General features: G+C 34.7%; 1 pseudogene; it reads right to left on the bottom strand.

Moving 5' to 3' along the window:
• Nucleotides 1-63,884: 63,884 nt before the first annotated feature.
• Nucleotides 63,885-107,820, bottom strand: LOC123848849 (SNW domain-containing protein 1-like; annotated as a pseudogene).
• Between the last annotated feature and the right edge of the window lie 36,359 nt (nt 107,821-144,179).

Below are 144,179 nucleotides of genomic sequence, written 5' to 3'. Positions count from 1 at the left end.
TAGGAATCTCAAAGTTTTCTTGCATTCACAAAATTTGCTTTATAAAAGAAGTATAGAACCTTGGGGCAAATGGGTGGCTCAGTCAGTTAAGCATCTGACTCCTGGTTTCGGCTCAGGTCACCAGTCCCCTAATGGGCTCCATGCTTAGCGTGGAGTCTGCTTGAGATTCTCACCCTCTCTCTTTGTCCCTCCCCACTGCTTGCACAGTCTCTATCTTAAATAAATAAATAAATAAATAATATTTAAAAAAAAAGAAGTATAGAACCAAGCCGGGGGCAGAGATATTAGAAAATCATAGATGAAACAAGAGGGTACTTGAGGGCATTAAAGCAGTTTTGAAATTATTTTCAAATTGCATATCTTTATCTAAGTCTTTGATTTTAAATATTTTATATATTGATAAATTGAGATCTAGGCAAGTTAAATTACCTTGTGCCTGCTTTAAAGAGCTAAAATATGAGTTAGCAATTAGAGCTCCTGAACCCCAAATTTTAATATCTATTGAATAGATTTTCATCTTTTTGAAATATAAGAACTGTACTTTATTGAAATTATTATCTTATTTGAATTTTTATACATGATGAATTTTTAACATTCATAGAAATTAGCTCAAAGCATATTTGCAGACAATGCACCTTTGGGTAAGTAGTATGATCTGTTAAAATTCTCTTCTTTAAGGGGTGTCTGGGTGGCTCAGTCAATTAAGCATCTGACTCTTGATTTCAGTTCAGGTCACAATCTTGGGGTCGTGAGATTGAGGCCCACATGGAGCTCTGCCTTCAGCAGGGAGTCTTCTTGAGATTCTCTCCCTTTCCCTCTGTCCCTCCCCTGGCTCATGCTCTCTCTCTCTCTTACTCAAATAAATAAAATCTTTAAAAGAAAATCTCTTCTCTAAACCAGTAAATGGAAGTCACTAGTTTTCATATATACAGTAATCCTCTGTGAAATTTTATACATTCTCCCCCCATATTCAGAATAATTTAGAAAAAAAAGTCAATAAGCTAAGACAGATATTACACCAGGCTACTGATTTGGGTAAAAAGGCCACTGAGGTGATGAAAACTTTGCTAAGAGTAATTATCCCTAGATTTGGACTCCCTTGATCCCTAAAAAGTACAACAGACCATTTTTTATTATACAAATTCAAAAAATGGCCCTCCAAAACCAAATAACCCTTGATATCTTGACTGCAGTTAAAGGACACACAGAGGGGCGCCTGGGTGGCTCAGTTGGTTAAGCAACTGCCTTTGGCTCAGGTCATGATCCCAGGGTCCTGGGATCAAGCTCTGCTTCGGGCTCCCTGCTCAGTGGGGAGCCTGCTTCTCCTTTTCCCGCTCCCCTGCTTGTGCTCTCTGTGTGTGTGTGTCAAATAAATAAATAAAATCTTAAAAAAAAAAAAAAAAGGACACCCAGATTTAGATGACTGTTTCCTAACAGGACCCAATGGCTATTTGGTTCTAACTTGTGTTAATGGCTTCCCCCAAGCTGGATAGGCCACTGCACTCAGGTTTTGCCTGGATGCACAGACGCATTATTAAAACTATTACCAACACAACCAACCTCCCAATTTAAAACAATGGTGAACACATTCTGTGTCTCATTGATATGACCACCTAACATTCATTTTTGTTCCCTCTTTGGGACCAGATGATGTTGTTTGGCACATGGAAGCTCTTTTTTTTTTTTTTTTTTTTTTTTTTAATAAGTACATGGTCAAAGTCCTAAATGATACTCTACAAAATAGAATAGAATTAGATGTTTTAATTTCTGCACAAGGTAGAAATTGTGGTATCACAAAAACAAAATGTTGTGTATACTTTCCAGATTACCACAAAATATTTCTGGGTTTCTAACTGACAAGGGTACTCAAATTGGCACTTTAAATGATCTCTCTCCTTTAATGATTGTTTAAATTCCTGGACTGGAAGATTTTCGTGAGCTATCAAAGAATTCTTATTTGGGCATCTTTTTCTTTTTGTTGTACTTATCACATTTTGCTGTTTTCTCCCATGTCTCCACTTGGTGCCAAGACACCTTTGCTGCCATAATTTCAAGCTGAGAGATGATCCTTTCCACTCGGGAAGATCCACACATGCAGTCTCCCTTGGATTCAACTCCCTCTGCTTTCATAACTCCTATATCTATATAAGCCCCAACTGACCAATGTTGACCCATTGGTAGGGACATCTCTGCACCCCTATTCAGCAGGAAGAAGTTACAGAAGATGAGACCTTCCCCCCTCACACCTTAACAATTTAAGGGTCAAATTGTTCGGGGGGAATGATGTGGGGAACAAAGGCAGAAGAAAAATTATTAAATTTTCTTACTACCTATAGCCCATTGACAAGTCCTTGAAACAGTCAAAGTAACATTCCTCTAGGGACTCAAATGCCTCAATGTTGATACTTTGCTAAGAGCAAAAGGCAATCTTACTTAGCCCACTCCCCAGGATCCTGGTAATTCTACTTTAACATATCAAAATTCCTTTGGAAACTTCCTTTATCTACACCCTAAGATACATCTTGGTAATCATCCCCGCATCCACTGATACACATCTGAAGGGTCTCATGACTGAATTTTTACTAAATAGGAAGAAATGAGCTTTCCTAACAATAGCTAGCCCCTTCAGGATCTTGGAAACCTTGTTTCCAAAATACTTAGGAGGCTTACACTATCCCTAACTCCCTCCCAACTTGAAAGTCTATAATGTGCCACTCCTCATGACCCCATTGCAGCTCTTTCTGCCCATGGGTCCCCGTGCTTTAAAAACCAAATTTTGCACTGAAAGAAAGAAAGAAAGAAAGAAAGAAAGAAAGAAAGAAAGAAAGAAAGAAAGAAAGAAAGAAAGAAAGAAAGAAAGAAAGTGAGAGAGAAAGAAAGAAAGAAAGAAAGTGAGAGAGAAAGAAAGAAAGAAAGAAAGAAAGAAAGAAAGAAAGAAAGAAAGAAAGAAAGAAAGAAAGAAAAAAAGAAAGAGAAGGAAGGAAGGAAGGAAGGAAGGAAGGAAGGAAGGAAGGAAGGAAGGAAGGAAGGAAAAGAAAAAAGATATATATGTTGGAATTGAATTAACTCAAAATATAAACTTTATTATCAATAGCATATTAATTATAATAAAGAGGAAAATGTCAATGAATATCTGACCTTTTTCATTCTTTGATGCTATTCCAATTCAACTTCAATACTGAATCAGGTAACTTTGATTCTTCTAATTTTCTTTCAATTAAAATTTTCCTATAGGAAATTTTACTGTCTATTTAAAATCATGGTTATTCTACTTTTTTCTTTGCAACTTTTTTCATTTACTCCCTTACTCTATTTCCTTATAGTATGAGGAATGAGCCAAAATGGCTAAAAAGGTGATACGGATTTTGAGACAATATTCATTTAAGATGATTGAAGATAGTTGTGTGTTTTTGGTTTTAGATCCATACTATTGAACATTGGGTAGAGTAATGTATATTTTAAAGTAAAATTATTGAAGTAAACCTCCTGAAGTATTTATAAATATTTATAAATATATCTTATTTATAAATATCTTTCAATAATGACTTTAAGTACACAATTTTCTAAAAATCTTTAAGGTTTATTCAAAGAATTTGTTCATTTAGTGTATTTTTTATAGTTATGTAGTACTGATCTTAGGAAGTTAGACAAGGATAAATATGAACTGCTGCACCAATTTAAAAAAATATGCCAATAGAATATTTTGCAACTGACACTATAGGAAGTTGCTTGGCATTTCCCCCCACATTTTAATCTTTCTTTAAATATACTACAGAAGTGTCTTACATAGTCAAAGGTAGTTAATAGTCCATATTAAACAAAGATGCAAATTTACATTTGATAGATATAAACTTTTACTGCTTGTTTCATTCTGAACAGTTTCTGAAATGAAAACATATGCATTTTTGCTTTTCAAATACACTTTTTTTCCAAATATGCTGAATAACTAGATTTTATTAGTACGCAATAAGAAGTTATTTTAAGAAGGCATAGAAACAATTGACTTGAGTTTAGTAGCATCAGAGGGTTTAAAATAGAGCATTTGCTTCTGTACTAAAAGCACAATTTTATGTAAACAATAAAAAATCAGAGGTTTTTCTTGACAATCATACTGAATTGTTTGAAAACATTTTTTGTTTATGAAAATTATGAAAATTGTGTATAAAGCATTTGAATCTTTATTTTTCAAAAATGCATACTTATCTGTATGTTAGATAATGTCTATAAAACCAATATAAAAAACAGGCAAAAATTTTCGCTATTGAGGCATCAATGTTTACATACATTCCGCAAAGTATAAGGAACAAGTTTGGTTACACACATTTTTTATGTGTTTCTATAACAAAAATTTCAACCAAGATCATTCCTTATTCCTACTGTAGAAATGTCTTCAGAATTGGGCATGATGACTGTGGATAATTTTGTTGCATAAAATTTATAGTTTTCTTAAGTTTTATTTATTTATTTGACAGAGAGAAAGATAGTGAGAGCAGGAACACAAGCAGGGGCAGTGGGAGAGGAAGAAGCAGGCTTCCCACCAAGCAGGGAGCCTGATGCGGGGCTCGATCCCAGATCCCTGGGATCATGACCTGAGCCGAAGGCAGATGCTTAATGACTGAGCCACCCAGGTGCCCCTAAAATTCATAGTTTAAATAAACTGCAGTTGCTGGGGTTACCTCCAAGCATTGTACAACTTTCCACATCATGGAATCATTTTAGGGGAGAGGGCTGCCCATGAGCAGGACCATGTTGTATTTTTATTTGATATTCTTTTTGCTCAATATATCAAGGTTCAAATTTCAGGAACTCCCTTGCTAGCTTTGTGACTATCCTATATAATCTCTGAAAATCATTTCTCTCATTTGTAAAACTGGAATAATAATATCTACTTCCAACTTCTTTGAGGATTATTTAAAAGTATTTTTAATACAAGTATTGAAATGGAATGGACACAAAATAAATATGTGTATAATACAAAATAATGTTCACATCTTTCTCAGATGTGAATTATCATGTTTCTTGTCTTTTACTATTTATTTATTTATTCCTTTTTTTAGGTAGAGAGAGTGAGCACGCGTGTGTAAGTGGCGGGGGGGCAGTAATGAGGGAGAGACAGAGAAACTCTTTTTTTAAGATTCTATTTATTTATTTGAGAGAGAGAATGAGATAGAGAGAGCATGAGAGGGGGGAGGGTCAGAGGGAGAAGCAGACTCCCTGCTGAGCAGGGAGCCCGATGTGGGACTTGATCCAGGGACTCCAGGATCGTGACCTGAGCCAAAGGCAGTTGCTTAACCAACTGAGCCACCCAGGCGCCCGAGACAGAGAAACTCTTAAGCAGGCTCCACATCTAGTGGAGCCTGAAGCGCGCTCAATCTCACCACCCTGATATCATGACCTGAGCCTAAATTAAGAGTCAACCGCTCAACCAACTGAGCCACCTAGGTGCCCCTCATGATTTTTGTGCTTTTAAAAAATATCTTAACTAGTTAAATGCAAAAACAAGCAGTTAAATATGTATTGACCTAAAAGTTTGCTTTTGAATCCATCTAATTGTTCCTAAAATAGGTACTACACTTTGATTGTAAAGAAGCATTTAGATAATTACTTCATATTTTCATTTGACATAAACATTTCTTAATCTATGAGATATAATGAAAGCATTCAACATCAGGCCACTTTTTCACATGTTGGAACCATATTTTACACTTTTAAAACTTACATTCACTGTCACATATTATTTCTTTTTTTTTTGTGATGGGGTAAAAGCATTATAATTATTTCTAATTTGGGGTCATGAGACTAAAAAGGGGAAGAAATTTTCCTTACTTAATCAAGATAGAAATTAATGCAGTTTATACATTGAAGAACTTGGGCTTGCTTTTCTTTTCCAAAACCATGCACCAAATTCAATTGAGGATTGATACATATACTATGCAATTGTTTTCAAAAATTACTCTTGTGCAGTTCGACTAGAGGACATTTTCAAGGCAGCAAATGATCAAAGTAGTTATTTTTTTTGGATTCTAACACAAAGCAACATCAAATAACTTTGCTTTTCTGGTTTGGTTTTCTTGCATGCTTTGAACTACAAGTATAATATACTGACTAAGGCTTTGTGTCCTCAAGTAAAATTATGAGTCTTTCTTCCAGAATACACTTGAAGAAACTCATGAATAGTTGAAGAAAACATAGATGAAAGTATTTTTCTTGCTTCTCTACTTAGTGACATTTTTGTAATCTTGAATTTTTATAGCTCTAGCCAGATAATCAAAATATCCTGGTCTATCTGTATGGATAGGCTCTAACTTATATGTTTATTCAAACGATGTGAGTTGCACATAAAATAAACTTAAATGTTCTTTAGTTATATGGTCCATTATAGCAAAAGACTCAATAATAAAGAGGCACATAGATTTCAAAATATGTTAATAATATCCCAGAGATCATCTGAATTTTTCATTTAACTGTTTATATGTGGAGGCATATCATCTTAGGATTTTGTTTTCTTTGTGAAAAGTATTAATATCATCAGTTATCTGATTTAAGAATTTATGACTATGACAAGTTACTGCTGACGTTATCTGTTTTAAAGAACTTGTGATCATTTGAAATGCTTACATTATTATTTATATTTATATTATTTAATTCATTATTTTATTTTCATATTAACATTATTGCTATTTCTAGTATTATAAATAGTAATTTAAAAAAAAAAAAGATGAAAGAATTCTACTTCTCTAATAGTAAAGATTTGGGAAAGACTACAAACACTGCTAGACTCATTGGATGTAGTATCATTACTTTTCATGCCAATTTTAAGTATTAGGATAACAGTAATCAGCAGTTAAAGTTGCTTCTTTGTATATCACTCTTTTTTGAAATAGCCTGAATCTCTATCTTCTTATACTGGTTTTGGGAATTGCATGAGGAGACAGATGGTTGGTTGAATTTTAGGCAACAGGTTATGTGGGGATAAGAGAAGACACAGGAGTGTGTGCATTCCCTATCTTCATTCCCACTGCAGTCATTTATTTAGGGATTGTTGTGGTGACAATAGAAAGATCTTTAAAAAATGTGTTGGAAGGGACATTGACTTGGGAGTGTCAGGAGCTTGTCCTCATATGGAGTTGTGGCAAGCATGTTTTTTTGCTAGAACATATGTTCAACCACCTTGTGCCTCTAAAAATACTCCTTCAAATATATTTATAACCTTTCTAAGAAAAATTCAAAATACCTCATGAACATATAATATTATCATTTACATAAGATCTTCGGGAGAAAAAAATAACTGCCTTTGTGCATGGTAAATCTGATGACTAGATGAAATAAAATGATCAAGAAGTCAGAAATAGGATAAAAATATAAATTAATTTCCAAACTGATCATTTATATCATTAAATAGCACTGACCAAAGTCCTATAACTCAAGTGAAAATCACAGCTCTCAATAAACTTGGTTATGAGATTATATTGAATTTCCATATATTTTGCATTAACAGAAAATTGCCTCAAAAATGTATTACACTTCGCATATGATGTCTTTTATATGTCTCAGAGTCATTTATAAAGCTTGAAAATAATTGACCAGTAAAACATTCATTTAATTATTACATTGACATAGGACATAATCTTTCAGTTCTTTTTTAAAGATAATATTGGAAAATTTCACTTTTATTTATTTATCATTTCTGACAAACTAAACTGAAAATATTAAATAAAAATTGATAGATCATTCTATCCTTTCCTTCATTACTCATTCCACAATGAAGGGTTGCTTTAAGTGTTGGGGTTACAGCAATGAACAGAACAAACAAAAATTCATCCTAATTTAGAATTTACATTCCAGAATGAGGAAATAGACCATAAAGAAGAAAATAAGTATTATACATTATTTAATGATGAAAGGAGCTTTGGAACTAAAGGATTTGGAGACTTGAAGGGGTGGCCTAAGTTAATACTTTCTTTCTAATGATCACTGAAAGCAGTATATTTAAGCAGAAAACTAAAAGCAGTTGGGAAGTTACCCATGAAGGTAGCAGGAGTAAAAACATTACAAGAAGATAAAAGCAGAATAAAGTTTCAGGCCAAAAGCAGTAAAAGAAAATGAATCCAGTGTGTCTGGAAGAGTAAGTTTAGGCAGTAATGGTAGGAGATCGAGGTGCTTGGTAAATCCTGCTGGGTTTGATTGCCATTGCGAGGACAATGGTTTTTATTTTGAAAAAGGAGTGAAGCCAGTGAAGAGTTTTAAGCTATTGAGTAACAAGATCTTGTTATATTTTTAAAGTATCACTGTGTGCTATATTATAAATAAAGTCATCATTGGTTGGCAGGTTAAGATGCAGAAAGCACAGTTAGAAAACTCTTGCTAAATTCTATGTAAGATATGATGGTGACTAGGAGTATGAAATAGGTGGATTATGGCTGTGTTTGCAGGATTTAGTGTGCATTAGATATGGAGATGTACAAGAAAGATTGGAGTCAAGAATGACTCCAAGATTTTTGGACAGAGCAACTGGGAAATAGAAGGCTGGTTGATTTCAGTTTTGAAAGAGAAATCAGCACTTTGGTTTTGAACATGTTAAGCATGGAATGTCTATTATGCACTTTGCAAATGGAGTGTCAAGGCTGCATTTGGGATTTAGTTTAAAGCTCAAAGGAGAAGCACAAGCTGGGGATATAATTTAGTTTTCATCAATGCATAGATGCTATTTAAAGCATGTGACCTGATAAGCTCACTTGGACAGTTAATGGAACCACAAAAGAGCTCCAAAGACTCCTTTGGATATACTGAAACTAAGAGATGAAGGTAATGGTAATAACTGGCTATGGAAATTGAGAAGAATTTCTATGGAACTGGGAGGAGAATCAGAATGACTGTGGGTAACTGAACCACATTTTACATTAATGAAAAGATCAAATCCCTTGAGTAATCATTCCTTTCCACATAAAAGTAGCTCATCTTAAAATATAGTCTGAGAGAATACTGTGAAAACAAGTGTTCCCATGAAAATGAGGTCTTTTTAGTCTTTATTAGAATACGTATTACCCCATTTCAAATAATTATTGTTTTAGGGAAAATTCTCTAAAGATCTTAAGTAATGTTAAGTACTGAACTTACTCAAAAAGAAAAAAAGAAAACAGTAATTGGGAATACTTAGCAACTCACAGGATAAAAAGGAAAGCTTAAAAACTGAAATACTTAAAAATAGGAAAAATATTTAATTAGTTGTCCTTGAGTTATGTACCTAACCCTAACTGACAGTGGAGGAGCAAGTCATTGTGATCAACAGTCATATTAGATTCTTACAAAGTAAAATCAGGTTGCCATGACCAAAATAATATGAGTTGGATATTGAAATTATTCTTAATTATATTTTTGATAATTTCTTCCCTTGCATTGTTTTTTTTTTCCTCTCCTCTAGCACCACTATAAAATGAAAATGAGAATCTTTTAAAACAAGAATCCATTTTTTCTAAGTTTCCATCTCACTGAGTATTTGGCTGTGCAATACAAAGAAATTAATCAATTTTATCTTCCAGATAAACTCTTACATCTATAGCCAATTCCAATTCTTAATGTATTTTAAAATTCCAATAAAATGTTTAGTTTTATGATCATTTCATTTTCAAAGCAAGTCTGTCCTGTATTTAGAACTGAAATGTTCTTTGCACACTCTCTGAGGGTTATCAGAGAATGCTTCTAGAATTGTCACATGTTCTTTTTGTTTCATTGGTTTTTCTCTTTAATGTTATTATCTCAAATATCTCATGGCCTCGGTTGTCTGATCACAATTCTAAATGGAAGTTGGAAGTACAGTGGAGTGTTTCTTCTGGATCAGTGTAGTTTTCATCAGACCTGTTTCTTGAGTGCAGAGATCTGAGGATATCTATTCACTACTTTCCATTAATATGCAGATATCATGAACAGGACAAAAAAGACAGAGGAGGAAAGATTCAAATAATCCAACTTTTTGGTCTCAAACTACAGTATCTCTGGTATTTATCTATCAATTATTTTCCACTCGCATTATATGAATATTTGTTAAGAAAACATTAAATGCATACAAAATTATTTATAAAGTGTCTACATACTGTTTTTAATATTTAAATTAAAAAGCACACCTATGTACTGAAAATATCCTCTTAGGAAGGAAGATTTCCAATACTGTTAGCATCTTCTAGGTGCCACTTCTAGAAATAATTGCTGTCTCCTCTTTGGAAGTAAGCTTTGCTTTATATTTTATATATATTTATATATAAAACTAAACCCTAAGCAATATATGGTTTAGTTTTCCACATTCTTAAACTTTCAACATAATATTTATTAATATACAATATTTACTATATATTATGCATAATGTATACTTATAAGTTACATAAATTTGGCATGAGAGATGAGGCAAGAACACAATAAATTTAATACAAAGGAAAGAATTTAAAAATGCCATGGAGTAAATGGAAAAAAATATGCTCCACATGAACATAAAATGAAGCTGGAGAATATCAGCATTATTTAGTTAGAGTTGATAAAGAAGTGGTAATATTTGATGGTTTTGAATTTTGAATGATAACTAGTGTTTGGTAATACTGAGAGGAAAATGTTCCTCTTTACAAAACTCAAACATATGAAATGATTTTCAGGTCAATGAGTAGGTAAATACTGCTAAAAATGAGTAATATTTTGAAAAGTTTGAAAATGCAAATTTAAGAAGGTAAAAAGTACTTGATAGGCAGGTTTGTTGAGTACAGGTAATGAAATCATAAATGTACTAAAACACCTATAGTTAGATGTTTTGAAAGTCAGTATTTTATGGGGTATGCTTCACCCTAGTGATCACTTAGGACAACATTCCTATAAAATATATAATTTATGAATTGTAGATGACTGAATTATGTGATGTTTTCTATCTCCGAAATTTGAGAAAGATATATGAGATGCTCAACAATGAGAATAGCCTCCATTAGGGAGCACTAATCTTGTGCTGTAAAAGTTTTCATGGATAAAGAGGACAGACTAAGCCAGGGGAGCTATTGCTAAATGTAATGTGAAACAATGTGCTCTAAATAAAACACACACACACACACTTTTTAAAATCTCACTTTTCTAAATATGAGATTTTGTGATTTGACCTATACTGAAAGATGAGGAGTCAACATTTAGTATTCTTGTATTTAATCTTAATCAGCTGTTGATGCTTACTGTTTGGTCTTCCCAATTACTCCCTTCTATTTGTCACAGACTCTGTACCTGCAGCCAGAGGCATAATGAAAGTTGGGAAAGTCTCACTCCCTTGTCCACTAATATATGAAAAGAAAATCAAAGCCAAGAAGTAAGAATCTTCCTCTTACACTTCTAAAATTGCTTTTAGAAAAGAGGTGTCCTATTTCTGTTTGCTAAGTATGCACATGAGTGAGGATGTCTGTATGTTGAGAAGAAAATTGGTGAAGGCAAATGAAGCTGTCCACACAGAAGGAAAGACCAGATGAAGAGATTCCTAAGTGATACTACTTTTCAGGCATCTCTGACCTTTTTGATGATTCAATTTCAGTTCTTTTGATTCTATGAGACACTCACTATGCATGTTTATAAATCCCCTTGTTCAGATTAAGCTTTTACAAGTGCTGTTTTTTCATCTCATCATGATTCTTTCCATTAACTCACATATGACACTTTTTGATTTATCATAGCTATGCAAGTCTCTCTTTTAGCCACAAGGAAATTATATATGTAGAAAATATATGAAGCCAGCAAATAAGGTAAATCACCAATGCGAGGCAAAAAAAAAAGGCATTTCCTCATTTTCCCGTTATTTTTAAGCTGCATATGTGTGCATGTGTTTTGCGAGGTTATGCAAATGAGTAACCAGATTGTAGACTCAGAGAATCAAAGAATATTTAAACCAGTGGCAACATACTGGAGCATTTACTTTAAGTCCATAGTTTTAACTGAAGGGTGAAGATAAAATATTTAAACAAGATTTTCTAGACTACATCTGACTAAGTAATAGAGAAAAGGGGCAGAATCAAATGATATTTGAAATAAAGGAACCTCTGAAGAGGTGAATGAATTGGCAAATTGACGTCTTTTGGTTTAAGGAAGAATGAGGTATGAAAGGTACACTGTCAATGTAAAAACATATTGAAAAATAATTTTCATTGCTCCACATAGTATTTTTACTTGACAGGTATAAGTAAAACTGATTTATTAGGATTACAAATATTCAAGTATTCAAAATATATGTCCTCTTTTCTTTCATTTGATGTTTCCTACAAATACGATTCAGTATCTCACTCCTTAATCTTTAGACTCTATAAAAAGTAGACTTTAGGGCGCCTGGGTGGCTCAGTTGGTTAAGCGACTGCCTTCGGCTCGGGTCATGATCCTGGAGTCCCGGGATCGAGTCCCGCATCGGGCTCCCTGCTCTGCGGGGAGTCTGCTTCTCCCTCTGACTCTCCTCCCTCTCATGCTCTCTCTCATTCTCTCTGTCTCAAATAAATAAATAAAATCTTAAAAAAAAAAAGTAGACTTTAATAAGCCACATTGTGAATTGCCCACTCCTGGAGAAAAGCTTATGTATTGATGTTTGGATTTTTGACATTTTCCCCCAAGTGAAAATTTACCATTTCTTTAAAATAGCTTTTCTTAATATAAATATACATTGGCCTATAACATTTCCCAAACAAAAATGATATATTCTTTAACATTTTCATAAGCTTGAACTTCTTTTGAAAATAAGAAAGATACAAATCTTTCATTTTGAAAACTGACAGTAGACATTTTGAAATTCTTGGAATATCATGCCAAATATGTTTAATGATAAAAAAAAATGAGGGTTTCAAATATATTTTAAGTTGAGGAGCTGATAATTCTCTCCAGGTCTGCAAAGCATCTAAATTTTTTACTCTATGTTCTGAGAACATATTAAAATGGATAATGAACCATATTACTAATTTTATGTATATAAAAATTATAAGATCTAAAGCTTCTAAAGTAGTTTAACTTTAACGGCTGGGCATCAGCACTGTTATTTCTGTTCCTTAATCATTCACTTATTGATTTACAGAACTATTATGTGTCTAGTACAATGCTGAACTCCAAAGATAAAAGAGTGAGGAGGGGAAATAGCTTCATTTTTTATCATGCATTAAAAACTAGCATGAAAAAGGGAAGTATATTATCCATGGGAAGTATGTAAAATATGGTAGTGACCTGGTCTAGAATGGGCCAAGCAAGACTGCCTATAAAAGTGATGTCTAAATGGAATTACAAGAAGGCAGTTTGAATTTTACTGTGGTTTTAATTTGTTGATTACAGACATTAAATTTATCTTAAATTAGTAGTCCGAAGATAATCCTTTGTATGTACAACTGTTACATGTAACAATCTATAAGAACTTCCATATACATATCTCATGTTAAATAAAAAAATAAAAAATGCCTGGCCAAACAATCGATTCTAAAGTTTATTTGTAAAGGCAAAAGACTTAGAATAGCCCATACAACACTGAAGAACGGAATTGGAGGATCCACTCACCTAATTTCACAGTTTACTATAAAGTTACAGTAATCTCAACACCAAGGTACTGAAAAAAGAATAGACACATAAATCAATGGAACATAATAGACAACACAGAAGCAGACCCACACAAGCAGAATCAAAAATATTTTGTCAAAGGGCAAAAGTAATTTAATGGAGAAAGAACAGCCTTTTCAACAAATAGTGCTGGAAAAATTGGATGATGCTATGCAAAAAGAAATGAATCTAAACACAGCTTTGACAAAAATCAACTCAAAATGGATCATAGACCTAAATATAAGATGCAAAACTATAAAAAGTATGGAAGAAAACAGGACAAATACGTTGTGTCCTTAGAATTGGTAATGACTTTTCAGATATAGGAAAAGTTGATCCATCAAAGTAAAACTTGGTAAGTTGTATTTTATTAAAGTTAAAAATATCTCTTCTGTGAAAGACAAGATGCAGAGTGGGAAAAAATGTTTGCAAAACACATGTCTGATGAAGGACTTGCTTCCAAAATGCACAAGGACTCTTGAAACTCAGTAACAAACAAATTAATAATCCAGTTGAAAAACAGGCAAGTGATCTTAACAAACACCTCACCCAAGAAGATACACACGTGGCAACTAAGAATATGAAAAGTTGTTCAACATTATTTATCATTAGCAAAGCAAGGAGGACCCTCTAGGTCACAGTAAGGACAATGGATTTTATTCAAAGTGTTATTTCATTCCAAATAATTAAAGATTATAGAGCAGAAGAATAATTTTATGTGATTTATATTTTAGATGATCCTTCTGGTTTCTTTGTGGAAGCTAGATTTATGGAGGTCAAGAGGAAAAGCAGAGAAGCTATTTAGGAGGCTTGTGAAATATTCAAGGAAGAGATGATGGTGCTTAGGTAAGAGTAATAACAGTGGATACGATTAAGAGTGCATAAATGTAGAATATATACAAACATATATTTTTCTAAGGTGGATGTTGCTGGTAAGAGTAAATGAGACAATATGTAAAGGAGGAAGACTCTAGAAGGCAAATGGTGATAATATTTCCTGAAGTAGAGACCATGTGGGAGGCAGAAGGATCAGGGATGCACAGATGCTCTAGATAAATTTGAGATGTCTACCAAACATCCAAGAAGATGTCAAATAGACATTTGAATAAGGGAATCTGACATTTGCAGGGGATTTTGAGGCTGAAGTTATAAATTTGGCATACAGATGGAATTTTAAGCCACAGGACTAGAATACATACAAATGTTTATATCAATATCTATCAATAGATTTTCTAGGATACTATCAAAATAATGTGCTATCTTTGAATACTTAATTTTACCAAACTTCAAGGATGAATGGTTGAGTAAATTCTTGAATTTTTTAAGGTTTCCTTCATTTTCGCATATATTAAGTTGGCAAACTCTTTTTGTCCCCTTCTGAGTGTAAAAACCTAGACTATTATAATCACAGCATTACTCATCTGTGTAGTTTGCTGTTTCTGTATTACAGAACATCTAAGACAAGCTTTTCACTTGTACTTCCTTTTGTTAACTACGTGTTAAACTGTGGTTTGGGGATGCATCTTGTCAGTATTTAATTATTGCACACTTTAAAGATTTATTTATTTATTTGAGAGATGGGGGATGTGGAAGGCAGAGGGAGAAGGTGAGAGAATCTCAAGCAGACTCCCTGCTGAGCATGGAGCACAGCACAGGGCTCCATCTTATGACCCTGAGATCATGACTTGAGCTGAAACCAAGAGTCTAACACTTAACCAACGGAGCCATCCAGGGACCCCAAAATATTGCACATTTTAAAGGATTATGTTTGTTTAATTAGATGGTTGATATATCCATTAGAGCCAGATAGAGAAAATTAAAACAACTCCAACTACTTTAATCAGCAAGTGATTTCATACTGGAAATCATGTGCATGCCAACTTATTAGAAGGCCCTGGAGACTGCTGTGTGGATTGGGGTCCGTGAGAGAAGCCAGTATAGATTTGAAGTTCACTACAGAAGTTCATATTCAAGAATTAGGAAGCTGTTTCTGTTAGACCTATTACAGATTCTTGATAAAAAGAAAACTAGAGGGCGCCTGGGTGGCTCAGTTGGTTAAGCGACTCCCTTCGGCTCAGGTCATGATCCCGGAATCCTGGGATCGAGTCCCACATCGGGCTCCCGGCTCAGCGGGGAGCCTGCTTCTCCCTCTGACCCTATCCCCTCTCATGCTCTCTCTCTCTCTCTCTCTCAAATAAATAAATAAAATCTTTAAAAAAAAAAACAACTAGAAATGGGACAACTGATTGCTGGGTTGGGCCTCAACTGGCAGAACCATTTCAATCATTAAAGAAGCTAAGGACAGGGCACTAGTATTGAAAACTTGATTGTGTAACAGCTTTAATAGTAGCGCTAGAAGAAGGAGCAGGAAACAGGCCTCATTCACACTCTATGTCTAAATCTTCCACTGGTGTACTAATTCAAGAAGTTTAATTCACATCTAAAACCCTAGCTGCGATTGAGAGAAAAAAAATCATTTTTCCTCCTTTTTTATTAATTTGTTTTGTTGCTGTTTCTATATTCCCTGTTCAGATTTTACTGATGGGGAAATAGACTAGGAGTAAAGATAGATGCTGGAGCAAGCTATCCCACAATATCTACCACAATTTCATTTTTACTTTTATTTTTATTGTTAGTTTGCAGGTTCTATTGTAAATAGGGTTTATATAGTAGTGTGGGACTAATATGAATAAACAATTCGATCACATTTTGCCTTGCAAATAAGCAGTCATGTGTCATCCTTAGCCACCAACACAGTATTAAAAATTACCATAGTACATGAAAATAGACACATAGATCAATAGGACAGAATAGAGAGCCCGGAAAAAAACAACTATTATACAGTCAGTTAATCTTTGACAAAGGAGGCAAGTATATACAAGGGAAAAAAAGACAGTATCTTCAACAAATGGTATTGGGAAAACTGGTCAGCTACATACAGAAGAAAGAAACTGGACCACCTTCTTACACCATACACAAAAATAAACTCAAAATGGATTAAGGACCTAAATGTGAGACCTGAAACCATTTTAAAAAAAAAAAAAACAAACAAAAAAAAACAAAAAACCTAGAAGGAGCATAGGCAGTAATTTCTCTGATATTGGTCATGACAACATTGCTTTTGGATATGTCTCCTGAGGAAAGGGAAACAAAAACAAAAATAAACTATTGGGGCTACATCAAAATAAAATGCTTTTGTACAGCAAAGGATACAACAAAACTAAAAGACAAACCACTGAATGGGAGGAAATATTTGCAAATGACATATCTGATAAAGGGTTAGTATCCAAAATGTATAAAGAACTTATCAAACGCAACACCCCAAAAATGAATAATCCAATTAAAACATAGGCAGATGACATGAATAGACATTTTTTCCAAAGAAGACATCCAGACAGCCAACAGACACATGAAAAGATGCTCATCGTTCCTCATCATTCAGGAGATGCAAGTCAAAACTACAATGAGCGGGGGCCTGGGTGGCTCAGTTGGTTAAGCGACTGCCTTCGGCTCAGGTCATGATCCTGGAGTCCCTGGATGGAGTCCCAATCAGGCTCCCTGCTTGGCAAGGAGCCTGCTTCTCCCTCTAACCCTCCCCCCTCTCATGTACTCTCTCTCTCTCTCATTCTCGCTCTCTCAAATAAATAAATAAATCTTAAAAAAAAAAAAAAAAAAACCTACAATGAGCTATCACTTCACACCTGTCAGAATGGATAAAATTAACAACACAAGAAACAAGAGGTGTTGGAGAGGATGTGGAGAAGGGGGGACCCTGCTCCTCTGCAGGTGGGAATGCAAACTGGTACACCCACTGCGGAAGACAGTATGGAGGTTGCTCAAAAAATTAAAAATAGAAGTACCATAGAATCCAGTAATTCCACTACTGGGTATTTACCTAGAGAATACGAAAACTCTAATTCGAAAATATTTATGCACCCCTATGTTTGTTGCAGCATTATTTACAATGGTCAAATTATGAAAGCAGCCCAAATGTCCACTGATAGATGAATGGAAAAAGAAGAGGTGGTATGTATATATACAGTGGAATCTTATCATTTGCAACAACATGGATGGAGCTAGAGAGTATTATGCTAAGTGAAATAAGTCAGTCAGAGAAAGATAAATATCATATGATTTCACTCATATGTGGAATTTAAGAAACAAAACAAATGAACAAAGAAAAAAAGAAACAAAACAAGAAACAGACTCCTAACTATAGAGAACTAACTGATGGTTACCAGAGGGCAGCTGGGTGGGGGATGAGGAAAAAAAGAAAATTACCATAGTATTGAAATTTTGGAATCGATTTACAAAACATTTTTAGATATTTTACTTTTAAATACATACACACACACACACACACACACACACACACATATATATATATATATATACAAGCATAAATATTTTTATTTTTACCTATAATTATACATGTTTTACACATATGTTTAAATTTAAATTTTCTGCAGCACATAGCACTGTATCTGACCAATAGCTGATGCTCAATAAATATCTGTGGTATGCTTTCAATATCATATAGATCTTTATAATAGATTGCCCCATTCTTTTTTTTTTTTTTAAGATTTTATTTATTTATTTGAGAGAGAGAGACACAGTGAGAGAGGGAACACAAGCAGGGGGAGTGGGAGAAGGAGAAGCAGGCTTCCCGCTGAGCAGGGAGCCCGATGCGGGGCTCGATCCCAGGACCCTGGGATCATGACCTGAGCCAAAGGCAGACGCTTAACGACTGAGCCACCCAGGCGCCCCATAGATTGCCCCATTCTATTTGTAATAAATCTGTTTTCATTTATAAACTTTTTGGTCTAAACAACTAGTATTACTGGTTTGTAAAAGCTATGTTAACAAATATGCTTAATCGAAAAATGACACTTTTAGGGTTTCATCCCACATAAACATTCCAAAGCAACCCGCATCATTATTTCATTTCTTTACTTAAAAATACTACCCATTAATAATTTTGCATACCAAAATCTGCTAATAATGTATTGTAAAACTGGTGATTGTGGATTTTGCTTACAGACAGAATCCTTTTTTAAATTTTTTCCACTTGATTGATTGCCAAGAAAAATATAGCTCAAGAGTCTATCTAAGAGGAAGTACTTGAGATTTCTTTTCTCTCCTAGATTTGTATGGGTTGTTATTTATATCTGGTTGCAAAGAGGAAAATTGGACTGTTTCTTACCCCAATGTTACTGATATTGAAATCTCCTGAAGTGAGTATTTGTTGTGATGATTGACAGCATGATTATATGAGACCTTAAGTAGCCATGATTACATTGTGAATTCTCATGTTTAAAATTTTTCAAGTGTTTTAAACTGCTGATAACCTTCAAAATTAGTGAACACTTACCAAAAAAAAGGCATTAGAATAAATTTATAAGATTGAAAGGCTCTCTAGACTTTTTTTCTGGAATGTATCCCAGTACAGTGAATTGATTATACCTGTTTACTGAAGACCTTCTAGAAATGTATCTTTATCACTTTATAGTATTTCCTAATAAAAAATGTTTTATCATCTTTAAACATCTGATGTGCATTAAATACAACAAAATATTCATTAGTTAATGGAGTACATTTCAAAGAGTATTTCAAAGTATTGCATTGCTATTATTTTCAAAATCATACTTTATTTTTTAAGTTATTTAGTAATTTTTTCATGGTAAAAGCAAACACAATGAATTTTCCTGCTATCTTGCTATATTTAAGATTCATTCACATGTGATAAAATGTAAAAATATTGATTTAACAAAGAAAAAATGTGTGTGCATATGTAGCTTTATTTTAGCATAATCAGGATGTATATGCATACACACACATATATACACACACATATACATGTATATGCATGCACATATACAGGCACACATATCTGTTAGCAGTTTTCCAGAACTATTAACTAATGCCTGTTGCAGAAATTCAGGAAACTATTTTGTCTTCATAAAAACAAGTGGTTTACTGGACTAAGGACCGACTTCAAGACATCCTGGCACCAATAAATGTTCAAAACCTATAAACAGTGACATAGATTTTCTAACAAAAATGAAATAAATGTTATTGTGTCCAGATTGTGTGGCTTGTATTAGATCATTCATCTTTTTAAAGTTTCCTTGGATTTTCACCTTTGGGTTTGCCTAGCAATCCAAACATCATTTCCTTCTTTCCCCAATTGTATTATATTTTTACTTTTACAATAAGTACTAGATGCAGTTCTTTCTTTTATTCTTATTTAAAATCTTTTAGAATCTATGTAAACAAATACAACTATGTCTCTAATATTATTGGATTGGATCTATTTGAACTGAATGTTTTAATTTCGTGTATCTATGAATTTAATTTTTATTAGTTTCTTGGATATTTGCCAAAGTGATTCTCTGACTCTTAGAATGAAGGACAGAATTGCTGAAAATATGAAGTATAAGTACATTCCTTAGCAGTCTCTCTTTTTGTTGTTTTCATTCGTTAAGAGCTATATTAAAGTTTTCAGTGATTTCTCGAATACTTTCTTTGCAATGCTCTGCATGTAATTATTCTTTCCTCGTACCAATTTAATGTTATCAGGTTGTTATGTGCTGGCTTTGAGAATTAAGAATAAGGCAGCATTTGAGTGCTGTCTGGAGAAATAAGCAATATTTAGGCATATAGATAGAGGTGAAATAGGGAAAGAATTCCAAGTTGTGGGGAAAGCAAAAACCAAAACATGGAAGAATATTTAGATTTTAAAAAATAGAAATGTGCTAATTATTTGGATAATGTTGAATAGATATGGCTTGATTAAACATATCTTTAATAGTAGTTTAAATGTTTTAAAAATTATCCTGTAGTCAATTATGAGCTCATCAAGATTTTCTGAATGTGAGAAACATAATCAGATTCATGCTTTAAAATTATTAATATAAACAGGTGCTAAAATGTTCCATGTTAGCAGAGAATCAAAGCAGAGTGATAGGTTAGACAGATAATGAAATGTTCCCGAGGAAAGTTATGGAGGTCTGGAACTAGGTTATTAGAGAGAATAGAGAAGAGAAGGTAAAAGGTGATTTTGAAGTACTGGGGCTGGATTATTTTAAGAAAACAAGAAGATAAAAATGTTTTCTAGAATTCTGTGCTTCTAAGATTTAGTTTCAAACAGTGACTTTCAAACATTATGGCCTAGAGATATGGATAAAATATAGAACTAGAGCTATGAGGACAAATGAGATGCAGAAAAAATCTTTTTTAAAAAATCATTTTTTCTTTCAGTTGGCAAACTTTAACAACTAACTGTCTTTTGTGCTGTAGGCTCTACGGCAGAGATGAAGTACACAGAGGTACCGCCCAGTGCAGTAGCCATCATAAGGTGAAATCAAAGTAATTTCAAGGTAAAAATAATAAATGTCATGTTTTTAGCCTAGGATGGCTGACCTCTTAGGGATTCATATACGGACTTAATTCAACATTTGTGAAAATAATCAGATATACATTATTTTGATGAGCAGATACCTAATTTTTATCAGCCAATATATCAATATGATATATTATACTTCCCAATAAAAATTTAAGAGCAGTTAGAATATAATGAAATATTGTTTTTAAGACAGTACTTTGTGTCTATATAGAGAGAGGAAAAAACGAAAAGACCAGAGGAAATATGGTCAGAGAGGTAATGGGGAATTCATTAATTTCTGAATTCAAGAGGAGGAGATTTTCAAGAAGGAGGGGATTAATTTTGGCAAGTGCTGTAGAGAGGTCCATGAGGTTGAAGATGGAGCAATTGCAATTAGCAAAAGCAATTATCTTCTGTCAGGGGTATAAAGAACACGGGTAAATTAGAGTAAAAAATAAAAGTAGAAAATATATTCAAGAGGTCATTACTGGCTCAGCTTTGACCTTCACTCGCTGCTACTACCAAATTACACATTGCATGTGTTTTATTTCAAATTCTATCATGAGGTAGTTCCTTTCAATTTTATTGTGGTGGAAGGTTGGTGTCATATCAAAAAAAAAAAAAAGGCACTGTGAGAGTAGTAACTCATAATAGATATTTGAGGTTTTATTATTATATTTTCTCTTTATTGGAAGAATTGAACTTATTTTCTAGTGTAAATAACCTGGCACTATGGGTAAACTTAATAATAGTTAAGACATGAGCCCTGCAGTCTGGGTAACTTGGGTTTAAAACTCAGGTTTGTCATAATCTGGTTATATGACCTGAGAAAAATTATTTAAGTACTCTAAACCATTTTTTTCATATGTCAAAAGAGGATAAAAATATACTTATTATATTTATTTTCCATTAGGATTGAAAGATATAATGCTTGTATTGTTCAATACAGAATTGTTATATTTTTACCAGCTTAGTAGTTGCTAGTTATTTTGAATATATTGAAAAATTAATTAGGTGTTTTTCTAAGATAGATACATATGGGTGTATATATGTTATTTATTTATTTATTTATTCATTTATTTTAATTGCAGATGTAAAATAACATGAAGTTTCTGGTGGCTTGATGGGGGTGTTAAGAATAGAACTAGAGTGGGTAACAACCATTAATCAATAAAAAGGGACACAGAATGGAGAGTTTACAATAGCAAAATAATTATTACGTTAAAATATGCTTCTGGGTGCCTGGGTGGCTAAGTGGGTTAAGTCTCTGCCTTCAGCTCAGGTCAGGATCCTGGAGTCCTGCTGGGATTGAGTCCCCTGTCAGACTCCCTGCTCAGCGGGGAGCCTGCTTCTCTCTCTCCCTCTGCCTCTCTGCGTGCTTGTGCGCTTGCTCTCTCTGTCAAATAAATAAATAAAATTTGAAAAAAAACAAAAAAACAAAACCGTACCCTTCAAAGTAGTCCTTAAAAACAAGTACACAGACTTCTTTTTCAAATCTGTTTATTTATTTCATGGGTGGTAGGAAGTGGTGTTGCCATGTTATGCATAACACAACACATTTTAGGGAATCTATTACTTTAACATTATATCCATTTTAGTAACATCCCATCTATGCCAAGAGTTATTGAAGAGGGGGACTCCAACATATTTTCATTTTTATTATCTCTTTCTGGTAATGCCAGGAGTAGTAGTTCTAATTAGTTATGTGTATAGCATGCAATGGAGAAAGGTAAACAACCTCTGAATTTGAAACTATTATTTTAAATGTAATATTTGTGGAATGGTGGTAGCTTAAGCTCATTAACAGACACAATAGTTTTACGGTACTTTTTTTTTTTTAAGATTGTATTTATTTATTTGAGAGAGAGAGACAGAGCATGAACGGGGGAGGGGCAGAGGGAGAGAGAGAGAGAGGGACAAGCAGACTCCCCACTGAGCGGAGAGCCCAATGTGGTCCAATACCCAGGATCCCAAGATCATGATCTGAGCTGAAGTCAGAAGCTTAACCAGCTGAGCTACGCAGGTGCCCCTACAATACTTTCAAAATTTATATCGATATTAGAGAAATATTTCAATTATTTGTAGAGACACAGAAAATAACTCCTTCACCACTGACAATGTGGAAGTTGCCAAATAACCAAATAACTAACACTTATAAAACTGCTATAAATTGAGGAGAAAGCAAAATAATTATTATAAATATGATAATAATAGTAGGTTATTATTATTGTTATTGCTATTATCATTAGTATTATTATTACGTGTCGGGTCTTGTTTTAAGTTATATATGTGAATCACATTTAGACTTACACTTATAAGCACTTACAAGATAAGTAGCTTTTTTTTAACATTGTTTTTTATCTAGAAAAAGAGATACAAAAAAGTTTAAATAACTCACAAGTCACTGAACACAGGGCAGAGAAAAAAGAGAAAGTGGCAAATAATCTCCAAATACATCTACTAACAATCCTTTATATCACCATGTGTGTATACAGCTCTTCACATCAAGAGATGGATTTTATCTTCTGTCCTCTTGAATGTGAGTTATCCTTGTGACTTGTTTTTTACCACTGGAATGTGGTAATAATGACATTCTGGGGCTTCTGTGCCCACACCTTAGAGGACCTTCCCAGGGAAAACACACAGCTTTAAAATGTATTTATTTTTTTAGTAATCTCTACACCCAATGTAGGGCTTGAACCCAGGATCCTGAGATCAAGATCCGCATGCTCTCCCCACTAAGCAGCCAGGTACTCCAAAACACATAACTTTAAAGGAGACCAGCTATCATCATTTATTCATGCTGTTCTATCTCTAATTAAAAATATCACCTTCGGGCGCCTGGGTGGCTCAGTTGGTTAAGCGACTGCCTTCAGCTCAGGTCATGATCCTGGAGTCTTGGGATCGAGTCCCACATCGGACTCCCTGCTCAGCAGGGAGTCTGCTTCTCCCTCTGATTCTCCCCCCTCTCATGTTCTCTCTCTCTGTCTCATTCTGTCTCTCAAATAAATAAATAAAATTTAAAAAAAAAATATCACCTTCTATCAACAACTTTTTTGATATATACATTATAATGTAAAACATAAGCAATTATTTTTATAGTAAAGGAGACTGTAGAATATTCATGGAATAATTTCTCATTAGTATGTAAAATAGCAAGTGCTATCTTCTCTTGGAATACAACACTTACTCCCTTAAGTTTAGTCATAGAATAGATGACAAGAAATTAAAACACCACCATCACCACAACTTCCAGCACCGCTATCAAGATTTACTTTAGAATTGACATTGAGATGTTTTATTTGGTTTGGTTTGGTTGGTTGGTTTGGGTTTTACTTGCATTTTTAAAAAATTTTCTTTTGTTTTGTTTGTGTGTGTGAATCTAGATTTACAAAGGTGTCATCTCTGTTCCTTATTAAGACATCAATAGCCTTAGTCTTTCCTCTGCTACCAAACTGGACTAAACATAGGTCTTTCATATCCTCCCATGTTACAAGAGAACTATGTATTACTGTTTTTTTTTTTTTATTTAATAAATGTGTTTTGATAGACTGGGAAACATTTTCAAAACCCATTACAGTATATGAGTGCCCTAGGAGAATGGAGGAACATCATCCAAGAGGTGTAGCTCTAAGTGCTAAACAACTAGGGTATTGGATCCACATATGGATGCTGATGGCATGTGGAAAAATGGTGGGATTTGGAATGGGGAAGAAGGCTGGTAAGTGTGAAGTGGAGAATATGGATGACAAATGTCAGATAGATGTGTAGCCAATGGCTTAAGCCTCTAAAAATGTTTTTCCAGAGCCAGAATAGGGTGGACAAGTAATGATGCGCAAGCCGCAGCATGAGCAGGGACTTGAGTTATGTGTACGTTAATTTCACATAAGTATTTGCATCTATTTCTTATCACTCTGGCTCCAAACCATCTCCACATGCACATCCAATTTCAATCTATAATTTTAATTCACACTTTAAAGCTTTTGATTTGTTTTAGAATAAAGTACCATCACTCTGTTTTTTCATTCTTGAACGACACTGACCCTTACCCAAAGGCATTTTCATAGGTTTCCTATACTTATCACACTTTTATACACCTTCTTTCCAATTGGTCCTTTACATCTCACCTTAAATATTTATTTCTACAGGAGGTAGTCCTTGACTCCTTAACAAGGTGAGTTCCACATACTATATGTCACAAAGATCCTCATTCTAACATTTATCATGCTGTATGAATATTACTACTGGAATATTTTTTTTTCTCCAAAGAACTCTAAGCTCTGTGAGAATAGGGATCATGTACGTTTGCTCAGTATGTCTCTTCACTGTTTAGCCCAAGAAATGGTGTAGAGAAAAAAGTGTAATAAATATTTATGAAAGAATAGATGAATTACTGATATTGACTAAAGGCAGATTGAAAGACCAGAATTCATTGTGCTGAATAGAGGAAAAATTAAAGTTATAAAAATAAGAAAACAGGGTAACATTAAGGGGTAATAGGCAGGGGGAAATAAAAGATTGAGTGCTAAGAGACCCCAAAAGCTGGTAACTCAGGTTACCAAAAGGAAAAGAGAGTCAAATGCCCATATTGACATAGTTCATAAAGTGATGTGGGTCTCTTCTTGAATAGATAATAAGCAGAAAAAAATATATAAAGGTCCAATCTAAAACCATACAAGAACTGTCATTTGCAAGTGCTCACATTACAAATATATCTCCCTCTTGCAAGTGAGTGACAATTTTCTGTAGCCAAAAGATGGACTTCACTTTACATTTGCTATTTCCCATTTGAACACACATTTTTTTCACCTTGTCTGTCTCCTCTGACATAAGGACCGATCACTCTGTATGACCAATACCCATTTGCCATGTTGTTTACGGTAATTGTGGTTTGGTCCCCGTACATCATGGGAGCACCCAAATCACCCCAAGAACATTACACATTTTTGGCACTGACACCATGGTTTCTTCTCCTCCTTAGCTAAGATTTCTTCCATCTTTCTTCACAACATAGCATGTTAATCTAAAACACCATGTATTTTGTATATTGCACAGTGATTTTTCTCCTTTCCTAATTCTCATTTTTGGGACAGGTTGCAGGCCTTCAAGTGCTGAGTTGTGCTAAAAGCATATTAAAAATTGAGAAACTTTATCAGTACAATGGCCTGAAATGCATCAGTTTCTAAGTAAATTTCAGGATTTTGAAAGGCAAAAACTGTATAGAAGTGAAGGAGAGAGAAATAAAAGAATAGAGAGATAAAAATAAAAGCAAGCAGGCAGTTGAGCTAGCCCTATGATCACTTATTGATCATACTGTGATTAAAATAGACAACTAGAATAGATGTTAAAAAAAAGAAGAAGATAGTAAGACGGGAAGAATGAAGGAGGGGAAATCGGAGGGGGAGATGAACCATGAGAGACTATGGACTCTGAAAAACAAACTGAGGGTTCTAGAGGGGAGGGGGGTGGGGGGATGGGTTAACCTGGTGATGGGTATTAAAGAGGGCACGTGGGGCGCCTGGCTGGCTCAGTCGTTGTGCGTCTGCCTTCGGCTCAGGTCATGATCCCAGGGTCCTGGGATCAAGCCCCACATCAGGCTTCCTCCTCGGTGGGAAGTCTGCTCCTCTCTCTCCCACTCCCCCTGCTTGTGTTCCTGCTCTCGCTGTCTCTCTCTCTCTCTGTCAAATAAATAAATAAAATCTTTAAAGAGGGCACGTATTGAATGGAGCACTGGGTGTTACACACAAACAATGAATCATGGAACACTACATCAAAAACTAACGATGTAATGTATGGTGATTAACACAACATAATAAAAAAAAGAAAAATTAAAAAAAGAAAAATAGAATAGATTTTTTTTTCAGGTCTAGCCATGTGCAGTTGCAATATTTACACATTAAAGTCACTGCAAAAGGTAAAAAAGAAAGACTGATGACTCCCAACTCTCCTAAAGGCTTGATTCTGTGCTCCTGATGTGTGAGAACCATGAAAGGCTCTTGAAGCAAAAGGAGGATGCTATTCTGTTTCAGTTTGAAACATTGATTCCCAGAAAATCATTGTTATAGCCAGGTGCTGAAACATTACCATCCTTTAGCATCTATTGATTCATTTCAAATTACCACTCTGTGGGCCCAGAATCAAATTCAGAGTCTACACAGCAAAGATTTCTACATGAAATTATAAATCAATGTTAAGATTTACATTGCTTTAAGGAAACAAACCAAATAAATATAAAGACTTTAAATTATTTAGTGTTGTTAAGAATTATAGATTTATAGAATTTTGGTGCTGTACAGAACCTTGTAAGCATCTAGTCTAACCCTTATTAGATAACAAGTCACACTCTTGGCTGTTTCAGCATTGAAAGGCTCTGATATTTGAACTTCTGGGCTCCTGAACTTTTGTACTTTTCACATTTCCATCACTAGAGCTGCCATTCCCCATGCAGTATTCTCTCTCCGCCTTTAGAAGTTCTTCATTTAACAACTTTTCTCTTGGATTCCTAGTTTCTGCACACGTCTTCCTTGGCACTTGAGAGCTCTTCTGAAATGGACCCACATTAGTTTTCACAACATCAAGGCTTTGAGAATTCTAAGTCAGTCCACTCCTACTCCATGCATCCTACAAGATCAGATACATTACCAATATATTTGGCTCCTGAACATTTCCTCTTGAACCACTACTCTGTATTATCACCAGAGTCAAAAACACAGATGACAGCTGAGGCTAATGATGATGGGACTGATGAAAATCACCATAAAACTTACTGGTGAGTAATTAATTTGTGATTGTGTATCATCATTCTGAGGAAGAAATTTAGAAGAAGAACAGCAGAAGCCAGTTAGCCTTGGATGATAGGAAAGGGAATATTAAAAGGTAATGTAAAAAGCCCAGAAAATACTAGGAAATAAAATATAAATGGCAAATACACTGGTAAAGTATTCAAGTTGAGGGCGGAATATTTGAAAAGATAATGATATTAAATTTATTAAATGCTACAGAGGTGAAGGGTGTTAAACATTTATGAGTCATTTTTCGTCACATTTTTAATCTCTTATGGCATGGATGTGTGCATATTTCACCAGCTTTGAAGTCTGGATTTTTCTTGCTTTAGCTTCAAATTTGCCTTCTCATTTCCAGCTTTCCATGTATGTTCAGCCAGCAGATTACTGTTTCTGGAACAGATGTTTTTCACACCCTCTTCTCCAGCTCCTCAGGGCTTTAATGGAGTTTCTCAAAGCATACCCCAGCATGCTTTTATTAGAATCCTACAAGGTGTGGTCCTTACTAAAAAAAACAAAAACAAAAACAAAAAAAACAAGTACCAGGCTCTCACTTTTACCTAATGTATCAGATTAGGGGGCATATCCTCACGCCCTCTTTTAATAAGTCTTTAGAACATTTACTGATCTGTTCCACCACTGTAATTTGTGTATCACATTTCCTCTCTTCCTTGGGTTCATTTCAGTAATGCTGAGAAGTAATGCCCCAGTGAATCCAAGCTACTCTGTTTCCTGGATCTGTTCCAATTAATGTTACTGAAGGTAGAAATGCTGGAGGTTGGAGGCAGAAGCAAGGCCTCAGGCAAAGCTGAAGCTCAGCAGAAGCTCAGCAGCCTAAAAATTCTTTCATTTGTAAGGGCAAATATAGATTAGAAATAAGAGTCTTAATTCTCCCTGGTGAAAATAAAGGAAGAGACAATCTCTTCCAAACTCCTTTTCCTTAGAGCATTTACTTTAGAAAACTTGTCATTGTAAGTGCTTTGTCCCTTTGAAATGTATGGAAATCTTTTTAAAAGCTAAACAAGCTTCTCACCAGAGTTACAACTCAGGAAATGTCTCTCTCAAGAACCATCTTTTTTATACTATAATCATCAAAGAAAAATGGCCCCTATCTCCCAGTTTCTGTGGGCGGGCAGAACTTCCATAATTACCTCCCTCTAAGTTGCAAAAGTACCCCTTGTCATAAAGATATAAGAAGTTTATTTTTCCTTTTAATTAAGCCAATTAGCAAACACAGATGGGCACTCCAGTTACCAGGTGAATCGAGATGAACAGTGTGTGACCAATGATGCTGTCAAATCCTTCTACTTGAGGATTAATTATTATTTATCTTAAAAACATGTATGTAGGGGCACCTGGGTGGCTCAGTCATTAAGTGTCTGCCTTCGGCTCGGGTCATGATCCCAGAGCCCTGGGATCGAGCCCTGCATCAGGCTCCCTACTCCGCGGGAAGCCTGCTTCTCCCTCTCCCACTCCCCCTGCTGTGTTCCCTCTCTTGCTGTGTCTCTCTCTGTCAAATAAATAAATAAAATCTTTAAAAAAAAATATATATATATATATATATATATGTAATGGGTCCTATCTGCTGGCATGGGGTGAGATATCCTTCTGTCTAGGCAATCTCTTAGTGAATTACCTGTGATGTGCACATTCTAGTTTAATGCTTAGTCAATAACTGATTTTTTTTTTTCCTCTTTTACCTTTATGAAGGGGTTTTCTAGGTTGGGAAGATATTTCCTTTTTAATTTTTTTTTAAGATTTTATTTATGTATTTGACAGAGAGAGACACAGCAATAGAGGGAACACAAGCAGGGGGAGTGGGAGAGGGAGAAATAGGCTTCCTGATGAGCAGGGATCCCGAGGTGGGGCTCGATCACAGGACCTTGGGATCATGACCCGAGCCGAAGGCAGACGCTCAATGACTGAGCCACCCAGGCGTCTCGAGATTTCCTTTTTAATTGCATTTCTCCAACACATTATTAGAAAGAAGACCTTAGTCAGTACTCACATTATTAGAAAGAAGACCTTAGTCAGTACTCATAAATTTAACAATAATAATAAACCAGTGAAGATAACCAAAAGTAGGAGAAGAAAAACAATGAGAATAAAAGCTGAAATTAATGAAATAGAAAACAAGTAAATGAATTTGGAAAACAAATAGATCCAAAAACTCATTATTTGATGTAAAGAATAGATACATGACTTTTAGGATGAAAGAGAAAGAAAGAAAGGAAGAAAGAAAGAAAGAAAGAAAGAAAGAAAGAAAGAAAGAAAGAAAGAAAGAAAAGAAGAAAGGAAGGAAGAAAGAAAAAAGAAAGAAAGAAGGAAAGAGAAAGAAAGAAAAGAAAAGAAAAAAAGAAAAGAAAAGGATGGAAGGAGGGAGGAAGGAAGAAAGGCAAAACAAAAATACTAGATGAAAATAGAAATATATTCAAACATATGGAAAACTATAAAATAACTAAAGGAAAACATTGTTTTTATTGTGTGAAAATACATTGAAAATCTCAAGGATATTCATTATTTCGATTTAAATATTTTTACACTTGCATTTATATCTTTCAAAACCAGACATTCAAGGAGTTTTTCTTCATAAATCAATTAGCTTTCTTAAATTAAGATGTAGACAATAATTTAATGAACATTCCCTCTTGTGCTGCATTTATAACTCCAATATTTCTAAGGCAGTCATCTATAATGATACTTGCCTGGGAGGCCCAAGGCAAAATGGTTTACCTTCAGGCTTATTAGGCATTACCCCATAGGCTTAATGTAAATTAGAATTCTGACTCTAGTTTGGAACTTTGATTAGCCTGCGGGAATGAGGCAAAGGGGGAAAGAAAGAAGGAAATATTTACTGAATATCAACTATGTATCAGAAAGCTTTTTGATATATGTCTTCATGTATATTAATTCATTTAATTCTCACAGCTGGAAAAGGTGTTATTATACACTTTTCATCTTTCAGATGAGAGATGGAGTTTCAAAGAACATAACTTTTTCAAATCACACAAAGGTAAAATTCAAACCTGGTATCATTGATGGCAAAGACCATTCCCTTTTCTGCTGTGTAACACCTCCCCTTGTTCAGGGAAAGGTGTAGAATTTATTCATCAGTTTCACATTTGGTTTATTTGCCTTCTCAGATTTGATTGCTCTAAAATTATTTTCAAACTGATACTCTCACCAAACACATATTGTGGAAAATAGGAAATCTTTTATGCATGGACAAGACTGGGAAGTGGATAATTCAAGAGCAAAACAAAAGGGGGGAGGGGATATGTAGACACATATTCATTAAACAAATATTTATTGAGTAGCTATGCTGTATCCTATTTGCAATGCAAAAGGACAAAGGAGTCCTGAATTAATGAAACTTTTATCCAAGGTAATAGATATAATAAGTAATCAAATAAATAAGGAAAATATTTTCAAATGCTTATATGGCTTTAAAATGAATAAATCAGTATAATGCAGTAGAGCACAGCTAGGGTAGAAGGAAGGGGTAAAAATTTATGGCAGATTGTCCAGGAAGATTTCTAAGATGAGTTGACATTTGAGTTAAGACCTGAATGAGGAGAGGGAACTGGTTTTGCAAATAAAAGAATAGCAGAGAGAAAAGGATAAATAGAAAAGCAGTGGAAAAGACGTGGGTCATGATCCGATGGATAAAAATCCCTTGAGGCTGGTGTAGTCCTTGTTAAGAAGTTTGAATTTCATTCTACTCTGTCAAGGTAACTAACTGACACATGTGTAGAAGCACTAGATATAAAGACCAGGCGTGTTGCAAGAGAGATGGCGAAACTTTTCTTAATGTGATTTGTGCTAGCCACTGGAGCTTCATGGGCATATTTGCTATACGTGTGGGTCTTCGAATATTAGTGATGGCTAGTTCTTTGCCTAAATGATTATTTTTCTACACCTTCCATAGGCTGTCTCAGATTCCTTAGGTCAAAAGAATGTATACAAATTCTGGAATGCCATAGATTTCCATTTACATTTCTCTTACTGTTATCTTTTTCCATTGAGTTTTGAAATAATTTGGATGAATAGTAAATACATTTTATTCATTTAATTTTTCATTTGCTTGAGAGTTTACATCTTATTTATTTTATGAATTTAATGTTTAGTATATGAATAAATGTACTCTCATAAAATATTTTCATTTTTAACTGAATGAGGTTTTACTTTTCAATGTGGAAACCCTTGAGCTTTGCCTCCATAGTATTTTATTTTTGAAATATTCAGTTCAGGGCAAGAATACTGAAAATTACAAACTCTAAAATGATAGATAGTCTAAGAGTTTTATCATCGGAACCGGGCAACTCAGCCTCTGGGGAATTTTTTCTTTTTTCTGTTCTGGCTCAGTTTCTAAAACCAAAATTTGCATAACAGAAGCTATTTTCACAAGTCAAAGTCCCAATGTTGTAAATTTTCATCAAGCACAAAAATTTGCAATGGAAAAAGTGCACTCAGGATAATGCTGTACATTGGCACGCAAGGCAATAAGAAGGATGCGCCAAGTAAAAAACCCCAGGATTGCACTGATGTAGATCAGTCTCTTATTTTCATTACAGTATACCTCAAAAATCTTCCAATTACTCTGATGTTCTCCCTTCAAGGCAAGCAAATCCTCAGGGTAAATCTCCTATCATTAGATACAGGCTTTGATGTGAGCTCTTTTATTTCCTGCCACTTTGTAAACCTTTTCAGTACCTGAGTCTATAAAATTGCACATTAGGAATGGGTAAAATTTGGCTCCAGAGAGACAAAGCAAAATGAAACTATTATGCTTATGGCCTTCAGGGCAGATTCTGCTTTAGAGATCAACATGATATACATCATGGCAATGATGGGACTCGGGATGCGGGTACTGGACAGAGAGGTTCTGTCCTGGAGAGATATTTCTGGATTTCTAGTTTCAGGTAAAGTTCACAGAATACTCTGTAGGTTCACCTTTATCACTGATATAAGGATTCACAAGCTGTGGTTCAGTACATGACTAGAAATGTTATTTATTATGATGACTACGTCTAGTCATCACACTGCAGAACACAGCTAAGTATTAGCCAAGATGGTCATTGGCTGTATTTTCCTTCATAGACTTGAAGACTCCTTAACAGCCATAATATGTTTAATTATATTCTCCCTTTTAGGAAAGTGAATGCAAATTAAAAAAATGCCTATGTTCTTACGTCCCATAAGGATATACCTTATGCATACTCCCTAGAGTATAAATTACACATTATTGCATCAAATAAAATATGTTACTCTTGGCAAGTCACGGTGATACATTTTGTTCAAAAATTGCACCAGTTTGCCTTTTAATGTTGCTATTAAAAATTAGAGGGAGGCATGTCTGTTATTAATACTGCCTCAAATAGGATAATGGAGGTATGATTGTACACTGTCACCGCTAATTTACCCAGTGGCAGGAGATGTTAGAAGAGGGGATAGAATACATTGTAATCTTGGTGGGGGGAAAGCAAAAATTATAGGGAAAAACCTGTGATTACTTTCTTAAATAAGGAGGGAAGGTGGTTTTCTGGGTTGTTTAAGATATATTGTAAAGAAAATATTCTAAAGCAATGTTGTAACAAATGCAATAATTTATATAATAATGTAATTTTTTAAGGAAATGGGAATAAGCTGAGGCCAATGTTGAAGACTTTTGGTGTCATGAAATTCCTGACTAAATTACCTGGACTCTGCTTACCTGTTTTCTACTTGTGTCATTCTATTTTCTACTTTATTCACTCTGCTATAGCCACACAAGCCTTTTATCCATTAGATTATGCCCCAGGACAATTGTGTTTACTTTTCTATTTATTATTGAGCTCTCTGCTACCCACATATTTTACAAGACTATCTCTTTATTTTCACCCATGTCCCATATAGAAATCTTTATTTCATCTAGAAAATCCACAATAAATAGTAGCTTCCTTCCCATTCCAGGACAACTCCATTTGATACTGTTGAAGTGAACAAGGTAGACAGTGCCTCTTAATTCAGGAAGATTTCATCATATTGAGGTAGAGATAATAAATCAAATAAAGAAGGAAAGTAATTCCAGATTTTTGTATGAACTTTAAAAAGAATAAAGCAGGGGCACCTGGGTGGCTCAGTCGTTAAGCGTCTGCCTTCGGCTCAGGTCATGGTCCCAGTGTCCTGGGATCGAGCCCCACATCGGGCTGCCTGCTCCGCGGGAAGCCTGCTTCTCCCTCTCCCACTCCCCCTGCTTGTGTTCCCTCTCTTGCTATGTCTCTCTCTGTCAAATAAATAAATAAAATCTTAAAAAAAACAAAAAAATAAAAAGAATAAAGCAGGATAATATGATAAAGTTCAACAGTGATAGGAGGAGAAGGTTGTTTTATAATATGTATCATTTATAAATGAACATTTTAAAGATTAATATTGAAGTGGATTAATTTCTACATAACCCTAGAGTTTTGTGCCTGACTTTTGAATGGAAGAATGATCAGATAACAATCAGGCCATTTTGTTGTGCGCTCCACACCCTCAAATGTAAGTGCCTATCTTTTTACAGGTGCTGCTTCATGTCTCCCATGACGAAGGAATGTCTCTGGCTCTCAGTGTTCCGGGAATAGAAAGGGTAAGGGGGACAGAGGTGAGCCCACCAAGGAGTATACCAATTTCTAGTCATCTCCTTTTATAGCCCTATGTTCCACCCATACAACAATGTCTAAGGTTTAGCAAATGAAGAGTCTAGCCTTTTTCTTCTGCAGAAAATACCCAGTTTACTGCTCCTTGCCTCCTAGACGTTAGAGAGGGACCAGCTTTTGTAGTCACACTACAGAATTGCTTTTATTAAATTTCTCAAATTTCAGCCTCACTACCAGTTTCCAGAATACCTCTGGACTGATTACTTTGAGTTCCTTTCAGGAATCCATTTGGGTGAACATAATTCTTTCTTGAGACCAACTATTCCTTTAGCCTATTGTGTTGTGTTAAACCCTGCTCAGTCTCCTCCTCTACGTGATTTCCATCTTCCCCAAACTCTCGTGACATTCATTGTCTGACCATGTTTCTTTTCTCATTCTCTTTGTTCTAATATGTTTAATCTTACCCTCTTTTCTTCCTTAAAAAACAATACCCCTTTACTTTCGTTTCAATAGTGTTGGGAGGATAAGTCATATATATATATATATATATGATATAATCATATATATGATATAATCATATATATAGATAAGACATATATATATATATATAGTCAATTTGCACCAACTTTGTTTTTTTAATAAATGATTCAAAACAGGATCATAATAAGTTTCAAGAAAATAGTTTGTTCAGATGAAGACTTTCATGTGTTATATCCTTCGGCATAGTGATTTATGCTTAAAGATGAACACTTATGAACAGATTTTCACCTGACTTACAAATAATAGATTTAGAACTTATATGAACAATTTTATGTGTTACAATTAAATATTATTTTGTGTATATTGACTTAGATATGTATTTAACTAGACACCTGAGAAGATATTTGCGTATAACTCCATTTATTTGATAAAATAAATGATTTAAAGAATAAATTTTAATAACAGTCCTTAAAATTATTTTCTTCAAACTATGAATGAAATAATATTAATACTGACAATTTTGAACATAAGCATTATACTTTTTTTCCTAATCTTGTTCTCTAATTTACAGGTATCTCCTTTAGTGAATTGATATATATTTAATACAGGAATTGAGTTTTTGTACTAAATAGCAAAATATTTAGATTTGAAACAAGACTGCCAGAGTGTTTTAGAAAAACAAAAATGTGTATCTTTTTTTCATCATTCTTTATCAACTGTTAATTTAAAAAGTCTTTTTCCTAAAATATATTTAAATTTAACTCTGTTATACTCACTTCAAATTTGAAAAAGAGCTAAATATTGTTAAGCATGGTAATGAATAAACATCAAATATTTTAGTGGCCTTGTCAATAAAAAGTCACATTATTTAGGATTAAGTAGGAGTCTTGGAATCTAGGAATAGAAATGCATGAAAATAACTGGCCTAGATACAACATCCCTCTGCCCAGAGAGGACTAATTTTGCGGAAATCAGTATACTAAGATTTCTGTAATGAATATTTTTAAATATGTGATTATTGGGTACTGATTAGCCTCTGCAATATATTTCACATTTGTATTAACCTCAATATAAATAACCCACATACAAAACTGAGAATTACTGAGAGATCATTTGTTTTGATTAATCAAAACAAGTAGAAGTTTGGGGCGCCTGGGTGGCTCAGTTGGTTAAGTGACTGCCTTCGGCTCAGGTCATGATCCTGGAGTCCCGGGATCGAGTCCCACATCGGGCTCCCTGCTCGGCAGGGAGTCTGCTTCTCCCTCTGACCCTCCTCCCTCTCATGCTGTCTGTATCTCATTCTCTCTGTCTCAAATAAATAAATAAATAAATCTTTAAAAAAAAAGTAGAAGTTTGATTAATGGGAACAATCAATAAATGAGAACTGTAGCAATCAATTTGACTCTAAATATATAAGGTGTTTAATTTATTGATTTAATATGTTCTCTCTTCTAGGGCCAAACACATTGTTAGGTACTAAAGAAAAGTGATTAAGATGAACAGTTTGGGGACTCCTGGGTGGACACCTGGTTAAGCATGTGACTCTTGGTTTCTGCTCAAGTCATGATCTTGTGGTCATAGAATCAAGCCCTGCATGGGGCTCCATGCTGAGCGCAGAGTCTGCTTCAGATTCTCTCCCCATCTCTCTCCCTCTTCTCCTTCCCCCAACCTGTCCCTCTTGTGTACATGTGCATGTGTGTGCTCTCTCTCTCTAAAATAAATAAATAAAATCTTAAAAAAAAAAAAGATGAACTGTTTCCCTGGTCTCATGCAGAATACAAATCTATACATGTAGGTTATGATCACAAATAAAAGCTCAATATTACTCTTATAAATATTTAAAATGTCCTATCTGTAGTGAAGTTAATTTCTTATATTACATCCCACAAGAATTATTATAAAATTAGCATTATGAATTACTTTTGAAAACTGGAAAATTGCTTAAAATGTGCACTAGTACTTTACTATAAGAATATATATTTTCATATGTATGAGTTATGACTACAAGAAAATGGGAACTTTTTTAAAATAAAAAAGTCAAGGATTTTAAAACATAAGGTAGTGTATGACTTCAAACCAGCCATCTTGGAGGAATATACAAGTATTCTGATTATTCTTCTTTGTTAATCTGGATTCTCAAGAAAACATGTAAGCATGGAAGGAAAAGAAATTGGACCACAGAAGGAGAAAAATCAAATACATGGTGACATATTAGTGTATTGACCACAGCTTCACAAAACACCACTCATGTTAGATTTCATGGGACATCTCCAGCAAGACCACATGGAATCCCTGCATCTCCAAACAATCGGTTAGAAGTAGGAAGGGCAAGAAATTTATCTTCTGGCCCCTTCTTGAATGCAGAATCTCAGTGGTCAAGTCTCCACCAGGTGTTAACTTCTCTAAACTTCTAGATTCTTGATCTGGCACCTCCTGGCACCCTTAGGGAAGTCAGAGCCTCCTCCGAGCGCTCATACAGCTGTGACCCATGCAGTGGTCTACCTTGTCAATCTGCACCGGGTATGGGTTCTCCCAGGTCTGTAGAACCATTGCGGAATTGGGCTCATACATTGAAAGTACCTACTCTGTGAGGAAGCAAAGCAAGCTGATCGAGAGGGAAGGATGGAGAGAACCGTAGGAGCCTAGTAGCTCTAGATGGGTGCAAAAATAAAGTCCAGTACTTCAATATTTCTCTCTCTTTTGCTCGCTTTTTTTGAAGAGTATGACTCAGATGTTTCTTCTATTTTTTTCTCCAGATTTAACAGCAACAAACTTTTATGTATTTTTAACAGTAGATTACCTATCCCAGTGAAAATTGACATCTATAAAGATATTAAAAACATTGATTTCAATTGAAAATGGAAAATATAAAAAAAGACAAGTTAAAGAGAAACTAGTTAATTTGCTACCTCATTGTTAGTATTTAAAAACAGCTTTGCCTTCTAATTTTAAAACACACATACACACACACACAACACACGGAGTCATAAAAAGGGACTTACAGTTTGACGGCATCTACCAAGTTACCTTTTTTTCCTTAGCAAGAAGTCACATCATATTAAATGTTTTAAAAGTCTCTTTGCCTAAAATTGATTTCAATCTACGCAAATCTGAAAATAAGAGACTTGAGCTGTAGTAGAGTTACTTGTGAACTCATGCTAGTACTTTTCTTTAGAAAACCTTTTGAATATTTCTCTGAAAAAAAATAAAAATGTCATTCCCAGATTGTAACATTTTTCAGGGATTTATGGTAAAAAGGTTTATATGAGGTTTAATAAGTACACCAATTTTTTTCCCTCAGACACGGTAAAGTTGATTAATATCTCTGTTCAACTAGTGTCACCTTTTATGTTTGCTGCTATTTGTTAACTGTCCAGCATCTTTTCTTTTTAGGCACCCTAACTTGATGAATAGAAAATATATGGAAAGAAAATAATGTATTAATTAGTAATACCTTTTATTTGTACTCTTGTCAGATAAAAAAGGGATGGAATAGCAAAAAGAATATAAAGTCAGTTATAGCTCAATAAAATTTTTTAATGATTAAAAAAAAGAATATAAAGTAATTCTTAACAGTTTTATAAAAAAAAAGGAAAAATAATCCAATGTTGCTCACTTTAAAGTTCATGAATAAAAGAGTTTTAATTGGATTAAGTACATTGTGATAACTGATCACAACTTACATTGTATATTTAGAAACAATATCATGGTTTTAGTTAATAAATTTTGCTATTTGAACCAATAAATCTTAACTTGTTATTGTGAATTACACTCATTCTGAAAAAAAGACAGTACTCTTTTAATACCTGTTCACCTGGTTCATTATTACCTATTCAATCATGGCAGCTGAGTGTTGTACAGAGTAGCACTTTTACCTCTTTAGAGAAATTATATGGTTAATATGCTCTGGATGTAGACATGTGTTGGACTGTAATTCTCCCTTTAGGAATGAATAACTTATTACCACAGTTACTGGGAGTGTTTCCAGCAGAGAAGCCTTGAATTATCTCCTCAACTCAAACTGCTCTGTAGAGACAACCCTTTTTCTGAACTCCCATAGTGTTAGCTGAGGTGTTCAATGAGACTGCATCCCAGTTCAACTTCTCCATTGCTAATTTTTGCTTTCTTTTTTTCTCTTCACAGGATTTTATTCCAAAAAAATCCCTAATCCTATTTTCATTTCAAAATCTGATTCTTAGAGGTTCCAACTGGTGACAGAATATCTGATGAGAAGTAAGGAGTTTCCAAATATTTAAACCTATGGTTTATGCTGTAGATTCAGTCTGGTAGTAAGATTATATGACTTACCTTATGGAGAAGTAGATTCTACTTTCATTCTCTTTGCTCCTGGGCAGGACTTTATGATTTTGCTTGACCAACAGAATGTGAAAGAGGGGACATTCCAGAACTTCTCAGGCTGAGGTATAAGAAGCCTTGTGGTTTTCACTTTAGTCTCTTAGGACATTCTCTGTGGGTCTTAATCCATGGTATAATGACTTTCTTTATCCCCAAATCATTATGCTTGAAAGTAACATGTAGGTACTTTGGTTAGTAGTTCCAGCTGGGCCCAGTCATCCATGTTGCCCTGCCTAGAGGCCAGACAGGTGAATGAAATGATCTTGGACCAGTAGAGTCCATAGGTCCACCGAATACCATTGAGTGATCTTTGCTGATGCCACATGAAACAAGAGAATCATCTTATCAAGCCCTGACCAAAATCTTAACTCATTAAATTGTGATATATAGTATTTGTTGCTATAAGCCAATAAGTTTGATGTAGTTTTTATAGAACAATAGAAAACAGGAATGGATTTGAATAGAAGAAGGATGCTTTGTAATGGAAATTTTAAAAATATGATATCGTCTTTGAGACTCAGCAAAGGGAAAAAGCTGTAAAACCTGAGGGAATTGCAAGTAGAGTATCTCAAGGAGACCATTAGTGGAAGATGAAAAATTCTCACCGACACTATTAGAAATGCTGACTGAAAAAGACAATTGTTATTGATAGTGGGGAAAAAAGTTGAATCTATAGAGAAATGGCAGATTAAGCTAAGGAGATATTCAAGCAATAGGTTTAACATACCAACTGATATATTTTAGCTGTTTGATAATATGTGGATAGAGAGATGAGACTAAAAAAAAATGAACAGTCCAATTTTTAAGCAAAATTTAGAAGATAAATGAAATAACGCTTGATAGGCTTTATGAAGACAAGCTTTTATTTTCAAATTCTCTAGGTGGTAAAAAATTCTCAAAATAAAAAATAGACTCAGGCTAAAATCATATAAAGAGTGTTGCTGGAAATCTCCTAAGACCCCAAAACATTTTAAAAAGAGACAAACCCGTAAGCAAATGAGTCTCCTAGAAAAGTATTTTAAAGTCCCATTTCCCCACAATAATCTAACTCTTAGTCTCTTCTGGAGAGAGACCTGTATCAAAGAAATTTGTGAATGCATCATTGTCTAATGATATGAAGCCCAATAAAATTCAGAGTAACTTCACAAATTTTTAAGAAAATCATATTGGCATAAGTACCGTCAGTTTTTACTGAGACATAGACCTTACAAAGTTAAAAGCAGTAGAGGGGGCCCCTAAACATCTAAGGATGGGAAGTAATCTAAGAGATCTACTCAGCTGCAAATGAGCTATTTCTTTTGGAAGAAAATAAGGATATACCAAGAGACAGAACAAAGAGCCCAGAGAGTAGAGCCAAAAAACTTGAAGAATTATTCCCAGGGTGCCCTAATTAGATAACTGGCAACACATGTCCAAAAGGATTCTGGAATTGCTGTGCAGCAGTGATTGTCATATGCCCACTGCTTCCCCGTTTTTGAATCAGACGTTAGCGGAGGTTATCCTTTCCTGTGTCATTGTTAAATGTTATGGCCACAGATGCACCTAGAGGAAGGGTACGGGTAATTGGTCTCTTTAGAGGTCTGAAGGTTGAGAAGAATTATACTTGTTCATAGATCCTATCATCTGTACTTGAACTTAGACCTGATTTAGATGCTCTGATACTGGACTTTGAGCGAATTCTGGAATAAGATGAAATAGTCTGTGCCTTGTAAGAGGTAAAGTTTGCATGTGAGAAAAGTGTACATGCCTTATGCTCATTACATCACATTAATTAGCATTAATGGTAACCTAAAATTTTGATACCCTTCTTGCTGAGGGGTGGAGTCTCATTCTTCTCTCCTTGAAACTCTTTAGGCATAAGTGATTTGTTTTTACCAATAAAATAATACAGATATGATGTTTTGGAATTTCAAAGCTTAAGTAATAAGAGGATTTTCATATTCCAAATGGGTTTCTTGGCACTCTCATCCTCTGAAAAATGTAGATGCCCAACCACCCTGAGACTGCCATGTACAAATGGGGATGTTTAGGTATATGCCTAAACTATCAGTCAATAGTTCTACCTTGGCTAAGACTTATAGTCACTTCCAAGAAGACAAGATATATATATATATGTGTGTGTGTGTGTGTGTGTGTGTGTATATATATATATTTATACATATATATATATATATATATGCCAGGTCAGACCATCAACCAGCTGACCTTCACTGTGTTACTTTCATTAATGCCACATGGAACAAAAACTCATCCAGCAGAGCCCTGTCCATATTCCTAACTCACAACGCCAAATTGTGACAGATAATAAAATAGTTGTTGTTTTAATGTATCCTATATTCTAGGGTGGTTGATCATCCAGACATAGTGAATCAGAAAAGCTTAGAACAATAACAGCCTTATTCATCTTTTAAAATTTCAAACTGCACCTATGGAATATGTAATAGTATATGTATTTATGTGTACACTCAAACTAAAAATCAATATATGTATCTTATGTCCAATTTTAAAACTATAGTAAAATTTGTAGTGATAAATTTAAAATACAAAATTTGACAAAATAAGGCAGCAAATAGGGAAAAGTGAAAAATTAAGTTGTGATGATTTAATAGAAGAGCTATATAGAAATTTGATAGAGAAATAATTTAAAGGCAATAAGAATGGGTTTAATTAGGGAACAATATCTACTTCATATTATACAGAATGTGTAATTTATATGTTATCATATAATATTGGAAACATTTTTGATATTGGCTAGGGAATGCATGTTAATTCAGGTCAAAGGACCCACTTACTCATATGGAAATGGAGAGCAATTAAATATTTTTTAAGTCAAGGGCAACTGGTCAGTATACACTCAGGAATATTAATCAGATGATACTCTTTAGTGTAAATTAATATAGAAAGAGAACAAATGTACAGAAATAACTTAAAAATTATTACAATAATCCAGGCAATTGATGCCAATTATCACAACCAATGGACATGGAAAGTCAGAAACCTTTCACGTAAATTGTGTAGCTTTAGTAGGTCTTAAGGACTGAATAAAGGTGATGAGAGTGTGGGCTTTGAGCCCGAGTTATTCAATGAAAGGTGATGCCATCATCAGATTTTGAGAAATAAGGGATAAGAGAATGTTTTGAGAAACACGAGATACTTTTTTTTTTCTAAAATGCAATATAAATTGTTTTTGTCTTAATATGTTTCCTATTCCAGATTTATCTATATGCAATAATAACTTGAAAATTAAATTGTATAATTTAAGTGGTTTAAGATTAGTAATACGTTTTGAAATTTATAAAATGTCTTTTATAAAAATACCTCCTTAGCTGTACTTTCGGTACCCAAAATCTTTTGAAATATTTGAAATTTGTTTTTCATGAATGTATACACCTCTTACTGACCAAAAGTTTGCTTACATTTAGTTTGCAGACTCGTTGCTCTCCAGGAGTAATAGGAAAACGATGTGCAAAGGGCTGTTCATTAAATGCTGTAAGGAAGCTGCTTTTCCTTACTGATGAGACATTTAGCAAAATTCACTGACAAATTTTACCTCTTCTTTCATTCTTTTGTATTTATATGGTGTCCTATTGATTCAAAACTCACAATATTTACTGCACATCTGTTTTACATTTACAAATACCCAGAGTACTGCTTAGTTCAAAGTTTTATCCCTTACATTTCTTATGCCTGATGCAATTACAGTGTTTAAGAAGATAGAAACCTAGCTGAATGAGCAAGAAGAAAACAAGTGCATCCACAGCTGTACAATACTTAAATTTTAAAATACATACAAATAGAGTCCTCAAGTTCCTGCAGGATGCTTAAACACCTGGTAGATGAGATAGAAAGCAAAGCAGCTTAAATATTTTAATTCACTTTTCTCAGAGCATCAGAATATGTAACTACATAGTCATAAACTAAATATATGGACTGCAAAAATATTTCCTCCTAAAATATTCAATAAGTAGTCCCAAAGCAGTTTTAAATACCTATCAACCTAAATTTGAAGAAGCTTATTAAGATATATCTAGTGACTACAGTCCACGCCTATAATGGACTGATACAGGTTTTATTTTTTCCTATTATAATCAAAATCTCAAGGACAATATGTTTGATAGAGACTTTGCAGGGAATTATATATTTGTAATTACTTGAGTGACTGGTTTTCAGAGGGTGTATTAGGGATTTCTTACCGTGTCAGTGTCAGTTTGCTTTGCAGGGGGAAGATAGTGGTAAGTATGTCATTAACTTCTCTTTTCTTTTTCTACATCAAATATTCAAAAAGCAGATATTGGGTGGAATGCTATCCTATAATCCTAAAGCTTGCTATCTGTTGCACTCACGTTGGTAACTTGTCTTTAGTGTGTTCTATTCATTTACCATACATTCCTGTAAAATCTTTCCTTCCATGAAAACCAAAGGAAGCAACAAAAAACACCATTAAATGCCATAGCTAATGTCTCACTGAAGAATCTAGAGCCCAATTAAGTTTGGCCGCAACACAATGGGAGCATTAGCACCAATCCTGCAGTTGTTAGAAATACGACTGCAGTTTTTTTTTTTTTTTCTCCCATTCTGTCGGTTGTCTTTTGGTTTTGTTGACTGTTTCCTTTGCTGTGCAGAAGCTTTTTATCTTTTTTTGTTTGTTGTTTGTTTTGTTTTTTGTCTTTTTAAAAATTTTATTATGTTATGTTAATCACCATACATTACATCATTAGTTTTAGATGAAGTGTTCCATGATTCATTGTTTGTGCACAACACCCAGTGCTCCATGCAGAATGTGCCCTCCTCAATACCCACCACCAGGCTAACCCATCCCCCCACTCCCCTCTCCTCTAGAACCCTCAGCTTGTTTCTCAGAGTCCATCTTCTCTCATGGTTCGTCTACCCCTCCGATTTCCCTGTACCTCTGAAACAAATAATACATTATATGTTAAGAAAAAGAAGAAGATAGTAGCAAAAGCTTTTTATCTTGATGAAGTCCCAATAGTTCATTTTTGCCCTTGCTTCCCTTGCCTTTGGCGACGTTTCTAGGAAGAAGTTGCTGCGGCTGAGGTCCAAGAGGTTGCTGCCTGTGTTCTCCTCTAGGATTTTGATGGACTCCTGTCTCACATTTAGGGGGAAAAGATATTTGCAAATGACATATCAGATAAAGGGCTACTATCCAAAATTGATAAAGAACTTATGACTGCAGTTTCTTTTTGAAATATATGGCCCAAGATCTCCCAGGAGTGTACAAACTTTTGTCTTTTTTATTCTACATGTTACATACAGATAAAACAAAATGTATTAGGCTCTGACAACACGGTAAATATATTTTTATTCTACAGATGATATTAACATATAATTATGCATGATTAAACACACTGTTGTCACATTATGTTATTACTTAACTTATGTGATCACAAATGCATACAAAATAGATATCTCAGAAAACAAAACAAACATTTTCACACATTTTTCTGAAAATTTAGTAATTACCCTGCACAGGTCTCTTTGGAGATGAATGCCTAATCTACCACAGCCTTTCTTCAGAAAAATTATAACCTTTGAGATCATGAGGAATTCGTGATCTACAGCCTGGCAGTTGGGCATATGGGAGAGGGAGAAATCCTTCTCTTTTGATTGTGGGCTGCACTAAGATGATTTTCTTGCCATCTGAGATTAAAATCCCCAGGAAAATTATCCATACAAATGGATTTGTTTTATTTTAGACCACTGAGTGGCTTAATCATAATGCATACTATTTTACATGAAAATGTATTTGGGGCACCTGGGTGGCTCAGATGGTTAAGCGTCTGCCTTCAGCTCAGGTCATGATCCCGGCGTCCTGGGATCGAGTCCCGCATCGGGCTCCCTGCTAGGCGGGGAGCCTGCTTCTCCTCTTCCTCTGCCTCTCTCTCTCTGACTCTCATGAATAAAAAAAAATAAAATGTATTTGGAAGTTTACCTATTAGAATTATAAGCATCTGGGGCGCCTGGGTGGCTCAGCTGGTTAAGCGACTGCCTTCGGCTCAGGTCATGATCCTGGAGTCCCTGGATGGAGTCCCACATCAGGCTCCCTGCTCGGCAGGGGGTCTGCTTCTCCCTCTGACCCTCCCCCCTCTAATGTTCTCTCTCTCATTCTCTCTCTCAAATAAATAAATAAAATCTCAAAAAAAAGAATTATAAGCATCTATTTAAAATTTGATATCTTTTAAATATGCTATTTGTCTATTAAAACAAACAAAAATTTCTTACATATTAAGATTTTGCAATCTACATTCTTAAATTTTATAGAAAAATGGACCAAATCATTGTGAAAATGTTTAATATTAACTTTTATTTTTGAAAAAAAATTAAGATTTTATTTATTTATTTGACAGAGAGAGAGAGAGAATACACACAAGCAAGGGAGTAGCAGATAGAGGGAGAGGGACAAGGAGACTTCCCCACGGAGCAGGAAACCTGGCATGGGGCTTGATCCCAGGACCCCGAGATCATGACCTGAACTGAAGTTGGACGCTTAATTGACTAAGCCTCCCAGACACTCCTTTTATTTTTGAATTATTAGTAAAAATAGTGCTTTTAACTAAAATCATGCTAAAATATATGTCACTTTTCCTACATTCTCAGAGAGTCATAAATAATGAGGAATATTCATTGATGACTTTACTCATATATAGGGTTAAATGAGGTAATTTTGCCATTTTGATGATTTTGTAAGGAATAATTTACATAATGCTTGCAGTCAAATTCTCTGCCCCTGAGCTATACCCCCTAGTTTATATAATGTTTAAAGAGACTTCTGGCTATTCTTTGTTTATAGTATAAAGGGAATGTGGAAAATATATAAAGAATAAATGAATACATTCTGACAAAATACAACATCTGTTCATGATAAAAACCTTCAACAAAGTAAGTTTAGAAGGAACATAACTCAACATAATAAAGGCCATATATGAAAGAGTCACAGCTAATACCACCCTTTATGGGGAAAAACTGAGAGCTTCTCCTCTATGGTCAGGAATAAAACAGGGATGTCCACTCTCACCACTGCTACTTAACCTAGTACTGGAAGCCCTTGCCTCAGCAATCAGACAACAAAAAGAAATAAAAGGTATACAAATTAGCAAGAAGTAAAACTTCCACTATTTGCAGATGCCATGAAATTCTATAAAGGAAACCCAAAAGACTCCACCAAAAACTGCTAGAACTGATACCGGAATTCAGTAAAGTCAAAAGATACAAAATCAACACACAGAAATCTGTTACATTTCTATATATCAATAATGAAGCAGCAGGAAGAAAAATTAAGAAGTCAATCCCATTTACAATTGCACCAAAATTAGTAAGATACCTAGGAATAAACCTAAGAAAGGAGGGGTGAAAGATCTATACTCTGAAACTATAAAAAATATGATAAAAGAAATTGATTATGACACAAAGAAATGGAAAGACATTCCATGTTCATGGTTTGGAAGAACAAATATTGTTAAAATGTCTATACCCAAAGCAATCTACACATTTAATGCAATCCCTATCAAAATACCAAAGTCATGGGGCTCCTGGGTGCCTCAGTCGGTTAAGCGGCTGCCTTCGGCTCAGGTCATGATCCCGGGGTCCTGGGATCGGGCCCTGCATTGGGCTCCCTGCTCAGTGGAGAGTCTGCTTCTCCCTCTCCCTCTGCCTGCCTCTCTGCCTACTTGTGCTCTCTCTCTATCTCTCTGTCAAATAAATAAATAAAATCTTTTAAAAAAAATACCAAAGTCATTTTTCACAGTGTTAGAACAAACAATCCTAAAATTTGTATAGAACCACAAAAGACCCAGAACAGCCACAACAATCTTCAAAAAGAAAAGCAAAGCTTGAGGCATCACAATTCTGGACTTCAAGTTATATTACCAAACTGTAGTAAGCAAAATGGTATGGCATTGGCACAAAAATAGACATATGGACCCACAACTATATGGTCAATTAATCTTCAACAAAGCAGGACAGAATATCCAAAGGGAAAAAGACAGTCCCTTCAACAAATGGTGGTAGGACAACTGGAGAGCAACATGCAAAAGAATGAAACTGGACCACTTTCTTACATCAAACACAAAAGTAAATTGAAAATGGATGAAAGACCTAAATATGAGACAGGAAACCATCAAAATCTTAGAGGAGAACACAGGCAATAACCTCTTTGACATCCGCGCTAGCAATTTCTTTCTAGATATATATCCTGAAACAAGGGAAACAAATGCAGAAAATAAACAATTGGGGCTTCATCAAAAAAAAAAAAAAAAAAAAAAAAAAGGCTTCTGCACAGCAAAGGAAACAATCAACAAAACTAAAAGGGAACCTACAGAATAGGAAAAGATATTTGCAAGTGACATATCTGATAAAAGGTTAGTATCCAGAATCTATAAAGAACTTATCAAAGTCAACACTCCAAAAATGAATAGTCCAATTAAGAAATGGTCAGAATGAATAGGTATTTTTCCAAAGAAGACAATACAGATGGCCAACAGACACATGAAAAGATGTTCAATACCACTGAACGTCAGGGAAATACAAATCAAAACTATAATGAGATATCACCTCACCCCTGTCAGAAAGGCTAAATTCAACAACCCAAGAAACCATAGGTGTTGGCAAGGATGTGGAGAAAGGGGAAACACAAAAGTATCCATTTACTTATGAATCTGTATTTGTGTGTTTGTATTTCAATCTGAGAAAAACCTGAGAATAAATCCATTTATAAAACAAGCCATTTGACTGATAAAGCAGATGTGCATTTTGCCCTATATAGGGACAAATCTCTGAAACGATTGGCCTCTGATTTGGAGAGTTCTGAGAGAGGATTTTTAAGGATCCAAAACTTATGGAAAACAAGCTGAATAATAGTAAGTGCCAAACATTCTGTGATCATGTTGGAGCAAGTACTTAAAATAACCAAAAAGTATCCAATATTATAAATTTTATTCTAGTACTTGAGTTTTATGAATTTATTTTGTTAGGTGAAACAAACATGTCCACTAAATTTGAAGCAACTGAAGACAGTATATATTTCTGACAAAATGATTATTAGCTATTCAATATGCAAAAAGTAAATACAACTAGAACTGTGGCAGTTAAAACTCAGCTCCTTTATTTGCAGTCTTTTTGATGAAAAGGAAAAATTTTAAAAGTATCAAAATATTTTAAGTAATGTCAGTTATTTAAAAGCTCATCTCTGCATCAGTATGAGTTTTCTTTATAATAAATAAATAAACAGAAAAATCCACAACTCTGTCAGCTTACTTAAACACAATACTGGAAACTTCTTGTTAGCCAAACAGAACTGAAATTGAGTTTTGTTTAAACTCAAAAACAACTTATTGTATAGAACATTAGCAATTTAAGTACATTTTTATGTATCTTTCAAAAGTACATTTTAGTCTTTCATTTTGTTCAAATAAAATTCTGATTTTTTATACAATTAAACTAATACTGCCTTCCTCAGAATAAACCCTTGAGAACCAAGCTGTATTTACTCCTCAAAAAGTTCAATGTACTTATTGTAAATTAACGCAATGGCTCCACCCTCTTACTGAAGACTCTTAACAACCAGCAGGGTTGAAAATTGCAAACACTTCAAATTACCGTGAGCGCCTTTGGCTGGTACACACGTTCAGAAATCTGGCCAATAGCTTGAGATCTTGAGAATGTACAGGGGATCTTGAGAATGTACAGATTCTATTTTGTGTAATGGTAGACCACGAGTAAATAGATAATTTGATCAGAGTTATGACTTAAGATACTTATCATTACTTCAAGATAGAAAATTTTTCTGTATTATGTATACAGAAAAATGTTGCACACTTTAATTTCGGGAAAATTAGCAAAAAAAAAACCATATTGAGCGTTGAATTGTAATTACCTGACAATTCTGCAATTAAATTGTTAAACACCTGATTGAAAAGACACTATACAAAATTATTATGAGTTCTTTGAATTTTAAATGGAGAATATATAAATGAAACTAAATATAAGTAGCTCTCTGATGGGCAAAATCATTTTCATCTGCCATAGAATGAGGGTTCATGCAAATATAAATTAGAAAGACCTCTAGTCATGATGTAATATTCATACAATAAGATTAAAGATTACCAGGTTTTTATTCTTTTTTTTTTAATTTTTTAAAAATATTTTATTTATTTTTTTTGACAGAGAGAGACACAGTCAGAGAGGGAACACAAGCAGGGGGAGTGGGAGAGGGAGAAGCAGGCTTCCCGCCGAGCAGGAAGCCCGATGTGGGGCTCGATCCCAGGACCCCGGGATCATGACCTGAGCCAAAGGCAGGCGCTTAACCTACTGAGCCACTCAGGCGCCCCGAACCAGGTTGTTATTCTTAAATTCAATTTCTCAGAGATTGGTACCCAGAAAACTAAAACGAATTATTACCTCGTAAGTATTTCAAATTCAATACTTGCAACAAGTGTATAAAGTGTTTGGAATTTTATAGCAACAAGAAAGTAACAAAATGGAAATCAAAGTGGATTTTTATGCATACTGTTAAGAAGTTTTTGATATTTTAATTCCAGAAGAGAGACAGTTTAGTATGTTTTTGCTTTTTTAAAATTTCTAGCTGTTTTATAAAACTAAAATGTACGTTATATTAATTTTGACATTAATTTTTGTTTTACCTATTAAAAGCAGAATATTAATATCATTGGAAAATGATATTTTTATCTCCATCCATTAAATTGTCATTAAAATGTCTCTTCAATTAACTTTGAGTTCCACAATGTACTTTGGTTTTCTAAGGTGGAACTTGGTTAGGAGTTCTGTGCTCATGATTGAATATTTTTTTTGCAAAAATCCTTGAAACCTTTGAGACAATGAGAATATTCTAATAAAACATACTGTTTTGCAACATGGTTTCAGATAAAATATTAGTTAATTTTTGCAGAACTAAGAGATTAAGTATAATATATTGGTAGATATACCTGTTCAAAAGTACCTTGGAAATCCATAATGACCTAATACTAAAAACATAAAGGGTTTTGTTCAATTTCTTTTCCATTGTGCTGAAGCTTCCCCTTTCCCTAGCCATAGCTTCTCACCATATAGTTTCAATGTAGGGAAGACAAAGTAAATGACACAATTTTAATTAAGATTTTACTTCTACTTGTCTCTTACAAAATGTTAGACTCATACAAAGAATCTATCAAAGGTAAAATTCCGGCATTTGAAAATTTGCAAGTTAGAAATTTGAAGTAGCCTGGTCAGAAACTAAGTATTCATTAACCTCTGCTTTACATAGCTACAGATTATAAATGCATCAGAAAGGGTACCCAATCAGAAGTACGTCAGTGAAATTGAAACTGATAAATTAATGTAAGGGTGGGATTTTATATCCTTCTGGCCACATATTATATACTGAGTTTAGGCTTAAGAAAAGGATTGAATGCTCTGTGAACTTATAGAATACTCATTAAAATTTTGACAAATGGAATAAACTAATTAGCAAATTATGCTTATGACGTATGGCACTCTTCCATTTGGAACCAGATATTCATAGCACAGCATGTTTTTATGAACAGGGCAGAAAGTAGGTTTTATTTACTTGTCAGGAAATAAATCATATAGATGCTTTAGTTGGTAGGATTAACTAAATTAAATATTATATGTAGACAGCTTGGCTATTATCTAAATTATACATGATAAATAAAATGATTATTATTACTATTATCAACTTTATCCAAGTTATTTACCCTCTACTATAAGTAACGGGCATCAAACAGGAATAAAATAATTCAATATATAAATACACAAAGTATACAGAATGCCAGAGAAGAGAGTATGTATTGAAAAGATGTAGAATTTAAAAAATAGTTTTAGAAAAGTTACAGGAAGGTTTGATCCAGGTTGCATCCTCCTGTGAGTCACACTGAAATGGAAATTGGTTGAATGAAGCCCTATGTGCTCATGGAAAGGGGGACTGGTGGTAAAGCAGGTAAGACAGTTTCAAACTTATTTACAATTTTATTTACCTAATTGTCTTGATTAAAAGGTTCTTGAAGCCAGAAAGCTGTGGATTTGAATACTTTACAAACTCAGCAAACTTTCAAACTTACCTAACCTCTGCACAGCAGCTTCTCCTCTGCTACTTGGGTAATATCAACTACATCAGATGTTTGTCAGGAGCAATTTGCTTGACATGCTTTGTATATTCATTTAACAAATAATAGATAAAATGAATACCACGTGCTGGGTACTCACCTGGAAGTTGGGGAATGAATGATGAAGAAAACCAAATAAATATGTACACTTCCACGTAATAGGAACTCATGAAATATTGATTACATCTTCTCTATGTTGATAATCAATAACTAGCTACTTTTCCTAATTTAAAACTTTATTCTGGAATGCTGCTTATACAAATGGAGTGGTGTAATGGTATTCAATATGTGGATGAGCTCTTCATTTCTACATACATTGAATAAATCCATAAATCTTTCATCTCTAAGGATAGGAGATATTTAATATAAAATAAAAAGTAGGGCACCTGGGTGGCTCAGTTGGTTGAGCGACTGCCTTCGGCTTGGGTCATGATCCTGGAGTCCCTGGATCGAGTCCCGCATCGGGCTCCCTGCTCGGCAGGGAGTCTGCTTCTCCCTCTCCCACTCCCCGTTTGTGTTCCCTCTCTCGCTGTGTCTTTCTCTGTCAAATAAATAAATAAAATCTTTAAAAAATAATAAAAAATAAAATAAAATAAAAAGTATATTTGGTACATTACATATTTATTTTACAGCCAAAATCACCTTACTTTTTAAAAAAAGATTTTATTTATTTATTTGACAGACAGAGACACAGCCAGAGAGGGAACACAAGCAGGGGGAGTGGGAGAGGGCGAAGCAGGCTTCCCGCCAAGCAGGAAGCCCCATGTGGGGCTGGATCCCAGGACCCTGGGATCATGACCCGAGCCAAAGGCAGACACTTCATGACTGAGCCACCCAGGCACCCCCAAATCACCTTACTTTTATTAGAAATTAGATACAGAAGGAAATACAGAAATTTCATCTCAACCACACATAATTTTCTAGTGCTAAACCTGAGGCATAGTGTCAGAGTGACCTAACCAAACTTCTTTTGACTAGTGTCCACTTTTCAATAATAATAATGAAATAAATGTATTTTACTCGTTATAATATAAAGTAACAAGTGAACAGAATATTAACTAATATACTTCTAAATGATTCTTTTAATCCCTTTATAGTATCCTATTAAGCTATGTCTCCTTGAATAGAAACTTGCCTGATTAACTGCAGAATACATATCTGGACATATAGGTCATCCAAAATTTTACAAAATACCCGTGCCGATAAAGTCATAACACTCTAATTGTCTAGTTGGCAATTCACATTGTCCAACTGCAAATTGATTCCATCAGAAAGACAATCATAATGTGTATTAAATGTAGCTAAAAGTTGTAGCCATGTTAACAACAGATGTTATATCATCAGTTAGGCACTCTGAATATAAAGAAAAGAGAAGGAACTTGAACACAGGGAGACCCAAAAAAGCAAATACTACTAGTGAAAGGAGACACACTCTGAGATATTTGACATGCTGGATCAGTGTGAGATTTAGCACACTTGTCTTTATGACAGTCCAGATGAGAACTAGCTCCTTTCCACCAGTGTGGGGAAAGACTTAAGCTATTGAATTTAATCTTGAAATGATTTTTGTTGTATCTTATCTTCTTAAAAGACACGGATTAAACTATTCTTAAAAGATAGGAGCATATGTCGTCACTCCAACATTTCATTTTAAATAATGTTTAATATCTTCAAGCTATTTTTGTACTAAGGAAAAATACATATTCCAAGTACACCTGATTACATCTTGCCTTCATATTCTCCTCTGGTAAGGTGCTGTTATTAATAGTAAGGCATTTATTTTGGAATTAATCAGGTATGCATGTAAGCATATCATAGATTATTTTTAAATATATCAAGATGTTATTTTTAATAAACTTAACAAAGAGGTTATTAATAGATAAATCAGCTTTTTCTTATCCTAATCTAGAAAGAGTTTTGCTTTAAAATGTCATGAATTAAGGAAGGACTTAATATCTTTTAAAGTTGAACTTACCATAAACTTTTTTATTCTAAATATCTTTTTAAAAAATTCTCTCTGGGGCATCTGGGTGACTCAGTTTGTCCAACTCTCAACTCTCGGTTTCAGCTCAAGTCATGATCTCTGGTACCTGGGATGGAGCCCCAAGTTGGGCTCTGCACTCAGCACAGAGTTGGCTTGTCCCTCTCCCTCTGTCCCTCCCCACCCTTCTGGAATAAATAAAATCTTTAAAAGAAAAAAAAGAAAAAAGAATTTCTCCCTTTATGGTGCAGCTGGGTGGCTCAGTCCGTTAAGCGTCTGATTCTTGGTTTCGGCTCAGGTCATGATCTCATGGGTGGTGAGATCAAGCCCCATGTTGGGCTCAGTGCTCAGTGCAGAGTCGGCTTGAAGCTTCTCTCCCTCTGTCCCGTCCCCCACTTGCATGTGTGTGCATGCACATGCACGTGCTCCCTCTCTCTCTCTCTCAAATAAATATTTAAAATGAAAGAATTTCTCTCTTTTCTGACATTCAAATATATCTCTATATTTAACCATATTCTGTGGCATTTGGGTTTTTAATGACTATGCACCTAAATTCTGTAGAAATAAAAAGCCGTGATGACTGCTTATTATTCTCAGTCATCCATACCAGTAGACTACTTGACTTTATTTTGAGGGGAGAAGACTAATCTCCTGATTTTGCCTATATGTCAAGGCAACAGTGCCCACAACCACTCTTGAATTGTAGATACAGAAGAGAGGAGGAAACAATGTCTCTAAGGTGTATGTTTTGTAAACTGCACATGATTTTAGTGATGGCTAATGTCATAGAAACATTTTAAAAACAGCAGCTTCTCAATTCTCTATAACAAATGTTCTTATCTCAAAGCTGGCAAAATCACTAGGAAAGAATCAGAAGACCAGAACTTTAAATGATTTGACTAGATGTTACAAAGATTAATATTAAAAACAGGAGTAATGGGGGAAAGTGGTATTGTGAGGTGTCTAAATTTTACTAGTATTATGAACATAGGAGTAAGCAGAGATTGGAGATGCAGCTTTGAAAGTACCAACTGGCACACCAGGCATGAGGTGATAACATAATATACTAGGCTAATGGAAAAAGAACATGGAAGTGTATGCAAAAAATAGCACAGGGAGGGAATTTACAGAATTTGGTGTTCTCCTGAGCTTGAAGGTGAACAACTGATAAAAGAGTTAATTCCAAATATTTTTAATCTTTTTTTTAAAAGATTTTATTTATTTATTTTGAGAGAGAGCATGAGATAGAGTGAGCATGAGAGGGGGGAGGGTCAGAGGGAGAAGCAGACCCCCCGCCGAGCAGGGAGCCCGATGCGGGACTCGATCCCAGGACTCCAGGATCACGACCTGAGCCGAAGGCAGTCGCTTAACCAACTGAGCCACCCACGCGCCCCCAAATATTTTTAATCTTACCATATAAATATCTCAACTATATACATTATGCATATACAAAAGAAAAGCCTTTTCAAATTGGGTGTGTTTACAAAAGAATACACTACTATGAGGCAGGAAAAAATAGTCAGAAATAACAGATATTTGATATATCCTAATGATTTTTTTCTAATTAACATGGTCTAGTAACATCTACAAAGATGTCCTTGATTAGTATCTAATATTTGAGAGTTTAATATTTATGGTGTTTTCTGCTGAGAGTGATGGAATTCTATAATAATAATAATAATAGCAGTTAAGCAGATTAATTCACTTTATTACTTCATAAAAGTATACCTGGATTTAGTCAGTTCTAGGGCTGGTTTTGAGGTTTGGTAACTTCAGTGTGCTACATTGAGGATCTTTGATTGTTTTGGTCTTTTGTTCATGTAAGATAGTTACAGGAACTTCACTGATCTGGAGTCTACCCAACCAAGTTAAAATACAGGAGAAAGAGGTTGCCAATAAATAAACTATAAAAAACACAAATGAATGTTTATAATAAAAGTCTCCTCTTTCCCCAAAAGTCTCTCTTTTATTAGGAAAAAAGCTTTTCTCAGAAATGCCCTATCAAACTTTCCCCTACATCTTAGTACACAGAAGATAGTCACGTGTTTGACCCCGACCAATCATTAGCCAAATGTTTAGGACTGAATGGACTGAAAATAACAATTTATAATTCTTGATCTTTGATTGAGCACATTTTTATTTGAATAAAATCAGAACACCAGTAGTGAGGAAAAACAGATGGTTATTGGGTAAATGACTTACACTTTCTTCTACAGAGCTTGTATATAAGGACAGATACTTGTATTTAAATTACTTCTTGGTGGATAGTAAGTTGCTTTGTATTCCTAGAGTAGATTTTATCTTTCTTATGTTTTCTAAAATTTATAACAATAATTCGACTGTTAAGTGCTTATTCTTATAATCAAGGCTGTGAGAATAAAAATAGGTGTGAGAAATTTTATTAGGTAAGTGTATATAATTGTGGATAAATGGAAGGAAATATCAAAAAGTAGAGAAATTAAATAAATCTTTCTCCATATATTTAAAAGTTTGTTATTATCCCCTTTCTTAGATCAATAATGTATTAAACATTTCCCTTAAAAGTGTTGAGTTGGGGGCACCTGTGTGGTTCAGTCAGCTAAGCATCCCTTAAGTGTGAACTATACAGAATGACTTCTTTCCAAAGAAGGCAGTATAGGAAGGGGGATAAGAATAACATTATCATGGAGAAATCTGAGAAGCACTTCCTCAACCAGATGATGAAAGATATCGTTAATACTGATAAGACATGTTGACAATATGTACCCTTGATATGATGTGATAAGAATAGCACTTTACTTCTATGGGTTCCCCCCCATAATATAAATATAACATATAATATAAATATAAATCCAGTTTAATCTTAACAAAAATATCAGACAAAATTCCAGTTAAGAGACATTGTATAAAACATTTGACTAATATCAACACTATCAAGATACTAAAAAATGAGGAAAGACTGAAAAACTCACAGGGAAGGAAAGTCTACAGAGACATGACTAATAAATGTAATGTTTTATCTTAGATGGGGATGGAACAGCAAAAGAACATGAAGCGAAACCTAAGTAAATCTGAATAAAATATGGGCTCTAGTTAATAATATATAAATATTGGTTCATTAATCATGACAAATATACCACCCTATATAAGATGTTAAAAATATGGGCGCCTGGGTGGCTCAGTTGGTTAAGCGACTGCCTTCGGCTCAGGTCATGATCCTGGAGTCCCGGGATCCAGTCCCGCATCAGGCTCCCTGCTCAGCAGGGAGTCTGCTTCTCCCTCTGACCCTCCCCCCATCTCATGTGCTCTCTCTCTCTCTAAAATAAATAAATAAAATCTTAAAAAAAATGTTAAAAATAGTGGAAAGTGAGTATGGCATACATGAGAAATTTCCTTACTATCTTTGTAACTTTTTCTGTAAACCTAAATCTATTCTAAACAGTTCCCCCTCAAAAGACTGTTTTTCAGTCAACACTGGTTAGAAGCATTAGTTAAGCACTAGTTAGAAAATAGTCTTAATATATTTTCTTCCTAAGTAAAATGAGTGTAATAGGAGTGCTTTGAGCTCTCTCTCCTCTATTTGTGTTTCATTAGGGAATCGTGATCTAGTGAGAAAGAGCAAGAGAGGAAGGATTACAGTGCAAGAATGAGAAAGAGAGAGAGAGAGAGGGAACTCCTCCCTCCATCTAGATGTAAAAAAGTGTTTCTCCCATTATTTAGATGTAAACAAAGTGAAGAAACAATGAAAAACTAGGCTAAGCCAAGTCCATATACTTTTAAAATTATTTTTAAATTTAGGAACCATAGATATTTGAGCAATTGAGCCTTAGTATAGCAGAAGATAACATCAGACTTTCTGTGAACCAATCTTATCTCCAATGAAGCACATGCGAATCAATGAGACTGGTAACATTTTCTCTTCTTGCTATAGATGTACTTCATCTATTTTTGAAAATTGTATCATGTTAGAAATGATTTCATTCAAGTGAAAGAAAATGTGGATTTAGCTCTTGTCTCTTTATTAAAGTTCTCCTCCCCCTAGCCCCCATCCCTGGACACCTTTTATTTTCATTTTATTACACTGACTTTTCAAAGAAATTCAGACCTTTGCGCTACCTTCTGGATTGTTCTGATACCTTCATTATAGTTTTCTCTAGTTCTTTTCTACCCCCCTTAATTTTCTATAAATGGGAAATTAGTGTAAAAGTCTCCATGCATCAAAAGCATACCTTTTTGGTTAAACTATTCTGTAGGTGAGTTGTTATGTCCTTCCTTTTCTATCACATCAGGAGCCATATAACATCAGGATGATCAACGATAAATGATGCTCAGATTGACCACTGGGTTAGAATGACAGTTTGAAAACTCCACTGAAATTTCATTTTTTCCTTTTTATCATTAAATAACTTTAATGACTTTAATATTTTGTTAATGTTTGATAAATAGTAAACCAGTACATTTTATTTTTCTCCCTAAATCCTGATCCATTTTAACTTCCTCTTCTTTAGGTTCATTCATGAGGTCTTTTGTCCAGACCAAACCATAGCTTTCTGTCAAGATGTGAGTGTGAGACTCTCTTTAAATTCTATTCATCCTACCAAAGATTAAGACTAGAGTTAGTTCTCTAAGAACTAGAGTTAGTGCTCTAGGTCAGTGCTTCCCACACTACATTATAATGCAGATATGGAAATGATAGTTTCAGTGAAAATGAGGGGATTGAGATTCTAATTTTCTAAAAAACACTCAGATGATGCCAAGACTTGTAGTCAGTCTCCTGCACTTTGAGTAGGAAGGTAGCTACTTGTTCATATACTGAAATTTCCATATGAGATTAAGAAGTTTTACAGGGGATACAGTGAAGGCAATTGGACTGAGTGCAAGGGGCATTGCTATCTTATGCTGAAATGGAGGTGTCCCAAGAGCATAAATTAAGATAGCCCTCCCAGTGAGGGTCCATAGTGAGTGCACGGCAAAACTCAAATGTCTGTATCCATGGTGAGAACCTAGATGAGTTCAGTTTAATCACATAATACCCACCAGTATCTGATCCAGCCAAGAGATTTACCAGATTAATAATTATGTCACTCATGGACCTCAGCAGTGTCCTCAATAGGGTGAGCTCCTATCAGTAAAACAAGCACAATTTCCCTAGTACAAGGATAGTACGCTTATGTTATTCCAAAGACCCTCATCTAAGAGGGTTGCAATGCTAGAACAGTAGAAAACACTCATAAAACACAGTAAGCCGAGAAACCTAAGCCCCACTTCATGCCCAGGTACCGTCTTGAAAGATAGGTCACATTGTGATGGAGATCATATATCAGAGAGACTGAAGAATTTTATACAAAATGTTTTGTTTTTTTTTTTTTTAAGATTTTATTTATTTATTTGACAGAGAGAGACACAGCGAGAGAAGGAACGCAAGCAGGGGGTGGGAGAGGGAGAAGCAGGCTTCCCGCAGAGCAGGGAGCCTGATGCGGGGCTCGATCCCAGGACCCTGAGACCATGACCTGAGCCGAAGGCAGACGCTTAAGACTGAGCCACCCAGGTTCCCCCAAAATGGGCTTTTTAATTGTTGCATGGGGACCACAGCGATTTAAGCCCCTACCCACCACCCCGTTATGGTTTTGGATTTTCCACCCAGAAGGTATCAGTTTTAGAAAGTGATGTGGGGCGCCTGGGTGGCTCAGTCGGTTAAGCGTCTGCCTTCAGCTCAGGTCATGATCCCAGGGTCCTGGGATCGAGTTCCGCATCAGGTTCCCTGCTCTCTGGGGAGGAGGCTGCTTCTCCCTCTCCTCCCCACTTGTGCTCTCTCTCTCACTATCTCTGTCTCTCTCTCTCAAATAAATAAAATCTAAAAAAAAAAAAAAAAAAAAGAAAGAAAGAAAAGAAAGGGATGCAATAAATTAGGAAAAATTTTTTTTTTCTCTGCATACCTGAATTTTAGCAGAAGTTTCTTTTTTCTTTTCAAAATCCATTAGTAGTTTAAGAATTAAATAGAAATATCATAAATCTTTTGTACACAAACTTCATTGTCCCTATCGATTTCATTAAACAATAAGCATAAAATAATTTTCTTATACTCAAAATCTTTCATTGTTTTCAGTGTACCTGGTCCAAAATTGAATCTGATACAAATACCAGAATCATTTCAAAGCAGTTTTTTGTTTTGTGTCACATCGATAGGATGCAATTATTTTGTGTGTGGCTATGTGCACAGAGAGTTCTGCTCTCCATCTGGCTACCACACCCTTTTTCTGAATCTCTTTGAGGAAAATTGAAAGAATTGTCTATATTAGTTGTTTCCATTCTCTTCTCCAATATGCTTTTGAACTGATTAAAATTTTCATTTGATCCACACCAGTCCACAAATTGATTTTTAGGTCACCAGATGATAAACCCAATAGTCAATCACAGTTTCAAGTAAATCATATGCTCTTATTTTCTTCCTACTTCAATAGATGTTTCTTCTTATTCTCATCACTGCATTCCTCATATCCTTGACCTCTAAAGTTTACTTATTTCAAGCTTTTCAGCATTTTTGCCTCTCCAAATAAAATGTAAACTCCATGAGGACAGAGTTTTGTTTGTCTTGTTCATTCCTTCACCTTCAGAATTTAGAACAATTTGTAACACCTGGTGCATGCTCAAAAAATATTTTTGATTTAATGAATTAATGAAATTTTGTAAATGACTTGACTTCAAGACAATGTTATACTGAAAAGAAGTTACATGTGATGGCATGTTATCCCATGCTTACTTCTGTATTCATCAACTATTGTTTTCATTTATCTTTTTAACTAGCTTATCATGTCTGTTTTGTGTTAGCAGAAAGGATTTTTCCAGAGATTAGGGATGGAATATATTATAAAGTGAAATTGTGTAATGTAGCCTTGAATTTTCTTATATTGCATTACTAATCACTGGTATAAACTAAGTACCTACTAAATAGCTGTGTAGACTACTTCCAGGATAACATTCACAAACAAGTACTTTATGGAATATAGGTAGGAGATCAAAACAAACATAGGAACCAACAACCATATTTTCTCAGCATGTCATTTTGCTTCATTTCAGTCATACAGGGACAATTTCTTCTACACAATTGATTTCTAAGTAGCTTTCAAAAGCAAAACAAAGTTAATCAAAACCATCTTCTTAACACTAAAGTTTCCTTAAAAAATAAATTAGATATTGATATATGTGTAAACATTTGTAGAGTTTATTTTCTTGACAGAGTATGATATAAATTACACTGTTTCATCTGATTGATTTAGTTTCACATTCTAGAGAAGTCATGATGTCTGTATTTTCTGATCATTTTTGAAGTTTAAACTAAATCTAATTTGTTTTATGATTTTGGTAAAACAAGATGAAAATGTCTTGCATATTTGTCTAAATTATATTTTATATTTGACCTGAATATTTTTGTTACTTCACTTAAATTGTTCATTTTATCAAACGTTGGTCTTTTCGTAGAGCTAAAAAAATTAATAAACAAAATATATATTTCAAAATAAATATTTTCTTTTTTCTATTGGAAGTTCACAGCTCTTCATTTTCTTCTATATACCGTATGATAAGTAAACACACTTTGAGAGTATACAGATTAAAAATGTATTAGATATAATGGGGCTCCTGGGTGGCTAAGATGGTTGGGCATCTGCTTTCGGGTCAGGTCATGATCTCCAGGTCCTGGGATCAAGCCCCATGTTGGGCTCCCAGCTCAGCGGGAAGTCTGTTTCTCCTTCTCTCCTGCCTTTCCCTCTACTTGTGCTCTCTCTGTCTCTCTCTCTCTCAAATGAATACAAAAACTCTTTTAAAAAAATGTGTTAAACTGATAAGAACAGATACTACACTTGATCGTAGTTGTATGGATTTGCTTCACATATCTGAAAATATATGGACCCTTGAGTTTGCAAAACTCAATGAAATAATTAATGAAAATGAAAATAACATCTGAAAAATTTACACTTACTGAAACTTAGAAATCAAGGAACTCCAAAAAATAATTTTTATTTTTACATTATAACTGCAATTAAGTTTATTTAGGGGTATATTCCTGCAAAGTCCTCCTCTAAATTGGAGGCAGTATATCATTTCAAAATTTGTTACCTGTAGTTACTTCTAGAGTTCCACAGAGCAAAGATCAGCTTGACATAAGGTTATAGTTGACTAAGCATAACAATGAGCTTGAGTATAAGTGAAATGCCCTTATGGTGACAAGCTAGAATGACCCACCTTTTCTGACATTTACTGCCTTCTATGGTTTTGCAAGCCTTTCTTCTCTGCTGGGTTTCTTTGCAGCAGATACAGAGTAAAATTTCCCAAGTGATTATTTCTTTTTTGAACTGATACTACAAAGGAGCAACTCTCATTTTTTTTTTTTTAAGTGCCATGGGTTTTTAACACACAGGCGATGGTGAAAACATAAATGTCTCAGCAGAAGTCATCTTCTCGTGCCCTTTATTGATATATATTGGCATCACAGGAAATGTAAATAATAGAAGGGCAGTAAAGACTTAGACATTCTCAGAGCAAAAATGCACCCTGCTAGCTACTTGTTTTCTATGTTATTGAAGAATAAGACTAAGTGGACAGAAGGCATGTGGAGATCCAGGCACTCTCAGAATTTAATGTAGAGTAAAACAGAATAGTAAGACAAGATGATAAAGTGTCAACTGATATATGCTAGAACTTGCCATTTACTTCTTAAAAATTATCAAAAAGATCTGCTATTTATCTTAATGAGAGATAACCAAGCAGAATTTCTTCCTAAACCGTAAAGCCATTGTATACATATTAATGTAGATATCTATCCAAATATTTGTAATACCAATTGGAAATTATCTGTAAAGAAATAAATTTTTAAATTTGGTATGAGATATAAAATTACAAGATATATTGTGTTCAAATAGGCTATTGTAGTGTATTGTTTTTCACATTTCTCTATATTTAGAAATTTAAGGAAATTATAAAATATTTAAAAAGAGTTGAAACATTTGGGCCAGAAAGACAACAGTTTCTTCTCTTATTCTCTCTTACTGTTAATCTCACTACTCAGGGACCATAATTTAATCATCTAATTATATATCTGTTCTTAATACTTTAGGTTGTCATTTCATCTAAATAATGTGCAAATTCCATTATTTTTTGATATATCAGAACTAGAGACTGTTGATTTTGCTTTTATATCATCTCTTATGAAATCACTATTTTTGAAATGATCAGTTCTAGAATGTGAGACCATCTACTGAAAGATGCATTATTTATGCTATTAATCATAAAAATATTCTTTCTTTTCTCATTTTTTGGGGAATAAAAATGAAAGTATGGTTGCCCTTCCACCTCTCTTTTCCATTATATTTTTCTACTTCTATCAGTTAAAAAAGAGAAAGAGAGAAAGAGAGAGAGAGAGAGAAGGAGATAAGAGCTGGGGAGAGCAGGAGGGAAGGAGTAACTTATATTGTTAATGGGGACCTATTTATAACTGTCAATGACAATAATTGGGTATTTTATCATTTCTCTTTCAAGTTACAAAGGTTTGGGCGCCTGGGTGGCTCCGTTGGTTAAGCGACTGCCTTCGGCTCAGGTCATGATCCTGGAGTCCCGGGATCGAGTCCCGCATCGGGCTCCCTGCTCAGCAGGGAGTCTGCTTCTCCCTCTGACCCTCCCCCCTCTCATGCTCTCTCTGTCTCATTCTTTCTTTCTCAAATAAATTAAAAAAAAAATATTTAAAGTTACAAAGGTTTAAAATCAACAAACAGCATAAAATAATTGTGAAAGTGCAAATATAATTTAATGCTGTACTGAGTAGTTTTTTATGACAATATTTCATTTTTTTTTTAATTTTATTTTATTATGTTATGTTAATCACCATACAATACATCATTAGTTTTTGATGTGGTGATCCACAACTCATTGTTTTCCTATAACACCCAGTGCTCCATGTAGTATGTGCCCTTCTTAATACCCATCACCAGGCTAACTCATCTCCCCACCCCTCTTCCCCTCTAAAACCCTCAGTTTGTTTCTCAGAGTCCATAGTCTCTCATGGTTCATCTCCCCCTCCGATTTCCCCCCTTTCATTAGTCCATTCTTTCTCCTAATGTCCTCCATGTTATTCCTTATGTTCCACAAATAAGTGAAACCATATAATTGACTTTCTCTGCTTGATGTATTTCACTCAGCAAGTGAAATAAGTCAAGCAGAGAAAGATAATATTTCATTCTTAAAGGGTCCAATTTAACTGCTAATCCTATCAAAGAAGAATTTTCTAACATCTACTTGAAATTACCTTTTCTTATACTCGTCTAATCTCTCAAATCCATGCTATAATTTAATTTGCTTATATATGAACAACTTTCTTTACAAGCTTTCCTTTTCCTTCTTTTGAGTTTCTAAATAATTTTCTTTTTCACTCATCCTGTACCTTTGCAACTCACACTTATATCTTTATCATATTCACATTTTTATTTTTCCCTGAAGTATTTTTCCTCATGTCAGTGTTGTTCTGTCCCAAAGTGCACTTTTTACTCTGCAGGCTCTTATTAAAACTGTTTATCTGGCAGTTCTCCATGTTGCAATTCTGAAGCTTCACTTCGTGGTTCTGCTCGTTCCTGGATCCATGTCTTTCTCCTTTTGGACATTACCTTTCAATCGAATGTTCTGAATTCTAACATCACACCTTAAGAAAAAAAAATGCTTTGGAGATTATATTTCCAATGTTTTGCAAATCTGAACTATCTTTGGTCTGTAGTCACACTAGACTGGTAATTTGCCTAGATAGAAAATGCAAAGCTGAAATCTATCTTTTTAAGTTTTGAAAGGAATGAGCTACTCTTTTTTAAGCTTCCAAATGTCTCATGACAATTTGATCTTTATTTCTTTGTAAGTGACCAGATTTTTCTCTGAAAGACTTAAATTTCTTCTGTTTATTCTTAATTTTCAATTTTCACAGTGTTTTGAGTTTTTTGTTTTGTTTTGTTTTCAATTTCCCCACTAATCCTGACCAATATTTGTCAAGGATGCCAACATTAAGACTTGTGTCCATTTAAACATAAGTTATTTTAATATACAACATATTTGATAAATTCTTCCTTTATATTTTCCTTGTTCAGTGTTTCTGGACTCCTTAATATTTCATTGTTAATTTTCCTATATCATTTCTCTATGCATTTATCTTTTATCTGATATTCTTTCCCTTTTATTTTTATTTTGGTAATCATTAATTTTTGTATTCTAATTTTTCTATTGATTTTTTCTCATTGTTGGCAATAATATTGTTTTCTTAATTTTTCTTCTCTAATTGGTCTATTTTAGATTTGTTTTCTTACTCTTCAAATTCAAATTTTACTCAAAACTTTTGGGAACTATAATTGGAACCTATATTTTGATTTGTTTGTTCATGTTAATTTTTAATGTGTTCTCAATACCACAATTATCACAATATCTTTAGATTTTTCACATTTTTATTTCTTTTTTTCTTTTCATTTTTAAACACAAATCTTTGTCATATTGCAATGCTCAATGATTCTGGTTTATTCACAGGTATTTGTGAATAAGATTCTTTGAATTTTAAATGAGTAAGTGGAAGGTGTTTGTTGACTGGCTGTCTTTACCTTTGGATGAGCAGATCAGCAGCCAGCAATGACACTGAGGGACACACACATTTCAGAACACAGAGGGTTGCCTTCCTGGAATCTGTGTTGGATCTTTTCTATTTGCTCTGCCATCTCTTTTTTAGACCCATACACCCATTATATCAGCCACAGCTCCTGCTAGTTCCCATAGACCCTTGTTTCCTTCCCCTTGCCCCTTCAGGTCTTCAGGTGACCTGCTGATCATATCTCCTTGCTGTTGCTAGCCCTAAGTTATTCAAAGATTTTATTTATTTATTTGATAGAGAGAATGAGAGACAGAGAGCATGAGAGGGAGGAGGGTCAGAGGGAGAAGCAGACTCCCTGCCAAGCAGAGAGCCTGATGCGGGACTCGATCCCAGGACTCCAGGATCATGACCTGAGCCGAAGGCAGTCGCTTAACCAACTGAGCCAACCAGGCGCCCCAGCCCTAAGTTATTCAATATCCCTAATTGGTTTCCATTAATTCTGTTGGCATCTTTGTAATTCGTGTCTTTAATACACTTGCCTCCAATACTCTGGTGGAATGTGCCATATGTTTCTCAATCACACAAAAGAGCTGACCTAGTTCTGTTAAGATAACTAAGTCAATTTGCAAAGAAAAGAAGCTTGCCTTTTTTTTTTTTTTTTTTTAATTTGAGTTTAAATATCTGGCTAGAAGGCATCTTACAAGGCAGATAGTCAACTAATCCCCCCATTTCCAACCTAATTTTTTCCTCTTCCTCTATGGTGCATGCATTCTCCCAGAACGAATGCTCTGGAGTACTGCAAATAGGCTTGCTCTGTCTTGGCTTCAGCTCTCTCAGAACATTTTCCAGACTGGATCTTCCTCAGCTTTGCTTCCACAATGGTTTCTGTGAGACTTAGTAGGAGAAGAAATTATTGTATTTGCTCTATTTACCTTTTCAGTTTAGAACATCTCTCTTCCTCCAATTTACTTTAAATTGAGACATGTCATTTTGAATTTTTTTTTACTTTTTATGTACTTTTAAAAATATATAAAAGGCTTAAGAGGCATAAAATGTGATCTTTTACAAATATAACCTCTGAAAATTCTAATTTTTACCCCCTCCTCTTTGTCTTAATCCCATGTACCTCTTATTTGTATTAATTTCTTCTTAAAATAATTTTTACCATAAAAATAAAGATATATCAAGATATATTTTATACAAACAATATATGTATACATAATTGTGTCTTTTTAAAGTAAAAATCCTTGCATTACTTTATTTCAGTTTATTGGTTTCATTTGATTTAATTTTATGTTATAATCTATAGCCTATTGTGTGGAGATATATCACATTTTATTCAACCTTTTCTTTATTAATGGGCTATCAGGCTGTTTACAATATTTTTCTATTGCAAAACAAATCTGTATTTGCAGGTGTGTAAATTCAGGATAGACTATCAGAAGTAGGATTTGCTGGGATAAGTTGTAAATTGTTATAGAGAGACAGAAAGATAATCTTGTTAGATGTCAAATTGATCTCTGCAGGAGTTGTAGGAATTTGAACTCCTACTGACTCCCAACAGAGTGTTCTGTCCAGTTTTTGTATTTGTGCCAATACGGTAAGAACTTGTGTTTCAGAGTATTAATTTATATTTATTTTATTTGAAAGAGTTTGATTATTTTTCATAATTTAAAGGTCTTAAGAATAATCATGAATAGAGTAATAAGTAAAAAATAAATCACATACAAAAATTCTTTAAATTGGTGGTTATATTAATTCAAATCATGGAAAGATATTCATGTTATATTAAGTGATAAAAATCTTATAAAGAAGCAAACTATTATTTGCCTTAAAAGTCTGTCTTTTAAGAATGTGATGACCACTGTAGAGCCTTTCTTAGAAATATGCAGATATAAGCAGAAAGAACATTAATATTTTTATTAAAATTTAATTTAGTTAATCTGTAGAAATAAGCTTATATTTTTTACAAATTTAACATAATGTTACTTATAACTACATTAAAATTTGTTCATTTTTAAACATACACATATGCACATGTTTATCTGTGTATAACATAAACAATAAAACATATGAACTAAAATGTTAAGCATGATTATCTCTACAAGGTTAGGATCAAAGATAATCTTACACTCCTCTTACAACTTTATATGTATTTTTATTTTCCTACAATGAACATCTATATCTCTTATAATAAGAAAAATAAATCTTTTTATTTTGATAGAAAACAGTTTGTAAGAGTTGATATCCCTGACCGGATTTTTCTAAAGACTTGAACTGTTAAATAGAATGGATCATATTTCAGTGTTCTTCTATTAATTATTTTAAAAATTATTTTACTTTACATCTTCAGAAGACATGACTATAAATATCAACTGAATTTTAGGAAAAAATTTTTTTCCTAGAATTAATCAACAACATTCTAAAGTTTGTACTATACATACTCTTGTTATTTTTTTCCAATTTGTTTCTGAAGTGTTTAGAAAGATGAATTACTACTTAAACAGTTGTCTTTTAGAATTTTCTTCTAAGTTTTTTGAAAACAGGGTTAACCTGTTTCTATTCGTTTCCTTGGAGCTTAGCTAAATATGTCAAAAGTATTCAATAAAAATACTTAAATTAATAAATATGTAAGTAAGGAATCTACACCATATAAAACACATAAATTGTGTTAAATCATTACGTAATTACAACTTCTTTTACCAATTATATATCTCACAGATTAGATAGCAATGTTTTCACATATAATAATTGCTCCCACTTAGATTTCCAGACATTCCTGACAATGACGAGACACACATTTCACTTCTCAAAATACACAAACTGGGCTCTTAAAAAAGACATTCAATAAAACATTCATCACATTGATAAGTCCCAGGTAGCTGGTTTAATTGAGACATGATAGCTTCCTCAAACAACTCTTCTTTAAACTCCAGTCTAATAAACCAACCCCTAAATGGGTCTCCATTTTACTTGGGATTTTAATTTCTCTTATTTCAAGGCCCATTGGCCAATTCACACCTTACACCAACGTTAAAAATACTTCACCATTCTCCTTTGCTATATTAAAGAGGGGCATATCTCACCTCCATACGCATAAATACTCATTAATATGTATTAATTAATTAATAACATATCCTCCATCTTTTTAGATTTTTGGTACATACTTTCCTGAGATCCATTAACCATAAATTGTCCTATGGTCCTAGCACCTAACCATCTGGTATGGTACTCATATGAGCCTAAATTTCTATCACCCAAAACACCTTCCTTAATATTTAAGTTATAAAGTATAGATAATTTAATCTGTGTTCTTCCTTTGATACCCTCCAAAATATTAAAATTAGTTCTTCAAGGCCATTCCAATAGTATAAACTACTGAAAGGAAGACTAAAAAATAATTTAAAAATTTAAAAATTCCTTTCAGTAAATTAAAAATCATATTCAGAAAGAATAAAAAAAATCCAGTACCATATCTTATAATGATAAACTAGACAACTCATCTTTGTAATAATACATGTCAGAAAAAAATCAGTATCAGACAAAAACCTGTCAAGTGTGGCTGCACACTGTTCTATCCATTGTTGGTGTTATTATTACTGGTCAGGGTGCTTTCATTGATTTGCAACTCAGATACCTAAACTCTCCAGTAAGCCATCATTTCAACCAAACATGACATATGCTGAAGCCTTCATGCCATGGAGTTAGGCTTATACAAGCCTTTCAGGCCAAAAACCTCTCTGACTTGCCCATTGCTATAAGAGTATAAAAAAGTGTTGATTAAATACAGCATGCAAGATATCATTGGCAAATATGGCAAGATGGGCATCAGTGAGATTTTAAGGCATACATAATATTCAATGGGTGGAGTAATAAATGTATCAAGAGTATACAGGGTCAGCATATGCTTAATCTTTTGAGAATTTTGTAGAAAGATGAAAGCATTTGGAGAATAATTTGTGCTTAACAAAGAGATTTTCCCCTAAGAGACAAGATTACATTAATATGAATGTTGTTAGAAATGATCTCATAAATTGTAGGACAGATGATCTGGGAGAAACCAGAATTAATGGCAGAAGCAGGGTGTTGTGGAAAGAAAGAAGGATGATGTCCAGAGTGGTGATCCTATGTGAGAAAAATGATTTTGAGAAGAAGAAAATGATTCCCTCCATTCTAAGACAAGAAAGAATTCTATGGACACACGTCTGCCATTAGATTTGATGGTTGAAAAATGAGAAAATATGAGGAAATTTAATTTATCAGAGACATAAAGTAACTCATCAGCTAGATGTGTATATGAATGGAGTTTGGGATGAAAGAAATAGGAGAAATGGAGAAGCACCCAAAGTGTTAAGTTTGTCCTTTGGAAAGCAGATAAGAAACCTAAGAAAAATGTTCTAAAAAACCTAAAAGTATTGAGAAAAAGTTTTAGGTTAGCAATTCCAATGGAAATACGCATACATACACACACCCACACACACAGACTCACACACACACACATAACACCCCAAAATCTATCTTATGCCTATAGAACAATTTTATTAAAATTACTTAGTGAGATGGAGTAGGAAATGTTTTCAGTGTTAAACATTGTTTTTTTGTTGAAGCAGGCATGTTGGAGCTATATGGGATAAATATAAAATTAGAAATTTGACTTTTGACATGCTGTCGATATAGAGACAAAAGTTAAGAAAAGTATATGGCATGACTAAATAGTTTTAAATTGCCAAGTATTTAGTGTTGTGATATGTATGTACCATACCTACAACATAAGTGTCCAAAAGTTTGAGCAAAGGAAATTAACTATAATAAAAGTTGTCATTTTTCCATCATGAAAAAAATGCTAAAATTTTTAAGTCATTTTCATTGTGAGGGATATCCCATGTGATTTTTACTTCAGAAAGTTAAATCTCTGAATATACAGATCTAATTTGCATTAAAATAGTTATCTGCATTGCTATTTTTGGCAGTCTTAACTGTCAAAAGGGCGTCATACTGAATGGCTATTTTTTTAATTACAATTTGAGTACATAAGCTTTGTATAATTGTAGTAGAGCTATATCCCTGATGTCTACTGAGTTGCAAATCAATGAAAGCACCCAGACCAGTAATAATAACACCGATACTAGATTTTATGGCAATTGTGGATCAACTTTTACTAATACAGTTATACAGGTTGACATAGAAATGATTTTATAGGATTGAAATTTATTGTCAAGTGCTAGGAAATCTATGGAAAACATTAGAGACCATTTAAATTCAAAGAAACACAAGATAAATTAGACTGCTAACAAGTAGAAATTACTTAGCTGTCTATGAAGGACTTTTCAAAGTGTACTTGTAACAAAGGAATTCACACAAGATTGTTTAACTTGAGAGCATACAAGTGTGAATTCAGTATGGCATTGACATGCAGTTTATTGAGTTAACAAAATCACTACTGTATAGAGAATATGTGCAAAACAGGTATTAATGGAAACATTATTCTGCAAATAGGTTTTATGTGCATGACAGGAAAGGCAACATTTTTCAGGCCATATAAACATAAAATTGATGTGGTCCTTATAAAACCTTTCTTAAATCTTTTGTGACTTTGAAATTGGTTATAGATTTTTAAGCATGTGAATCATTTATCAAATATTTTTTTTTGAGCACCTACTATATAACAGTAACTGTAGGCACTAGGGATGCAATGGTGAACAAAAGAGACAAGTTGCCTTTCTTCGTGTAATCTAGTGTGGCACCGAGAAAATGAGCAGACAAATAACATCTCTCAGGTGATGACAAGTGATAGGAGAATTAAGGCAGCTAAAAGGAATAGGGAATGGCATCGGAGTACATCAATCAAATACTTAACACTGGGCCACTGAAACTGCATGGAGACAGAAATATTGGCAGCAAATCAGGGTTTGTCAAACATTGAAATTACTGCATTGCCTCATTAACCGAATGGCTGAACAGTGAAGAGAAGTTATGTCAAAGAAGGAAAAAACTACTGAACTAGACTCTTGCAATTGAACAATCAATATTCAAAGTCCATTTAATCTATTCTTACAGCTGATCTCCCATGATCCTGATAGTCTCAATAACTATTATGATTTTATAATATTTAAGTAAGTAAAAGCTACATATTTTGTACAGGTCACCTTAAATCATGATAGAATGAAGCTCCTTTGGTCTCAATGGGACATGTTAAAACATGAATATACCGAAAGCAGTTTTATGGCATTTTGGCTATTCTGCACAACCTATGTGTTTAAAATATATTACCTTAACACAAAATCTTCCTACTTTGTCAGTTATACAAATGAGACTTGATTATCAGCATCACATACATTTAGGAAAGAAATATTTAAAGCTAAAATCAGGTAAAGTTATGTTAAAGTGATAAAATTTGTAAGGAGGTGTCATGAATTGATTTATGAAACATTTTTTCCTTATATTTAAAAGACATATTATTATTTCTGGGTAGGGAAAGGTGGAAAGAGGGGAGAGGGTAGGGAAAGAAAGTCATTTTCTCTTCAATATTATCATAGGAAGAAGTTTGTATTTCCTATCACCTTCCATCTTGAGAAATAAAAGGAGTTATTCAATTATAAAATAACTAGCTATTCCATTTAATCATACTCTTCCTGAGGGAACTCACATTATGATTTAGAAATTTTTCTTTCTGTTAACTTTTTGGTAAATTTGATGTAAATTCTGCATGTGTTTCTTATATATAGTGTGGGGTAGGCAGAAAAGTTGCCCACCAAAGATGTTCATAACCTAATCACTTAAATCTGTGAGTATATTACTATGCATGGGAAAGTGACTTTGCAGATGTGTTTAAGTTAAGGATGTTGAGCAGCAGGATCATCCTGGGTTATCCATTTGGGCCAATCCAATCACATGGGTCCTTAAAAGCGGAGAACATTTTTGGCTGTGGTCAGAAAGACATATGACAATGGAAGCATGGTCAGAGAGACACAACCTTGCTGGCTTTGAAGATAGAAGAAGGAAGCCACAAGCCAAGGAGTGTAGGTGGTCTTTAGATGCTAGAAAAGGCAAGAAAACAGACTCTCTCCATTCCCTCCTGAAAAGAACATGGCCCTATTGATGCCTTAATTTTAGCTTTCCATGACCTATATCAGACTTCTAACCCTATAGGAGCTAACAAATTTGAGTCATTTTAAGCCACTGAGTTAGTCATAATTTATCACAGCAATAGGAAAACAGTACATTTTATTGGGGGCATTTTATATCTTTCCCATTGCCTTGGGAACATGGATATAAGGAATAGAAGAAAAACACTTGGTAAAAGATACAACAGTTTCTATAGAAATAACGGAAATTTCTTTCCAAATTAATATATTTTTCTTATTTCTTCATGATTCTTTCTAAATTGAAAAAAAATGTAACCATAACTAAAGCAAATACCACATACTTTAGTGCTATTACACCAGAGGAAATAAGTATATTTTCATACAGTATCATAAGTGGGTAGTAGATGGCTCATAACTGTCTTATAAAAAATTGTCTAAGATGCAGTAATATCAGTGTTTGCTATTTTGTAATTAATGGATTGGATTTAAAATCCAATGAAATATTTTTGAGATGTTCCTTTTATATGCTTTCATTGTGCTATTATATTTGTCACAAACAATAAGAAATGAAATTTATACCAGACCTAAGCAAACAAGACAAGGTGAAAAGATAAATTAATAATTATGTGTTGAAATTCTACACAATATTATTTATTTTCTAGTAAACTACTCAAATATACTTATTTGTTAATCAAAATAGACAGGGACACCTGGGTGTCTCAATCAGTTAAGCATCTGCTTTCAGCTTGGGTCATGATTTCAGGGACCTGGGATCCAGCCAGGAGTCAGGCTCCCTGCTCAGCAAGGAGTCTGCTTCCCCCTCTGTTTGTCTCCATCCCCACTCACCTGCTTGTGGACTCTCTCTCTTTCTCTCCTCTCAAATATATAAATAAAATCTTAAAAAAAGTTAAAATAGACAATTGCTATATTTAATCCCTAGCTGGTATTATTTTTAATTTGCCCTATGGAAATGGGAAATTCTTAGTGAATATAAACACAGCTCTGAAGCAATAGTTCTATCTTTAATTCTTTGTTATATATTGAAATATTATCTGTAAAAGAGAAGACTAGTAAATTTGGATTACCCCACTCCCAAGCTAATAAGTAACTGGCCACTATTAACATGGCACTCAGGCAAAGGTCATTCAGCTAGTGAGTGTGGGGAGAAAAAGGATAGTCAAAAAATGGATGTGCTAAGATATTGTGGTTTTATAAAGGTTTGTGGAGTATCCAGAAGAAAGCATGTAATTGATCAGAATTAATTTCACATCATTTAAGAGAGATTTTTTGAGCAGAGCACCAGCAAAAATCTGCTAAGGGAATGACGTATAAAAATGTTAAATGAAACCAAAAAACATAAAATAGGCAGATACTCATATGTGTTGGCAAAATGTAGTTTCAAACTGAAACTGAAAAAAGTATGCATGGAATGGACAGAAACAAATTAGAAGATTACTTGGGATGGATCAATCGGTGGCATGAAAAAAAATGCAAATGCAAAAGCATCAACTCAAAACTTTTTGCTAATTTCAAGTTAACCAGGCATCAGTATATCCCAGTTATATCCCAGTACCTCCTCCACTTTGTCCATGTGAATTTGGTTCAATAACATACTATAAATGATGAATATTAGATAGAATTAAAGAAAAAAAAAGAATCCCTGTCAACCGCTACTGTAATGAAAGGAGCAGGTAACAAAAAGAAATGATCCTCTATCAATCTTTCAGGGCACTTTACTACCTACCCCAATAATAAAGCACATTTTCAGGTGTTCAAAACAATGCCTCAAAATCTGATGTAAATTTGTTAAATTTCTGCTCATTTTTATGCTCCGTTCTAATTCTAGTACCTATTGATTCGGACTTAGGACTGCTTTTGAAGTTAGGCAAGTGTTGTTTAACTTGATGTCAGTATCTGTTCCAGACTTAACTCAGCTCCATAGAGGCAAGGAACAAAGAGAATCTGAGTAGATTCTTTAATAAAATAGGTTCTTTGTATACAAGTAAAGTGTAAATATACAGGAGGAATATCAGAAATATAAAAGAAATGTCAAAACAGAACAACTTTTTGATGTAGGTATCACAGATAAAATTTTTGTTAGGGAAAATGTTGATGAAATGCCTCTGAGTCCTCAAGAAAAACGTTATCTGTCCACTCACAGATTTATTAATAAAAGTTCCTTAATATCAACCTTATATATCCAACAAGCTTTCCACAGTATGACAAACAAACTGCAGGTTTTATAACTTCTCTAGGTTTAGGTTATATGGTTCTTTTGGAAATAAGTATAAGCACAGTATATTTTCAACTATACTTTTTAGATTTCCTTAAAATTATGATATAACTCTTGTATAATATCTGAGTCTTGGTGAGATATACTGTAAGAAGTATATATTCCAGGGGCGCCTGGGTGGCTCAGTCGTTAAGCGTCTGCCTTCGGCTCAGGTCATGATCCCAGGGTCCTGGGATCGAACGCTACATCGGGCTCCCCGCTCAGCGGGAAGCCTGCTTCTCCCTCTCCCACTCCCCGTGCTTGTGTTCCCTCTCTCACTGTGTCTCTCTCTGTCAAATAAATAAATAAAATCTTTAAAAAAAAAAGAAGTATATATTCCATGTAGCTATGTTTAGAAGAAACATCAGTACGTCAAAATATAAGCTAGAGAATACTAGGTCCCCATTTCCTCAGGGTGATTAATCAGATCAGACCTGAGCCTCTCAACATAACTGTTCATTTGTCCACCCTCAACACTTTTTGTCCCTCTCTGGCTTCATCATACTTTGCTGGAAAAAGGCAAAAACAAAAACAAAATTATTTTGTTAAATCCTACCTTCCTATTCTGGACCTGACTGGTTCTCATTTTATTCATGCTGACTGTACTTTAAATTACTTATCAATACCTCTAGTAGATGAGTCTTCCTCCAATTAATGCCAGTACATTTTTCAAGTTCATTTGTTTCTCATGCTCTTATAATTATTTTGTACTTTCCCCTCTCTCCTTAAATTTTTAATGTCTCCATCCTCACTGTTACTTGATGAATCTGCTTTCTATTTCATTGAGAAAACAGAAGCAATCAGAAGAAAATTTCCATACTATTTCCTTGAAAAAAAATCCCTCAGCAACTCTCCACTGTGTTGAAAGTAAGTGCCACAGTCCTGTTAATGACACATAAGTCCATATATATTGAGTCTGCGGCTCTCTCTGCCCCTCACCCCACTCGTGCTCTCTCTCTCTCTCTCTTTCTCTCTCAGATAAATAAATAAAATTGTAATAAATAAATAAATAAATAAATTCAGATGTTATTATAGGATTTTTATGGGAACTGCAAACTCAATTGTCTACATTTCCAATATAGTTTACTTTCAGCCTTTCCCACTAATAGTAACTGTTTCATATATATTAATATTAATATTTATGTATAATAGCTTATGTTTTACACATGGGCATGGCATTATGGTGCTACTAATTTGATATTTAGACAGTATACTTATACATACATAGAATGATTTCTGTATAAGTGAACTCTTCTTAATGAAAAAAATTAAAAATCATTATACTTACACAGGAAATTAAATGTTCAGAACATAAATGAACACTGGCGAACTGTCAAAAAGTTTTCTGAGCCATTATGTTGTAGTTTGAGGTAGTTTGTCCTTGAGTTGAAAAGACAGATGATTAAATAATTAACTACATTACTATATGATCAGTGCTATGATGAATGCATGGTTCAAATATAATATTTGAAATAAATCTATGAGAGCAAAGTGAAGTGCTTTCCAAAACTGCTATTTATTAAACAGGACTTTGAAAGAGAAATGGACTGGAGAACTAATTTCCTGAGTCTACTGTGCACCACCCACCATTTTACATATGATAGAATCATTTCCAAAAATGTTATCTAGCAGTTATCTCAAAAAAGATTAGAAATAGACTTCTTGACTCTTCAAGCTGGGGGCAGCAGATTATAATTCCTATTCATAGGACCATGTAAATATTTAAAAATATACATACCTTTTAAGAATATATAGAAACATACATCCATTGTATAAAACTTGAAATAGAAAATAGCTATTTTCAACTAGTTTTTTGAATAAGACTGTCTCATATGAAGAATAATAAATTAGATAGAAAATAGCTAAAAGCAGTTCAAATATTTAGTTATATTTCCACAAACATTGATTGAGCCCATACAATATACCACGAATTGTGTTAGCTACTGGTGATAAATAGCAGTGAGCAAAACAGATAAAACCCTCGCCTTTACACTAGAATGTAGAGGAACATAAAACTTTTTAAAAGTGCAATGTAATTTAATAATAGTATATTAATAATAATGATGCTAATGATAATAGTAGCCAACACTTATGTAGCTTCTGATACATTACAAGTACTTCATGTGCTTTATGTAAATTAACTCATTTAATATAGTTGGTCAGAGAAGGTAAGTGCTATGGGGAAACATCCACAGGGCAAAGAGAAAGGAAGTGTCTATGTTAGAAGTGTTCATTGAAAGGAGGATGGCCAGGCAGGTCCTCACTGACCAGGAGACATTTGACCATGCAGATACCTGGGAATTTTCTTCTTTTCTTTTTTCTTTTCTTTTCTTTTCTTTTCTTTTCTTTTCTTTTCTTTTCTTTCTTTCTTTTTTTTCTTTTCTTTTCTTTTCTTTCTTTTCTTTTCTTTTCTTTCCTTTTTTTCTTTTCTTTTCTTTTCTTTTCTTTCTTTCTTTCTTTCTTTCTTTCTTCTTTCTTTCTTTCTTTTTTTTTTTTTTGAGAGAGAGAGAGTGTGTGCAAGGGGGAGTGGGGTTGGGGGGTAGGCAGAGGGAGAGAGATAATGTTAAGCAGGATCCACGCTCAGTAGAGAACCCTAAACAGTTTTAGATCTCACAAAACTGAGATCAGGACCTGAGCTGAAATCAAGAGTCAGTGCTTAACTGACTGAGCCACACAGTTGCCCCTATCTGGAAATTTTCTAAGCAAAACTTTCAGATAGCTGCATGGTCAAATACCCGATGTTTTCATGGACCATCGGTGAAGCCTTGGCTGGAGAAAAGGCGGAACAGTCAGAGATGGAATAAGAGAAAAAAAAATGGAGTAACAGGCTCAATATATATGGACTTGTGTGTTCTCATTTTAGTCACGCTGACGCTTAACCTCCTGAGCCACCAAGGTGCCCCTGTAACATCTGAATTTAAGATGCATCTTGAAATGTGAAAAAGCTTCCCACTAAATGACAAAGGGGTGTATTAATTTGAACAACTTTTCTGTCTTTTCCTTTTTTTTGAAAAATTCCTACTCACAACACTTCCCACATGGCACAGATTTTAACACTTTTTTTTCCTGGTGCTTATAGATAACAATAAGCATGTGAGGCATCGGCAGATGTCTTTATAATAACCATGAGGATGTGGAGTGGGGCCTCTGGTCAGGGTTGTGGGTGCTCCTCCAATCCTCAGCTGTTTGATGTGTAAGCTAGTTGCTGGGTCCCAGAGGTGCCAAGACTCTGCAGGGGAGTGTTTGATTGACAGGAAGATATTTGTGTCTGTCTGTCTCCAACTCAGCAACCTACAAACTTCCTGGAAAGCTAGGCAGCTAGGAAAAATTTTAGGATTTTGCTATAGGCATATATTATTTCCTTGCTGAATTTTCCCTCTAAAAGAGAAAAATTGTGATGCTCCATGGAGTGTTTAGATTAAATTTTAAAATATTACTTCATAGTAAGAAGGAGTCCCTCAATTCAGCTCCAAATGTATATCCAAATATGCTTCTTCCTTTAAGAATGATGGCTTAAGGCCCACCAAAGCAGACCATAATTTCATTTTGTTTACAACTGAATTAAAAAAAAAAAAAGTTTTGTTACAACATGGATTTATGGCTTTTTTCCTAATTAGGTGTTAAAGAATGCCCTGGTAGAGAAAGACCTACATATATAAATTTATCTTCTAATTCTTCTAATGTTGTACATATGTATGGATTTTGGTTATCTGTGATGGTGTTGGGACTCTTTCCAACCCATAGTTTTTAATTAATATTCTACTTATAGATTTAAAGCCACTCAAAACTAAACAAAGTCATATGAAGCAACAAACAAATGTCAAATCAAGTTAATAAACAAAGTAAAATGCTATAGTAATAGTAATAAAAAGAACCACAAGGAATCAATTTAGATGAGATCAGATATGTATTACAAAAGAAAACATTGAAGATAATAGAGATATATTTATCCCAATCACTGTACACAACAATACATTCTTGGCACAAAATGGGATGGGTGATTATTTTAGGCTATCCCTGTGTACTTGGTTATAAGACAACAAGTCATGATGTAAACCCAGATAGTTTAAGCCTAGAATCCAATCTTAAACACTATACTCTATTATCTCATTGACTCTCAGATGACTCAATTTTTGTTTCCAAATTGGTAGAGTAGGGCTCATTTTTATTCTCAGATTTTTCTTTTTTTTTTTTTTAAGATTTTATTTATTTGCGAGAGAGAGAATGAGAGACAGAGAGCATGAGAGGGAGGAGGGTCAGAGGGAGAAGCAGACTCCCTGCCGAGCAGAAAGCCCGATGCGGGACTTGATCCAGGGACTCCAGGATCATGACCTGAGCCGAAGGCAGCCGCTTAACCAACTGAGCCACCCAGGCGCCCTATTCTCAGATTTTTCTCATTTGAATTAAGTCACTGTCCCACCTAGAGAATTTACTTCCACATTCACAAATACGTAGTATGGCAATTGGTAAGAACAGGCATAACACCACTGGGAGAAAGACCCTTGTTATTGTTTCTCTTACCTCATGGAGGCAAAAAAAAAAAAAAAAAAAATCAAGGCTAAAATAGAACACCTGTATTTTTCAATTTAATCTTTCATTCAATATTTATTGATCACTTACTGTGTTGCAGGAACAGTAGTAGGTCAAGCACATACCATAATGATAAATAAAAATCACATATCTTTTCTCCTGGAATTTATATTCTAGCAGGCTGATAAAAAATATATAATCATATAAAAATGAATAAAACATTTCCAGATATTTTAAAGTGCTCTTTAAACACACACACACACACACACACACACAAGCAAACACTGATCCAGTAGAATGTCTGGGGTCTGAGTTACTTCTAAGAAAGTCTTCCTGAGGATGGAGCAATTATGCTGAGACCTGAAAAGAAAAGGAGTCAGGCATGCAATGCTTCAGGGTTGATATTCTAGGCAGAAGGAAAAGTAAGTTCAAAGCCCAGGGAAACAAGAAAAAAAGCCACAATGGCTGGGGAGTAGTGATCAAGGAGGAGGGTAGTTTGAGACAAGCTTGAAAAATCAGGCATAAATCCAGTAGTATGGAGCTTGGTATGGGAGGAAGAAGTTTGGATTTTATTCTGAGTGTAGAGACAGTGGAAGATTTTAAGCATAAAAGACAAAATCTGTTTTATTTTTTAAGAGATAAACTTAGCTTCCATGTAGAGAGTCAATTAATGTGGTTGGGGAGGAACAGAAAAAGCACTTTGGAAGCTACACAGAAGTTTAGGCTAATGGTGGGTTAAGGAGATACTGGTGAAGATGAACAGGAGTAGCCAGGCATGGAGTATGTTGTACATGTGTATCCAATAAGACTTTCTCACATACTTCCTACTGAATTCCCTTAGTTGACTATATTCTAAAGGTTTTCACAATAAACAGTGTAAGTGAAGAGGTGAATGTGATGCCAAGAGCAAAGGAAATATACCTCACGTAGTGTAGAGTTCCTCTATCATGCTAACTCTACTTTCTAATAATCATTCCAGTATCATTGACTGGACCTGGTCTCCCTCTACTACACCTTATCTATCCCACAGTGTCAAAACCAAATATAAGAATATGACAGGCAAAGAGAATGAAAAGGACTAGATCTAAAGTGAATGCTCTTTTTGGGGACTTCATATTTTGTGTTGGAAATAAAAGCACAGTAGAAAAACCCTGCATGCCACTGTATCATAATATCTTTCTATAGTGCTTCAACATCTAAGAGGAATAAATTATTCCTAAAAAGTAATAAAACGAAGTCAACATTTAAATTTATCTGTTGAATGGGCATAATGTAAGCAATCCAGGTTATTTCTCTTTTAAAGTATGGATCTTGAAATGTTGCCTGGGTGGCTCAGTCGGTTAAGCATCTGCCTTTGGCTCAGGTCATGATCCAAGGTCCTGGGATCTAGTCCTGCACTGAGCTCCCTCCTTAGCCAGGAGTCTGCTTCTCCCTCTGCCCTCCCCTCACCCTGCTTGTACTCTCTCTCTCTCTCAAAAATAAATACATAAAATCTTAAAAAAAATAAAGTATGGATCTTGAAATTCTCTTTGTGCTGTAATTTGAGCTAAAGTCAAAGTTTCATCGTGCAAGATGAGAAACTATTTCATAAAATCTTACTCTCTAGGGGTGCCTGGGGCCTCAGTTGGTTAAGCATCTGCCTTTGGTTCAGGTCATGACGGGGAGAGATCCCTGGGATTAGGGACAGCGGTGGCTCCCTGCTCAGCGGGGAGTCTGCTTTTCCCTCCTCCTCTGCCCTTCTCCCTACTCATGTTCTCTTGCTCTCTCAAATAAATAAATAGAATCTTAAAAAAAAAAAAAAAACAAACCTCACTCACTAATCTTACACCTACCACCTATTATTTTCTAAGATTCTTACTTAGTTTCCGCAACTTGAAATAAATTAAAGATGGCCACATTTAGTAAGGATTAACTTACAAATGCTATTCATTGCAGATTATCATACTCTCTGTCTATAATAAAGAATATTAGTTCAGATAAGGAATGTGATTTTTACAAACTAATGAATTGATTAGGAAAATTCTCCTTTCAAATCAGACCAGAAAGCTGCATTTAAATTATCAGCCATAGCATAAATGAATAATACATTGGTGCATAGAAATAATAAATGCAAACTCATTTCTATGTTTATTTTCATTTTCTGTAGTAAATCACAGCATCTGCTATTGATTCTTCAATTTAATCTTCACATTTATGTGAACTATCTCTTACTATTGACTACTATACAAAGAAGTGATATTTGTCAGTATTTGTAGGGACCTACAAGGACCTAGCCATCTTATACAATAGAATCTAAAATTATATTTTTGAATCATGAACACATATAATGGGATTTGTAGCAAATCAAGCATATTTTATGAAATATAATGATACAACCTAATAATGTAGATCAACACAATTCTTTTTTCCCTGACTTTCCTATAAATGTCGGGCAGGAGGCATGACTTAAAATATCCTTATGATTTGTGATTCTAGTAGTGAAAACACATCTCATTTCAATAAATGCCCCCCTTTTCTCTCCCTTGTGCCCTAAATTACATCATATACTTTCTTTTTCTTCCTTCCTTCCTTCCTTCCTTCCTTCCTTCCTTCCTTCCTTCCTTCCTTCCTTCCTTCATTTCTTCCTTTCTTCTTTTCTTTCACTTCCCATTTTGTCTTTAATTTCTAGTTTCATTGCATTAAAATAAATTTCAACTGTACTGATTCCTTTGGGAGATTTATTGAGGATTTTTCTGTGGTAAGTTTTTGTTGATGCCTCACGGGCTCTCTTTTTTCAACTCTATTGAAATATTATTGACATATAACATTGTTTAAGTTTAAGGTGTACAACACAATTATTTGATAAATGTAATGTATATATTCCAAAATGGTTACCACAATAGGATGAGTTAACATATCCATCACCTCACATAGTTACAATTTGTGTGTGTGTGTGCACGTGCACGCACATGTGCATGCAGTGAGAACTTTTAAAATCTACTAGGTGATAAAAAGAATCAAATCAATCAATAAATAGTAAAATAAATCTACCGAATGATGAGCGAATGATCCTCCTTCTAACATATGGTTAGAAGATCTACAGTAGCCTAACACTATGGCACAATACCTATGTCTTTCACCTCAATATCATGTAGATATTGATCATCTCACATTATCACAAGAATAAAGGTGAGTACAGTAGAATAAGATATTTTGAGAGAGAGACCATATTCACACAACTTTTATTATAATATACTGTTATAATGATTCTATTTTATCATTAGGCATTGTTAATCTCTTACCTTGCCTAATTTATAAATTAAACTTTATGATGGGTATGTATGTATAGAAAAAAAACACATGGTAAATATAGGGTTCATTATTATGTGCAGTTTCAGGCACCTACTGGGGGTCTTGGAATATATCCCCCACAGATAGGGTGGGGCTACTGTAGAATCTTATATTTTCTAAAAACCCACAGATGTTTAACATCTAAACATCTAAACAAAGATATTTAGATCTTACTCCTCTTTTCTACTCTTTTCAAAAAAATAAAATCAAGAGGTTAGATTATGAATCAACAACTAGAAAGAATTTTGTTATTACATAAGTCAGCTGTCTCATTTTACTGATGAAAAACACTGTGCCCAAGTAGCATCAAAAGTCAGTCATTGGGGCGCCTGGGTGGCTCAGTTGGTTAAGCGTCTGCCTTCGGCTCAGGTCATGATCCTGGAGTCCCGGGATCGAGTCCCACATCGGGCTCCCTGCTCGGCAGGGGGTCTGCTTCTCCCTCTGACCCTCCTCCCTCTCATTCTCTCTGTCTCAAATAAATAAATAAAATCTTTAAAAAAAAAAAAGTCAGTCATTAATAGAGTTGGTTCCACACACTCACACTGCAATGATTCATAGTGAATAGATGGCCCTACCTAACGAATGAGCTGATTGAAAGCACTTCACATGTTGAAGCCGGATAACCATCCCTACATATTACAATTACCTTTGCTTTGCCATTGCTTTACTGTTTACTATAAAGCCTTCTTCTAAATGACCGATTATGTGGCATCATTGTAGACCTAAATAGAAAAGCCTGATCATTGTTGAGTAAAACATTCTTACAGCTGGAAGAAAACAAATCATAGCATGGATCTCTGTTAGATCTTCATCTAAATAGGGTACATTATTTGGCAAACCTGTGCTAATTTAATCTTGGTGAATAAAAGTCTTAAATGTTATTTTTAAAACTGAATCAATATGTTTAAAACATTTCTGGCAAGTAAAAATGTCTATGCACGGTGCATGAAATTGCAAATTATTTATAGACTAAGTTCTTACATTTGTTTCTGAGAACTTTCAGTCTTTTCTCACTTAAAATCCAGGACCCAGAAGCTATAATATTAAGTTCCATGTACATCTTTTTGAAAACATCTTTTCCCCTTAGTATTCATTTCACATCATCCTCATTCAATCAGTGAAGTGGTCTCAATGTATCCAAAGTTAGACCTACATATGCAGTTCTTCTACACGTACACTTAGACATGAGGCAGATTTTATGTTGTTTTCTATCATTTTAAGTATCAAAGCTAAAAATAATAGATACGCCTGAATTCAACTATGTTTATTACCTAACTATAACTAAGTCTATTACCATTTAAGAGCATATTCAATATACACACTTATGGAGAAATGATGGAGGTCGTTCAGTAAACATTAGAAGTAATTTATTTTATCCTACTTCTTTTAGGACTATCTGGGTAATTGAGTTGATTATAAATTTATGTGTTATACAAGTTATACATTATGACAGTATTTTCTTTTAAAATATGTGAACCTTCTAACTTAAATGTAAAGACATCATTCCTTTTAAAGGGAATGTATAAAAGCATTACAAAACAGCAGTTTGAATGGGAAATGTATGTAACTTTACTGATGAGAGACCATTAAGTATCTCTCAAAGCAGTTGATAACATCTTAGCCAAAGGGATTTAAACAGAAAGGATAAGTGAATACATACATTTGTTAGAATACCTAATCACATTCACATTTCCAAAATAATTTGTTACCAAGGGCATTTAATGCCCTTGACTCAAGTAACAAAATTGCAACCAGTTTTCAGGTATATTTTAAAACATTCTCTGGCACGTACATTTGCAAGCATATCCGTTATCATCTCAGGAAACAATGATGATCTTTAAATTTCCTTTAGAAAGGGATTTGCTAGAAATTGTATTCCAAATGTTCTAATGTTTATAAGCAGAGGAAGTTAAAAATACCAGTGTGGAATAAAACAGGAGAAAATTTTATTAATGGGGGTAAGCCAAAATCTTTATATCTTCAAAGGGTTTCTTGAGGGTTCTGTTGGTATCTCACTAGGTGATCAAATAGATATTGTCAGAATTCTCTTCCACTTGCTTAAGATGAAGACTAATGACAAGTACTAACCAGAATGTCAGTAATTATAACCACACCCTTCTTGAAGAGCCCAGATTCCATTTTGGCTTTTATGGTTTATCTACGGGGTGCTACGTACTTTGTACCCATTGGAAGATGAATGTGATGGCCCTAGAAGCTGTTTGTATGCAACTCCATGCTATAATTCAAACATTAGATGCACTGAGGAGACATGACAAGATGAGCGATTCTGCTCATATAATGACTAAATATGTCTAGTAACTCACAGAACTTTTTTTTTCAACTTCTGTGACTAAGAAAACATTTAGATCTGAGACTGCAATAATTAAACACAGATTTTTTTTTCCCCAATCCTTGCTTGATATTGACATAACTAGCAATGAGTTCCATGATAGGGAGGCAAATAAAAGTATGGAAGATCTGAATATCTTCCAGGCAATCAGGAATCATGAGGAAAAAAAATTAATTTACTCAAGTTAAGTGAGAGTTAATTATCATAAAGAATGAGAATTTAAACATAAACTGTTTTAGGTAACTTATGTATGCTTTCTCATCTAATAACCAAGACAATTCTATTTAACAGATACTGGAAATTTCTTGACTTCATACTGAAACTGAGAGGACTTACGCATGAGCACATGTATGAATTTAGAGCTCAAACTCTTTATGACAATGAGCTGATGTCTAGCATAGCTAAATGAATGTTGTGAAAAGCTCAGTAAAAAGATCATATCTAGAACTCAGAGGTTTGGGTATCGCATAAACATACTTTAATGAATATTCATTGACTTGAAGGAGTAGTAAGAATAAAGGCCATATATTTTGCAGCAGTAAATGTCTGAAAAAATACTTTTCTATGGTAGAGTTGAATTATTTCCAATTAAGCCAGTAAGTGGTAAGAAGGCTAATATTCCTGAATGAAATGTATGTACAACTAGTCTTTGCAACTTTTTTCCTGGCTAAAGATACTATATGAATTTTGAAGGTAAATGATAAAATGAGTGATTTTTTTTTTTATTACTCACTACCTCGAACTTACATGATCTTCACTGCCCTGTTTTTGTTTTTTGAGTATTATGGAACTTTTATTTGGCTAAACATGGCTCACTAGATTTGCCAAACTAGTGCTCAGCTATATCTTTGCAACAAGCGATATGCCAATGTAATTGTTTACAAGCTGGTATGTGCAACATTGTTGAGATCCATCATGAGCTTTAATAAAATGCCTTAACATTTTATAAATGCCATGCTGCTTTTCCTTTAAGTCACTATTGGCTGTAATATGAAATTGACAGGATGTGAATATATTTTGGCCTATCCAGGTTTTATGTTTAGGTAAAGAGAAAATAATAGTGACTTTAATTTGACAAATAATTTTTGATTTTGTATTACATTTTAGATAATGTGCTAAGAGCTGGACAAAGTGAATGGACAAAATAAAAATGAAGAAAAAAAGGAAGGTCTTCCCTCATGGAATGTATATTCAAGTATGGGGAATAAAACAAACAAAAATATGAGGAATAATTTAATTACATTGAAACAGCTTATCTGCCCATAAACAAATAAATGGGTAAAGAAAGGGTGATAGATATATACAATGGAATTTTCAGCCATAAAATAAAAGAAATCTTGCATTGTGACAACATGGATGGACCTTGAAGGCATTATGCTAAGCAAAATAAGTCAGAGAGACAAATGCTGTATGATACCACTTGTATGTGGAATCTAAAAAACAAACACATACACATACACACATATAAATTCATAGAAACAGAGAATTAGATGGGGGTTTGCCAGACGTGGAGGGCAAGGAAGGGGCGAAATGGGTCAAGGGAGTCAAAATGTACCAACTTCCATTTATAAAATAAATAAGTCACGGGGATGTAATGTATACTATAGTGACTATAGTTAATTTTTTTTAAAGATGTTATTTATCTATTTGACAGAAAGAGACACAGTGAGAGAGGGAACACAAGTAGGGGGAGTGGGAGAAGGAGAAGCAGGCTTCCCACTGAGGAGGGAGCCCAATGCGGGGCTCGATCCCAGGACCCTGGGATCATGACCTGAGCCAAAGGCAGATGCTTAACAACTGAGCCACCCAGGCACCCTTATAGTTAATTCTATATTGCATATTTGAAAATTGCCATAAGAGTAAATATTAAAGGTTCTCAGCACAAGAAAACGTTCTGTGGCTATGTATGTGACAGATATTAATTGGAATTATTGTGAGGATCATTTCACTTGGTACACAAATACCAAACCATTATATTGTATACCTGAAACTAATATAACATTGTATGTCAATTATACCTCATTTTTTTAAAAAATGGGCAAAGTATTGAAGAAGACATTTCTCCAAAGAAGATGCGCATATTGTCAGCAAGTATATAAAAAAATGTTCATCACTAACCATCAGAGGAATGTAAATCAAAACCACAATGAGATACCACTTTTTACCTAGTCAGGATGGATCTTACTGTGTAAACACTATAAAAAACAGTTTGGAGACTTGTCAAAAAATTACAAATAAGATATCTACCATTTGATCCAGCAATCCCACTCCTGAGTATATACCCAAAAGAATTGAAATCAGGATCTCGAAGAGATATTAACACTTTCATGTTCATTGCAACACTATACACAACAGCCAACATTTGAATTGAAACAACCAAAACGACACAAGGATGAATAAATAAAATGTGGTATACACATACAATGGAATGCTATTCAGCATTAAAAAAGAAAGACATTCCGAGATATGTGACGATATGGATGGACTTAGAGGACATTATACTAAGTGAAATAAACCAGACACAGAAAGTATGACTCCACTTACATGAGGTATCTACTATAGTCAAATTCATAACATCAAAGTCCAGAATAGTGGTTACCAGGCAGTTGGAGGTGGGAGAAAATGAAGAGTAATTAATCAGCAGGCATGAATTTTCAGTTATGAAAGATGAATAAGTTCTAGAGATCCACTGTACACATTATACCTATAGTCAAAAATAATGTAGTGCACATTTAAAATTTGTTAAGAGGCCAGATCTCCTTAAGCATTTTTATTATAATAAAATAAATAGAATCAGAACTGACAGAGATTGTTGTGTGTTCATATTCCTATATCATTTTATTTATTTATTTTTAAAGATTTTATCTATTTATTTGACAGAGAGAGCACAAGCAGAGGGAGTGGCAGGCAGAGGGAGAAGCAGTCTCCCTGCTAAACAAGGAGCCCAATGTGGGGCTCGATCCCAGGACCCTGGGATCATGACCTGAGCCAAAGGCAGATGCTTAACCGACTGAGCTACTCAGGCGTCCCTCCTATATCATTTTAAATAAAATATTTATGAAGCTTTATATGAATCATACTCAGATTTGGATGACGGTAGAAAACATTTATATTAATGTGTGTGCATACCCATGTAAGATTTTAATGTAGTAATACAACAGTGAGATTGTGAAGAATCTCAGATGTAAGTTGACACTAAATTTAGGTGAGAAGCTTATTAACTTGTCAGTGCTGCCCATATAGCTCACAGCAGAGCTGGTGCTAGAGTAGATCTTCGCTCCTGATAGGGCCTGTGTGGTGTCCTGCAGTTAACAATTGAAAAATATATTATGCAAGCACCTTTGATAAGGTCTATGGCTACAGTTGTTTTTAATGCTCTCCATTTCTACTTACATAAATCAAGGAAAATGTCATATTCAAGTTTGTATATGACAGAAAGTATGCCTGTCATAACAATTTGTTTATTTATTTTTTAAAGATTTTATTTATTTATTTGACAGAGAGAGACACAGCGAGAGAGGGAACACAAGCAGGGGGAGTGGGAGAGGGAGAAGCAGGCTTCCTGCCGAGCAGGGAGCCCGATGCGGGGCTCGATCCCAGGACCCTGGGACCATGACTTGAGCCAGAGGCAGACGCTAAATGACTGAGCCACCCAGTGCCCCAATTTGTTTGTTTAAAGAAAAATGAAAATGAAAAAAATCCTGGTTGCCATTTCAGTGCTCTAGTCATTTACTTTAGATAATATGTTAAGTATTAACATTTTAATTAAAAAATACATTTTAATTGTTCTGGTATAATTTAATTTTAAACTTAATTTAAACGTAGGAAACTCTTGTTAGAAGTTTCTGTAAATATTTTGTCTCCAGAGCATCTGTAAATATAGGTCATTGAATAGTAAATATAAATATTATGAGATCTTCCCTATTATAAACAAACAGATCAATTATGCACATAATTCTTATTATTTACAATAAATTATTTATTCAAGCAGCCTTTAGGTTCCATTTACTGTTTTGTTTCTATTTTTAAAATTTAGCTCTACTGTGTTTCATTGAACTTTGGTCACTGTTTATCATTATAGAAGTTACATTTCTCTCCATCGCAAACATTTTTAAAGTTGCTAACAATACAACATTGGTTTTTATTACTAAACTGGTCTGTTACAAAACATTTTTAATTGCACTGCTTTGTTGGATATCTCTTAGGCTTTACTTTAACCAATACATGGTGAAAATGGAATTAAATATTTTGAAGAACATCAGAGAAAACTAATGGTCTCAAGAAAGCCTCAAAAATTGTTTCTCCTAGAAAAATAAAGTAATGTTGTATTCAAAATTCTATGGCTACATTACAGGATAAAATTGGTAATTTCCTGTAACTCTGTGTTATTCCATTTACTGGTTACCTGACTCTCCAATTATGGGAATTTATTAATCATAAATCAAGTCAAGGCATTCATTTCATTTTCTTCTGTCTTTCTCTTTCCCTGGTTGCCAGGTGCAGAGACAGACAGGGAGTAGCCAGCCGCTCAGGGCGGGCTCACTGACTGTAACTATGTCTGAACGGGTCGGAGTGCTCAGCAGGGAGTATGTGTTCCTACAAACTTTCTGAAATATTAATATACAAAATTGTACTGAGGTTTCTGATAGCAGTAGACTGGCTGCTCTGTGGTTTTCTGATTAGGGTTCTATTGGTGATTCCGAGAAGTCAGTGGCGCCTAAATGGGTTAAGTCTAATGAGGTTTGGAAAGCTGATAGCATAATTTAAGATGACTTTCAATCTCAAAGCTGCAGACCTGGCTGACCCCAGCAAATTACAGTGTTTGTTAATGCTCTGTTCTAGACATCTTCTAGTCAACCAAAACCAGATATATTAAGTGAAAAAATCGAGTTGTGGTTCTCTAAGAAACGTTCCTGCCTGTTTTTGGACAGATCTTCTGATGACAATTTTTTTTAAGGCATCTGGTACTTCCTCATTTTTTAGGGGTTGAAATCATAAACACACGTGAGCGCAGAGTCATTTTACTTCTTGCTGGAGAAATATAATTACCTTAAAACTTTGTCATCATAATCTTATGCAATATGTTTCCCATGGGAAATCTAAAAACAACTTAAAGAATCATAGACAGAAGCAAAAGATAAAACCACAAACTTCCCATGCTAAAACAGGCAGAAAACTAAACTAAAACAAACAAACAATAACCCGAACAGTGTATGTTTAAACTCTATAAAATAAGAATGTGAAGAAAGGCTGTGATTTAAAAATTATTAAAATACATTTTTTTTACAGATTCAGTGTTAAAGAACTAGTGACAAAATTGAGGGACACTTTAGAAGTGATTATTCTCATGTATATTAAATATTAGGGATAAAATTATATATGAAATGCATTTCCAAAATCATAATTTGAGATAGCCAGTTTCTTTAAAGCTTAAGGCAACTATTTATAAACATAGCACTATGACAGATTTCCAGCATAATGAGAAACTGGACAAAATCTTAAAGCTTTGGAAACTTCTTTTGAAATTAGTTTCTCAGTCTCTTATAATTGGGGGTTTTTCTGAACTATGGAAAGTATTTTCTCCTATTTTTCAATATATTTTTAAAAATCTCTTTAGAGATCTGGATTGCTTTTTATCATGCAAATCTAATAAAGGAATTCCAATAAGTCAGAATTAGTAATAGTTCTGAACTAACTAAACACAAGTCTTTTTTGAACAAGTTAATGGTACAAATATTATGAAACAAATGTTTAATTATTTAAAGTAAAATGTTTCTCCATTTAAAAGTTTTTAATTCAGTGAGTATCAAAAAGTGTCTTTCCTCCAGTTAACTGAAACTACAGCCTCTTTTAAGTGTAATATTTTAAATAATTTTACTTTCTCTTTTAATAACTTTACATATTTTTATCAAGTAAGGCATTTTCATTAAAAATTAGTTTCCTATGATGAATATTTTGCTCAAAGTACAAAATTTAAAATTGATCTTAGGTACACCTGATGGCTCAGTTGGTTAAGCATGCAACTCTTGATTTCAGCTCAGGTCATGATCTCAGGATCATGGGATCGAGTCCACATCAGGCTCAGCCTGCTTAAGATTCTCTCTCTCCCTCTGCCCCTCCTCTCTGCTCACGCTTGAGTGTGCTCTCTCTCAAAAAAAATAGGTCTTAGAAGAAAATAATTCTATAAAATATTTAATATTTTAAAATCATAGTTTTGTTTCTTGTTTTGTTTTGTCTTGTTTTGTTTTGTTTTTTTGAAGGATTTTATTTTATTTTTTTTTAAGTAATCTCTATACCCAAGGTGGGGCCTGGACCTTATAACCCCAAGATCAAGAGTCACATGCTCCGTGGGACTGAGCCAGCCAGGTGCCCCTTAAAATCATAGTTTTTTTTAAAAAAAATTTCAATCCTTAAGGTCAATCATTAATTAACATTTTACTTTAGTAATTTGACACTCAATTAAAAGCTATTTGTGTTTTTAATTTGGAGTAGGGTGGTTGCTTGTAGCTCTTCAAAAGTACAAAATTCACTTTCTGTAAAACATGAAATATTTTATTTCATTTTATTTTGAAAGATTTATTTACTTGAGAAAGAGAGAGAAACAATGAGTGGGGAAGGGGCAGAGAGGGAGAGAAGCAGACTCCCCACTGAGCATGGAGACCAATGTGGGGCTCGATCCCAAAACCCTGAGGATCACTACCTGAGCCGAAATCAAGAGTTAAATGCTTAACCGACTAAGCCACCCAGGCACCCCAAAACATGAAATATTTAAAAACTGCTTTAGTAAAAACTGTGATATGAAATATACCCAATATATTTGAGATTAGTTTTAAGCAAATATATAGAATTTTATGTTCTTAAGTATCTATTGCACTTCAAATCAGTTACTGTAGATGGTTACCTATGTATTTCAACAGTGCAGTCAGTTCTTCAAAAATTTTGATATTCCTTTTAGAATTTACTTACATTCTGCCTCTAAAGCACATAATTAAACATTTAAAGTTACTGTGGCAGTCCTTGATTTCACCCAAAAGCTTTTTTGTGATATATGCACTTTTACTTGATTGTTTTTAAAACCAACAACCAAAAAGTCTCAGTCCTTTAAAAAAAAAAAAATTGGACTTTTAAGGTAGTTCCAAGAAGACAACAAAGTAATTTAAATATAGCTTCATTAGCAGAAGGTTTATCTAAAAAAGAGGGATCATCAATTTAAATGGGAATACTATTTGATTGAAGTAGTAAATTTAAATGTTTAACTCATACACTATTTGCAATTTCAAACAGCCCCACAACAACATTTATGTTTTAAGTATTTTGCAGGTTAGTGTAAAATAAAAGTCAAGATGCCATGTTTATATTATTGCAAAATAATCCCAGGAATTAATTTTACAAATAACATTTCCTAAAATAAATAGGACTTTGCTAGTTAAAATGTGAAATTGGGACAGCTTTTCTCTGACTCTTGATCGTACTTAGGAAATGTTGGCAGCAATTATAGATAAAAATTCCATATCAAGTGATCTATGCATTTTCTAGATTTTTATATGGTTGTTTTGCATGAATTTCATATGTAGTTATTTAAATATTTATTTGCTATTCACTGCCTAGGGGCAACATTATCTAAAAACAGATAAGAGTTAAACTGAACAGGTTTGTGGGGCAGGAGTGGGCTGGAGGGGTGAAAAATACTTTGGGTCTATAATCTTGCTTAGGTCATTAACCAACATCTCGATAGAACACTTTTCAGCGGGAAAGGGAGATGAATGCTGTCGTCTTTCCTCTCCATTTATTTTTTATGGTTATTTATTCACAGATGATGTGGGCAGACTGTGTGCAGAGAGAAAGCATGGGTAATTTACAGGCAGATGTAACCCTCAATTGGCTAAGATATTCAAAGTGCTCTAAGGAATTAAGAGGAAAGTAGGTCATTTGAATCATAAACATTTTGAACATTTACTCCATAAATGAAGCTAATATGTACTCATTCTAAAAGTAAAGGAAAAAAATTGGCTTCAAACAGGATAAAGAAGAAAATTAAACAAAACAGAATTATTAAACCATCTTAGTTTCCACACCTCTATGAATGTCAGTGGGAGGTCTACTTCTGACAGTGTACAAACCAGCAGGAGAGTTTACTAATGAAAGACAAGATACATGTGTTGACATAGCATTAAATGACTGGTTTGTCACTCCCCCAGGATGTGAATTGTGGATTCTACACTGTAGTAGGGCAAACTAACTGCTTTTATCCTCTTGTTTTCTTAATTTTAACTCTTCACACAAATTAACAGCTCTCTGTTTGCCATTTGCATGTTTATTTCTTGTCATGCTTGGTTAAAATGAAAACTGGCCCACTAGTTAGGGCACTTCAAAATTTAGTACTTTTTCAAAGACCTGTGAGATGACTTAATGAGTATGCAATGCAATTCTCTTAAGTCAAATTAAATATAAGCTGTCTATGTTCCATCCTGCAAGAGTACATTGTATATGATATACATTGAGAATACTCAAAAAAGGAAGGTTTTATGTCTTCCATGTCTAAAAAAAATGCAATATAATTGGCTAGTTATGGATTTTTGGTCCTGCCACAGAGAAATTTCTGAATTATAAGATTGCAGATCTATGGCATTGTGTCCCTGAATATGAACAGCAACGGGACCTAAAAAGATCAAAGCTCAAGTTTTCCTTTGAAAAAGAGACTGTTGTGTGCTCGCTTCGGCAGCACATATACTGAAAAAGAGACTGTTGTAAGAAAAACAATTTTCTCCTTGTTATCACCATGGGATATATCCATGGGCTAGATTGGTAACATTGTCATTCAAATTCTTTAAAGTCAGTTTTTCAGGGTAAAAGAATAATCAAAATTAAAGCACACCCCTGAGGATCATGAAATTTAGTTAACTCTGACAGCAACATTAGCAGGTGGATAGCAGTGGCCAGGGAAGAGGACTTATAACTAGATAAAGGTAAAAGTAAGGAATCTATTAGTCTTCAAGTTTTTCTTTTACTATCAACATCATAAGAATTAGTTTTATTAGTACTTTTTTTTTTTTTTTCTTTTGACAGAGCGGGAGACAGTGAGAGAGGCAACACAAGAAGGGGGAGTGAAAGAGGAAGAAGCAGGCTCCCCGCTGAGCAGGGAGCCTGACGCGGGGCTCGATCCCAGGACCCTGGGACCATGACCTGAGCCGAAGGCAGATGATTAACAACTGAGCCACCCAAGCGCCCCGATTAGTACTTTTAATTAAGAGATTAACACAAAGGTCATCTACAAGAAGAAACTGACTTAATCTGCAGTTATCAATGCTTACATATTTATTACAGACTGAGATTGATATGAGCGCATGAATCGTGATTTGACAATTATTGGCAAGTGGCATCTTCCCTCCAGAAAATCAGCAGTGTATCCTTAATCTAATGAGTGTATGCTCACCTATGTTGGTTTAGAAATATAATACTTTAGGGCGCCTGGGTGGCTCAGTCGGTTAAGTGACTGCCTTCGGCTCAGGTCGTGATCCTGGAGTCCCGGGATCGAGTCCCGCATCCGGCTCCCTGCTCAGCGGGGGGTCTGCTTCTCCCTCTGACCTGCTTCCCTCTCGTGCTCTCTGTCTCAAATTAAAAAAAAAAAAAAAAATCTTAAAAAAAAAAAGAAATATAATACTTTAAAATTCCAACAATTCTATTTGTTTTAGATGTAATGTTGTTAAAGTGAGAAAATTTGGTCAGTTTTAAGAGAACCAAATTTTAGAAAACATACTGAAATTGAATATTGCTTAAAAACAGTAGGGTGTGTCTAATTACTGGAAATTAACAATTTCCAGAAACAAGTCTGATAAATATGTTTTAAATTTGATTATGTTAGTCTTTTTAGCCACAGCAAGCCTGATAATTACCTGCACTGATCTTGTTTAACAGCACTGAGAACTTCTGTGAAAATATTATTGGAAATGATTCTTCCATAAAGTATATAGATATAGATAGCATATTCCACTCTAAGAAAACATAACAGCTTAAAAAAGAGAGAGTAAATATTATCTGATTTAAATACTAGGTGCCTAGGATATCAGAGTGATTAGATACAGCAATTAACTTATTTGTTTAACCCTCAGCTGCAGAATGAATTTAGTTTTGAAGTATATGTAAGGCCTTTCTTCTTTCTCTTTCCTTCTATTTCCTTTCCTTTCTTCCTATCTTTTCCTTCCCTTTATCTTATTCTAATTTTTTCTCCTCTTCTATAATCACCAATTCTACTTTTCCTCTCTTCCCCATAGACTATTATGTATCAATAAATGTCCTTGAATTAAAGGCATATTTGAAAAACACATAAAGTATGCATATTACATTAAGTAAATAATATTGTTCTAGACATTATTCTCTTTAGTTTTACTCAATAGTACCTTTTTTTTTTTTTGAGTTTTATCATGTTAGTGCACATACTTTAAAGTTTCTCTTTTGACTATTCTTGGATTGTATTCCATAGTAGCATCCATGATATTATTTACCATCCTGCTGATAGATTAGCTAATAGATTTTAGATTGTGTTCACTCTCTAGTACTCAAGAAATGCTATGGTAAAAACCCTTGTACTATGTCCCCTTAGGAACCTAACTCCCAGTTTTTCTAGTATGGATGCTCAGGTATGGAGTGCTGGATCATCATATAGGACTAGCCATAATTTCATTAACTTACTACTTGTGTATTATGAAGATTGTCTCCCCACACCCTCACTATCATTCACTGGTACTTGACTTCCACATTTTTGTCAAATAGGTGGGTATAAAATGGTTTTGTATTTATTTTAAATTCTCAGCAAAACCATTGAGCTTCACATATTTGTGGATCATTTGATTTTTACCTATAAATTTGCTTTATACATTTTTCATAAAATACTTTTCTAACCAACTTGTTTTATATTTATAAACTGTCATGAATGTTGTTTTGTCATTGCAATTCTCTTCCCCTACCATCACCAGTTTGCTTTCTCTGAAGAGAAATTCACCAAATTTTTAACTTATTTTTATTTTAGGAAGTTGCTTATTTTAAGAGGCCCTGCCCCACTTTAAGCTACAAGTATGTATTTTGGCCTTTCTTTAAAGTCATGTGGTAGCAACTTCTTCCTAGAAACATTGCCAAAGGCAAGGGAAGCAAGGGCAAAAATGAACTGTTGGGACTTCATCAAGATAAAAGCTTTTGCACAGCAAAAGAGACAGTCAACAAAACCAAAAGACAACTGACAGAATGGGAGAGGATATTTGCAAATGACATATCAGATAAAGGGCTAGTATCCAAAATCTATAAAGAACTTATTAAACTCAACACCCAAAGAACAAATGATCCAATCAAGAAATGGGCAGAAGACATAAACAGACATTTTTCCAAAGAAGACACCCAAGTGGCCAACAAACACATGAAAAAGTGCTCATCATCGCTCAGCATCAGGGAAATCCAAATCAAAACCTCAATGAGATACCACCTCACACCAGTCAGAATGGCTAAAATTAACAAGTCAGGAAATGACAGATGTTGGCGAGGATGCAGAGAAAGGGGAACCCTCCTACACTGTTGGTGGAAATGCAAGCTGGTGCAGCCACTCTGGAAAACAGTATGGAGGTTCCTCAAAAAAGTTGAAAATAGAGGTACCATATGATCCAGCAACTGCACTACCGGGCATCTACCCCAAAGATACAAATGTAGTGATCCGAAGGGGTACGTGCACCCCGATGTTTATCCACAATAGCCAAACTATGGAAAGAACCAAGATGCCCATCAACAGATGAATGGATAAAGAAGAAGTGGTATATATATACAATGGAATATTATGCATCCATCAAAAGGAATGAAATCTTGCCATTTGCAACGACATAGATGGAACTGGAGTGTATTATGCTGAGTGAAATAAGTCAATCAGAGAAAGACATATATCATATGACCTCACTGATATGAGGAATTCTTAATCTGACTGGGTGATAGACATTGGGGATGGTATGTGCTATGGTGAGCACTGTGAATTGTGCAAGACTGATGAATCACAGACCTGTACCCCTGAAACAAATAATACATTATATGTTAAAAAAAAGAAGAAGAAGGAGAAGAAGGAGAAGAAGAAGAAGAAGAAGAAGAAGAAGAAGAAGAAGAAGAAGAAGAAGAAGAAGAAGAAGAAGGAGGAGAAGAAGAAGAAAGCAGAAAGGGAAAAATGAAGGGGGGGAAATCGGAGGGGGAGATGAACCGTGAGAGACTATGGACTCTGAGAAACAAACTGAGGGTTCTAGAGGGGAGGGGTGGGGGATGGGCTAGTCTGGTGATGGGTATTAAAGGGTTACCATCTGTTATAGCCATTCCAGTTTTGGTTTCCTGTTTGTTTGAGTGCCATAAGTGTCAGCAGCCTGCTACATGTTGAATGTGAAGTCAGATGTCAATCACAAGCCACTGAATATAAGAAACCAGCTAAAAGTTCCTTGCTGATACTTCTGGAGGAAGCCTCTTTGACACCTTCTCTATTCAACTCCTGCAGCCTCCGTATTCAGCAATATCTCAGCCAATACCCTTAACTCCTTTTTTTTCACTTCATGGGAAGAAGGGAAACCAGGAACATGTGCTGATGTACAATTTCTCTCCATGAATTCAGAATCCACTGCTTTACGGTTCTAGGGCTCTATGATGCTGACCTAATAAAAGCATGCCTCATTCAAAGAAAAGGGCTTGTACAAATTTTCTTTTCCAGAACTTCCAGAAAGCACAGGCCGTCGACTATCCTCAGATACTCAGAGCTCCCAATATATATTTGACTCAAGAAAGATAGATTGAGGGGCGCCTGGGTGGCTCAATTGATTAAGCAACTGCCTTCAGTTCAAGTCATGATCTCAGGGTTCTGGGATTGACCTGTGTTTGGGCTCCGCTCAGCAGGGAGTCTGCTTCTCTCTCTCCCTCTGCCCCCCACCCAGCTCCTGCTCTCTCTCTTCTCTCAAATAAATAAATAAAATCTTAAACAAAAAAAAGATAGATTGAAAATGTGGTAGAGGGAATCTCTATGAATACTCCATCAGAATAGTACCCCCAAAGAAGAATATTTTATGTCCTTCAAAATAAACAGCATAGATTACATGATCCTTAAAAAATGCAATCAATATGTTTATTTGTTTGCCAAATAATTATTGAGTGCCTACTATATGTCAAGCACAATAGGAGGCATAGAGCATGAGCAGAAACATATGCTGACCTTGCCCTCATAAAACCTAAAGTCTAGTATAAGAAACAAACATCAATTAAAAAAAAATAGAGGGGCGCCTGGGTGGCTCAGTTGGTTAAGCGACTGCCTTCGGCTCAGGTCATGATCCTGGAGTCCCTGGATCGAGTCCCGCATCGGGCTCCCTGCTCAGCAGGGAGCCTGCTTCTCCCTCTGACCCTCCCCCCTCTCATGTGCTCTCTCTCTCTCATTCTCTCTGTCTCAAATAAATAAATAAAATCTTAAAAAAAAAAAAAATAGAAGCTGAAATTGTGTCCAAACAATGACAAAAATATAAATGTGATGTACCATGAGAAAGACATATACTGAGTTCTGGGACACATAATGGGCAGGTGCCACCTGGGCAGAGAGATGGAAGACAGTTTCATGGAGTAAGAGATGTTTGGATTAAATAAAGAGGATATATATGAGTTTCCTGCACAAAGAATAGATAGAGTTGTAGGCTGATAACTCCAGTGAAGATAGCGAAGAGACACAATGCAAATAACTTTAGATGGATTAGTAGAAACAAGAATGAGGGCTTTCCTAATTACAATAAAATTTTGTTTATATCCTTAGAGTAATGAGAGTGACTCTAAAATTTTAATCAGCAAGCAGCATAATCAGATTATTGTTTAGAACAACAACAACAACCAAAACCCTGCTTACCATAGAGAAAATGGATTTGAGCAAGGGAGGCCAATTGAGGGCCTACTGCAGTGTTCAAAGGACAAAAGCCTCAATGGCTAGAAGTAATGTACTGCTAGAGACATGGACATTGGGATTGATCAAACAGATGTTTGATTTAGTGTTTGAAGAAGAGGGAGGCATCAAGCATAATTTCTACGTTCTTTTTTTCTTAAGTGGATGAATGTTGGTTCACATTCATGAGAAGGATGGAAATGTTATAAAACCAGTTTCAAAATGATAGTCTTATTGTCAATTATGAACATGTTTTAGGTTGTTTAAAATATCAAAAGCAAATACAAGGTAAAAAGAATACTAGGCTGGAAATACACATTAGATGTCCATCTCTGTTTAAGTGGAATTGAAGTCATTGGTAAAAGCTGGGCTAACTAATGTGAATGGTGGCAGGATACAGATTTTAATTATACTAAAGAGGAAAACAAGAGAAGAATTCATAAGGCTAAAGACAAATTAGGAGTGTTTGATATGAATAAAGCCAAAGGAAGACAGTTTAGAGAAAGAGAAACTTTCAAAGGTGTGGGAAGCTTCTGGAGTCAAGTACAAAGAGGAAGAATTCCCAATGGGTTTAATCACGTGAAGGTGAGTTGTGATTTATTAAAGTAATACAAATAGAACCTGTTTTGCAAAAGGTTGATGGGTAAAAGAGAGTTGAGAAGATGGAGACTGATTTTTAGAAAACTCAATACAAGATTTTGAATGAGTCAGAGAAAGACAAATACTATATGATCTCACTTATATGTGGAATCTAAAAATAAAAACAAAACCATAGATACAGAAAACAGATTGGCAGTTGCCAGAGGTAGGGAGTAGGAGTAGGTGAAATGGGTAAAAGCAGTAAAGAGTTAATGACTTCTAGTTTTAAAATAAGTAAGTCATGGGGCTGTAGTGTACAGCATGCTGACTATAGTTAATAATACTGTATTGTATATTTGCTAAGAGAGTAGAATTTAAAAGTTCTCATCACGGGCGCCTGGGTGGTTCAGTTGGTTAAGCGACTGCCTTCGGCCCAGGTCATGATCCTGGAGCCCCTGGATCGAATCCCGCATCGGGCTCCCTGCTCAGCGAGGAGCCTGCTTCTCCCTCTAACCCTCCCCCCTCTCATGTACTCTCTCTCTCTCTCATTCTCGCTCTCTCAAATAAATAAATAAATCTTAAAAAAAAAAATGTTCTCATCACAAGAAAAAAATTGTCATTAGGTGTGATAATGGATATTAACTAGACTTACTTGGGAATACCTGCACATATGGAATTATTATGCTATATACCTGAAATATGTTATATGTCAATTATAAGTCATTAACATTAAAAGAAAAGAGTTGGGTTCCATAAGCAGAGGTCTGGAAACTCCCCCAAGTTAAGTTAAAACAATTATAGGTTTCATGTCATTTGTTTTCCATTTCTCAGGGATTACTGTCCTTACTTTCTTGATGTCTGGTGTCTGGAAAACTGCTATTTCATATTTTTTGGTCCTTTTATTTGTGTGTGTGTGTGTGTGTGTGTGTGTGTAGTTGTTTGGTTTTTATAAGCCAAGTACATGAGGGTAAACCTGATGTACTGATTCCTGATATACCACCTTGGTTGAAAATGGAAGTCTCCTGCCTATAGATTTTAGATAGAATAAATATAGTGTGTGAAAAAATGTGAAAAGTCAAGAAAGACTCCAAGATTCTGGCTGAAACTATTATAAATATGAAATTGTTGCTAATTGAGGAAGAAAAGATGCCTCCATGACCCTTCTTAAGAGGTGGTGGTATTCTTTACCTACAGTTCCCAAATCTGGCTGCAAATGAGAATCCACTAGTGGACGAGCTTTTTACAATATGCCCGAATTCCTCCCAAACACTTACAGCAGAGGTTTTTTAGAAGATTCCCACATTATTCTAATGTTCAGCCATGGTTGAAAAACAGGCTCTATACTACGAACCACTTAGGGATCTTATAAATTTCAAATTCTTATTCAGTTTTTCAAGGTGATAAACTTTGTATTTCTAACAACGTCCTAGCTGATCCCAATGCTGCTGGTGCAAATTTTGCACAGCAAGTCACTGCTATTGAAATTCATGATAGAGCTGTATCACAGTAAAGATTAATCTGATATACTGTGTAAAACATTTGTGTTAGCTCTTCTGTATTAAAAAGATGTATGAAATAAAAGATTTAACGGCTAACTAAGTTTGGCAAACAGTGAGTTAAACAAGGTTAGAGAGTTTTCTTTATTGCAGGATTTTCCATAGCTAACGCCTTCCTAATGTTTCTTTTTCCCATATCCTGTTTTCGTGGAGAATGTTATAGGATTAGCAATTTGCAAAACCCACTATCTCTATCTCGTACTAATGCAGAAGTTAAGCTATCTTCAAATAATATTTGCTACTTTCTTAAAAGCTTAAAATTTTACTGAAACATCTATATAACTGATTTGTTTTTAGTTTCCTAATCTGATTCATGACTTGATTCTAATTTATTTACAAATCCAAAAAGGTTTTATAAAAAACAAATTAATCAGGCTTTGGATTTTAAAGTGATTATGTTGTACATATGACTGATTCTTTGTTTAGACTTAAAAATGAGTGACAAGTGACTATTCTTTTTCTTTGTTCTCTTTTATAGCATTTCCATGCACACATTTTCCGGATTCTCTTTGTGTAATTTGATAGCATGTTACTTACTGATATATTTTTATTTACCAGCATTCGGCAAACATATAAAATAAGAGAAAAACAATCTTTCCACAAAATTACAGTGAGCTTTCATTAACAGAAAAAAAAAAGTTTTGTAAATTTTCTTAAATAATAATTAGACCGGTTTTATGTAGATGAGAATTCTGATTGACCACAACAAAATTCATTACCTCTTCAGAAGTTCAGTGATGAAACCCAAACTTGCCATGATTTACCAGCCTAGAGGTGACTATAAGCTCATTTTACATAGATGTTCAAATGACAATGAGTCCTAGTTTCTGCTGTCTCATGTGGGAAGGACTTCGGCATCATTCCTGACACTTCTCACACCACAATATTTAGGGTCATAAATACTTTGAAATTTCCCCAAGAGGTTTGTGTCTCACAAATACTCAGGCTCCTATTTTTCTGTTCTAGTCTCCTTATATAGATGTGTTGCCCATCCCTGGGATTTGCTGCTCTACCAAAGGCAGAGATCCGATTAAGAGACATCAGTCAAGGGCGCCTGGGTGGCTCAGTCGTTAAGCGTCTGCCTTCCGCTCGGGTCCTGATCCTGGAGTCCCGGGATCGAGTCCCACATCGGGCTCCCTGCTCGGCGGGAAGCCTGCTTCTCCCTTTCCCACTCCCCCTGCTTGTGTTCCTGCTCTCGCTGTCTCTCTCTGTCAAATAAATAAAATCTTAAAAAAAAAAAAAAAAGAGAGAGACATCAGTCAACAGGTGGGTCATGCTGGGGGTGAAGGGGTTGTGGGACCAGAGATATAATTGGGTAACCTACACCAAAGATACATGGAATGTACTGAGAATCAAAACGAATTACACAGGTTACAGTTTATATTAACATAAATTTACTGTCCCATTAATTAATTTGCTGTTCATTAATATGTTTACAGTGCTAGAAAACTCTTGTTCGGGAACGTACAATTTCCAAATATTTTCATTTTAGGAACTTTTTGAAAGATATATCAGCTTTTTACTAGGAAGCATCAAATAATAGTTTACACCTTTCAATTCTTCCAAATCTTTGCCTGGTTGTTCTTGCCAATTCTAAATTATTACATCATGACTCTTATCCTAACTGAGCCCCTCCCCTGAAAATTCCTCCATAAACAAGACTTCAAAATCTTAATAAATATCCTGACTTTGTCATTCTCTCTCAGAGATGCTACTAAGACACCGGCAAAGTGGTGCTCTCCTGTCGAACGCGAATGTGAATATGTTTATCTTTCTGCACAAACAGGACTTTCTGATAGAGACAAAGAGCACTCTATAATGATAAAGAATGTCTCGTTTTTCCTAAAACCATTTACTCCCCATATTCTAAAGTGATAGTTTTGGAACCATGTGTTTACATTTCAAATGGTAATAAAATCCAGAGCCATTCGTTACATTCCAAAATGTGAGAACCTAGGTGACTTTCCCCTTCTTTCCCAAGACAGGGTTTGTTTACATTCCAAAGTAAAAAAAAAAGACTTTGGAGTGGGGAGTGGAGTCAGTATGCCAACACCTATATATTAAACTTCCAATTTTATAATTTCAATTCTTCTCCTATGGTATAGTATGGGTCTCCTACTTCTCCCTTCCACATGCAGGTCCATCTGATTCTCACCACATTGCTTCCTGGAAGAAAATGCAACATGGACAAACGGTACTAAAATATTGTACAAATAATTAATTTTGCCTTTGATCCAGAAACCTTGTATGTACTGTCACAATAAAAGAAATTATAAATATACATTTACTCCTTTATCATATAAGCAATATATTTAGCCTTCTGGGGGCGCCTGGGTGGCTCAGTTGGTTAAGTGTCTGCCTTAGGCTCAGGTCATGATCCTGGGGTCCTGAGATCAAGTCCCACATAGGGCTTCTTGCTCAGCATGGAGCCTGCTTCTCCCTCTGCCTCTGCCCCTGTTTGTGCTCTCTCTGTCTCTTTCCCTCATATAAATAAATAAAACTTAAAAATAAAATTAGCCTTCTGTTACTAAGAGGTTGTTTTGGTGACATTTTTTTATTATGTTATGTTAATCACCATACATTACATCATTAATTTTTGATGTAGTGTTCCATGATTCATTGTTTGCGTATAACACCCAATGCTCCATTCAGTACGGGCCCTCCTTAATACCCATCACCAGGCTAACCTGTCCCCCCACCTTCCTCCCCTCTAGAACCCTCAGTTTGTTTCTCAGAGTCCATCGTCTCTCATGGCTCATCTCCCCCTCCGATTCCCCCCCTTCATTCTTCCCCTGCTATCTTCGTCTTCTTTTTTTTTTTTTTTTTTTTTTTAGCATATGTTGTATTATTTGTTTCAGAGGTACGGGTCTGTGATTCAACAGTCTTACACAATTTATAGCACTCACCATAGCACACACCCTCCCCAATGTCTATCACCCAGCCACCCCATCCTTCCCATGCCCCACCACTCCAGCAACCCTCCGTTTGTTTCCTGAGATTAAGAATTCTTCATATCAGTGAGATCATATGACACATGTCTTTCTCTGACTTATTTCACTCAGCATAATACCCTCCAGTTCCATCCACGTCATTGCAAATAGCAAGATTTCATTCCTTTTGTTGGTTGCATAATATTCCATATAATATTCCATTATATATATATATATATATATATATATATATATATATATATATATATATATACATACATACCACATCTTCTTTATCCATTCATCTGCCGATGGACATCTTGGCTCTTTCCATAATTTGGCTATTGTGGACATTGCTGCTACAAACATCGGGGTGCACATACCCCTTAGGATCCCTGCATTTGTATCTTTGTGGTAAATACCCAGTAGTGTAATTGCTGGGTCATATGGTATCTCTATTTTCAACTTTTTGAGGAACCTCCATACTGTTTTCCAGAGTGGCTGCATTTTTTTTTAAGATTTTATTTATTTGAGAGAGAGAATGAGAGAGAGAGAGCACATGAGAGGGGGGAGGGTCAGAGGGAGAAGCAGACTGCCTGTTGACAGGGAGCCCGGCGCAGGACTCGATCCTGGGACGCCAGGATCATGACATACGCCAAAGGCAGTCACTTAACCAACTGAGCCACCCAGGCACCCCAGAGTGGCTGCATTTTTGAGAGCCAGTATTCAATGGTGCTGAATTTCACAATGGTTTTATGAATTAAAAAAAAAAAAAAAAGAGAGAGAGAGAAAAGAGAAAAAAGAAGAAAAAAGAAAAGAAAAGAAAAGAAAAGAAAAGAAAAGAAAAGAAAAGAAAAGAAAAGAAAAGAAAAGAAAAAGAGAAAAGAAGAAAATCACCTCAGCTCTTCTGTCCTTGGGAGCTCAGAAACGCACTTTGATGATAGTGAAGGTTTAGAAAGTGCCATACTCCTTCATTGTTCACCTCCTTCCCCTATTACCCTACAAAATCCCACATAATCCACAAGCAAATGACATAGATATCAAGGTTTTGCAAGCTGATGCCTAAAGGATTAATTAGTCCATCTGTTACCCTAAAACACCAATTAGGGCTCAGTAAAGACACCTTACTATAATCCAAAATATTTCTATGGGCCCAATATACTCCTACATGACACCCAAGAGATTCAGGGTAATGAGGGACTCTCTACATCTCCAGGAAAATGTTGATTAATTTTTTTCAAAGCTTTTCAGATGGAACCATGTGTTACACTGCTATTCCTGCTTTGCCAAAAAAAAAATTGCAGTCAGCCTCCATCAGTCTGTCTTATATTCCTTATGCTCACTAAGTCCTCCAGCCTCTCTGCATGGTATGTCCTGCTATAATCCTAAATTCCCAGTGTAAAATTCATCCAAACACTGGAAGATCTCTTCTACACTCAACCTTACTGGTTTGAAATCTCAGATAGTTTAACGTGGTCTTATTTTTAAAATTTAAAAATATGTAATATGTGGTGCTTCTTAAGCATTTATGTGCATTACAAATCACTTGGGGTCTTGTCACATTGCAGATTCTGATTCAGTAAGTCTAAGTAGGGCTTGAGTGTCGGCATTTGCAACAAGCTTCCTGGTGATGCTGCCATGAATGGTCTAAAGACTCCACATGAGGTAGCAAGGTGTTATAGGAAACCAAGGCTCCAGGAGAAGAGTTTGCACATTTCAATAAATGTAAGGAAGGCCTTCTAAGATAAAATGAGCTATTACCATTGAAAATGCAGAAGCCAACTGTGTTGACAACGTGAGAATTGTACTTCAAAGGGAATCATGACAACTGTGTACTAAATCCTTTCCTTTTCCTTCACTTTTCCTCTCTATTCTCTTCCTTTGTGTCTAAATACCCATTCTTTCTTCTTTTTCATTTCCATACTGATTCTTAATCTCTTTTGATCCCCCTCCATTCAGCTTCCAAGACATGATTTTTATATATTTATAAGTAATATATTTATTACTTTCAGATCCATTTCCAAATGGTCTTGCTATGTTTCTGCTTTTGTACCACCTAACTTGTCCACATTCAGGGTGATCTTATAAGGGAATGAGCTATCAATATTGCACAATACTTTTGGAGGGATGTGAAAAGGATTTTAGCATTGTGACTTATGCTAGACCAAAAGATATATAATATTCTCTAACAGTAAGTTTTCCCAAGAGTAAGCAATTGTGTAATGATTTTTTTTTTTACTTTTATTTTTTTTCTAAATGTTTTTATTTGAAACAAATAGTTGCACCAAGCAAGAGCTTACTTTCCACACTCCAAATTAAAACAGAGCACAATAGGGTCAAATGTCATTTGGCAGGACAGTCCCAGTATGTGAACATAACTTCTGCCTACTGTGGTCGGGGCAATTTTATTCATCAGCAGTCATCCTTTTTTTTTTTTTTTTTTAATTTTTTTATTATGTTATGTTAATCACCATACATTACATCATTAGTTTTTGATGTAGTGTTCCATGATTCATTGTTTGCGTGTAACACCCAATGCTCCATTCAGTACATGCCCTCTTTAATACCCATCACCAGGCTAACCCATCCCCCACCCCTCCCCTCTAGAACCCTCAGTTTGTTTCTCAGAGTCCATAGTCTCTCATGGTTCATCCCCCCCTCCGAATCCCCCCCTTCATTCTCCCCTTCCTGCTATCTTTTTTTTTTTTTTTTTAAGATTGTATTTATTTATTTGAGAGAGAGAGAATGAGAAAGGGCACATGAGAGGGAGGAGGGTCAGAGGGAGAAACAGACTCACTGCTGAGCAGGGAGCCCGATGCAGGACTCGATCCCGGGACTCCAGGATCATGACCTGAGCCAAAGGCAGACGCTTAACGACTGAGCCACCCAGGCACCCCCCTTCTTGGCCTTTCTGCCTATGGTCTGAACCAGAAAATTCTTTTTCAGGAACAAAACTCGTGGTCTTTTTTCTGGCTTCTAGGTCATCACCATACATGTCCTTGTCCAGAATTTTCCTGGACATGAAAATATTCTGGGCCATATCTTTACTACCTTTCTAGGCTTAATCATAACCATTATAAATTTCATCTTCTCTACCTGCAAAACCACTGTCCACACCCTTGGATTGGTTGAAGATCCTTTGGTCATACTGGACTTCATTGGACTTCTGAGGATTGGGCACATCAGGAGGAATTACTTCACTGATATCTTGATTTTCATTTCTCTGTAGTTTTAACCTCTTATAAAGAGCTGCTCTGGAAAGATTCTCCCCCCTTGTGCTGTCTCTCCTTTCGCCTATCATGCTGGATTTCATCCCTCTCAGGTGCCTCTCCAACCTCTTTTTCCACATGGGTTTTGATCCTAACTCGTCTCTCCCTGGCTTTCTGGGCCATTTCTCTAATTTTGCCTTCATGTTTCTCCTTTTCTTTTTGAGCCATAGTTCTCTCTACTTGAGCCCATATTTCTACAGCTTCACAAGCCTTCCAATAAGCAATATAGAGGGTTCCCCCGGCAGCTTGGCAAAGTTCTCATTGATGTGCACTGTTTGCACCCCTTTTCCATTAGCGGCCAGATGTTTGTCTAATGAAATTGTATAACCCTTTGATTTTTCCAGTTTGAAATACAAGGAGGAATCTTCCGTTCTTATTCCTTCATGGTCCTCTTTTGGCTAGGAGAATGCATGACAGGTGAAGGAGGAGAAGGTGGTTCTCAGGGGATTTTCTTATTAATCTTAAAACTTGGAGGTTCCACTGGATCTTTCTGCATTTCCACCATCCAATTAACTCTCTGTTTAGCTCCAGAGTTGAAAGCCACTCCTTGTTGATATGGTGTGTGTCAAATATACTGAGCAGGAGCCAGTTTATTAGCTGCTCGAACTGGCATGGCTGCAGCAACCTTCTGTGGCATAGATTTTTCTAGGGTTACCCTTGCCTTTTCTGTTATCTCTTTAATGGCCTCTTCATCAGGTCTTTGCAGGTCTGGGTTATCTGTATTCAGATGCCTTTGGAACCAGGTCAGTGTACTTATTTTAAATGACCTTGTCTTTTGACTGCCCTTGCCGAGCAATTGCATCGTATTTAATTTTTCCTTCAGCATCCACCTGAATGGCCAGTGCATTTGACATTTTTTCCTTTCATCCCAAATCCCCAGTGGACACTGGGCTACATGGATCTCTGGAAAAGTACCTCCATCTCCAAAATCCTCTAATAACTGAGATATTCAGACTTTCTGGTACCCATATGGGGAAGGTTCTCTTTGGGAGGAGACCAGTGAGGTCTGTCATAATCCCTGGGATCTTGCCTTTCCTTCAGCCTCAAGTTGGTCCTGAGGTAGCTGAGTAGATGCAGGTAAAAAGCTGGTGAGTGCCATCTTCTTCCATTTCTTTGAGCATGAGCTATAATGATTTTTAACAGATGTTCTTTACTGGTATCACCTTACCTACGGTCTTCAACACATACGCTCATAATTATATTATAAACACTGTATTAGCTTTGCTGAAGCCATTTTACAGATATATTGTTTTTTCCAAAAAATAAAAATTCTAGACTTACTGGATTACTGATATTTTTATTCTTCTTTTGTGTTTCTTCCTTTATTTTATTTTATTTTATTTATTTATTTTAAAGATTTTGTTTATTTATTTGACAGAGAGAGATACACAGCGAGAGAGAGAACACAAGCAGGGGGAGTGGGAGAGGGAGAAGCAGGCTTCCCGCAGAGCAGGGAGCCCGATGCGGGGCTCGATCCCAGGACTCTGGGATCACGACCTGAGCCGAAGGCAGACGCTTAACGACTGAGCCACCCAGGCGCCACCCTCTTCCTTTATTTTAAATATTTTATACAGATACAGGGACAAGGGTTGAAATGTGACATAAATTTTCTGGAAATAGATTGTCTTGGTCGGAAAGCATAAATAAATGCTAGTACTATATATATATATATATTTTTTTTTTTCTGGTTAAAGTAGGAAAAGCATACATAAGTTAAGGTTATGAAATTAAAAACTAATTTTTATAGGGTTATTTTTTTTTTTTTCTTATTTTGGCTTTTGCTGCTTTCCTGTTTTGTGACTAAGGAGAAATGTGAGGGATGCTTGGAAGCAAAATCAGCTATAAGGAGTGTGAGATCATTAGTATAAAAGAAAGAACAAAAACAACTCCCAAGGTAAAAAAGGTAAGGAGGACAAAAAATGCTTAGAGAAAGATAATAAACTAGTTTTTTAGAACAAGGTTCTAGAAAAGTGAAAAATTAAGAATAGCAGATATGCTATTGATAAACTAACATATATCTTAATTTTGAATTTTATTGCTCATAATTTTCTACCTTTGTTCTTATAAAACTATTTTTTTCTTAGACAATATTCAAACCAAAAACAGTTTTCTACAGTGAATCAGGTGCTATGCATAGCATAGAACTGGGGATGATGTGCACTGGTTCATTGAATTTACAATCCAAGTTAATATTATTGTGTAATGCTTCAGCAAGTATGGTATACCTAAGAGGCAAATAAACTCTATCAGGCACCAAAGTGTCATTTGCTGTACCAGAAGAGGTAACAGAAATGGAACCCCAGTGTTCTGGAAGATGATGTTTGCCTCTCATGGGTGATCACTAGAAACTAATTTGCTCACGGTAGGGTTGGATGACGATTGTGGCAGTTTTTCTTTACTTCTCTATATTAAGGGTGCAGGATCACAAAATTACCATTTGTATAAACCAAAGATAACATTCAAATATAAAAAGAAAACATACATACATACACTAATACATGATCAGTAAAAATATATCATGAAGCCTCAAATTTAGTGTTTTTCTGATATATTTTATTTTCTACTTCAGTATTAGAAGAATTCGTCAAATAGAGTTGTAAGTATGGAGGACTGACTGTTTCTTGGAATACCCAAGTTAACAAACAAACAAACAAACAAAAAACTATGAATTTATGGACAGGAACAAGAAACTGTAATCTACTTGAATTTGGAGTTTACATTGGGGATGTATATATAAATCCAAGGGTTGGGTGCCTGGGTGGCTCAGTTGGTTAAGCGACTGCCTTCGGCTCAGGTCATGATCCTGGAGTCCCAGGATCGAGTCCCGCATCAGGCTCCCTGCTCGGCAGGGAGTCTGCTTCTCCCTCTGACCCTCCTCCCTCTCATGCTCTCTGTCTCTCATTCTTTCTCTCTCAAATAAATAAATAAAATCTTTAAAAAAATAAATAAATAAAAATAAAATAAATAAAATAAATCCAAGGGTAAGCTTAAGTTAACTTAAACCGATATTATTTAGATCCTTCAAACGAAGAGATTTTATAACTAAAACAATAATTTTAACATTGAGAGTATGTATTCTGTCTGTTTAACTATGGACCTACTGCTTGTAATATTTTTTTCATGATTTTCCAAGACAGAGATTCCCAAATGCTGGGGCCATTTATCATTCTTTCTTGTATACCCACAGGATGGGTAGCAATAAATGAGGAGAGAACATTGCTTGAATTATTCAACAAAATGTTTAGATAATTTCCACCCAGGAATAAAAGGATAGAACTAACATGCATAATATAGTTACTATTAGATAGCAACTCTGATAGGTTATTTACATATGATGTCTTGTTTAATTGTAAAACTTAGAAGTATATATAATCTACACATTATCACTTTGGAATGTGAAGCTTAAATAATCATTGAAATGTCATCTGTATGTTGTGTGAACATGCTGTTCTCTATATTTTTTTTCTTTAAATATATTATAGAAATTAAGAATAATTGGGAATTAGAAAAAAAGATTATAGGAAAAAAGTTTGAGCATGTAGGTAAGAACCACAGCATATACGAGTGTAAAAATTTCATAAATGTATATTTGTAAGGCAAATAAGCTCATAAAATAGTATTTCTTAAATGGGTGATATTATCAAAATTGTATGAGCACAGTTCACAAAAGTATACTTACCACATTTGTCACTAATTAAAATAGTGTAAACCCCAGGAGGTAATGTATGCATTTGCTTGAGAATATAACTTATTTTCACTTACATAAATAATGTTTTAGAAGGATTTCAAGTATGTAAAAAATATATAATTAATTTAATGATTTTATATTTATTTTACTTTTTAATACTATCTTTTCTAATGTATTTCACACTGCTCTAATATTTTTATATGAATTAAAAATTTGATTGATTCTTGGAATATCTTATAAACTGCCTTTAAAAACTTGCATTTTCAAGGTTTATGCATTACAAAGTGGAATAAAAGAACTTTGTGAATAACACATAAATGTGACTGTTTAATTTATTGGAGCACATTTAAAGCATTCAAAAGCAGTCAGAAAAGTTCATAAAATTATAGCAACTGTAGATATATGGATGCCATTGTTCTAGTAAGTAATTCCTAAATCAGCATATTTTATTACTTGCCAATCTTAATAGCTAAAACTTTATAACAAGTAATTTTTCTTTTCTATTACCCTTATTTTAACTCCTAGTAAAGGAAAATACAGATTTTATAATTTGGCAGTATACCTTTTTACTCTGATGTTTAACCAAAATCATTAAATGTTGATTTCCAAGTAGACTTAATGGGTACTTGAGTAGAAATAATGAGCTCCTTAAATATGCCTGACTTTAAGCAGCTGATTTTACCATTTCTACAGTTCCAAAAATATCCATTTCTACTTACACAAAAGAAACAATTTCTTGCAAATCAATTCTAAATCCAAATTTATGTTGATCTTATTTACTAAATCTTATTTAACAATAAATAGTAACAACCAACACTAATGACATTAACAAAATTTATGATTTGGCTGCCCCACCATTTAATTGGATATAATCTTTAATTATTGAAACTAATTACTTTCTATACAAAATCCATTTTATTTTTTGTTTGTGGCTTCTATATTTTACTGCATTATTCAATCTATCATCAGAACTAAAAGAAGTATGAATAAAGCACATACATTGTTTCATTGAATGGATATTGAGAACAAAAATTAACTCAACTTTGATTTTTTTTTAATATTTCAACAAATGAACCAATTCATTGTTGGCTTAAGTACTTCCATGAACTTAATCATAATTATTAGCATATGTTGCTTGACTGAGAAGCGCTGGCTGATAGAGGAGTATCATAATGAATACAAAATAAATCCAAAGATATTTGTAAAATATGTATAAACTGTTATCATCCAGAATTTTTGGTAATTATCTTACATTATAAGAAACTATGGAAAGAGCCTGGATGTCCACCAACAGATGAATGGATAAAGAAGATGTGGTATAACTAGGGTGCCTTGGTGGTCCAGTCATTAAGCATCTGTTTTCGGCTCAGTTCATGATCCCAGGGTCCTGGGATCGAGCCCCACATCAGGCTCCCTCCTTGGTGGGGGGCCTGCTTCTCCCTCTCCCACTCCCCCTGCTTGTATTCCCTCTCTCGCTGTCTCTCTCTGTGTCAAATAATAAATAAAATCTTAAAAAAAAAGATGTGGTATATATATACAATGGAATATTATGCAGCCATCAAAAAAATGAAATCTTGCCATTTGCAAGGACATGGATGGAACTAGAGGGTATTATGCTAAGCGAAGTAAGTCAATCAGAGAAAGACAAGTATCATATGATCTCACTGATATGAGGAATTTGAGAAACAAAGCAGAGCATCATAGGGAAAGGGAGGGAAAAATGAAAGAAGATGAGAACAGAGAGGAAGACAAACTATAAGAGACTCTTAATCTCAAGAAACAACCTGAGGGTTGCTGGAGTGGAGGGGGGTGGGAGGGTGGGGTGGCTGGGTGATGGACATTAGGGAGGGTATGTGCTATGGTGAGCGCTGTGAATTGTGTAAGACTGATGAATCACAGACTTGTCCCCCTGAAACAAATAATACATTATATGTTAATTAAAATTTTTTTAATTAAAAAAAAAGAAATGGGCACTTTTATCAATTATCTCTGGAGGTTTCTGAAAGTCCCAATATATATAATTTTGGGTATCAGAGATGTTACTTAAATTGCTCAAGTTTTTTTTTTTTTTTTAATTTATTTATTTGAGAGAGAGAGACAAAGAGAGAGATCGAGTGGGAGAGGGAGAGAGTATCAGACTCCATGCTGAGCGGGGAGCCCAACAAAGGACTCAATCTTATGATCCAAAGATCATGACCCAGCCTAAACCAAGTTGGATGCTTAACAAACTTTGCCACCTATGCACTCCTTAAATTGCTCAAGTTTTAACAGTTTGCAGGTGGAAGGGTCAGGACATGATTCAAGACTTCACACAATGTAACATTTGTTAACATTTGTGCATGTGGCAAGCTTCTGCATAGTTTCTCAATCTCCATCACAGAACATAAACATGAATTTATGTAGCCTACATGTCCATGAAAATAAGCCTTTTATCTACCTATTTTTAGATATAGTGCTCTAGTTTTAATTTCTGAATTTCATCTAGATGCTTTATTTAACACTATTATTTCACTGAAAAATATGTTACTAAAGAAATGAAAGTATATAAACATTTGACAAGTCAAAGTTAATTCACTATATCCAAATTTCATTTGACCTTTACATTCAGAAAATATTTGAAAACTAACACTAAAATCATGAGATGAAAATGAAACATTTAGTGAATAAATGCTAAATAATTACACAATTTAAAATTTTATGATCAGTGCACACATGTATTGATAGGAGGTATATATATGCATGTATATCTTTCAGTATGATATATATACACAATAATTACTGTGGTTAAATGGTAGATTTTGAATATCAAAAAATGACAGTGTTTTGCATTTTTTTCAAATTCATTGTATTTTTTTTGAATGGCTGAAAATAATGATATCTGATATATACTTACCTTTCCAGTAGATGGTAGTACAGATGTTCATAAGAGAACGAGTAGTATATATTTTGAAAGGAGAGGTATTTTAAAACTCAAAAATAGCATAGTAAAAGTTAGTGTTAATATTAATTATGACTAAAACAATTATAGCAACTGATATATTTAATTTAAAAACTTGGAAAAGCATCAATCCCTAGAACATCAATCCTTAATATTTACATGTGTTTATTGCTGTGACCCAAACACTGCTTAGTTCAAAAAGTCTGATTTGATGTCTCATAGTCAACACAATCTTAAATCACACATCTATAATTTTTAGCCATTACTAATAAAATGACATCAATAACCTTTATCCCTTGAGATTATCCAGTGTAGTATTTTCTCTCTACCTTTGTTGATGTTTACAGTTTTCCCTGAAATAGACATTATTGACTTAAATATTCCAAATCAGTGTTATAGAAAAGATAAAATATTCAGAAATCATCACTGGTAGGTTGTAAAAGAAAAATAATTACAATTGGGTAGAGTTGTAGGGAAAATTTTAATACCAAACAAAATTTTGATTGAGGAAATTATATAAAGAAAGAAGGATTCCTTATATGTCTTGAAAAGAATAGATACCTAAAGGGTGATTACTAAGAAAACCTTAGCCTTGTAGTTTGCACATGTGCCTGGAATGGTTTATTTAGTACTTTCATGGGTAGCACTAGTCCAACTATGTTTTTATTATAGCATTTCCTTCGTATAGTCATTGATGTTTAATTAGGCCTCCGTAGAAGCAGGTTTAGAAATGACTTTACAAAACTACTTTGATTCAATGCTGTAATATGACATAACCTATGTGCCCCACAGTAATTATAAGCAAGTGCCTTTTTGAACTGATGGCACACAAAGCAGCTTGGTTGTATGACCTGCTCTAGGAGCAGTATAATAGCTTCATGGGGAGTAGGCCACCTGAGCCACACAAAGACAGCAACCAGCGTTGGCTGCTCTACCAATTATCTTGGTGGGCAGGGAGCCTCTGAACGGACCTCAGCCTTGCACTAACCTTTTGCAGAAGGTCATTCTGGTACTTCTGTGTTAGGATGTAAGAATGGTCTGACATAATTCTGCCAGGCATTTTTTACAATAACAGTAATTTTCAGTTATTCCGCTGCTCTTTTGGTTCAAAGTATTGTGCTTTCCTGAACATTTCTCTTTCATGTGGATGACATTTACCTAATACCATTAGGTAATTATTACTAATATTTTTGAGGACTTCAAATTTTTACTATAAAGAAGCTATCAACAGTAGTTTTCAAAGTTTTGATTTGCTTATTTATTTTTAAGTCACACAGCCTTGTGTCCAAAGGAAAACTTAGAGAATTTCATTATATAAGATTATAAAGTCAAGTTGATAGTAAGGACTGGCAGGAGAATACAGAACTTCTTCCTTCCTACCCATTCCCTGTCACTTCCCAGTTGGCAGAGGTAGTTTGAGGGAACTCATGAAAACTTACAAAAAAAAGTAGAGAGAATATAGTATGCTAACATTCATTTTTAATATTGTGAACTTAGAAGAAACAGCCAATTTATAAAAATATCTCATTATGTGAAGAGTGACCAAAAGAGCAATATTTAGAAACTAAAGTTTTGTGTATCTTCATAGGAGTACTTATTCTCAAAACTTTCATTAAATCCTATCACGTTGACCAATTGTCTATTCCCAGCGGACTTTAAAGGAACACTCCCTACAACTTATCTTCAGCATACATCACAGATAACCACAAACACACAAATGCAAGACCCATAAACTACGTATGTATACATATATATACTTACAAAGACCATATTTGATTATAGCAAAAAATCTTTTGACTATCTTCATTCACACTTCAATCTAGGAGAACCCTCCCCTCTCATCATAAAGTATCTCTATCATTTCTTTTCTATCTTTTTGTTTTCATAAGGAAGATGCTTCCTTTTATAGTGGGATTTCCCCCTCTTCGTACCCTATAGGTGACTCGTATAAAAATATCACTGTAGTCTGCAAATTGCAGGTTAGTCTCCATACTTCCTTCATCTCTTGTTTCTCCCCAAATCCATTTTGTATATTCCAACTTAGATGAAAATACATACTATATATAATTAGTTACAACATATACAATATGAGTATATATAAATCTCATTCCTGCTGAATTCAGACCTCCAAAAACCTGGTCCAACTCTCTTGTAAGGCTTACAGACTTATTTCCTGAAATGTATTATAAAGGTCAAACAAGTTGGACCTTTTAATCTTCTGTTCTATGGGAAAGGTCCTATAGCCAATTAGTAGAATCTATTCCATTGTTGTAGGTCTTACTCAAAGGGCATCTTTAAATCAAACATTCACTGATACACCCACTTGGAAAATTTTATTACTGTCTGAAATCCTACAGAATATGATATAATTTTCATGGTGATTTGCCTACTTTCCTTGTATTTTAGTTTTTATCTTCTATACTTGAATTAAAGATCATGAAATTTTGTAGCAATGAGTTATTTATCCTTATATTCTGGATTTTCTGGCAAGGACTAAACATAAAAGAGGGCAAGAGTTGTAAATGTAAAAGGTAAAAGAAAAATATTTGTTAACTGAACTCACAAATGCACTTAATTAGTATTAGAAATTAAATAATTGTTTTGGTGTAACAAAGGTAATTGAGTAGAGAAGTGAAAAGAAGTTTAAAAATTTTTTGACAATCAGTTCTGGAAAATAAAATTTCAATAAAATATTTACCTGAATGTCAAATAGAAAAACATATAAGTGTATCAGATATTACTGCATCCCCTTTATATTCTATGAAATATTACCATAACATTACCATTATTCAAATTCACTATTTACAATGCTGCAATCATTTTGTATTATTTCTCTGTACTAGCAAAAGGAAACAAAGACATGCATTTGTGTAAGAGTTTATAATATAAAGTGGATGGTAATAGAGAAGATAGAATTAATACATAAAAGTCTTATGACATGGCAACAGATGTAATTAAATATCTACTTTCATTTTTTTGCCTTTTTATTATTAATAGTCTTCAGAAGAATTTGCATGTGTTTTATTGTTCTTTAGGGCATAAATTGGTGATGTAAAAGTTATATTTATGACACTATGAATTAATTGCTAGAAACATGTTCTAATTTAACTACATGACCAAAGTACAGTCAGGGATATTAATCATATTCACCTTTTAAACATGAAAAAAATCAACTTTATCTCCATAAATAATTTCTTCTACTAAAAGTTGGTTAACTCAATATGAGCTGTAGTTCTTGAGGGAATAAGGGTCCTATTCAAATAATTTGTTTTCTTGGGTAATGACTTGTGACATTATTATCAGTTTATGTCTAGTATTACAAAGTTGGCCCTCACAAATTTTAGATCAGTCTGGTTCTTTGTGTATGATTAAACTATGTTTCTTTCAACTGATTAGCCATACCTTGGTTATTTATACAACACATTCTATGAAAATAAAATTATTTGAGAAATCTGAGATTAAATGAAAAAAATATAACATTTTTTTTTATTTTTAAATCAAAAAATCTTTTTTGGATTTTTTTTTATTTATTGACACAGAGAGAGAGCACAAGCAGGGAGAGTGGTAGGCAGAGAGAGAAGAAGGCTCCCCACTGAGTAAGGAGCCCAATGTGGGGCTGGATCCCAGGACCCGGGGATCATGACCTGAGCCGAAGGCAGCCACTTAACTGACTGAGTCACCCAGGCCACCCCCATAAAATCCATTTTGAAAGAGATAAGCAGTATTGGAAAACATTTAAAAACTACAAAGCAAAATATATGAGATTTAGACAAACACTGAGGAAGAGATTTGTGTATTTATTGTTTCTTATTGAAGTTACTATTACTAAACAGTCCCTTTTTTCAAAGTGCTTGGGATTTAGAATGTTTTAAGAGTAGTATTTCACAGAAATGAAAACAAATTAAATATTTTATATTAAAAAAAAGGTAAGTCATGGACTGAAAATAGTGTATATAGTGAATGGCAAAAGTTATAAGAAAATGTCTACAAATCTTATATACTATGTTTCAAATATTGTTCCCTTTTGCATACCTATTAGACAGTAGGAAAAAAGGAGAGCTTACAAGAAAAATGAGACCTATGTACCATCCTTTCCCCAAAATATGACCAAGAATCAAGACTTTTTGACAAAATCTAATTTTAGCATTCTCTATGCCAACTTTCTTGCCTTCTCTTAGCAATTCTATTTGAGGTGAGATCAGGTGAAGCATGAGGTCAAAACGAGTTCTGTGAGATCCTGGTCAACTATCTCTTGGCTTCATCTTCTATCGTGTTTGGTCTGCCGGTCTAGACTTGCCTAACAAACACATTTACACTTTATGTTTCCTCTTTTTATTTTCAGGAATGTTTTCAACCTCTAATCTGTGGGACAAACCTAGGTAGTCAATACTTTGAACTAAATAAGACTCATGGGACATAGCTAGTAGTTCTTTCCCTGACAGCGAATAAAATCTCCCATATGCTCATGTCTTTTCTGGTCATTCCTAAGCAATTCAGAGGCCTACAGTCAATTTAAATTGCAAATATACTCTCAATTTAGAAAGTAAAGTTTTTCAGAACTGATAATCAAAACTCCTAGCCTGAATTTAAATTAATATCTTCTTTTTTTTTTTTTCACTTACTAACCATATTTCCTGATATTTCTGAAATTGAAGCATAGAGAAGAAAGAGAATAATCTAACTAGGTCTGTGCACAATGTCCCCTTCTCAGCAAAGACTTATTTAAAGATTATAGTTTATATCATGATAATGCATAGAGTTTCTTCACAGACTTTTTTGTTGGACCTCTCCATGATAAGTTCCTAGACAAAACAGTGCTAGTTTTTTTTGGCTGGCCAATTCCAATTCCACCTAACCTTCTGCCTCTGTTAGCATACCCCATAGCCTCTAAATGCTGGATTGTCCTAGGCTTTTCCTTTGTTCTCTAGAGTGGACTAGGCATGGTGGCAGAGCTGGAAGTTATTATGAGCTCAGTAGCATCAGCTATCTCACCAAAACTGACTTTGTGATTGCCACTCTTGACCTACAAGCAATAGAAACAAATGCTGAGTCCATAAAACCAAACTTTGAGGAGACCAGCCAACCTTTTGGTAAAAGTGCCTAACATCAGTCACCTTCATGCCCAGAACTGGCAAATTTTCCTCCTGACTAGGGTAAAATATGGGTTTGCCTTTCCTTCCCATTGTACTTCAGCCAGCACCACTATCTGTGTGTGTAAAGAGGACCTTATGTTATGGGATCTTGCATAATATCGCCAAGTCTGAGAGAAAAAATTAAACCTAAGGAAAGGCAGCAGTGGTTACAAAACATGGGATCAACTGCTACTACTACATATTACACCATCCAAAAGCTACTACATACACATATGGGTGCAAAAGAATGGCCTCTTGAAGACGCAGCAAGGCATCAGCTTAGAGACAGCACTTGGTCAAAAGGCAACACTCTCTGTCATTCAGGATGCGATTTCAGTCCTCTGAGACCTTGAACAGAGAACCCAACTAAGCTACGCCCAGACCTCTGACTTACAGAAACTGAGATAATAAATGGGTGTATTTTTAATCTCCTAACTTTGTAATAATTTGTTACATAGCATAGAACACTAATACAACTCCTTTTATATTGAAAGCTCTCCACTGATAAATCACTTGAACAAGAATCTTCATCTTAGATTTTTCTTCTCGGTAACATAAAACTAAGACACCATCTTAGGCAGGATTTCTTCTTTTTATTTCTACTATGATTGCTCATCTGGTCTCCAGGATTCCTGCGTCCTTGACCTGTTGTCATAAGGCAAAGCAGTTATTTCCCTGATGCCATCTTTTACTCTTTGATGCAAATCATGTTCACTTTCTAAAATGTGAACCATGTAACTATCCTCTGGATTAACTCAGTCACACACACACACACACACACACACACACACACACATCATTATATATCAAATTCAATGAGTGGTCCATCTGAAGCCTCTCTCAGTAATCATTGGTTTAAGAGTGATGGGTATTAAGGAGGGCACGTACTGAATGGAGCACTGGGTGTTACACGCAAACAATGAATCATGGAACACTACATCAAAAACTAATGATGTAATATATGGTGATTAACATAACAAAATAAAATAAATTTAAAAAAAAGAGTTAGTACCCCTTATAGCTTCATCTTGAAAGGTAGGAAAGTGAGATTCAGAGCACAATTCTTTTGAAAGAAATTTTCCAAACCAAATCCACTCAATCACCAATATTTCAAAACACTGATATGCCTGATAGAGAAGAATATTGGGATCTATAATGGTTTTGTACTATGTCCACCTAACTAAGCCATAACTATAATTACAATCTTTTCCCTTTGTGGTTCCATGTGCAGGGTGGTCACAAGAGAAATTCTTGGGAGATTTTTAAGTTGGAAGCAAAGCAGCAGTCATTATACTAGGAAAAGGTTATAATACCTGGTGTCACTGTAACTCTAACACATTCCTGTAGTTGTCCTGTCTCACTCTGTTGGTAGGAGACAATAGCTGGGTTCACAGACAATTGCCTTTCTCTTTTAGGTAATTCAAGTTCTAGGTCAGCTACGTGTGTAACTCTGTATAAAGACCCCAGATTCTTCTGCGGGTCAAACCATGTCATTGATATTGGATACAGTTAGGAACAGTTGAGGGCTTCAATTTGTCCTTGTAGGTTTTCAATTGTCCTGTGAGTTCTAGTTCTCCATTATTTCATGTTCAACTTTTCTTCCTAACTGCCAGCCCTGTGACAGTGGCTTCAGGCTCACCAACACGCACAAAGGCAAAAACCTGGCACAGACTTTTTTACCAGCTCCCACAACTATATCAAGTCTAATCTTTACAATAATTCAAATATGAAATATGTATAATTTTCATATTGTGAAAACTTACACAGGACTCCTACTGATTCTATTTTCCTAGTCAAATTCTTACAGGTATGGGCACCTACTCTCAAATTTCCACATGATATGAATCTGACATAGATAATATCTATTTATATCTTATATATCTTTTACATAGGCTTCTGATTTCTACTGTGTTTAATCATTAGCAAGAGCATTCAGTGCCTATTTGTAGCATTGTCAGTGTTTTATATTTGCCATTAATGTTATACTTCCTCAGTCACAGGACACTCATGGGGCAAGTGCACACCCTCTCAGGGTCTGATTATGCGCACATGCATGCAATTAACCCCCCAGCTGCCAGGTTTCCTCTCCTACCAGCCACTAGACCAAGGCACGGTGCCTCACTTGAGGGTTGTGAAATCAATCTCAACTTCCAACAAATCACCACCTCAATACATGGTGGAAGGGTGACCTCCAAGGGGTTCCAACCTCCGTGCTCAACACCTGGATCAAAGATAGGCAAGAGGCTCAAAGTTGCTCACCAAACATATCATGGCGCAATGCCAACCCAGGATGAGGATGACCACCACCTCCTCCTTGAGATGCCATGGTGTGTGCAGGCCCAGTGTCTCCCCTCCTCACACTTGTACTCAGATCCCCACAAGGAATAGAAGGCAATAACATTTTGTTACGTCTAAAAATATTGAATCACTGATGTACACCTGACACTAATAGAATATTTATGTCAATTATACTTCAATTAAAAAAATAGAGGAGTAAAAAAAAAAAAAGCAATAACAGAATGCAGGCTTTCTCCTTTCTTCCCCTCTGCTTACACAAATAAGTCAAGGGTGTGGGTGGCAAAGGTGAGGGTAGGTCAGGAAAACCATTGGGACACCAGGGGGTGGGAAAAAAAATAAAAACTATGAAGAATACATCCTGGGAGGGCAACATGTGGGATTGGAAAATGTGAGCCCAATTGCTAAGACCCTAGAGTATGCTTCATTATCCCACCAAGCATCGCTTAAAGAAATCCAAAGGCAAAATTATTAAGAATTTTAAGACAGTGAACAGAAAGCATTTAATTATGAGCATGTGCTCCTTTGACTGAGGGGCTCTGTGCATCTGTGCTGTTCACAAGCTCAAGAAGCCAGCCCTGATTCCTATGTGTATGGGGCTCAGAGCAAATACTTCACTTTATTTAACTTTTGGGAAAAATAAATCTGCATAATGTAACTCATGTAGTATTTGCCGAGAAAACCATGTATACTGGTTTGATATTCTATATATAGTGAAACACTTTTTAGAAATAAAGTTTCCATATTTAACAGAGTATAGAATTAAAGCTCTATGCAAAAGTATAATAGAATTCAGCATAAAGTGGAATTTTATAAACTTTTTCTCTGAACTCAGCCTTGAAGTATGAATGATAGAATTTCAAAGTTGAAGTTCATGAAAGGCAAATGTACATTATACCACTGAAGGTTATTGCATTAATTTAGTGACTAGTATGGAAATCCCAATGCAAATGTGCTCACTTTCAAACTAGATATTCGTGAACAACCTAGTTGTTGTCAAGACTAATTCCTAAGATAATTTGACATTGCTGTTACATGAATCTAAATCCATATTCATTTACATCCTCAGAAATATACACCATCATAACAGATATAATGCTCACTGGGTTTTAATTCCACTAAAGGTTTGAGTTTTCCATCTCCATTTTGTTTCAGGCTGACCTATTTAACAAAAAACTAAAATAGCCGCCGGGGGATAATCTTTATATAGGCAAATTTGACAAAAGATTTAGGGAGGGGCACACATCCTTTAGATGAGGCAGTGAAAAGCTCATTTAAGAAGATCAATCAGGAAATAATTAGCCTCAGGATATTTGAAAGTGAAATAGCCAGTTTGGGATTAGAGGTGAGAGAGAGAAAAAGAGGGTCAAGGTTCCTGAGAATGTTCTTATCTCTAACAATCTTGATTTAGTGTCTAAGGAATAGGACCTGCCTATCATCCTAGTTTTTACAAGTTTTCATCAGATGCAAAATTTTACTTTTTTTTGTCTTTGTTAAGAAGCAAAAATGAGCTATTTTGTGACCTGACTTATGTCAATAAAATTTAGGCATAACATCTTTCCTCAATTATAAAGCCAATCATTTTACTTCAGGAATGAATGTTGTAAATCAAGATAAAAGAATATTAGCAGTTTAAATTCTGTATAACATTTGCCAAAAAGAAGTGAAATTGTTTAAGAAATAGTATTATTCGGGTGCCTGGGTGGCTTAGATGGTTAAGCGTCTGCCTTCGGCTCAGGTCATGATCCCAGGGTCCTGGGATCGAGTCCCACCTCGGGCTCCCTGCTCCTTGGGAGCCTGCTTCTCCCTCTGCCTCTCTCTCTCTCTCTCTCTGTCTCTCATGAATAAATAAATAAAATCTTAAAAAAAAAAAGAAAAGAAATAGTATTACTCTGGGCGCCTGGGTGGCTCAGATGGTTAAGCGTCTGCCTTCGGCTCAGGTCATGATCCCAGGGTCCTGGGATCGAGTCCCACATAGGGCTCCCCGCTCAGCGAAGAGCCTGCTTCTCCCTCTGACCCTCTCCCCTCTCATGCTGTTTCTCTCTCGCTCGATCTCTAAAAAATAAATAAAATCTTTAAAAAAAAAAAAAAAGAAATAGTATTACTCTAACAGTTACTATTGTCCATAAAGGTGATCTGGATAAAGTTGAATTTGTATAAAAGCAGTTACAACATATCTGTTCAGATGCTCCAGAGTTTCTCAGGGTCTCCTGTGAATGGACTTTGGTACCACCAGTTGGCATTCTTACAAGCTATGGCCCATCAGAACATGCCAAGTCATCCTCTTTTTTACTTTTGATATTTCATTTGTTTTTATATGTTCTTTATTTTTTTAAACTTTCTCATGTTTTTCTTTCTAATGGGGGTTATTTTATTCTTCCATTTTTTTCATTCCTCCACTATTTCTCCTTTTAACCAAGTGCAAACTAACTGCCATTTGCTCAGAAGTATACTTTAATCTTAGATGGTTATTTTCTCTCATCAGCTCCTTTGGTTGATTCCCCTTTATGTTTTGTTGTTGTTACTGCTTTCAGTTGATAGTTATGTTCCATGAGACAGAAAAAAAAATAACCATGGATAATATATTTTAATTATGATCCAGTTTTTAATCCTGTACACTTTCGCATGCAGATCAGTTTGCTCATTGATATATAACACATTTTTAAGGCTTTTTATTCATTGGTATTCTTTTCACATTTCCTAGTAAAGGTAAAAGTCTTGCTTCAATGTATCTTGCCGCTTTCCCCTCCCCCCTTCCCTTCTATAAAGCCGATGAACAAAGTGCTCAAGCACGGCAACCCTATCAGCCCTTAGTGGGCCTATAGCTTTCTGAATCGAAATCCAATAAATATATATTGAATACCTCTCATTTTCTAAAATGAGGATGGACGGAAAATGGTTGCTCCACTCAAGCTCAAAATGAGTCCATTATTGTACTGTGTTTTACATTCCTCAATAGAGGCAAGCAAGTAGTATGACCGTAGTCAGGGCACCTACCTGTTACTCAAAGCCGAGAACAATGATATTTTGGCTGACTCCTGAAGGACATGTAAAAGTTTACCACCAGCTGAAGAAGAGGGATGAGAATGCCACCCAGAGCACCCAGGATGTGCAAAGGCTCCAATGTGAGAAAGAAAATGATGAGTTGTGGAACTTAAGTGCGCCTAGGAAATAGTAAAGGGACTGGGTTGGGGAGAGGAAAAAGAAATGCTGGCAAGAGATGAGGACAGGAGTCAAAAATTCAAGTACCTACCGGGTCAAATCTTAAGAAGCAATAAACAGTTATTTCTTTGGGTGGAAACAAACTGTAAGACTATAATAGAAACCTATATGAAATTATAGCTTAGGGAACTATTGCTTCTAAATCACAATTCCATCCTCTGCTCTGCTAGTGCTGAGGCTGAGAGTCTGCAAAAGACAGGTCTACTTTGACAACTGACTTCTGGTTAGAATGTGTTAGCACAGGGGATTTAGGGTGATTGGAAGGTGCAAGGAGAACGGAGGAGGCTTTCTCCTTATTTGCTGGCTGCTGGTCCTGTAACAAATCTCCTCAGCTGTTGTGGGTCCTAGCCTCTGGCTTCTTTGAGCATCCCTGGAACCAGCTTTACTGTGCTCCCTCAAACGGCCAGCAGCTGCCCTGGCTCCAGCTGGGAAAGCCGGTTTTCTTCTTCCCTCTAAAATCTGATCAACCCAACTTTTTCCCCTTATATCATCCAGACTTGGGATTGTTAGCTACGCCATACAGTTACCTCTAAGTGTACCTCTGTGTTTTTGCTCTGGCCTCACTTCTGTAACAGGTGCATAACGTACTGTCAAATGAAATATCTCCTGTTTAAATATTTATCATGTATTCTGTTTCCTGCCTGATACAGTAACTATAACTTAAATTCAACATTTCCAAGCATTCACATTTAAAATAGAAATAAATCATTGTCAATGATAGCTTTGGACCAGAAATCTGATATATATTTTTTTCTGCAAAATGTCAGTATCAATTCTTGTAATTCGTTTTTTTTTTTTTTTTTGATTTGCAGGTCAGAATTCGTTCTTGAATTTTTCAGTTGAAATTAGTGCTTTATGTACGGATTATTTTTGTTTGTTTTGTGTTCTTTATGATTGATTAAGGTTCATAATGGAAAACGGCTCTTGGAAATGTTTCTTAAAATACAACCTGCCTTGTGTTCCATTTCCAAAGTTTTATTGTCACATTGATTAAGAGGCTATCATAGTCCAAACTTGAGCAACAGAAATGATAGAATAAAAATTTGGTAATAAGAAATTGTAATGATTTATTAAAATCTGTTATCACTTTAATACTGTTAATAAAATTTTATGAGAGCTACAAATATCTATTTTTTTTCAAATATCTATTTAAATAGCATACTATCAACTATGATTACATATACTACCTTATTTAAGCCTCGTAATAACTTATCAAAGCCTCAAAATGTATTAAAAAGTGCTATAGCCGATTCAGAAAGTGGTGCCTTACGTGTGGATGTTAAGGAATTGGTCAGTTTGAGCACAGCACAGGTATCCTTTTCAATTCTGTAGCACACTTTGGACAACTAATCTGATTCTTTCGGTTTCAAATTAAAATGCCATTTTAGTTAATAGGAACGGCACTTAGTAAATTTGTTTAAATTTATAGGTAACAGTATTTTGTAACACTCAGAACTTTCTAACAAAATGTACCACAGTTTTTCCTTATCTTTAAGCTATTATTTAATTACTTTTGCTTTTTGAAGAGTAGAACTGACAACTTCAAGGTTTAAATTATGTTTAAACCATAATTTACATGTTTATTTTCCTAGGATGAAACTGGTACTGTCCATCATGAATTAACTCATTTAAGTACATATATAAGTACATATACACTCACACTCATATATGCATATATATGTTTTTTAATATGTAGTGAAGCTAACGACATCTCCTCTAGATGGGGGTTGGGGGGAAGATCCAATTTTCAATATTAAGAAAGACAGAAAGGCTTAAGGAATAAAATATTGTCTGTTAGATAGTTATGGGAGATCTTTGCCTGAAAGAGATTTACTGTGTGTTCAATCCATACCTGGGCACTCTGGTGAAATGATATTTTTTTCCTTTGCATTCCTTCAATCAATAACTTGCTCATTCTTTATACTGTATAGAGTTGATCATTACTATTCCATATGACTCATCATACTCTTGTATTTACCTAAAAGAAACTCTTCACCAAGAGATATGTTTGAGAAAGTTTAAAGCAGCACTATTCCTAATACTGGAAACCTAATGCTAACTCAAATACCAGAAAATGCCAACTTTGTTTCCGTATGTGGAGGATGAAAATAAACTGTGGCAAAGTCACACAATAGAACATTATTACAAATGAACTCTAACCAGTTGCAAGATATAGATGAATACTAGCAATATAATACTGAATTTAAAAAGTCTAGGGGATGGGACGCCTGGATGGCTCAGTCAGTTAAGTGTCTGCCTTGTGCTCAGGTCATGATCCCAGGGTCCTGGGGTCGAGCCCCGCATCAGGCTCCCTGTTCAGCGGGGAGTCTGCTTCTCCCTCTCCCTCTGCTCCTCCCCCTGCTTGTGCTCTCTCTCTCTCTCTCTCAAAAATAAATAAATAAATTCTTTTAAAAAATAAAAAATAAATAAAATAAAATAAAAATAAAAAATAAATGAAAAGTCTAGGAAACACATATCCTTTCAATAAAGTTAAAAAAACTTTTAGCAACACATGTATTTTAAAATACATACACAAATATATATATATATATTTAAAAGCAAGAATATGACAAAGCAAATGAATCACAAAACAATGCGATTCATTTTAAAGTCAATAAGATTAAAGCATGACTGACATAATTATTGGATTGGTTTATAACAGAGATTGTATCCATAAGTCATTTGAAATATGTATAGTAAGGTCAATGTAGATTGAAAATAAATTACACATTTTTGTTAGGCATATCCAGAAAAGCTACCAAAATTTACAGAGGCATGATATTTCAATATATTTATTCTATATACATCTATCTATGTATTCATCATCTATCTACCTACCTACCAATTATCTATTTAACTAATGATTTTTATTTTATCTCTCCAGCTCAAATTTATGAAAAACAGAATTGTAGATGGAGAGAGCATTTTGACCTGAATATCCAATTGACAAAGTTGCAAGCCTCCAAGTATGTGCTTTGAAAACCACACTGTAGATATGAGTTGAGTAATTTTTAAAGTGTATTTATCTGGTATTCTTTAAGTGTAAGCCTAATTTTCTGCAATATAAAATAAATAAATTTCACCCAAATTCTTCTTAGTAAAATAAAATTGCATATACTTGCTTTTGCATACATGGGTAGATAAATAAATGTTCTAAAGTCACTGGCAAATGTGAATAGTCTAGAACATAGTCTCAAGAGCTTAAGAAGATTATTTTAGTCACTGTTTTACCCCAGAATCCAGAATATTACCTGAACATAATAGGAGTTCCATAATTAGTTGAAATAAGTACTGAATGGGCATAAGACTATTAACATTTGTTATCATGCCAGATAGAGATTTTAAAAGAAAATTGTTTTTTCAGGTATGGAAATTTGCTATTTTAATTGCTTGTCTTCAAAATTATTATTTTAAATGTACCAGGTTATTTCCCAATTGAGACTCAAAATTTACTTTCCTTTATTAAAGTGTCATCTATTTTCTTTTTTATTGCAACAGATTGTTTTACTTTCTTAATTATATTATTTACAGAACATATTATGAAAATGTTTTAAAAGTTGCAAAATTTCACCCAAACTTAGTCTGCTCCTTATATAACATAGTATACCTCCATATACCTGATTTTTAAGACAGTTTGGAATAATTAATTCTTATTATCTATATATCTAGAATTTTCTTCATGACATCTGAAAAAACTTTTTTATTCCAAAAAATCTTTATCCTCTTTTGACAATCTAAAGAGTAGGGTTAGTGCTAAAATTTAAAACAGTACAATAAATTGGAATATCCAATTTAGGTCAGAATTTTGGATTTCTATCATTTTTCTTTCCTCATATGGTGTTCATAGAGTTTCACTATATTCTACTCAGTATGTAAACCAGCAAGCACATTCTGAATAAGACAACTTTCTATGTTCTAAGAGAACATTCTATGAGGTTGAAGAGCACAGGATTCTATAAATAGGTGCTTGAAAATTGCTTAGTATCTTTAATAGATCATAAAATACATAGCAGGCTATAAGAGCAGATGTAAGTATTAGTTAAATTGAAATAAAATATGACTAAAAATAAACAAAGATTAAAAGAAAAAAAAACCCTTTAACTGGAAAACTGGAGTTTATTAAAGTACTTTCCTTTGATATGTTTGTATGCTTTTATTCTATGGTATATACATTAGTATGTCAGATTTTCATGGAATATCTTACTCCTTAGATGGTGGTGATAAGAGATTATTAGATAAAATAATTTCTAAAATTTGTCAGACCTTATGAAGCAGAAAATAAGGCATAGATGGTTTCTAGTAGTTTAACAAACATTTCTAAAGCTTACTTGTTTGGGGAGTTTTTGAAGCCAATACAAAGGGATGAGAATATTTGGGGAATTTTTATTTTATTTCATTTGATTTTAACTACTGGTGTATGCTATTTTTTTTTTCCTTCAAGGAAATCAGAATCCTAGAAGATGTTGTGGCCAATCATAGTGTAACCAGGTGGCTATAACCCAAGGCTTAATGGGACCATGAACTCCCTGGTCTTGCCAAGGAACTGGAGGCAATGAGCCCACTGAGGAACCAGAACATGAGGGATGCTGAAATAATCTTTCATTTGCTCAAGGAATGTATTTCAGTGCATGAGTTTACTGCTTAACGCCACCTTCTGACACCATTTAAGAATCCTCAATACTAATATCCATATACTGTAGTATTTGTTTCAGAGGTACAGGTCTGTGATTCAACAGTCTTACACAATTCACAGCACTCACCATAGCACATACCCTCCCCAATGTCTATCACCCAGCCACCCCATCCCTCCCACCCCTCACCACGCCAGCAACCCTCAGTTTGTTTCCTGAAATTAAGAATTCCTCCTATCAGTGAGATCATATGATACATGTCTTTCTCTGATTGACTTATTTCGCTCAGCATAATACCCTCCAGTTCCATCCACATCGTTGCAAATAGCAAGATTAAAAAAAGAAGAAGATAGCAGGAGGGGAAGAATGAAGGGGGTAGGGAATCGGAGGGGGAGAGGAACCATGAGAGACTATGGACTCTGAGAAACAAACTGGGGGTTCTGGAGGGGAGGGGAGTGGGGGGATGGGTTAGCCTGGTGATGGGTATTAAAGAGGGCAGGTTCTTCATGGAGCGCTGGGTGTTACACGCAAACAATGAATCATGGAACACTACATCAAAAACTAATGATGTAATGTATGGTGATTAACATAACGTAATAATAAAAATAAATAAAAAATAAATACTAATATCCACATCTAACTACTTTTCCAAATTCCTACGATTTTTTTTAGCTACTCATATGAATAATAATTCTACTAAGTATGAATGAACATATAATACTGCTTAGGAAATGTTGGTATTATTGTAAGTATAATTATTATTACTTAGAAATAGATATATTTGTAGGTCTCTCCATTGATCAAATTTATTTCATTTTCCTTTCACATTTCTACAAAAGTTTTTAATAGTATTTTCAATATGTTCTGGAAATGCTCAAAAATCCTTATGATTCAATTTTAACAAAAGAGATAGTCTGAGAATACATTTTCAAAATACTTTCTAAACTTTGTTTTCTAAAATTTTAACTAATCTTAGGATGGTTAAATGATTAAAAGATACATTGTATGGATACATAAATACAAATACAGTGAACTTTATGAAAACAAGTGGAAAATTACTTAGATATTTAAAGAAACATTTGCAAATAAATTATCAAACTAGTTAAGCAAGAAAGAACTCATTTTGCCTATGTCTTTAATATTTTTACGTGGATAATTGAATCAGATTCTCCTTAACTTCTTCATAAAATGTTCATACAAATATAACACAAAATTCCTGAACACGTATCATTTTTTTTTTTTTTTAAGATTTTATTTATTTTTTTGACAGAGAGAGACACAGCGAGAGAGGGAACACAAGCAGGGGGAGTGGGAGAGGGAGAAGCAGGCTCCCCGCTGAGCAGGGAGCCTGATGTGGGGCTCGATCCCAGGACCCTGGGATCATGACCTGAGCCGAAGGCAGACGCTTAACGACTGAGCCACCCAGGCGCCCTGAACACGTATCATTTTTAACTGGGAGATGTGTAGTCTGTGGTTTTTACAAGAGGCAGTGACAAAAAGCGATTTTTTTTCCCCTGCTGGGGCCTACACACCAAGAAAGGAACAATTTATTCTTTAAAGTCATTTAAGAGTAATTTTAATAAATAAAACACAAATTATAAAAGATTTTAGCTTTTCGATGTTGAATCTTAAATTAGAGACTATAATCCCAGCTGTATCTTCAGTTGGCACTACTCTTCCCAGTAAAGTATGATTCCTTTTTTTTTTTTAAAGGTTTTATTTATTTATTTGAAGAGAGAGAGAGACAGTGAGAGCAGGAACACAAGCAGGGGGAGTGGGAGAGGGAGAAGCAGGTTCCCCGCTGAGCAGGGAGCCCGATGCGGGACTCGATCCCGGGACTCCAGGATCATGACCTGAGCTGAAGGCAGACGCTTAATGACTGAGCCACCCAGGCGCCCAAGTATGATTCCTTTTTAAGTCATATAGCTTGCACCAGTAAAATTCTTCTCTATCTTATCATACTTACCGTCTAATATTCTAAAATGTATATACTGTCAAACTTATTTCATAGGTCAAAATTTTCTAGCTTATTTTATTTTCAAATGTGTGTATGTGTCTCAGTGTGTGAGTATTTTCTTTTTTTTTTTAATTTTATTTTTTAAAGATTTTATTTATTTTTCAAGAGAGAGAGAGAGACAGCAAGAGAGGGAACACAAGCAAGGGGAGTGGGAGAGAGAGAAGCAGGCTTCCTGCTGAGCAGGGAGCCCGATGTGGGACTGGATCCCAGGACCCTGGGATCATAACCTGAGCTGAAGGCAGACGCTTAACGACTGAGCCACCCAGGCGCCTGTGTGAGTATTTTCCATCCCATTATTCATTAGCTGTTGCTATTGCTATTTTGGCTTTTTATTTTCATTAAGACGAGTAAGTATTTACTTTATACTGTTATCATGTCTCTTGAAAATGTTGGAGTAAATATATTATTGAAGAAAGCAAAATATTTTCCACTTTCTTATACTGGAAATTTTCTGATTTTTTTTTTTAAAAGTGGTACCTCAAATTAACAAGTCATCACAGTTAAAAAAATAAAACAGCTAATAAATACACTAAAACATATTGCCAGTAATATGAAATTATCTAGACATAGATATATCCAATATATCCAACATATTGTCTTTGGCAACTGCCAGTGAGAAATAGAATAAAGGAAGTTCATTTAATTGAAGACATTTTCATGTCATTCTTGAGAAAAAGCCACTTAAATGTAACTCCTTTGAGCATTTTTATTTTTTCTCCTAGTGTATTTCCTGTAGCTAAACCTCTTACCCACTGGACACATTCCAAATCATTTTATTATAAGTAATAAAATCATAGAAATACCATACACCAGCACTTTAGAATTAGACTTGATTTCCTCCATTTGAGTTTTGCAATTGTCTCCCTCAAGTTTTTGGTCACTGAAAAAAAAAAAAAAAGACAAAAATGCTAGTAAATAGGACTCCATCTCCCATCAAAAACCCCCACAAAATCCAAAATGTGAATGCTGTCAAATAAGATGCAAATTCAAGCTTAGCCCTAAAGAATGAAAATTGTTAAAATTTGTGTTTCCTTATATGAACATACTGAAACAGCCAATTTGTAAATATACTAAAAGTGACAATAAATAGCTAATATCAGTTTGTTAAATAATTGTAGTGAAGGCTGTTATTTCAAAGGATTACCTTGCTTATGAAATATGCCATATTTAGTCTCTACCTCAAACTAAAACATTTGAGACATGGATCTCTGAGACTCAGGTTTTCAATATATACTTGATAAATACAAATTTGTAAGTCCAAATCCAATTACAGGTATCTTTATTAATTAAAAAAGAAAATCACTGAGTTGAGACCTGGGATTTCAGCAATGAACTACACAAAGTCTATCCCTTTCTTCATGAAGCTTTATAATTTTACAGGATAGGCAAACATTAAACAAATACAAATCAATTATATAACAGATATTGTGATAAAAGACAAAGTTACAAGAGGTATTACATGTATTTTATGGGGTGAAAGAAATAGTTAACTAGATTCTAGCAAGGAAGATTACCTGGTCCTAGTGACATTTAGAGGAATAACAATGAAAGTAGGAATTTACCAGGCAAAGAAATAAGAAAATAAGTAATTCAGGTGAAAGAAACAGAATCTGTGGAAATGCTGAGTAGGAAGAAGCTTGACACATTCTAAGAACAAAGAGAAGGCAGTCTCACAAAAGACCCAAGAGGTAGGTAGATAAAGAAATCATGTGAGGTTTCATATCATATAGAATATGTTCAACTGCTGTATTCTGGAAACAGATGAATGATATTGTGAGATTTTTGAGCGGGAAGGTAGTGTCATCTTATTATAATGAAAAGAGATTGGGGGGCAATTAAGAATATTAATGGAGACCCCAACCAGGATACCTACGGTATCCAGGTGAGAGATGTTGACGCTAGTGGGTAGCAAGAGAGGAGCAAAAATAGAAGAATGTTAATTGTTGATTTTATGTTGTGTGGGAGGAAAGGGAAGGGTCAAGATGGCAATCAAAATTCTGGCAGAAATGCAGGATACATTTCACATTAAGTGTTCTTACCAAAATAAAATATAATTTAAAAGATGAAATGTGAAATATAATAATGGAAAAAGTTACTGAGATGAGTAACACAAGACTAGTAATAGTTTACTTTGAAAAAATTAGATTTCATTTTGAGATGCATTAATTGCAGGTGCCTGGAAATGACATGACAAGGCCTCTGAATGGTGAAAAGAAGAAGAGCTCCAGAGGAACCTGGAGACAAGAGAAACAATACAGAGGTTAATTCCCTGAGTTTTCCTAGGGCCCCCCATGTGCCCCAGGCAATGTGCAGCAGAAGTCTCCAACCCGAACTGCATCTAGACACAGTGAAAAAAAGATCCACGAAAATTCTAGTTTCCTAGTCAAAGTCCTGGGAAAGGGATGTCCTAAAAACAGAAAACCTGGATACCAATATCTACCCTACTTCAGCAAAAAAACAAACAAAAAACACCCAGAGTTTCAATGGAACCTTAGCAGACCCCGAAGTTGATCTTCCATCTCATGTACACTAACTCCTTAATATACACATATATAAAAAGAATTATGCCCCATGTATAATTATACACCACTGTGAAGTATATACATCATGACCAAGTAAGATTGATTCCAGATATGCAAGGCTGCTTTGATACTTAAAAGTCAGTCAATATTAAAAAACAAGACAAAAACAAAATAAATAAATAAATAAATAAATAAGCAGACTTGAATAGGCACTTCACAAAAGATTACAAATGGTCAATAAGCACATGAGAAAATGTTCAACATTATTAGTCATCAGAGAAATGCAAAATCAAACAAACCATAATGAGATTCCAGTTCACACCCATAGAATAACTAAATTTTTAAAAACTGACAACACCATTTTGAGTCTATTTTTGTGTGTGGTGTAAGGAAATGGTCCAGTTTCATTCTTCTTATTGTGGCTGTCCAATTTTCCCAACACCATTTGTTGAAGAGACTGTCTTTTTTCCATTGGACATTCTTTCCTGCTTTGTCAAAGATTAGTTGACCATAGAGTTGAGGGTCCATTTCTGGGCTCTCTATTCTGTTCCATTGATCGATGTGTCTGTTTTTGTGCCAGTACCATACTGTCTTGATGATGACAGCTTTGTAATAGAGCTTGAAGTCCGGAATTGTGATGCCGCCAGCTTTGCTTTTCTTTTTCAAACATTCCTCTGGCTATTCGGGGTCTTTTCTGGTTCCATACAAATTTTAGGATTATTTGTTCCATTTCTTTGAAAAAAGTTGATGGTATTTTGATGGGGATTGCATTGAATGTGTAGATTGCTCGAGGTAGCATTGACATCTTCACAATATTTGTTCTTCCAATACATGAGCATGGAACGTTTTTCCATTTCTTTGTGTCTTCCATCGACAGATGAATGGATAAAGAAGATGTGGTATAAATATACAATGGAATATTATGCAGCCATCAAAAGGAATGAGATCTTGCCATTTGCAACAACGTGGATGGAACTGGAGGGTGTTATGCTGAGCAAAATAAGTCAATCAGAGAAAGACATGTATCATATGACCTCACTGATATGAGGAATTCTTAATCTCAGGAAACAAACTGAGGGTTGCTGGAGTGGTGGGGGGTGGAAGGGATGGGGTAGCTCATGATAGACACTGGGGAGGGTATGTGCTATGGTGAGCACTGTGAATTGTGCAAGACTGTTGAATCACAGATCTGTACTTCTGAAACAAATCATACATTATATGTTAAAAAAAAAAAGAAGAAGAAGAAGATAGCAGGAAGGGAAGAATGAAGTGGGGGAAAGCAGATGGGGAGATGAACCATGAGAGACGATGGACTCTGAAAAACAAACTGAGGGTTCTAGAAGGGAGGGGGGTGGGAGGATGGGTTAGCCTGGTGATGGGTATTAAAGAGGGCACGTTCTGGGGCACCTGGGTGGCTCAGTCATTAAGCGTCTGCCTTCGGCTCAGGTCATGGTCCCAGGGTCCTGGGATCAAGCCCCGTATCAGGCTCCCTGCTCTGTGGGAAGCCTGCTTCTCCCTCTCCCACTCCCCCTGCTTGTGTTCCCTCTTTCGCTGTGTCTCTCTCTCTATCAAATAAATAAATAAAATCTTTAAAAAAAAAAAAAAAGAGGGCACGTTCTGCATGGAGCACTGGGTGTTATACCCAAACAATGAATCATGGAACACTACATCAAAAACTAATGATGTAATATATGGTGATTAACATAACAATAAAACTTAAAAAATAAAATAAAATAACTGACAACACGAAGTGCTAGAGAGAAATAATAACTGAAACACTCATACATTGCTGATAGGAATATATAACGTTACAAACACTTTAAAAACCTATATGGCAGTTCCTTACAAAAGAAATTCAGAAATTCTACTTCTAAGTATTTGTTTATCCAAGGGAAATAAAAATAAAAATAAAAAATAAAAGTTCCATTAAAATCAGTCAATATAATCACAGAAGCAGGCTAAAGAAAAAAATTATGTGGCCATCTCAATGGATGCACAAAAAACATTTGAAAAAATCCAACACTTATGCATGATAAAAACTTCCAGCAAAGTATAAAAGAGGTAAATTTCCTCAATTTGATAAAGAACATCTGCAAAATAAATGAATTCCTACAGCCAACATTATACTCAATGATGAAAGGCTGAATAATTCCCCTCTATATTTCAAAATAAGGCCAAAAAAAAGGAGGGGGCAACACAAGGACTTTCTGTGATGATGGAACTCTTTTGTGTCTTTACTCTAGCATGCCAATATCCTGATAGGCTATTTTACTATATTTTTGCACAGTGTTGCTATGGGGGGTGGGGGTGAGTAAATGGTACACTATGTGTATTTCTTTTTTTTTTTTTTAAGATTTTATTTATTTATTTGACAGAGAAAGACACAGCAAGAGAGGGAACAGAAGCAGGGGGGAGTGGGAGAGGGAGAAGCAGGCTCCCCGCCGAGCAGGGAGCCCGATGCGGGACTCGATCCAGGGACTCCAGGATCATGACCTGAGCCGAAGGCAGTCGCTTAACCAACTGAGCCACCCAGGCACCCCACTATGTGTATTTCTAACAGCTGCATGTAAGTCTATAATTATCTCAAAATTTTAGTTAAAAACAGGACATAGAGATAACATTTCTAATTCTTTTAACAATTTGAATACAACCATATATTTAGGGCTTTCACAATTTAAGTAACAAATATATTAGTTAATTTCCAGTAAAGTTGAACAGAAAATAAAAGGAAAATATTCCACAGCACTGTGGAGAATTTTCTAGGACTTTGTGTGTGTATATGTATGTGTGTATGTATGGACGGGTGTGTGTGTGTGTGTACATATGAATGAATGTAGATGTACATATATACACCCACCTTTTTACTGAATGAATACTTTGAAATACATCTTAGAATAAGAGGTGAAATCCCTAGAGAAATCCACTATCATTGACCCTACCAAGAGAAGATTTTTATTTGCTTGTCATTTTTTTTCCTCTGAAATAAACTGTTCAACAGACTGGAGATTGCAAATTAAAATGAGTGTAGGACCAAGAACTAGAAAAATCCAGGTCCTAAAAGATAGATTATGAAACATTTAATGGGTGGGCGCCTGGGTGGCTCAGTTGGTTAAGCGACTGCCTTCGGCTCAGGTCATGATCCCGGAGTCCGGGGATCGAGTCCCGCATCGGGCTCCCTGCTTGGCAGGGAGTCTGCTTCTCCCTCTGGCCCTCCCCCCTCTCATTCTCTCTGTCTCAAATAAATAAATAAAATCTTAAAAAAAAAAGAAACATTTAATGGGAATTTTTATTAATATCTTTGCTGTGTGATGCTTTGTCGTAAACACTGCCCATCTTTTCACATACAAGTATGTCGTACATAAACGCATGCTGGCTACAGCAAAATTTACAATGCTGGCTTTCTGGGACCAGCAAGATGGTGACCTACACGTTCTGAAAACTCATCTGCTACAAAATGCTTTAGAAATCCTGAGTAAAAAATAGAAACATCCTTTCAGTGACGAGCTCACTGAAGGAGGTTGATTTTCACGAAGCTGATAACAAGAGTTGTGGCATCATATTGATGCTTTGCTTGTCTGGAACAGAGAACTTTGGTATATAGGTCATCCAAGCTCAGAAAATAAGGCCTACACCCTCACAAGGCAGGCAGTTAGAGCTAAATCTAAATAGAAGCAGGACAAGAAAGGGCCACACAATTAATGAAAATAGCTGCCTAGTTTCTAAAATTAATCCCAACTTAGGCTCTATAAGAGCAAACTTTATCTGAAGACTTATAACCACAGGCTAGTCATCACAGAGGCTTAGGTTTCTAACATGTATTGCCTTCATAGCATGAGTAAACTCATCTATAAAAGGAGTCTTTAAAATGGTGCCACATTGATAGAGCTTTGGACTCTAAACATACCAGGGACAAAAACAAGTCTTTTTAGATTGGAAACACCATTAACTCATTTCTATTCCACCATAAATTCAAAATACAAACCAACAAGACACACGAGGCATCAAGCCACAATGAACTAAGAAAGAAAACTAAAACTGATCAGTAGAAATTAAGACTTTTCATTAACAAATATATTTAAGATAATATAATTAAATATGGAATACGATTTATATATGATGACAAGATAAATATACAAAAATTAGTAGAAATTCTAGAAATAAAAATACCATGCATTTAGGGCGCCTGGGTGGCCAGTTGGTTAAGCTACTGCCTCTGGCTCAGGTCATGATCCTGGAGTCCCGGGATCGAGTCCTGCATCAGGCTCCCTGCTCAATGGGGAGTCTGCTTCTCCCTCTCCTGCTACCCCCTCTTGTGTTCTCTCTCTCTCTCAAATAAATAAATAAAATCTTAAAAAAAAATCATGCATTTAAATTAAATCTCAGTGGAAGTTTTATGCATCTAATTGCACACAGCTGAACAAATAATTTAGGGGCTAGAAGTGAAAGATTACTTATAATGCAATATAGGAAAATAAGTAAATGCAAGAATTATGAAAGAAAGGGTACCTGGGTGGCTCAATTAGTTAAGTGTCTGCCTTCAGCTCAGGTCATGATCCCAGGATCCTATGATTGAGTCTGGCATCGGGCTCCTTGCTCAGTGGGGGGCCTGCTTCTCCCTCAACCCCTCCCCCCGGCTCGTGATCTCTCGCTCCCTGTCTCTCAAAAAAATAAATAAAATAATAAAAAAAAGAATTATGAAAGAAATTGTCACGATACAAGGCAACCAGAACAAGAAACTCTAAATGCATATAATAAAGTTTCTAAAATGAAGGAACAGAGAAAATGAGAGAAACAATATTCAAAAGATGTTTGCTGTGGACATTGGAGAAATCAAGGATATGTTTCTTCAGGTTCAGGAAGTACCACTAATCCCACATGGGCTATGGAAAAATAAATCAACATCTAGAAACACCACAGTGAATCTTTCAACTACCAAACATATGAGAATAGACAGTTTACTACCTTTAAAGAAATGAAAATTATTTTGACTTATCAACAGCAACAATTTAAGCCAAAGGTAATGGAATAATGGCTAAGTGACAGTTTATCAATTTATGTCCAATGGACTAAGATTTAAGGATGAAGAAGAGTGAAATCCCATTTCAAATGTAAAAGCTAGAAGATTTTGCTATGAACAGACTCTCATTGAAAAGCCTTTTGAGAAATGTGTTTCAGGAAGATGTGAAAAAGTAACAAGAAGAAAGGATAATAAAAGACAACGTAAACAATGCTTACCTAAATAACCATATGAAACAATAATTATAGAAATGATATATTATGGAGTTTAAAATAATAAGAAACTAAAATGGTGGACTACAAAGGATTAAGATGGGAGAGTGTGATAAGTTGAACTTTTAGGGGTGGTATTTCCAGAGGAAGATAATAGATGTATTGATTTATATTAGATTTTTGTTAGAGAGAATGGGCAGTGCTGGCACATACTCTTTTTGTATTGAAAAAATACCACCTTTAAAGGGAAATTAAGAGGTGCCTGGATGGCTCAGTCAGTTAAGCATCCCACTCATGATTCTGGCTCAGGTTTTGATCTTGTGGGTGGTGAGATTGAGCCCTGCATTAAGCTCTGTGCTCAGTGTGGAGACTGCTTGAGTTTCCCTCTCCCTGTCCCTCTGCTCTTACCCACCGTGTGTTCTCTCTCTCTCTCTAAAATAAATAAATAGATCTTTAATAAATACATAGATAGATGATGGATGATGGATGGATAGATAGATAGATAGATAGATAGATAGATAGATAGATAGATAGATAGATAGGAGAGATGAAGGAAGCTACAAACTCAACAAATTCCAAAAAAGGAATGAAGACTGAAAAGAAGCACAATGTGAGCATAGTAAATAGTACTCAATAAGGTGTGAAAGTAATGCAAATGTATTACAGTGAAATAAGCATAAATATTCTTTATTTTACACTTAAAAATAAGTTGATTTAATTTTCTTCCAATCTTTTAGAAAGGAAATTCTGTTTAAGATTGGTGCTGCTAAATATACAAACAGACTAGATTCAAAGGAAGAAGATTGAGACAGCACTGGGCAGTAATTGAAAATAGAACATATTAAACTTTTGACATGTACCTAACATGTGCTGAGAGAGAAATCTATATTCTTAGTGATATATATTTTTTGAAAGATGAAAATTGATAATTTGAGCTTCAAGATGCTAGAAAAAGAAGAGCAAACAATGTAATAAAGTCAGGGAACTAAAGAAATAAAAAGAAATAAAATTGAAAAGGACTAAAAGGGAAGAAAAAAATGTTATTACCAGAAAATAACATGACTGTATACCTATATGATATAATGGAATTATATGGACTATTAGAATTAATAAGTAAATTTGGCAACTTTCCTGGATACAAGATCAGTTTATAAAAATAATTACAGGTAACAAAATAGAAATTATATTAATAAGTTGCTAGTTACTATAGCAGTAAAAAACTAGGAATAAATCTAATTAAAAAAGTACAAATATTCTACACCAAAAATGCATAAATAGAAGAAACCAAAGAAACCTAAATAAATAGATAGAGCATGTTTATTTCTTGGAAAACTCTGTTATTAAAGGATCAATTTATACATTAAACACACTGAATTTTAAATTCACTAGGATTTTTTTTTCCTCTGTGGAAATGTACAAGATGTTCTGATAATATATATGGAAATACAATAGGCCAAGAATAGCCAAGGAAGTCTTGAAGTGCAATGCTGGAAGAAATACCAGATTTCAAGATTAATTTTAATGATTAAATCTCTTATCTTAAAAGCTTATAGTGGTGAATTTAGATTCTGCAGGACATGAAAGAATGTCATTGATCAGAAGGCCAATGGAAGATGTGTCTGTGTGTTCCTCTTTAAAAGTTTCTTAATTTTAATTTCTAACTTTATAAATGTCAACAGGTATAATCAAATAAACAAAAATTTGAGGTTAACAATTTTTAAGACCTTGAAGGGGTCCTGAAGCCAAATATTTTAAGAACACTGATGTGAGATTACAATAGGTTGGGTTATGAGTCAAAAGAGATTTCGGTGCCAAATACAACAATTTTAGTTTTTCTCTTTTCCATTCTAAGTCATCAACAAGATTTTCCTCAGCCACAATACCACCTCTTCCCATTCAACAGCAATCGGAAAGTTTCACTGTGAATACAATTGTTAAGTATTTGCCCAACAGCTGAAATCCCCCTGTTACCTCTCCTCTTAATGGGTTATACCTGAATAACAATAGGTAGCAGTCAACAGTTTCCTTTCAAGATATGGGTGTATCAATTTAGCGACAGAAAATAAAAGTGATTGGAGAGCAGGACTGAGAGATGCATTTGTGAAAGACTTGGAATAGGACAATAGAAGAAAAACTTGAGAGAACAGAAATATCTAATAATAATTTTTTTTTTTTTTTAGTCTGTGGTTTGCAGCAAATTACTCTTTGTTCTCTACTAACAATGGCAGCACAACCTAGGCACTGAATACATAGTAACAGAACAGAGTTCCTCAGTAATTTGATTATTTTTTGTCTGTATTCTCTCTCATTCTACTAGATTAGAATTTGAGAGAAAAACCTTGTCTGCTGTGCTTGTCACTTGATCATTACCACTCCCAGTAATGTCTGATGAGTAGTACAACCAAATGCATATGGTGACTGAGGAAATGCATGGAAGAGGACTCTTCCAGTAAGTTGTAAGACCTATGAAGGCCAGGATTTTTTTCTCTTTTGGCTATTAATGTATCCCAAGAGTTAATAATAGTGCCTAAAACATAGGAATTGGACAAATATTTGTTGAATTAATGAATCCTGAATTATTATATCTGATTTGGCCCTGTGGGGTCCTAGATGGTAATACTGAGCAAGCAGAAAGGACCTTGAAAGGCACACTTTCCATTTTTTCAACAGGACTTCATGTGTCGTATTCACTAAAAATCATCAGATAACAGAAAGAGAATATATTGTAGTCTAGTTGCTAGTTCACTGAGTTATGAGATAGATGTCAGCCAAGATCACAAATGTTTTACTTACTAACCAAAGAAAGATGTATTTACATACATAGTCTGAAATTTAAAATAAGAACATTATCTACCTCATGAATTTGTTGTCAAGGTTAAAGGAAATAATGTGTGAAGGCACAAAGCATCATCTCACCCAAAACTGACACCCAGTAAACTTTTTCTTTCCTGTGTAGAGGAAATGTTCCTAACTATTCTCTATACTTTAAAAGATTATGAAGTTAAAAAAAAAGAAAGAGATTGAGAACTTAACCACAGTTTTGAAAAAGTGTCAAGTGACAAAGAACTGTAGCCATTAATAGAGAACATGAAGAATGGTATTTTACGGGCGCCTGGGTGGCTCAGTTGGTTGGGCGGCTACCTTCGGCTTGGGTCATGATCCTGGAGTCCCGGGATCGAGTCCCGCATCCGGCTCCCTGCTCGGCAGGGAGCCTGCTTCTCCCTCTGACCCTCCCCCCTCTCATGTGCTCTCTCTCTCTCTCAAATAAATAAAAAAATAAAATAAAAAAGAATGGTATTTTGCAATCTGGGACTATATTTAACCTGAAATATTGTTTGAACTACAGAATATATTGAACAGACCATACTGGGTACACTCACTTTTGAGGAGTCCCAATCATGCTGATGTGTCTCTGTTTACAACCTTGTTTTACACACTTGGTTCTAACACCAACAGAATATTAATTGTTTTAAGCTGATTCCTCAACTGACAGAGACCTTTAGCAGAGAGACAGACTTGACATGGATAATTGAAAGCTAATGAAAAACACTGAAAATACCTTGGTAGAATGTTAATTAACTCTCCTCATTTTTTTGGAAAAAGTATGACTTTTACATGTAAAACAACTCTGCCCATATAAATATTTGCTATTTGCTAGGGCTCAAAATGATTTGAGTGATTTTGCATTTAAAACATATGCTCAGTTAATGCCCCAGATATGGTTATTGTTCCATGTGGGATTTTCTAAGATTTAGAAAAAGTTCTCTGCCTTTTTTCATATAAAAACAAACAAATAGGGGCGCCTGGGTGGCTCAGATGGTTAAGCGTCTGCCTTCGGCTCAGGTCATGATCCCAGGGTCCTGGGATCGAGTCCCACATCGGGCTCCTGACTCAGCGGGGAGTCTGCTTCTTCCTCTCCCTCTGCCTCTCCCACTGCTCATGCTCTCTCTCTCTATCTCTGTGTCTCAAATGAATAAATAAAATCTTTAAAATAAAAAAAATAAAAAAAACTAAAAAAATGATCATGGAATTTAGCCACACTACATATATGAAATTCTCCCTTTCAACATTGCTTGATAATTAGAAGGCCTAATATCCTTTATAGCATTAAATGGAGCATAGAGCCCTCTCTGGTGTCACTCATTGTCTTCTGTTGTAAGTTAAAGGTTAAAATTTAGATAACATTCTTGGACAATGACAGTTGTCTTGGACTAATGGAAGGGGCATTGCGTCTTTCTTTTGTTGTTGTTTGTTTTTGTTTTATTTATTTATTATTTGTTTTAATTTTATTTTATTATGTTATGTTAATCACCATACATTACATCATTAGTTTTTGATGTAGTGTTCCATGATTCATTGTTTGCGTATAACACCCAGTGCTCCATGCGGTACGTGCCCTCTTAATGCATTAGCAGGACTCTTCAGTTTATTTTAATTTTCTGGGAAATCAGGAAAAAGTAACATAAGTTACTTACTTTGAATATTAGTTATATTACAACCAAAGTATGATAGTAGGTATAGAGTTGTATCCATATAAATGTTGAACATTGAATGAGATTGTGGGTTTACTGGAGTCCTTCCAATTAAACATCTTTACCATGTGAAAATTTTATGTAGCAACTGAATAAAGACATGTTTTCTTGTGACTCATTTCTATTTCTTTGTCCTTTCTGTTTATTTGACTTGAGTCTGATGTATTAAATACTTTTTCTCTTCAACTATAATGACTCTCTTCAGGAATTCTATCACGTCTTGCTTCTTTCAGTTTTGATGTTGAAAACTTGCCATCACTTGAGTGATCTTTCAATTAACACCTCTCCACTAGTGCAATCTTCCATGAATTTGCTTGTCTGACTTGTTGTTTACTAAAAACAGGATTAATTAATGATCCCTGTGATATTTGTTATGGATAATTCTTTTTTATCTTAATTCAGACGTGCCCGGCATGTGATGATGCCAATAGTAAAGTTTATGTTGAGTGTTAGACAAAAAAAGAACTACAACAATTGTCAAAAATTGACAACTACAGATGAAAGATTAATGTTATGTTGAGCTGTCAGAATCTTCATTAACAGTACCCTCCTATTTTGGCAAACATTTTAATAGGTCAGCTGGAGAAAAATTAAAAAAAAAAAAAAAAAAGGAGACTGTGCTTGTCATTTGTGACCAAATTAACAAGTAAAATTCCACATATGAACTTGCATAATAAATATGGAGGCAGACAAATCATCTGGGTTTTTAAAAAATTAACTTTGTATATGAATATATTAAGGTACTGTTAGAGATGTTATTTTATATTCCCATTTTAATGTAAGTTCATATTATAAACCCAGTACCCATAGAGTCAGTTGTAGTTCACTGATAGATCTAGTTATATGTCAAGTAACATATGTCAATACAAATGTAAGTGGTGACATCACAAAATGTATTAAGAGTTGGATGTTGAAAAAACTTCATTTAGGTTGACTGTTTCCTCTATCAAAATAGAAAAAAAAAAAAAACATTGGAATTCCCCTTTGAGAAAAACATAATCATCATTTTTAATATAAAATCATTCATTTCACTATATGAAATGAGGATACATGGCCATGACAGTGTAATGTTAATTAATATATCAGATAGGTTTTGACTAAATGCTCTGTGCCAAGCAAATGAGTGAAAGAGGAAGGAAAAGAATGTTAGTTTTCAAAATTGCTTGCAGTTGAAATGACATGCTCTGAGGAGAAGACTGCAGAATCATTTGCAGAAAGTTAATCTTTTGGCCGGGGTAGGGGGGGAACACAC

This window comes from Mirounga angustirostris, unplaced genomic scaffold (assembly GCF_029215605.1).
Source record: "Mirounga angustirostris isolate CCGP_5_RB_7025 unplaced genomic scaffold, mMirAng1.0.hap1 SCAF_2, whole genome shotgun sequence".
Taxonomy (NCBI): Eukaryota; Metazoa; Chordata; class Mammalia; order Carnivora; family Phocidae; genus Mirounga; species Mirounga angustirostris.
The sequence above is the reverse complement of the archived record's forward strand: the minus strand, read 5'-3'. Positions and strand labels throughout refer to the sequence as shown.